The 126313-nt window shown below is 44.9% G+C and overlaps 3 protein-coding genes across 5 annotated transcripts; 2 read left to right on the plus strand and 1 right to left on the minus strand.

Annotated features, from left to right (window-relative positions):
• The first annotated feature begins 9108 nt into the window (after window positions 1-9108).
• On the plus strand, window positions 9109-51430 carry MYLK3 (myosin light chain kinase 3). Of its 2 annotated transcripts, none has more exons than XM_049863586.1 (13): window positions 9109-9373; window positions 25094-25184; window positions 26306-26741; window positions 29708-30141; window positions 32758-32863; window positions 33359-33452; window positions 33975-34084; window positions 35416-35581; window positions 41094-41164; window positions 44097-44225; window positions 45401-45553; window positions 47160-47292; window positions 49045-51430. In XM_049863586.1, the coding sequence occupies exons 1-13, from the start codon at window positions 9287-9289 to the stop codon at window positions 49102-49104; spliced, it is 2070 nt and encodes a 689-aa protein (XP_049719543.1). In that variant the 5' UTR covers window positions 9109-9286; the 3' UTR covers window positions 49105-51430. The 2 variants fall into 2 exon arrangements, with proteins under 2 accessions (XP_049719543.1, XP_049719542.1); XM_049863585.1 differs by lacking the exon at window positions 9109-9373 and adding an exon at window positions 16609-17571 and having other exon boundaries at window positions 35416-35557.
• Window positions 51431-55590: 4160 nt separating this feature from the next.
• On the minus strand, window positions 55591-62297 carry ORC6 (origin recognition complex subunit 6). Its single transcript, XM_049863589.1, has 7 exons — window positions 61752-62297; window positions 60397-60526; window positions 59035-59198; window positions 58716-58805; window positions 57205-57317; window positions 56662-56730; window positions 55591-56090 (listed from the first exon to the last, which is right to left on the minus strand). Exons 1-7 carry the CDS (start codon window positions 61916-61918, stop codon window positions 55963-55965), a joined length of 861 nt encoding a protein of 286 aa, XP_049719546.1. The 5' UTR covers window positions 61919-62297; the 3' UTR covers window positions 55591-55962.
• A 24-nt stretch (window positions 62298-62321) lies between these two features.
• Window positions 62322-91374, plus strand: VPS35 (VPS35 retromer complex component). Of its 2 annotated transcripts, XM_049863588.1 has the most exons (18): window positions 62339-62393; window positions 66804-66928; window positions 68831-68929; window positions 70850-70946; window positions 71465-71588; window positions 72058-72240; window positions 73908-74121; window positions 75213-75296; window positions 76519-76628; window positions 78595-78691; window positions 78797-78945; window positions 81055-81262; window positions 81828-81983; window positions 84966-85088; window positions 87025-87204; window positions 87671-87910; window positions 88324-88467; window positions 90422-91374. In XM_049863588.1, exons 3-18 carry the CDS (start codon window positions 68915-68917, stop codon window positions 90599-90601), a joined length of 2304 nt encoding a protein of 767 aa, XP_049719545.1. In that variant the 5' UTR covers window positions 62339-62393; window positions 66804-66928; window positions 68831-68914; the 3' UTR covers window positions 90602-91374. The 2 variants fall into 2 exon arrangements, with proteins under 2 accessions (XP_049719544.1, XP_049719545.1); XM_049863587.1 differs by lacking the exon at window positions 66804-66928 and having other exon boundaries at window positions 62322-62393.
• The last annotated feature ends 34939 nt before the right edge of the window (window positions 91375-126313 follow it).

A 126313-nucleotide genomic window follows, 5' to 3' on the forward strand; every position in this document is an offset into this window, starting at 1 on the left:
TGTTTGTTGGCCTTTGCCATGAGGGTAAATACTAGCTGTCTGCACTTGCTGGGTGTGCGTATGAGGGGGCAGGGCGGGCGGGGCGGGTGGAGAAAAGCAGGTGGGTACAGCTGAGCCGCTGTTAGAGCTTGCCTGGGCTCCCAGGGGCTGCCTGGCGGCCTCCTCCAGCCTTCAGAGCTGGCCTGTGGGCTAAGGCTCTCTAGGCCTCCTGCGTCTGTCGTCTGGCTGCCAGGTGTGTGTGGACTCTCTCATCCCTAAGCGAGACTCCCTTGCCTTGCCCTCCCTGAGGTATGAGTTATTCCTTTCTGTGCTTCCACTATAATATAACCAAACCAAACCCATTGCTGTTGAGTCCATCCCGACTCATGGCGACCCTATAGAACAGAGTAGAGCTGCCCATAGGGTTTCCAAGGAGTGCCTGGTAGATTTGAACTGCTACTTTTGGTTAGCTGCCATGGCTCTTAAACACTGTGCCACCAGGGCTCCCCTTTAATATAAAGGGTTAAGGAAAAGAGAACATTTTTGCTTCATTAATAGAAGTAAAAAACAAACAAAACAAAACACATTTACTATTATTATCCCACAGGTGATATTTCCAACAAAAGATTTGTAAATTAATGAAATATTTCCATGAAGATATTTCTTATTGTTGTACACAAGTAATACGCATAAACATGCTCCTTATAAAAACACAAATACAAAACATGTGGACTGTAAAGAGAAAATGGCTTTTCCCTTCTTTTCCCTCACCCCAATTCTGCCCTTTTCCTGAGAAGTAATCGCTGTTAACGACAGCGTGTAATTGGATGTGTGTCCTTTTGCCATAGCTAATAGATTTACATACTTATGTCCACCTGTCTGATTTCAGTCCATCTTTTTAATGTAGATGGGATCACTCTGCATGCGTTGTTTTGTGAATTGTAGTTTCTAGTTGTCCATCCGCCTTAGCTTTCCAGGCCGGTAGATGTAGGGCTGTCGTTCTTTCCCTGACTAGTTGATGTTTAAATAGTTTGCAGTTCTTCATTAATACAATTTATATTTAGTTTTTCTTCTCTAAAAAGGTAAAATCTGTGACTTTCTTGTTTTATTGACTCTTAGGGCATTTCTCATCCAAATGGAGGGATTCTTATCGTGTCTGTAAAGAATTTGAAAAACCTTATCAGATGGAATATAGCAGGCTGAATAGATCATACTGTATGATCATAAGGGAAACCCTGGTGGCGTAGTGGTTAAGTGCTACAGCTGCTAACCAAAGGGTCAGCAGTTTGAATCCGCCAGGCGCTCCTTGGAAACTCTATGGGGCAGTTCTACTCTGTCCTATACAGTCGACTCAACAGCACTGGGTTTGATTTGTTTTGGTATATGATCATAAGTAGAAGTGCAGTGCAAATAGCAACCAAATGAAATACTAAAACTTTTTTTTTTTAATTCATGTTATCTTATCGCAGTTAATAAACAGAACGGAACCAAATCACGTTTATTTTGCTCAGAGGTAAAGGAACATTTCAGTTTGCACTTTCTTCTCCTGAACATACCAAGAACAAATGCCCATAAAACGTCCTTATTTTTTGCCCACTGTTCTTTTTCTTCTCTCGTCTGTTTTCTGAGTTTATTCTACCATGCTCCAAGCTCTTGCTCTCTTGGTTATTCATTTTGTTGTAACTCTTGTAACTAGAATCAGTTTAACCTCAAGTTGACCATCGGTTAATCTCTGGACAAACCCACTTTAAAACAATGTATAGGAACATCTAATGACAAAATTCATTCTGGGGGCCCAGGTCCACATCTGCACCAGAGGAAGCTCACAGCCTCCACTTCTGAAGAGCAGACATGCTTCACGTGGCCACTTCTGGCAGGTCTTTATACTGCTCCACACCAAAAGGTTTTGAGAGTTCTACCATGCTTACATTGGCACTGGCTTTCAGTGGCTCTGTGGCAGAGTGATTTTACTCCTCATTTTTGTGTTTTTTCATCTAAAGCCGTCTGGGGCCCACCTGGGCTTCCCTCTGCAAGGTCAGTCAGAGCTCCAGCTTACACCTGCTTTTAACAGCAGGACAGACAACAGCTACCATCAGCTACCATTCATCGAACGTTCAACTACATGCCGGCACTGCTATGTGGGTTTCATACCCATTATCTCATTCAGTCCTCAAACCAGCCCCATGAGGTAGGCTTTGATGGGGAAACTGAGGCTCAGAGAGGTTAAGCTAGCTTGCTAAATTCATGCAGTAAGAAAGTGACAGAGCTGGGCTTCAAACTCAGGTCTCCCTGACCCCAAAGCCTGAGCCATTAACCTCTATGTTACCATTTGCTCATTGAATCCTCCTGAGCACATGAGGAGTGAAACATGAAGGCAGAACCTACTAGCTGGATGACTAAACAAAGGCCCCCAGAATATCCAGGCCCTAAATCCCTAGAAACTGTGAGCATCGCCTTAAATGGCAAACACAGACTCTGCAGCTGCGATTAAATAAGGATCTTGAGATGGTGAGACTATCCCGGATTATCTGGGTGGTCTCTTATAAAAGAGCCAGAGGGAGATGTGATACCCACACAGCGATGTGACCGGGAAGGCAGAGATGGGGTGATACAGCCACAAACCAAGGAATGCCAGCAGCCACCAGAAGCTGGAAAAGGCAAGGAAGAGTTTCTTCCCTAGAGCTTCCAGAGGGGGCACGGCCCTGCGGCAGCCTTGTTTCAGCCCATGGGTACCATGCTGATTTCAGACTTCTGGCCACCAGAGCTGTGAGCGAATAGATTTCTGCTGTTTTAAGCCAGGAAGTTAGTGGTAACATCTCACAGCATTCACAGGACACTTGTGGAGTGACTTGGTCACCTCTCTAGCCTGGTCTGTGAAGTGAGGCGAACAGTGGCACACACCTAGAGTTAAAAAAACGGAACAAAAACTAACGAGTGTAACGTGTTTGGCAGGGTGCCTGGAATGAGGTGACTGCTCAGCAGGGATTAGAGATTATTGTCACTGTTACTCACGGAGCGAGTAGGGGCCTGTTGGGGTACTTTGGAAGCACGTGGGAAGGGCAACTACCAGCCTCTAGTTCACAGGATGCACATCATTACCCAGGAAGGTAAACAGGGCATTTTAGAGGCAAAGGAATCAAAATTAATTAAAAGTGACCGTACATGGCATTTATACCAAATGGCAGAGAATTGATAAAACAACAAGACAATCTCCACCCTCAATTTCTGAGTGACGGAAGTCATTAAAGCAGAGTCTCAAGGCCTCGCTGCCCGGTGGACGCCCAGCGGTGCCCTTGTTTTCCTGGACCTGATTTTCAGTGGCCATTCCCGGATTCGTTAATTGGTGAAACATAAAGGCAGCCCTGGAACTGGGAACTGGAGGTGTCAACTCAAGCAGGCCGTTGGCTATGGGGAATGTCATCAGGGGGCCATGCACTCTGCTGTCCACAGAAGCAAGCAGAGGGAGGGCCATGCTGGTTGGGGGGCCCAGGTCCCACATGTCTGAGGATGACCTCTCCCTGAGGATGGGACTGGAGCAGTGCCAGGGAGTTTGCCTTTGAGGTGTTCCCTTTTGTCCATCCAGCTTGGAGGTGTCATCGCCTTTATTGTGGGTTGCTCTGGGCAAGTGATGGGGTAGCTGGCAGCAAGGTCTGGAGTGGCTGTCAGCGGGCTCTGGCCAGCTGACACATGCTATTTAGGTTTCCAAGGAGCCAAGCTGTCCCCACTCACGCACCGCTGATGCACTTGTAGCTAAATGTGGTGCAGCCAGGGCCCTGGGCCAGACTCAGGGCAAGAAATAGAATGCCACCTCCGTCACCAGGGAAACAATGGTCTGCGTGCATGACTTAAACCCTGGCCAATGACAAGACAAAGCTCAAAGGGACGCTCAGCAGAGGAAGGGAGCAAGGGACACCAGAGGGCTGCCTGCAGGGATTTTGCCTTGGGTTGTAATTTTTTTTTTGTAACCACTGACAAGCCACTTAGCTGCCCCCATGTTTATTTGTGTATGAGATGGAGGCAATAGTTTTTACTCATCTCACTGGGAACATCAGAAAAAATTTCTGAAAGACCACTTGGGACCCATGGATGGAAGGTGGTATGTAAGTGCAGATGCTAAACTTGCCGTGTGTGTGTGGTTATAGCAGGTGCCCTGAGGTGTGGAGACCCTCCAGAAAATGCTTTTAGAGCTGGTTAACAACAGCAACAACACCAGGAGCAAAGTACAGCTCTCAGTTTTAGATGCATGCGTTTGTCTTTGGTTTTGTACAGGCTCAGAGGATTGCATGTGTAGTAAGTCACACATCAGAGCAGTTTCCAGACTTCCTCCAGTGAGTATTAATAATCACAGGTGCTTACTGGCGCAGTGGTTAAGAGCTCAGCTGCTAACCAAAAGGTCAGCAGTTCGAATCCACCAGCTGCTCCTTGGAAACCTAACTAGCTAAGTCGCTATGAGTTTGGAATCGACTCGACGGCAACAGGTTGGGTTAACGGGTTAAATCGTTTAAGAATGTTGTCATTGGTGGTTGTTCCCAAATCTTTGCCAACTTTGCTTTAAGCATTTCCCAGATTAATTAATTGCACTGTGTGCTGCCTGAGTTGCATATGGAGTTTGGAGCCTCTCTTCCCAAGTTGGAAAAATACAATGCAAAATGAGGAAGAGTTGCTTTTTCCCCCCGGGATTTGCTATTTCTGACGAGTCCTTCTGTGTTTGTTAAATGTACGTGCTTTCTGTTCATTTAAGGCTCAGCAATTGACCCCAGACCTCCCCACAAGATTATTAAAAGTTATTTTCTGTCAGCTGGGGTCCTGAGGAAGTCTATGGCTCTGTGTTCTTGGTTAATTAAACCTCTCTCTGGTGCATGTTTTCCATCTAGAATAATTCTTATGAGCTCAGGTGAATGGTGACTATGACATAAAAACAAACTTCTGTTTAATAACATGAACAATGCATTTCATGGTAAAAAAAATTAGAAAAAAGACATAAAACATAGAAAATTATGATCATCTGCAATCCTCTCATGCAGTGTTAACGATTCTTCCAGAAGATTTTCTGGGCATACGTGTATATTTTAAACAAAAATAGGATTCTAGTGTACTGGCTGTTTTTTGACCTGCTTTTGGGATGAGATCTTCACTTATTGGATCTGGGGAGAGCGTAATGGATCCTTAGGGTTTCCTGCCTGCAGTGGGGGGGAGTCTTGCTTCTCTTGCCGTTGTGCATGATGCAGTGAGGGTCTCAGAACTTCTGTCAGCACTTACAGAACTTTCAAAGACTTCTTCTCTCAGATGTCTCTTCACTTCCTTAGTGCTCCTGTGTTTTGACAACAGCGCGCACCCCAGAACAGGCAAACACTCGAGGATTTTAACTTCTGTGTTGATGTACCCTGCAGCCAGCCCCCCAAAACCAAACAAAACTAAACCCATTTCAGCTGAGTTGATTCCGACTCATACCGACTCTATAGGACAGAGTAAAACTGCCCCATAGGGTTTCCAAGGAGTGGCTGATGGATTCAAACTGCCGACTTTTGGTTAGCAGCCGAGCACTTCACCACTACGCCATCAGGGCCCCCAGCCGTCCTTTCCCCTCCATGCTAAAAGAACATGATTAAGGTATAACTTACACACAGTGCAGTGCATAAATCTTCGAGCCTGTTGACATTTAGCCGATGGATACACTCACGTGACCACCCCCAGGTATATAACATCTGCAGCACCCCAGAAAGCAGCTTCCTGTCCCCTCCCAGTCACTCTCCTTCCCCTACTCTTAAACCCAGATTTACCATGTTGCTCCCTAGCTCAAAATACTCCATAGGATTGTGGTTCCTGTATCTTGTTGCTTCATGTCTAAATGTCTCTGCCTGATTTCCCCCATCCATCTACTAATTAGTCCCACCCATTGAATCAACTGGGATCCCATCAACACCACCTGGTCCAGAGGCCTGTCCCTGTACCCACACCCACCTGCCAGCTTCCATCTGGGCCTTCCTTCACCCTGTGCCCCTGCTAGAACAGCCCTGTCCGTGTCCTCCCCAAATCTCACCCATCCATCAAAGCTCTCCTCAAGTCCCATTTTGTCCAAGAAATCCTCCCCAATTTCCTGCTCTTCCTCCTATACCCGACTATCAGCTGGTGCCACGTGGCTGAGCGTCTGCAGACTGGCAGCCACAGAAGCCCAGCCAGCCACCACGCCATTCCTCCGTATGTTCTCTACCAATATTTGTGTCCTTTTTGGTGAATAAGGAAGACCAAAGAAGAATTGAGGCCTTTGAATTACAATGTTGGTGAAGAATATTGAATATACCATGGACTGCCAAAAGAGTGAACAAATCTGTCTTGGAAGAAGTACAACCAGAACGCTCCACAGAAGCAAGGATGGTGAGACTACGTCTCACATACTTTGGACATGTTATCAGGAGGGACCAGTCCCTGGAGAAGGACATCGTGTTTGGTAAAGTAGAGGGTCAGCTAAAAAGAGGAAGACCCTCAATGAGATGGATTGACACAGGGGCTACAACAATGTACTCAAGCATAACGATTGTGAGCATGGCGCAGGACCGGGCAGTGTTTCGTTCTGTTGCACATAGGGTCGCTGTGAGTTGGAACAGACTCACCAACACCCAACAACAACAACATTTATGTGCTGAAGCAGACATCTTTCCATGGCCTCCTTTCTTGCCTTGCCCTCTCTCTCACATCATGGGACTGCCCTGGAGTCTGTCATTCACCAAACCTCCAGACCCTGCTTGGTGTTTCTGCTCCTTCTCTCTTTCCTTTCCTGCTCTTGGCACTTTCTTACCAAGGCAGCCAAGTCCCCGCCAGACCTGGGGCTCTGGCTACCCATCCTTAGATTTGACACCAAAAAATCCTGGGACGAGGTTCTACTCCAAGGAGAGGGGTAGATTGAGGGGAGAGAATTTGAGCAGATGAAGATAAAGTTAGTTTTATCAGATATGGGAGGGCAGGAGAGAAGGCTGGAAGCGTGCACATAATATACAGTTTTGCCCCATTCCACCCATCCGCTTTGCTGGACTCTGTCTAGCAGCTCATGGCTGCCCTCGTTTCTCTGCCTGACATCTTAACCTTGCTCCCACCCCGACAGCCTCAGTTTCCCCAGGCACACAGCAGAGTTTCTGAAGCCTCAGAGGTCTGAGACACAGACCAGGGGTCGAAAGTACAGACTCAGGAGCTTGGCTGCCAGAGTTTAAATCCAGCTCTTACACTGATTATGGAAAAGTGGCTTAATCACGCTAAGCCTCAGTTTACTCATCTGTAAAATGAGGACAATAATAGTCCCTTCCTCCTCGGACTGTTGTGAGGTGCAAGGAAGATGATGTATGTAAAGATGTGTAGCACATAGTGCCACTAACAGGCAATAGTGTTTTATTTATTTCCTAGTGTTTGTTGACTTATTTAAGTGTAGGGTTTGGCACAGTAAATGTTGAATGAATGGCTGCTGGTCTGGATTTAGAAGTCCCTGGGTGGTACAAATGGTTAACACACTCGGCTGCTAATCAAAAGTTTAGAGGTTCGAGTCCACCCAGAAGCCCCGCAGAAGAAAGGCCTGGCCATCTGCTTCCAAAAAATCAGCCATTGAAAACCCTATGGAGCACAGCTCTACTCTGACACATGTTGACTCTCACCGTGAGCCTCTGTGTCTTCGTAAGTAAAGTGGGGATCCTAATACGTCCACCTCCCACGAGCAGCGATGACGCACGTCAGAGCACCCAGCAAACCAAGACACACAGCAGCAGCATGAGCTGGCAGGAGTGCCGACCACACTGTGTGCTGGTGTGAGACTGGTTGGCCCAGTTCCAACTTGCAAATACCATTGTGTTCTCTGACTTGGTAGTTGGCACTTGCAGCCGCCCAGGGACAAAGTCGGGTTCCGGATAGAAAATGTTTTAGTTTGGCTGTTTTCAGTCATGAGCAGTAGAAAAGGACTCTGACCATCCTAAGTGGAGACAGGGAGCTTACTGCAGGGCGACCGGACAGGGGAGACAACGTGCGGCTCCATGAAGGTGACCAGCAGGTGCCACAGGAAGGGTCTGCCCAGGATGTCATCCCTGTCACACTGGGAGTGGGCGCTCCATCTCTGCATCACTCTCCCAAGCTTCAAACTCCAGGTGGGATCCACCAAGCCTGGGTCCCCTGGAAGAGGACAACGAGAACAGCCTCCACGGAGCACTCGCTATGTCAGACTCAGTTCTCAGTGCTTTATGCAGGAGCTCTGCTTACTTCTCCCAGCAGCCCTAGGGGGTAGAACTTATTATTATCCCCATTCTAGAGATCTGAGGCTCAGAGAGGCTGCGTGGCTTGCCCAGGGGTGCCCTAAATCTGTCTGTCTCTCGAGGTGGCCGTTACTTTCCACCAAGGCTGTATATGTCAGGTAGAGTGCACCACAAATAGGAAGTGGGAGTGGATACTGAAAAAGTATTTAAAAAAAAAAAAAAGATACAGCTTGGCTAAAGGAGGAGCACAGCGAGCGAGCGTGAGTGTGCTTGCGTATGTGTGTGTGCATGCGTGCGTGTGTGCATGCGTGCGTGTGTGTGCGTGTGCACATGTATGTGCATGTGTGCTTGTGTGTGTGTGTGTGTGTGTGTGTGTGTGTGCCTGTGTGCTTGTGTAGGGGTCAGCCTCCTCCAGCGCACCCTGGGGCAGCCTGGCCAGGGAGCCCTCCCTGAGGGCAGCAGCTGAGTTGGAGCTGGCATCTCACTCAGCAGAGACCCTGGGTCATCTTCTTTCCGCTCTCACTGGGACAGGCCCCAGTCTGGGAGACTCTCTACTTCTTTGTTGCTTCCTGAGTAGTTTTACTTGGAAAAGGAATAGCCAGACCCGCCCATCCTGCTGGTGACTGACAAGGCTCCCAGCCAGGGTGCAATCAACCCCATTAAAGATCAGGCCTGGAGGGCTGCCTGGAGAACAGGATTCCCAGCTGACCTCCTGGGGCTCAGCCCCAGGATTCTGGGTTTTAAACTCAGGGCCTCTTTGCCCTGGGACTCCCTCCCTCTCTCCCTTCTAGGGGCACACGGTGTTTATTTCACAGCTGGACGCTGCTCTAAGTGAAGCAGGAAGTAGGCCCCCGGGGAGGCAGATAGAGCCCAGCAAAGCTGATAACCAGCGAACCCTCTGGATGCCTCTGGAGGCCTAGAGCCTTAGGGTCACAGATAACGGAAATGCCAGGCTTATCACAGCCGCCCAAGTTCTAGAGACATTATCCCGCCAGCCAGCCCACCTCATTCCCGGTGCTCCAGGCAGCTGGCAAAACCCATCTCCACGCAGAGTAAACGTGAGCTGGCGCGGCTGCAGGATGGGGACTCTGTGCCCTGCGCTGGCACTGCACGGCCCCAGCACCAGGGGCCAGCAGCGGGCGTCAGATTACACCCAGATATTTGCGGTAAGGGCAGCTCCAGGTCAATTTGCTTTGAAGTAGGAGCCTGAGAAGCAATCGTTAGGGTCACGGGACTAAGGGGGCCCTGGTGAAAATTGTTCCCCAGACCTGGGTCCTCTTGGGCCAGGAAGCTCAGTCAGCAGAAAGCTTTGGCTGATGAGTGCAGCCTGGGATCGCCAGCCTGGCCCTTTCCCAGCCAATGCAGGGTGCAGTGGGTGGACGGTGCCAAATAGCAGCTCAACCCAAAGTTGTTTGCATTCTTTCTCAGCTGTTTTCATTTCCTAGGTATGCGTGGCTTGACGGAGGCCATGCTTGCACTTTCTGAGTTCACAGTGCGACTGGAGGAGGCAGCCTGGGCTGGGCCAGGTGCCTGGGGGATTGGACTGGTTAGGATTGGGGAGACCCCCGTCTCTTTCTACTATTGTCTCACCCCGCAGTGAGGTGACTGAGCCCATGGCTGTCTTGTTAGGCTGAGCTTCTGGGGCAGGGAGTGGGCTGAGAGGGGTGCAGAAAGTAGGTGAGGTTGGCCTTAAGGATGGTAGCTTCAATCTACCATTGTCATGTATTTACCTTATGCCAAAGAAACCCTGGTGGTACAATGGTTAAGTGCTCGGCTGCTAACCGAAATTATGGCAGTTCGAACCCACCCAGTGGTTTCTCGGGAGAAAAAACCTGGCAATCTGCTCCTGAAGAGATCACAGCCTTGGAAATTCTATGAGGCAGTTCCGCTCTGTCATATAGGGTCACAACAAGTCAGGATCAACTCTACGGCCCACAACAACAGCCATGTACCAGCCACTTTGCTAGGTATTTTACTTGTATTTAATACTGAAATAGCCATGTGATTATTGCACTATTCTGAGCCTCCCTTACAGGTGGTGAAAGCCGGAATTCAGAGCTTAATTCTAGGTAGGCAGCTAGCCCATATGGCTCCTTAGTGCAAAATAAGAAACAAGGACGCTTTTCCTCAAGACACTTCTGTCAGAAGATAGTCATGATGGTTGACTTGGTTAGACCAAGCCCTGTGACTGCCACGTCTGGAGCGTCCTTGTGATGCCTACACAGATCACGAGAAACAGGGTGTTCGGTGCCCCTTCAGTGTTGCCTTCCTAAGCTCTCACAACCTGCTTCTGGTTCTGCTTGCCCGAGGCAACCACGGTCACGTCTCCTAGCTTTTCCTTCTGGTCTGCCCTCCATATTCTCTTCAGCCACTTCATTTTCAGTTTTATACCTTATCTGTGGACTTCCTATTAGGATAAATGAGGATTTAGCTCTCATGCTCCCCACCCCACTCCCCATCCTCACAGTAGATATATTATTATTTTTCCTTGTGTGGAGTGTTTACCTTATCATAGCTTTACATATTATTCATTAGAAATCAATTATTGTACTATAATCTCACTCTTGTGAGAACCCTGATTTTCCTGGAATCTCTGCTTCCGTTTGCTCCCTTCCTGCCCTGTCTGTCGTCCTCATAGTCACAGCTAACACTGGTGAACTTACTGTGTGCCCTGAACCGCTCTGAGCGCCAGGCAAGTGTTCTCTTGTAATCCTCCCGACAACTCCAGGAAGTGAAAGTACAGTTAACATTCTCATGTTACCCATCAGGAAATGGAGGCTCAGAGGGGCTAAGTGAACCGGCCCAAGACTCCCTCTCATCAGTGGCAGAAAAAACCCAAACCCTTTGCCGTTGAGTTGATTCCGATTCATAGTGACCCTATAGGACAGAGCAGAATTGCCCCATAGGGTCATCAGTGGCAGAGGCAGGAGTTAAATGCAGACGGTCTGACTCTAGGCCCCATGCTCTCAACATTTTACTAACCTACTGCCATCGAGTCGATTCCAACTCATAGCGACCCTATAGGACAGAGTAAAACTGCCCCATTGAGTTTCCAAGGAGTGCCTGGTGGATTCGAACTGCTTTAATTCTGGTATTTTTCATCCTGACTTTATCACTCTGACATCCTCTGAGGGCTCTCTATCCTCCTGCTTTAATTTAGGTTCTTTGGACCAAGAATGAAGTTGTTCCCTGAAACTCTTTGTTTGCTTGCTTCCCCGTTTTTTGTTTTGCTGGAGTATACCCTCACATCAGCTTCCTTTGAAAGGGTACATAAGCTTTCTGAATCTTTACAAGTCTGAAAACTCTTCATTCTTTCTCTGCCAATGGTGCAATGTCTTCAAAGTTCTAAGAGGGAATGTTTTCCAACCTCGAATTCTACGTTTGACCTGTCTTCCAGCATCCAGTTCTTTTTAGGGGGAGAAGTCTAATGTCATTCTGATTCTAGTTCTTTGGTACGTAATTTATTTTCTTTTAAATTTCTGGGAGCTTTTAGAATCTCCTCTTTATCCCTGTGTTCTAAAGGTCCCTAACGACTGTAGTATCTCTGAAGATTTCCTTCTCTTTCTCTTATTTCTCCTTTGGAGGTGCCAATTAATTAGATGTGGAACCAGCTGAATCCATTATCTAACTTTTTTATCTTTTCTCTCCTTATGTCTGTGTCTTCATCTTTAGTTCTATTTTTCTGGGATATTCTTCAACCCCCCTTATGTTAAAAAAAAAAAAATGTTAGATTTTTAAAAAAATTTAATATTCATATTTTTAATTTCCAAGAGCTCTCTATTAGTCTACAACTGCTCTTTCTCCATAGCAGCCCCTTCTTTTTTTAATGGATGAAATAGCTTTGCACACTTTCTTGTGACTCCTAATGACAGCCTTTAAAAAATTTTTATTATTACTATTTTATTGTGCTTTAGATGAAGGTTTACAGAGCAAATTAGTTTCTCATTAAATAACAGGAGCCTCTTAGAAGCTTTCTTCTATGTCTGCATTTCCTGTGTCTCCTCCAGGGTTATGTTTTTACCTGTTTTTTTCTCCCCTTTTCATCTTGGGACTTTCTTCAAATACTTGGCTATCCCTTTTTGTTTGTGTGTAATTCAGAATAAGACACTAAAAACTGAGTGGGTGGTCGGGGCTTCTTGAATGGGTTTGTTGAGATGATCACAGGAGGAGCTCCCTGGGGAACCTGCCAAAGCCTGTATATAGAACCTATTGTACTGTGAACCCTTGGAGCCCTGGTGATGCAGTGGTTAAGAGCTTGGCTGCTAACCAAAAAGGTCAGCTTTGAATCCATTAGCTGCTCCTTGGAAGCCCCATGGGGCAGTTTTACTTTGTCCTGTAGAGTCACTTTGAGTCAGAATCTACTTGAAGGCAATGGGTTTGCGTATCCCCAGAAACAGTCCTCTGATCTGTGAGGGTCCAGGGTCTCTTGGCTGCGCCCATTCTGTGTAGAGGTGTGGCGACCCTCCCCCTTGTCCCACCCAGGGTCTCAGGGTCCAAAGGCCACTCTGGGGTTCTGCAGGGAAAGCTGACTCTATGCTTGTCTGAATCCACCAGTTAGACTGTGGGTTTCTCTTTCTTGCTTCTCCAGTTACCTCTTTTCTGACAGCTTCCTGTCTTCTAGAAGCTCATTGACCACACTCATCCCAGTGGCTCCTCTTCCATCCTCTCTGTGATTGAGGGTGTCTATTTTGTTTCATTTTTTCCTTTACTATCGTTTTAATGAGGTCTCTGGAAAGAAAGGAGATAAATATAGGTCAATCTTTCAACTTGAGTTAGAGTCCTGATGTCATTTTAAAATGAGAGGTTGTGGTATCTCCCTCCACGTGAGCCCAGACACTGTCAGGCCACCAGAAAGACCAGGAAGAGTCTAGTGGCTCAGTGCATGGTAACAAACAGAAGTCAGCCTGTGTTTTCCTGGGGGTGGACCAGCTGCCCTGCCCTCACCCGGGAAAGATGAGGTGTTATTGGGCTTGCTGCTCTGTGCCGACCCAGCACAGCTGCCTCTTCTTGGGTCTGCACTCTCTTCACTTGGGGGGTGGAATGCTTCCCTTCTCCTCTGGGCAGGCACCATTGTCCCAAAAGAACTCGAGAGAGTTGGAGCGAATGGCGAGAAGCATAGTACTTCCTGAGCCCTTTACATCAGAGGGTGTTGGAGAGAACTCATGAGCTCCCACTTGGGAGTTCATAAATGTGCTCATAAACTCCTGTTGACAGAAAAACAAAAGGGATTCAAGGCGGTCTTCCTGGCTACTCTTTTACATCAAAGAAGCCTCAAGGTCTTTTCCTGCTGGCGTATTCTGAGATTTTTCCCAGAGGTTCCCAGAGCTTCCTTCTGGGAATTGTCAGGTTTCCTTCCCTGTTCTTATTCGGATTGTTCTGGAGACCCAGGCCTCAGCTGCCTCCTTCTTCAGAAGTCCTTCCAGTGTCAACTCAGCCTCTTGTTTCCTGCTGTGGCCTCCTTAGTTCATTCCTTTGATACAGTATTGAATACTGCCATGTGTCAGACCCAGAGGGCAGCCTGGCACCGTTACTGTCCTCTGAGAGCTTCCAGGTGGTTCTGGAACAGCCAAAGTAGAAGTCTTATTTCTAGGAAACACTTAAGGGAGACCTGGGGTGAATCCACAAAAAATTTAAACTAGTTTTTGACATAGATACTTACTAATATGTCAGGGGGCCCCCTGGGTGGTGCAAATGGTTAACGAGCTCCGCTGCTAACCAAAAGGTTGGCGGTTCAAGTCCATACAGAGGTGCCTTGGAAGAAAGACCTGATCTACTTCCCTAAAAACCAGCCATTGAAAACCCTGTGGAGCACAGTTCCATTTTGATACACAGGGGGTCACCGTGATTTGGAGTTGACTTGACAGCAACTGGTATATAATGTGTCTGGAGTACTTGATTGTTTCCTTCGAGTTCTTCTGGACTTTTAAGGTATCTTTCCAGGCTATATTAACAGGGACTTGTCTGGATGCCCTTGCTTAGATCTCTATAGCAGCAGTAATAAGAAGCAGCCAGTAGTATGTATATTCTGGTGGGACGTCTCTCCCAAAGACTGGGATCTGACTCTTCAGACTGTTGAGCTTTCATTCACAAAAAATATTTGTACCTACCGTGGGAGAGGCATTGGGCTGGGTATGAGACTTCCAGAAATTTCTCTAGGCAGTAATTTCCCAAAATCTGATCCAAGGAATTCTCTTTGTACAGGAAAAAATTAAGTGTGCTGTGAGAGGGAAGGGGTGATTCCCTAATCAGATGCCTGGTTCTTTTCTGTGGCAAAGGACATCCTGCTGAGGTGAATAGTAAATCCCCAGAAGGGGCTGGGGCATGAGGTGTTTCCCAAACTGCTTTTTCCAAGGAGGGTTCGTTTGTTTGCATGTTTGTTTTAAAAGTACAGCAAATGTAACCGACTGGTGCTCTTTTGAGTATGCTCAAGGCTATTCCATCAGAGACACCAGGACTGTGCCCCCGAAAATGGGTCTGGATTTCTACAAGGGCTGCGCAGGGGCAGCTACCCAGATAGAGAGATGTGTTCGTGGCCAAGCATGCTGTTTTTGTATGTTGCTGTCTTAGGGTTTGCAGGAGCCTTGATGGCGCAGTGGTTAAGAGCTATGGTTGCTAACCAGAAGATTGGCAGTTCAAATCTACCAGCCATTCTTTGGAAACCCTATGCGGCAGTTCTACTCTGTCCTATAGGGTCACTATGAGTCAGAATTGACTTGATAGCAATGGGTTTGATAGAGAAACAGAACCAATAAGACATATATATTTTTTAATTTTATTATTATTATTATTTTCATTTGAAGGAATTGGCTTATGTGATTGTGGTGATGTTGTTGTTAGGTGCCGTCGAGTCAGCTCTGACTCACAGTGACCCTGTGTACAACAGAACCAAACACTGTCCCATCCTGCACCATCCTCATGATCGTTGTTATGCTCGAGCCCATGGTTGCAGCCACTGTGTCAATCCATCTCGTTGAGATGTGGGGCTAGCAAGTCCAAAAATCCATAGGTCAGGCAACAGGATGGAAATTCTGGCAGTCTTGTATTCAAAATCCGTAGGACAGGCTGGAAATTCTGGCAGCCTTGTGTCCCAGTATTGGTAGGTCAGATGGTGAGGGAGAGAAAGGAATTCTGGCAGGATGTCTATTTATAGGTTTCCCTCAGGAAACCTCGGGCTTTACCCTTAAGGTCTTCAACTGATTGGATGAAGCCCACCACATTATGGAGAGCAATCTGCTTTACTTAAAGCCAGTTGATTTAATCCCATGTAAACACTTCAAAGCAGCATCTAGACTAGTGTTTGACCAAACACCTGGACACCATAGCCCAGCCAAGGTGACACAGAAAATTAATCAGCACAGTTTCCTATGACCTAAAATAGCAAGATGACCTAAAGCCGCTTGTAGATGTCAGATTTCTAGGTTAAAGTTTATTATCATAATCGTTTTTATTTGGACTGGTGGAGATCTAGGGGGCCATTGAAAGAACCCCCCCCCCCATTTGATGCCATCACTGACTATCCCTGGACCATCTTCAAGAGGCTACATGGCTGCATGGCTGGTTGACCTTGGACAAGCTTCCCTCTCTGGCCTTGCTCCCTCCAAATGAGGGGCTGGATGAAAATGGGGTTTGTGGCAACCTCAGGGTTCTGCGGTGCCCCCTTGCTTCCCACCTCAGCATCAACCTCTTCTGTCTGCTTTATTTCTGCTTCTGTAAAATGTTTCGTTTGAACCAAGGGGCTCCTAGGGCTAAAAGGTTCAGAGACCACAGGACGAATTCCTGTCCAGGATCCTACTGAGTCTGTTTCTGATTAGAAAGTAGTGCTGGCTACCTGCGTAGTAATTACTGGGGAGAATGGGGACAGCTGGTAAAGCTCCTGAGGGCTCTGCGAAGAATGTGACCTGCAGGGTGGCACTTGGTGAGCAGCCTGGGCTGTTGTCCCTCACTTCTATCTTTAGATACAAGTGACTAGTGACTGGGGGCTCTGGGTGGGGAGGGCCCTGTAGATTCACCCCGCAGGCAGCCTAAATGCACAACAGGGGACCGGCTAAGTAAAAAAAAACAAGCCTAACCTGTTGCCGTCGAATGGATTCTGATTCATAGCGACTCCATAAGACAGAGCAGAACTGCCTTATAGGGTCTGCAAGGAGGAGCTGGTGGATCTGAACTGCCTGCCTCTTGGTTAGCAGCCGAGCTTTTAACCACTGTGCTTCCAGGGCTTCTCGGCTAAGTAAGGGCGCCCGCCGACTGGGCTAAGCGAGGGCGCCGAAAGTGTGTTTCCAATTTGCTAAAGCATTAACGTTTTCATTGTGGAAAAAAAATGAGGGCTTTTTTGAACAGCCTCACATTTTGTTCCGTGTTGGTTTTGCTTTTCATGGTGAATTATGTGTATGTGGTAGGAAGACACCCCAGCAGACGGAGACACCCCCACTAGCCAGCGCTTTGGGCCTCTAAAGGTCTTGCTCTGCCCTGGAGCCCCTAAAGCCCCTCTTAGCACCTGGCTGACAACGAGTTGCCTAAAGGACCCCTTGCTTCTAACCTTCAGTTTCAGCTTCTCAAGCCCCTGCCGGCCTCGGACAGATTCTTAACATATTTGCCCATCAGCAGCCTCTCAGAAGGGAATGTTAAATGCTGCCATGATGTCAAAGGGCCCAAGGAGAGGGGCCTGGGCCAAACCCAGCCCGCCACTCACGGCGTGGCAGAGTGGGAGATAAGCAGAGGCACAGAGAGGCCCTGGGCCACTGGGCTTCCCAAGCAGCCAGGCGACTGATGGGCTGGCACTGAGGGGTGAGGCCGAGGCGCTAGTTTCCAAGGACAATGAACTTCCAAATGCCACTGCCCAAGTGACAACCAGGCGTCTGTGATTCTGCCATTTCTCCGGCCTTGTCAAGCCTGCATCAGGATGTCAGGAACCGCCAAGGAGAGTTTGGGGCCCCGGGGGCTGCCGGTGCTGGGCAAGGCCTGTATAAACACCGTGGACAAACAGCTCAACATGCTGAACGAGAAGGTTGACAAGCTTTTGCATTTCCAAGAAGATGTGACGGAGAAGCTGCAGGGCCTGTACCGTGGCATGGGCCACCTGGAGCAAGGCCTTCACCGGCTGGAGGCCTCCCAGGCTGGGGCTGGTGGTACTCCCCCAGCTGACCCTCAGGCTGGGAGCCCCGAGGTCCTGGAGCTGGTGAGGGCAGTGCGGCAGGACGCTGCCCAGCACAGCACCCGACTCGAAGCCCTCTTCGGGATGGTGGTGGCTGTGGACAAGGCCATCTCTTTCTTGGGGGCCATGTTCCAGAACTCAAAGGTGGTGGATTTCATCATGCAAGGGAGCGTGCCCTGGAGAAAGGGAAGCCTGACTGACGTCCCCGAGGAGGTTGGTTGCTGTTCCCTGCGCTGGTGCCCTGCTGGCTGGAAGGGAGGCCCAGGGGCCCGGGTGGGGAGACTGGAGGGGCAGCTGGTCTGAGGAGCGCTGGGAGGTATTGTCCGCTTCTGATGCCTCCTGTGTGACCTGTTGATGGGGACGAGAAGAGTCAGGAAGCTTAGAGGTTAGAGGTGAGTTCAGAGCTGCCTGTTTGCTGACGGGACACAGGCCTGCTGCTCCCCCAGGGAAGGAAGGTGAGCATGGTGGGCCTGGGGCAGCTCCAGGGAACCCAGAACAGGGTCCACCGGCAATTAGGGAGAGGGGGCCTGGTCAGTTTCTTTGACATCCTGTGACTTCTCTTCTCCAAGGGCCCCTTTCTGCTCCTTCACACCTGGGGTGGGAGACTGGTGGGTAGTGGTCAGTGTGCCTTGACAAGGCCCCCTGCTCAGAAACCCAAATCTGCCCCCTACCTCTACTTTCCTGCCCCCGCTCCTGTGCTCTGCCCCAGAGTGGATGGAATGTGTAACTGCCCTTGGACATGAGTGTTGACAGTGATCCACAGGGGACAACAGGTGGGAGCCGGAGCCTGGGGGTGGAGGGTGGCATTTCTGGGGGCGGCTGTTCCCAAGGGTTGCATAATCAAACCGGCTGGCTAATGGGCTCGGCTGGGGGGAAGAGGGGGGCGGGCGAGGTGTGTAGAAGCAATGCCCTGTTTGCAAACAGCTCAGTGATCAGCCACTTAGCAACACCCAGACAGCTGGGAGCCCCCATAGCAAATCCCTGCAGTTACCAGCCAGCCTCTGCAAGAGATAAGATGGGGTCTGTGCTGACTCTGTGTCAGCTCTGCAGGCTTTCAGGGCGAGGCTAAAGGAGTTTGTCTGTCCTCCCCACCCACAGCCAGGCTGGAGATCACCCCCCACCCCTTCTCTCAGCTGTCCTGCGGCTTTTCCCAGAGCACCCACGCTGGACCTCAGCTTCCTTCTCTCTGCCTCTTCTGAAGTGTGTCCTGAAGGGAGATGTGACCCTCCACCCTTGCACCGAAAGCCAATCTCAGCTTTAAAAAAAAAAAATTAATCTAATGTGTACACGTGTAATCTATTAGAATCCCTGGGTAGTGCAATGGTTAACACACTTGGCCGCCAATTGAAAGGTTGAAGGGAGATATGAGTCTGCCCAGAGGCACCTCAGAAGAAAGGCCTGGCGATTTACTTCTGAAAAAAAAATCAGCCGTTTAAAACCCTGTGGAGCACAGTTCTACTGTGACACACATGGGGTCACCATGAGACGGACTCGATTGGACAGCAACTGGTTTGGATTTTCGGTTTTCAAAGGCTTTGTCTCCCTCCTACCCCATGCTCCCCTTCCCCCTGCCCCCGGGCCCCAGGCCCTGATCCCAAGGTGACCATAGGGACCAGTTTCCCCAGAGTCCATCCAGATACAGCCTGTGCATCCATAGGGACCTTGGTGTACATGCTGCCACTTCGTTTTAGCTCAAATATTATTTACATTGTCAGTCTCTGATTTTTTTTTTTTAACTTAATATATTTTGGACATTGTTTCTTATTTGTGCCTAGAAAATTTCCGCATTTTCTTTTTTTCTTGTTATTGCTGCAAAGTGCTCCCTTTTCTGGGATCTGTTTTAATTTGTTAACCAGCCTCACACCATTGTTTTTTTGAATTGTTTCTCCTCTTTAGCTACTGTAAATAATGCTGCAATGAACATCCATAGATGTATGTCTTTGGACACAGGTGTGGGTTTTCCTGTAGGAGACATTCCTGGAAGAGAATGCTAAGCCAAAGGGTAAATTTGTGCAGCTAAAACCAGGCCCACCTATGAAGAATTTATTCCAGTCCAGTCTCCTGCCAATAACATACGGGGATGTTTGTGACCTCTACTGTGTGATTCTTTTCCCGTCTGGTGGATGAAAAATGAGATACTATTGTTGTATATTTCTTAATGTTTTAGTGTGAAAAATTTCAAACGGATAAAAATAGCGAGATTAGCATAACGAACACTGGGAACCCGTCTCCCAGCGTCAGTCATCAGCTGGAGCCGTGTTGTTCCATCTGTCCCCACATGGCCGCTTCCCCTCTCCAGATTATTCTGAAGAACATTCGAGACAGTAGATCATTTCTTCCCTAAGTGTTTCAGCAGTTACATCTAAAAGACAAGAACTGTTTTTAAACACACAATCACACTATCATTATCAGACCTCAAAAGTAATGGGTTGCTTCATAATGCCACCAAAGTCAGTGTTCAGATTTCCCAGATGGCTTTTATCCTTTTTTTTTTTTTAGATTTTGTTTATTTGAATCAGGATCCAAATAAGACCTATGCATTGCAATTGGTTATATATCTCTTAAATCACTGTTTTTTAAATTCATTAAACGTGTTAAAACTTTGTGCTGTGGGAAATTTCAAACATATGAGCAGTAGATAGGCTGATACAGCTCATCGTAGTTTTAATTTGTATTTCTTTTACTAGAAGTAGGAGCCATGGTGGCACAATGGTTGAGTGTTTGGCTGCTAACCAAAAGGTTAGTAGTTCGAATCCACCAGCCACTCCTCAGACACTCTGTGGGGCAGGCCCCTACAGGGTCGCTGTGGGTCAGAATTGACTCGGACTCTGTGGGGCAGGCCCCTACAGGGTCGCTGTGGGTCAGAATTGACTCGGACTCTGCGGGACAGGCCCCTACAGGGTCGCTGTGGGTCAGAATTGACTCGGACTCTGTGGGGCAGGCCCCTGCAGGGTCGCTGTGGGTCAGAATTGACTCGGACTCTGCGGGACAGGCCCCTGCAGGGTCGCTGTGGGTCAGAATTGACTTGCCCGCAACGGGTTTTTTGGTTTATTAGAAGTAAGATTGTACATCTTTCGTAAGTTTAAAACCTTTGGTGTTTTTCTGTGAATTGCTGCTCATTCTTATCTCTCTTTTCTATTTTGGTGTTTGGTTCTTTTCTTATTGATTTGCAAGAGCTCTTTGTATATTAATGACGTTAGTTGTCATACATGTTGCAGGTATTTAGGCACTTCTGGAAACCCTGGTGCCATAGTGGCTAAGTGCTGCAGCTGCTAACCAAGAGGTTGGCAGTTCCAATCCGCCAGGCGCTCCTTGGAAACTCTGGGGCAGTTCTACTCTGCCCTATAGGGTCACTATGAGTCGAAATTGACTCAGCAGCAGTGGATTTGGATGGGGGAGAATCATAGAACTTTCTCTTTTCTGAATCCTTGCAACATTTATTGTGTATACTGCTCCACTGGCACTTAGGTGATGTCTCTTCTGGTCCTTGTAATTAACGTAATAACATGTTAGCAGCTGTCTGCAGCTTCGAGCCTAGCCTCCCGACCAAGCTGTCAGTTCCTTATTGGCTGTGGTGTGAGGCCTCCACTTCCCTCCCTGGACTGAGGCCCCACTGGCCTCAGAGGACACACTCTGAGAATGGGTAGTGAACTGAGACACGGACCTGGCTTTTTAATACATTGTCAGTGCTGAAAACTCTGCATCTGGAGACTTCACCAAGACCCTTTTTGTGTTTCCTAAGCTTGCTTAAAAAAAAAATCAAAAAACAAAACCACTGCCGTCGAGTCAATTCCAACTCATAGTGGCCCTATAGGACAGGGTAGAACTGCCCCATAGGGTTTCCAAGGAGCAGCTGGTGGGTTGAAACTGCTGAGCTTTTGCTTCGCAGCCAAGCTCTTAACCACTGCACCACCAGGGCTCTGCTTAGAGAGTAGGACTGTGGTAGTCATTTGTGGAATTGAATTGAATCCTAGCACTGGCTGTTAATTTTGAAAAATGTGCCAGGACTTGGGGAAGGACCCCCTTGGGTCTTCTGAAGTGTGCAGTGGCACTTGATTGATAAAGTAATTAGATTATGGCCAGAAGCCAGGTGCTCAGGCTCAGGCTCACCCAGAGGTTCATCACAGCCTTGTTCAGACACATGTGTCCTCTATGTGTTGTCTGGGGTTTCTTCTACTTCCTGTGGGTGTGCAGGCTGAGGCAGGGGCCAGGAGGCTGAGCCCTCAGGACTACTGAAACCAGAATCCAGCAGGGTGTGCTGTGTGTGTGTGTGTGGTGTGTATATGTGTGTTTGTGGTGTGTGTGTACATGGTGTGTATAGATGTGTTTGTGTGGTGTGTATATGTATGTGTAGTATGTATATGTGTGTGTGCATATACGTATGTGTGTTGTGTGTATATGTGTGTTTGTGGTGGGTTGTGTGTGGTATGTATAGGCATATGTGTGCTTGTGGTGTGTGCCTATGTATGTGTGTGGTGTGTATATGTGTGTTTGTGGTGGGTTGTGTGTGGTATGTATAGGTATATGTGTGTATATCTGTGTTTGTGGTGTGTGCATATGTATGTGTGGTGTGTATATGTGTGTTTGTGGTAGGTTGTGTGTGGTATGTATAGCTATATGTGTGTATATCTGTGTTTGTGGTGTGTGTGTGCTCTGTATGTGTATGTATGTGTGTGTGGTGTGTATATGATGTGTGTATGGTGTGTATATGCATGTTTGCGGTGTGTGTGTGCTGTGTATATGTATGTGTGTGTATGGTGCGTATATGTGTTTGTGGTGTGTGTGTGTGCACATACGCAGGTGCCTACATTAAACACGGAGAGACGGTACATTTTGAACCCAGCAAGGTCTGCCAAAGGGCAGCCTGTACAAGTCCCCCTCCCGGGGTGTGAAACAGGAGGAGGCCAGTGATAATGCCTCCAGTTCCCTCAGCCACGGGGGCGGCAGGACAGAGTCTCAGAAAGAGGCCAAGACGGATGGGTCACGTTGATGATGGTGGTGACGACCCTGAGAGCAGCAGCTAACATTTGTTTATTAAATGCTGACACGCCAGGCCTGGGCCAGTCCTTGCCGTGCGTTGCGCCCTGGCATTTAGAGGGCAAAGGTGGGTGTTCTGAAATCCCAAGGGGATGAGCAGGTAATGGGACAGAGAGAAGTGGGCCTGAAGTAGGATGACCAGGGGAACCGACCCTCAGCCTTAGGGCCAAGGACCGGTGAGGACTGCCATCCCAGTTAAAAATCTAGAGATGTTTGCCACGGTAGCCTAGACTTGCCAGATCTTCAAATTTTTTAAGAGAAACTGAGAACCCAGAGTTTTTTTCTAATCAGTTTTCTTAAGGTATAATTCACATAGAATTACCTATACACATACATGTAAATATACTACAGACATTTTAAATATACAGTTCACAATGTATATACCCATCACCTCAAAAGGAAACCTTGAATTTTAATGTAAAATCTCCTAAAATTTTAATTATTGATAACAAAAATTTTAACATGCACATGCTGTGCAAGGCAAACAAAATGCACCTGTAGCTGCCTTTGGCCTCTGAACAACTAGTTAGGGTCCTCTGTGGCACAGCCAAATGTCCCTGGGTGGCACAAACAGTCTGCACTCATCTATTAATATAAAGGTTGGCTGTTTGAAGCTATCTAGCGGCACCACAGAAGAAAAGCCTGGCTATCTCCTTCCATAAAGATTACAGCCAAGAAAACCTCTTAGAGCACAGTTCTCTTCTGACTCATGAGGTCACCATGAGTCAGAATCGACTTGAAGGCAACTGGGTTTTTTGTCTTTTTTTTTGCAAAGCTAGGAAAAAGGCCCTCTGGGGTGAGTGCCTTGGGCCTAGGGGCCCAGCCTGGGCTCTGGACTGTGAGCAGACCTGCTGCTCTGACAAGTACCAGGAGGAGTCGTAGGACTTCACTGGTCGAAAGCTCAAAACCCCCAGAAGCATCAAGGGGAGCCAGCTAGGGGCTAGTCCATCTAGAAATCTTTGTTTGAACTTACTGTGGGGCTGTGCTCTGGACTGTTTCAGGGCCAGCACATGTGCTGCAGGCGCTGGTCTGGGTACGCATCGGTCAGCGTCAACCAAGAGCTGCCGAGAGCTTCTTGGTGCCAGGCACTCGGCTGGACGACCTTACACGTTTTTTAACACCGACAGGTCTTTGTCTCAGGCAGGACAGAATCGCCACAGCTGCTGGGTGGGCTCTTACTATGCACTGGATACGCTCCTCGGGATGTTTCACGTATTGACGCAGTCTATCCTCTCAACAAGGAGCCCTGGTGGCGCAGTGGTCAAGAGCTTGTCTGCTAACCAGAAGGTCAGCAGTTCAAACCTACCAGCTGCTCTGTGGTAGAACCACATGGCAGTCTGCTTCTGTAAAGATTACTGCCTTGATAACCCTATGGGGCAGTTCTACTCTGTCCTCTAGGGTTGCTATGAGGTGGAATCAACTCAACGGCAGTGGATATGGTTTGTTTTTTTGTTATCCTCTCAATAACTCTACCCCATACCTGTTGCTCTTGAGTCAATTCCAACTCATAGTGACCCACAGGGTTTCCAAGGAGTGGCTGATGGATTCCAACTGCCAACCTTTTGGTTAGCAACTGAGCTCTTAACCACTACGCCACCAGGGCTCATAATATTTTATCCTGTTTTACATATGAGGAAAGTGAGACACAGAGAAGTATCTTGGCCAAGGGGTTGACGTGGGATTCAAACCCAACACCTGTAGCTGGAGAGTCCGTTCTCCTGACCACTACTGGTATACTGTAATGACGTGGCCGTGGGATCTCCCACCCAGCTGCAAGGCAGACATTATTAATTTATCGTGGCTCTTTTTTCCCCCCAAGCACAGATTTATTTGACTTCAGAATCCAACTTAAACCAACACTCTAGAAGCCACGGCCAACTGATCAGAATTGACTTTTTAAGATTAAGTTTCTTTTCCATCCCTAGTCTAAGCCCTTTGAGCTCCAGTCTGTTGAGAGTCCCCTATCAGGGCCTGGGTCTGCCCCTCAGTGGCAATACCATGATGCATTGGGAAGAGCTTGGGTTTGAAAGTGGACTCCCCCTCTTTTAAGTTTTATGACCTTGGGAAAGCTTCAGTGTCTCTGTCTCTAAAATAATAATGATAATATCTACTAATCAGAAGGCTGGAGGTTTGAGTCCACTCAGAGGCTCTTTGGAAGGAAGCCTCTACTTCTGGCCAATCTACTTCCAGAAAATCAGCATTGAAACCCCCTTGGAGCACAGTTCTACTCTGGTACACATGGGATTGCCGTGAATTGGAGTTGATATTAACTAGTTTTTCAAGGGCAGTGGTGGTTCAGTGGTAGAATTCTTGCTGTGGGAGACTCAGGTTCGATTCCTGGCCAATGCACCTCATGCGCGGCTACCACTCATCTGTCAGTGGAAGCTTGCGTGTTGCTGTGATGCTGAACAGGTTTCAGTGGAGCTTCCAGACTAAGACTAGAAAGAAAGGCCTGGTGACCTATTTCCAAAAATTAGCCAGTGAAAACCCTTTAGATCACAGCAGCTTGACACCATTGCACATGGGGTCACCATGAGTCAGGGCTGACTTGACAGCAGCCAACAACAACAACAACAATATTGTAAACCACACGAGATAACCTAAATATCTCTATCTGAAGAACATGGTAGGTCCTCAAGAAATGTGGCCTAAATGATGATGTTGATGATGCTGATAGCTTTTATGGTTGTTATTTCAGAACAAAGAGAATGCAGAAGAGAAGGGAGCAAAACCAAAGTATGGGCTGAGCTCGAGGGGTGTGCAAGCCGAGATCAGGGGGCCTTGGGAAGGTGAGTGGGACCCCACTCTTCACACACAAAAGCTTCAGAAGAAAAACAGCACCACCAGTGTCAACAGTACGATTACTGAAAAACCGCTAAAGCTTTATTCTTTCCTGTTCTCTTTGTCCCGTATATGTACGTCCCGCTGGAGAGAGACAGCCAGCTGCTGTTTTAAAGTCACCGGGGATAGTTCCTCTCCCAGCCGACTGTCCACCCACTCAGCACTCTGGTGTCTTTATTCCATTCTGCTTTCAACTTTCATAGATTCATTTTTTAATTTAATTTTTAAAATAATTTTGCATAACATTTACATGGTTCCTAAGTCAAATCAACAAAACAAGGCCTATTAAGATAAATCTAAGCCAAGGTTTTAAGCCAAGGATTAGACAGGCCCATAAAACAAACAATAATACACGTAGCTCAACTTTGTATACAAGATTAAATGGGCACACCAGCCCAGGGGCAAGGACCAGAAGGCAGGAGGGGACAGGAAAGCTGGATGGATAGAAATGGGGACCCAAGGTGGAGAAAGGGAGAATATTGACCCATCACTGGGCTGGCAACCAATTACACAAAACAATATGTGTATTAATTGTTTAATGAGAAACTAATTTGCTCTGTAAACCTTCATCTAAAGCACAATTAAAAAAAAAAAATCTATCTGCTATCCTTGTTCCCTGCACCCTGTTTCATCCCTGCCATCCCCCAATGTGTAGTCATTTAAAAAAGCTTTGATCTTACCCTCCCATTTTTTTATTTTAAGAGTGACATTACACACACACACACACACACACACACACACACACCCTCCCTTCTTAGACAAACAGAAGCATACACCAGTTTCCCCACCTTGCTTTTTCACTTACGGTATATCCTGCGATCACTCCATTGCGGTGAATAGAGAGACTTGTTCCTTGTTTATGGCTGGTGATACCCCCTGTGTAGATGCGCCATGGTTTAGCCCACAGCCCCTACTGATGGCCCCTTGGGCTGCCCCAGCCTCTGGCTACTATGAACGGTGCTGCACTGAATGGCCTTTTGCACGTTCTTTACAAATATTGTCAGGACAGGTTCTTCCAAGTGGGATTGCTTCCTAACAGTGCATTTTTATCCGGCTTCTTTTCCTGTAGAAAGCCAGAAGGCAGGCCCCCCAGAGGGGCCAGTGGAGCGGCTGCCCCCCATCCACACTTCAAGGATGGGAGCGGACCTCCTCATCCAGGCAGGGGCCTCATCAGGGCAGGGAGATGGAGTCCCTGGCCAAGGCCAGGTGCCATCTGACCCCCTGCTGCTGCCCACAGAGGTGGAAGCCAGAGCTCCCAGGACAGCCAGCAAGAATCCCAGGACCAGCCTGGATTTGTCTGCAGCCCCTGGCAGGGCCAGTGAGGTTCTCAGCAGCCAGAAAGCTGCACCTGGCAGGCAACAAGGAGCACTCCCCTGCAGACCTGACTCTCGGACCTCAGAGGATGGGCTGAGGCTGACTTCAGGGACCAGTCCCCAGCCCCCCACACCTCCAGAGCCTCCAGTCCAAGCCAGGGTTGCTTATGGCGGTGGAGAAAGGCCTCCAAGGTAAGCGGGCGCTCTTCCAAGCTGAGCAAGGGAAGGCATTAACAGCCGCCCCTCAGCTGGAGCCTGGGCAGGCTGCACCTGTGGAGTGTCCGCTGTATGCACAGCACTGGGCTAGGCTGACCAGGGCAAGACCAGAGGAGGTCTAGGCATCGAGGAGCTTAGAGCACCCATACTTAACTGCCACTTGATAGAATGACCTGGTGTCTTGGCCACCTAGTGCTGCTGTAATGGAAATACCACACGTGGATGGCTTTAACAAAGAGAAATTTATTCTCTCACAGTCTAGTAGGCTACAAGTCCTAAATCAGGGCATTAGCTCCAGGGGAGGGCTTTCTCTCTCTGTCGGCTCTGGAGGAAGGTCATCGTGCTCAATCTTCCCCTGGTCCAGGAGCTTCTCAGGCACAGGGACCCCGGGTCCAAAGGACACGCTCTATTCCTGGTGCTGTTTCCTTGGTGGTATGAGGTCCCCATGTCTCTCTGCTGGCTTATCTCTCTTATATCTCAAAAGAGATTGGCTTAAGACACTATCTAATCTTGCAGACCTTATGAGTATAACTGCCACTAATCCATCTCATTATAGAGATAGGATTTACATAGGGAAATCACATCGATGACAAAATGGTAGATAATCACACAATACTGGGAATCATGACCTAGCCAAGTTAACAGATCTTTTTAGGGGACACAATTCAATCCATGACATTTGGGAATTAAAAAAACACTGATGCTCAGAGATTCTGATTTAATTGGTCTGGAGTGAGGCTCAGGCATTGGTACTGTTTGTTTGTTTTTCACACAAGCTCTGCAGGTGAGTCCAACGTGGAGCAAGGCTGAGAGCCACTAGCCCTTAGAGCAACAGTAGCTAAAGGGTGGGGCTCACAGAGCGCTCCCCCTGGCTGAGCATCTTACGGCACCATCTGATTCTCACCACATCCCCAGGAGGCCGTGTTAACTGCCGTCCCCACTTGATTGATGAGTGATGGACTCAGGCTGCCAGGCGTTCACAGAGCTGGGACCCGAATTGAGGTCGAGTCTAGATTCTGTGTGTGTAACAACTGCACCACCCTGCTTCATCAGGCCAGCATTGAATTCAACTGTGGTGGTGTAGTGGTTAAAAGCTTGGCTGCTAGCCAAAAGGGCAGCAGTTCAGATCCACCAGCCAGTCCTCGAAAACCCTATGAGTCGGAATTGACTCAATGGCAATGGGTTTGGTTTGATTTTTGTATGGTGGGGAGAGGAAGGACAGACCACACAGACACGTGGAGATCAGTACAGGCTGGGTGACCCAGCAGGGCTTTCAGGGACCTGAACCTGGAGTTGTTGCCAGCTGACCCGACCCATAGGGTGCGGCCTTTGGACCTGAGCTCAGCAGACACTGTGTAGGAGAACCAGAATCCACAAGCTCCCAAGTCCTCCCTAGCCCTGTGTTCTTCACCCTGTGGGGCAGTATCCCATCCTGTCTCCAGGGCGGCCTGTTGAAGGGCATTGTTCTTCCCAGGCTTCTCTCTGAGGGGCTGGTAACCCTCCTGCACTAGCTCTGAGGTACCCTGACCTATAACGGAGGCCCCCTGAGGCCTGGCTCAGGAAGGGGACCTGGGTCTGTGTTTGCTGGGGTGATTGGCAGAGAAGCTCAGCTCATTTGTCTGCCTTTGTCCTAGAAGGAAATGGAAGCCTCCCAGGAGGCCCAACAAGCCAGAGGGATAGATTCTTGGCAGGCATCACTGGATCCCCGCCAGGGTTTAAATATGGAATCTGGGGAGGGGGTGTACTTTCTATGAACTTGTTAGGGGCTCCAAAATATTCTGAAGAAGGAGAAAAGGTCTATCTCAGTTTCAGCCCTGAGCTGAATTTCAGGCACACCAGACCTACCACAGGGCTTAGGAAGTGGAGGGTCACTGCCTGCTCCACCTCATATAGTGTGTGGGTGTATTTCAAGGAAAACAGGTTTGAACTCAAGTGCTGGCTGATTGGCAGGGCTGCCTGTGCTGAGCATCCTGAAGCCATGTCTGGACTTGGTGAACAGAGTGCTGTAATTGATTAGCAATGCCTGCCATGGATGTGGGAAGTGAGAGTGGTGGTGTGCGTGTTGCATTGTAGGTAGAAAGTCTGGGCCACTCAAAGTGGTATGGGAATGTATCCTACCCTGCCATCACCAACCCCTCCTTAGTCCCCAGTGGCACAGAGCTGGAGGAATTCTGCTGCCTTCTGCCCAATGCTTGGCTGTGGGCAGGCTGCCCAGGCTTTCAGACCCACCCAGGGGCAGGCACTGCCCACAGAGGTCCAGCAGCTCCAAGAGGATGGCTGAGCCTTCAGCTGCTGGGGGAGGGCCTTGCTTTGTGAACCAAGAGATGGTCATGAATGCCAGCAGTAGGCCTCTGAACCCAGGTCTGTTCTGACTCCAGAGTCCTTGATTTGAACCAAAAGGTCAGCAGTTTGAATCCACTAGCTGCTCCTTGGAAACCTTATAGGGCAGTTCTACTCTGTCCTATAGGGTCAGCTATGAGTTGAAATCAACTCTTCGGCAATGGGTTTGGTTTTTGGTCTTAGTTACCTAGTCCTGCTATAACAGAAATACCATAAGTGAGTGGCTTTCACAAACAAATTAATTTTCTCACAGCTTAGGAGGCTAGAAGTCTGAATTCAGGGTGCCGGCTCTAGGGGAAGGCTTTCTTTCTCTGTTGGCTTTGGGTGAAGGTCCTTGTCTCTTCTGAGTTTCTGCTCCTGGGTGATCTTAATATGGCTTGGCATCTCTCTTCCCTGTCTCTGCTTCCTAGCTTGCATTTAATCACTTTTATATCTCAAAAGAGATACACCCTACACCAATCCCGCCTCATTAACATAACAAAGACAACCCCTTCCCAAATGGGGTTATAACCACAGGCATAGAGGTTAGGATTTTCATCATATATTTTGGGGGGACACAATTCAATCCATAATACTGAGGGCCACATTTCTCTCTGCCCCAGGGTCTCTGTACTGGTGCAGGAGACTGATACTCCTGGGGAGCTGCTTGTGACACGAGGGGGTGCCCGCAGACCCACACCATCTGGAGGGCCTCCACCAGCTGCTTGTTCAGGAGAGCAAGCCCCATTCGGGCCCAGGTGCTGTCATCAGGCCCCTGGGACTGAGTCGGGAGAACAGACGCCCCAAGGAGCCAGGAGCAGCGATGGGGGAGTGAGGACAGAGAAGCCTGGGCCTGGGGCTGAGACCAGCATGGGACCAACCTTGGCCAGAAGGGACGAGGGAGGCGATGCTGCTGGGTCCCCGGACCCGAGGCCTGACAAAGGCCCAGGAGCAGGAAACCCTGAGCCTGGGAAGACCTGCCCTGACGGTGGCACAGGGAGAGCGGGAGCAGGAAGGAGGACACCCCCCGGGCCTGAGGCTGGCAGCGTCGTTCTGGGTAAGTGAAGCCGACACTTGCTGTGCACCCCAGGGTGAGCGGGTTTGGAGGTCCTACTCTGGGGCCCTTACTGCAGCCTCCTGGGACAATTGATGGGTGTCTCGGGGAGTCTGACACTTGGGAGCAGTCTGCCGGGACATCCTGGGTGGGAGACCGAGGCACAAAGATGCAGACGGCGGACTCTGATTGACTGTTGTCGGAGAAGAGGAGGTGAGCTGGGTGGCTCCACTGGGTGGGTTTCTCAAAGCCACCTGCTCGCCCAAGCTGGCCACCATTTCTATCATTTTGGGTTGAGATAGAAAAGGCTCCTGCTAAGAAGCAAAGACTTGAATTGACTGGTGTATAAAACCCACTCGCAGGTGTTCACACCCCATGGGCTAACTAAAGGAGGCCCTGGGTGGTGCACATGGTTAATGCAGTCAGCTGCTAACCTAAAGGTTGGAGGTTTGAGTCCACCCACAGGCACCTTGAAAGAAAGGCCTGGTGACCTACTCTTGAAAAATCAACTGTAGAGAACCCTGTGGAAAACAGTTCTACCCTAACACGCACAGGGAGGCCGCAGGTCAGAACTCACTAGGCGGTAGCTGGGTGGGGCTCACCGAACCTGAGACAGGGAAGGGGGGGTGGGGGCTGCTGACCTCTTCCTTCCTAGTGGTGGTGGGAGTCGTCCTCGTGTTCCTGTGACCCAAAGACCCTCAGTCCTCCAGCCCGTAGGGTTACGCCCTCCTTGGCCCGAGCCCCGTTCTGTGTGGCTGCAGGAAGGCCAGCCCTTTTCTGGTTCTCCATCCCAGACCTCCTGGAAGCCCCCAGGGAACAACTGCTTGTTGTGCAGGTCTGTCCTGCTGGTCTTCGTCACCTGTGGTCCTGGGCTCTGCAGGCCCCTATCATCCTGACCCCCCGGACTGCTTTCTGTCCCGCTGGATGACTTGGTCTACAGGTGGACACAGGCCTCCCTTACTTGCCAAAATAGCTAAGAGCAGGTTGTGACTTTTGGTGTCTTTTCTTGAGACTTGGGCGGCGATAAAGCCGACATTAGCTGAAGGCTCGCTGTGCACCTGTGTTTACCCTCACAAGCCTACGAAGTGGGGGCCCATCCTACAGAGAGGAGACTGGACACAGGCGAGAGCAAGAAACACGCTGACTGCCACAGAGTTGGCAACGGCGGAGCCAGGATCTGACCTGACGAGTAAACCTCTTGGCTATAAACGTCAAATCTGTTACACACACACGCATGCACGCACGCACGCACACACACACAGTGTTAACCCTTGTAGCCCCGGGCTGGAATCCTGCTTTGCAGTAAAAAGAATGAGTGAGCAACAGGGCCCAAAACAAATTCAAACTTCCGCTTTGGGAAGCAGAAAACTGCTTGCATTAAACCGAACTAACAGAAAATTCATATCATCGATGGCACTGGTTTTTTTTTTTTTTTAACAGAAAATAGCGTTATTTCCACTGCCCCGGACACATGATTTCTGGGGTACTGGTGTTGTCAGTGGTGCACTCCGGGTGCTCCCTGTGGTCAGGAAGTGAATGGAGTGCTCCTACAGACGAGCCCTGAGCCAATGTCTACTCATTTGTGTGACTTCCTGCCTCCGTGTCTTCCAGCCCTTAACACACCGACTGGATTAAGTCATCGTGTCTGGGCACATTCTAGAGACTCTGTTATTCCTTTCCTCTATTTCATGTAACGTTTCTGGGTATTCATACCACCCCTGAAGCACAAGATTAAAAAAAAAAAAAAAAAAAAACTCTAAGTCTTCCATTTCCCCTTCAGATCCGCTGTGCAGACCTCTCCCCTGTCCGTGCCCAGAAGCTGAGCCCTTGTGGGCTGTAGCTGCGAGCAATCTTGCCCTCTGGCTTCTGGCTGGGATCCGCTGTCAGGAGATCTGGGGGTGAGAGGAGGGAGAGAGTGGGGCATTTATTTCTCCAACTGGTTCCCTGTTACGCCCCCACCCCCATGCTGGTTTCCATAAATCCACCTGTGCCTTTAATGCAGTCCCATCATTCAGGTCTTCTCAGCTACCTCTGCAGAGGGTCAGCAAAAAGAGGAAGACCCTCAACAAGATGGACTGACCATGGTGGCTGCAGCAATGGGCTCAAGCATAACAAGGATTGTGAGGATGGTGCAGGACCAGGCAGTGTTTTGTTCTGTTGTCCATAGGGTCACTATGGGTCAGAACCGGTTCGATGGCACCTAACAACAACAATACCTACCTCTGCTTCCTGTGGGCCCACATTGGATTCCCCCCTAGACTTCAGTGAACAGACAGGATGCAACACCTTGACTTTGCCATGATTAACTGCAAAGAGCGCTCCCCATCCTAGGTGCCTGGAGACTTGGGTTTGAGCTCCATGTGTCATTGGCTCACTGTGTGACCTTCAGCTAGCCACCTCACCTCTCTTGAGGCTCAGTTTTCTCCTCTGCTAAATGGGTGACTCTAATGAGATGATTCTTGAGAAAGGGGCTTTCAGAATACCAGGGGCTGGTAAGAGGGGCAAAGTGCTTGTCACTCAGTGGAGCCAGTGCAGTTAAGTGGGCCTGGGGTGGGGTGCTGTGAGGTAGGTGCGGGCTGCGTATTGGAGGCTCACAGTACCTTGTTACCTCCTGAACAGATGACAGTCCGGCTCCGCCAGCCCCCTTTGAACACCGGGTGGTGAGTGTCAAGGAGGCCTCTATCTCAGCGGGTTATGCAGTGTGTCAGCATGAAGTCTTGGGAGGGTAGGTGTGCCTTCTGTCTCCATGAGGGTGGGAGAAGGGGGTTGGGGTAGAAATACCTGGAGAGCTGAGCTGGAGTGCTGCTGGGGGAGGTTCTAAGGAACTGGTTAATCGAGCCAAGGCCAGAGTGGGGTATCCCAACAGCGTGAGAATGAATGGGGTAGCCCACACAGAGTGAAATGGAGAGGATATTCCCCCAGGTGCAGGATAGCCCACGTGGAGTGGCGAGGTGAGCTGCAGGGTGGTGAGGTGAGCTGCAGGGTGGTGGGGTGTAGGTGTATCCACAGTAGATGTGGGAAGCATATACCAGAAGGGGCAGGGCAGCCCACATGGTGTGGAGGTGACAACAAGGATGTCCTCTAGGGTACGGGATAGCTCACATGGTATGGGCATGGGGAAGGGGGATAGGACCAGTAAGCCCCAGGGTGCAGGACAGTCCGCCATGTGTGGTGGTGACCTCTTGGGCTCTCAGCTGGCCGTGTTGACATGTTTCTGCAGGGGCCGGTTTGGCCAAGTTCACAGGTGCACAGAGAAGTCCACGGGCCTCCCACTGGCAGCCAAGATCATTAAAGTGAAGAGCACCAAGGACCGGGTGAGACATCTGCCCTAGGCCAGCCCTGTCCCTCTGGCCAACCTCGGGAATTCCTTCACTTCCTATAGGCTCCTTTTGGGCCCCACATTGCCGTGGTCCCCTCCACACTGAGCAGGAGATCTGGGCCATCTTTCCAGCCCCTTTCTACAACTCCTACTCTGTACTCAGCAAGGGACCTCACAGCCCTTTAGCCCTGACCTGCCCATCCACGCCCGGGCATCAGGCGTGGCTCTGCCATGATGCCTGTGTGATCCTGAGCAACAAGGCCCTTTTCTTCTTGGACTTCAGGATTTCTATCTGTGAAATGGGTGGGTTGGACTAAGATCCTTTCTTGTTTGTAAGAGCCTGGCTTGGGTGGCAAGTCAAGGAAACCTGGTGCAAGAGCCAGAAATGGAAGAAGGATGAGTGTGTGCGTGTGTGTGTGTGTGTGTGTGTGTGTGTTTCCGTCTCCTTGGAGGCTCAACTGGCTTCTCTTCCTGACCCATTTGCTTGGAAATTCTTTTTCTCTGCTGGCTCCACAAGGAGGATGTGAAGAATGAGATCAACATCATGAACCAGCTCAGCCATGTGAACCTGATCCAGCTCTATGATGCCTTCGAGAGCAAGAACAGCTTCACCCTGGTCATGGAGTAGTGAGTGTCTTGGGAGGTGGGGCGGCGATTCCTCCTCAGGGCAGGCTCAGGGCAAACTCAGGGTTAGGGTTAGGGCTGGCTCAGGGACAGGGTTAGGGTTAGGGCAGGCTCAGGGTGGACTCAGGGTTAGGGTTCAGGCGGGCTCAGGGCAGGCCCAGGGTTAGGGTTAGGGCAGGTTCAGGGCTGGCTCAGGGACAGGGTTAGGGTTAGAGCTGGCTGAGGGCTGGCTCAGGGCAGGCTCAGAGTTAGGGTTAGGGCTGGCTCAGGGTTAGGGTTAGGGCTAGCTCAGGGCTGGCTCATGGTTAGGGTTAGGGCAGGCTCAGAGTTGGCTCAGGGCTGGCTCAGACCAGGCTCAGGGTTAGGGTTATTGTAGGGTCAGGGCTGGCTCACAGCTGGCTCAGGGTGAGGATTAGGCAAGCTCACGACTGGCTCAGGGCCTTGATTCCAGGGAAGGCTCTCTCTCTCCTCTAACTCCTCTAGGGCATCTGCGGCCATGTCGTCCCCTCTTCTTGTTTTGGTTGCTTGACTTCCCTTATGTAGCATGAAAAGCCGAGCCATTTTGTCACAAACTGTTGGCCAGTAAGCCTGACTTGACCTGCAGTTTTCTCTCATTTTAGCCTACAGAATTAAAAAAAAAATTTGAATTAGTTGCCAGCAGTTGGAAATTAAAATATTTCACATTGAAACCTAGATTTCTGTCTTCTTGAACATGTAAAGGATATAGCATTGATGGGTCTGGGTTTTCAGCCAGCTGCAGTCTGCTTAAGCTCACAGTGGCTGCCCTTTTTACACTGGGCAGCCAGCCTCCCACTTGCCACAGTCTGCACCACTCCCCCCTACCACCTGACAGTGAGCCAAGAGCTCCGAGGCCATTATTTTTGTGCTTCTGTTGCTGTCGTCCTCTCAAAGTGCTGAGGAGAACAAGCACTTGTTGCGTCCATGTCTCTTCCAGAAGTGGCAAAACCAAAGACAAAACCAAGTGGCAAAATCAAAGAGAGCTGTGTTTCAAGAAAATGTTTTTCTTACATCTGTCTGATTCACCCATTTAGGTTTCTTGCCTTGTAGGTACTAGCTGGCACCCATAGGCGAATGAGTTTGCAACCCTAGTCTACATTATCCAAACTGAGCCTTCTTCTCTTTCTTTTTACCACTCACCCTCTGAGCTGGAAACGGCCCAGAGCAAAGGTCCTGATAAACCCAGATGGCAGTGGCAGTGGCCCCTGGACCCAAGGGCACACCTTGAGTTTACTGGGGCAGCCTCTTTTGGTCCCTGGTGAGTTCTCCCAGAGCCTTACTCAGTCCAATGGCTGTCTCTCCCTTCACCCTGGCAGTGTGGATGGGGGTGAACTCTTTGACCGGATCACGGATGAGAAGTATCACCTGACGGAACTGGATGTGGTTTTGTTCACCAGGCAGATCTGTGAAGGCGTGCATTACCTCCATCAGCACTACATCCTGCACCTGGACCTCAAGGTCAGGCTCCGCCCTGGACAGGTGGTAGGTGGGGCCCCAGGTCCCTGGGCCTCTGGCACTCTCATCTCTCAGAGTTCCACCAACAGGCACGCCTGGTTTCTCTGCTGTCTCCTAGGTCTGGAATCTTGGCAGGCAAGTCACGCTGCCTCCCTGACCCACATCTCTCCTGTCTGTAAGATGTGGTTAATTGTACCTCTTTAAATGTTATTTGAAGATTGTGATAAATGACTTTTCTTCTTTAAAAATATATTTTAAGATTAGCCTACAAAATTTAAAATAGGAACGTAACAATATATAAACAGTACCAAATCCATTGCCATCAAGTTGATTCCGACTCACAGCGATCCTGTAGGACCGAGTAGAACTGCCTCAGAGGCTTTTCAGGGAGGAGCTGGTGGATTCGAACTGCTGGCCTTTTGGTTAGCAGCCAAGCTCTTCACAACTGTGCCACCAGGGCTCCATAAACGATACAGAAGTGTATAAATACACAGTGCAAGTTCTTCCCATTTCAGTCTCTACCTTGAGAGGTCTTTGCTGTTAGCAGTTGGGAATGGTAGGTACACAAACACACACATAAAGGAGATCTTATTAGGCCCCTTGTCTTTAAACTTACCTTTTTAGTTAGCAATACACTGTAAGCATCTTTCCTCATTCTCTTTAAAGGTGTGTGATGTTCCACTGAGTGGATGCATTACACCTTTTCCGTGTTCTACTGATGGATATTTAGGTGTGCCCTATTTTTCAGTGGGAAACGTCCTAGCAGTTTCATGCATATAATACCGTGGGCACAGTGCGTGGCTGGTAGTAAGCATTTGTTACGTGGGAACTGTTTCTGCAACATTCCACTCTGCCGGGCCAGCAGAAGGGTGTTTTTCCACGGCCCCTTTCAAGTCAGGGGTGAATTTCAGTGGCTCACTATAGAAGACAGGAAGTAGGTTCACTGGATCTATAGGGGCAACTTTGTTCCTGCTGACCGTCTTTCCTAGCTGGGGTGCTCAGAAAAACGGTGGAGGTGGTGGGGAGTTGATCTCAGGCTTCCCCTGCTCACTGGAGCTAATGCCAAGGCCTTCTGCCTGGGCTTCTCTATGGGGTGGACAATTAGGGGAAGTCCAGGAATCTTCTCTGTGGCTCTGGGTCAAGGAATAGCTTTGAGGGCAGCTCCCATGACTCTTCAGCAGAGAGGCAATCACTGCTGAGGCCCATTTCTCAGCCAAGAATGAGGCTCACGTTGGTTTAGCTTCTTCCTGGATGTGGTATCTTGGGTAAGATCCCGGGCCTCACTAGTTGCAAAATGGGCAACAGTGGCATCACTAGGGTTGGTGTCACCCAGTGCGGTGACTCATGGTGTCACCCACCCCACGGACCTCCTCCCATACCAGACCATACAGAATGCTTATTGTGCTAATATTACTGGGAAACCATAATTCCCGTGTATCACTCCTTCTTTTCCCTTTAATTACTACTTCATTTTCAAAAAAGTTACTGCTATAGGTTTACAAATACTAATTGCCACAGTGTTTTAGCTAAAATACCAGAAAATTTGACAAAATCAGTGACTGTAAAAACACCGGAAGCAACAAAAACAACTGTGCATGTGTGTAGCATGCGCAGACGAGACCACAGGATTCAGAGCATCATAGTAGTTTGGTAATAATGGCAGCTCTGACCAGAGCACACGAGACAGTTCAAAAGTAAATTAGTATAGAGTGTTAGCCTTGTAGGTATATTGATACATGTAAGCTGGGTTTACAAAAAATGGTTTTGCTGCTATAACGAACTACAGGGATATTTTTATAAAAAGTAATAAATTTCTGTTGAAACACCGCATGGAAGTTTTATAAACAGTCATTTTGGTGTGGTCTGCACCCCCCACACCCGCCAGTGACAGACGGGGAACAATAGTAACACCCACCGCCTGTGGGTGTTGTGTGGATTAGAATATGGAGAAGGAGTCCTAGAGCTACACTGTCTGATACGCTAACCACCAGCAACAAGTGATTACTGAGCACCTGGACGGTGGCGATTGTGACTGAGGAACTACATTTAAAATTTTTTTTAATTTTAATTATTTTAGATAAATTAAAAAACTGACAGTTGATTCAGCTGTTGGAAAATGTTAAGTGTGTTTGGAAGAACTTGGATAATGTGAATGTACTTTTTCAGGTACACTGGATTTCAAAGACTTAATATGAGAACAAAGAATGGAAAATATCTCACCAATAATTTTTTATATTGATAATCTCTCAGAACGATACTATTTTGGATAATTGGGGTTAAATAAATTATGTTATTGAAATTAGGTTGTAGAGAAGTCACTCCTGAGGCTTACTCTTCAGCCAAAGATTATACAGGCCTATAAAACAAACAAGAACACACGCAGTTTGACCATGTATACGAGACTAACCGGGCACAGCAGCCCAGGAGCAAGGACGAGAAGGCAGGAGGGGACAGGAAAGCTGGACAAATGGAAATGGGAAACCCAAGGACTAGAAGGGAAGAGTGTTGACGTGTTGCACGGTTGGCAACCAATGTCACAAAACAATATGTGTATTAGTTGTTTAATAAGAAACTAATTTGCTCTGTAAACTTTCACCTAAAGCACGATAAAAAATAAATAAAAATTCAGTGTAGAAAATAATAAAAGAAAATGAAGACAGAACTTACCAAAACTTATGGGATGCAACTAAAGCAGTGTTTGAAGGAAATTTATAGCTATAAACAACTATATAATATAAAAGAAGAAAGATCTGACATCAATAACCTAACCTACCACACTAAGAAACTAGAAATGGAAGAGCAAACTTAAACTCAAAATAAGAAGATGGAAGGAAATAATAAAGATTACAGTGGAGGTATATGAAACAGAGGATAGAAAAATGATAGAGAAAACCAACAAAACTAAAAGTTGGCTCCCTGAAAAGATCAACAAAATTAACAAAACTTTATTTAGATTGGCCAAGAAAAAAGAGAGAAGACACAAGTTACTAAAATCGGGAATGAAAGAGGGGACACCACTACCAATCACACAGAAATTTAAAAAAAAGGATTATAAGGGAGTAGTATAAAAAAAAAAAAATTTTTTTTCTTAGTATGAAAAATTACGCATCAACAAATTATATAACTCTCACAGGCCATTTCTTTTGCCTTCTTTTTTCTGTGTATGGATCATGTCTTCATACCTCATAATTTTTTGTTGGATTTCGGACATTTTAGATAATATATTGTAGCAACTCTGGATATTTGTTACCCCCATCTGGGACTTGTTATTTGCTTGTTTATTTGTTTAATGACTGGCCCAATTATTTTAGTGAAGTCAGAGTTGACTTGAGGGCAACTGTTTTTTGTTTTATTGTTGTTATTCATTTCTCCCTCAGTGTTGAGCCTCTGATGTTGTTCCTCAGGGAGGCACAGCTTTTTGTAAGTCATCTTGGGATGACAGTGGTACTTCATTCTTCCACTCTTTCCCTAAACTCACCCAACTGTGGTCCACTAATTGCCAGACAATTTTCTATTGTTTCCAACAATGCTCTGGGACATAAATTCTTCTACAAACCAGTCCAGTCAAACTGTGACTCCTCCAAAGGAATAGTTTCAGAGGTCAGTGTTTGATAATTTGTTCTGAAGCCAGGAGGGCTCCCCCAGTTCTTTTATTTCTGGGTTTTCTTCTGCAAACCTGGAGTCCCTGGGTGGTGCAAACAGTTAAGCACTTGACTACTAACTGAAAGGTTGACAGTTTGAACCCTTCCAGAAGTGCCTTGGAGGAAAGGCCTAGTGATCTGATTCTGAAGGGTCACAGCCTTAAGCACCCCCACGGAACACAGTTCTACTCTGCACATGTGGGGTCGCCATGAGTTGAAAGCAACTTGACGGTAGCTGGTTTTGGTCTCCTACAAACTAGGCAGCCTACAGTCTAGGCCGCATCTTCTTTAATTCAATGAATTTCCTCCTAATTGCCTTTCACCGCAGCCTCCACTACTGAGAACACCCTTGAGTTTAACCTTCTCCAAGGTCTGTTGCAGATGAAGTCAGTTCCTTTGGTGAGGTTAGGAGCTGTCTGTTTTGTGGCCTGCTTCTCTCCAGGCCAAGTCTCAGAGCCCAGAGTTCTTGAGCTGGGCATGGGGACAATGCCGAGCTTTCTTTATCAGTAATGTCCTGATCTAGGAGATGAGCCCTTGCGGGGTGGGGGCAACAGCCTGGGGTCCTCTTGGCTTGTCCTTCCTGGCATGAACAACCTTTACGTGAACTGGGGGAAGGGCTATTAGGGTACGCGGATTCTCGGTGTAAGGAGCCCTGGTGGCACAGTCGTTAAGTGCTGGGCTGCTGCTAGCCTAAAGGTTGGCGGTTCGAACCCACCAGCCAAGGGAGAAAGATGTGGCAGTCTGCTTCTGTAAAGATTTGCAGGCTTGGAAACCCTATGGGGCAGTTCTACTCTGTCCTATAGTGTCATTAGGAGTCAGACCAGGCTCAACGGCAACAAGTTTGGGGGTTTTTTTTTGCATTTTTTATTCTCAGTGTGCACACTAAGTAAAGCCTCTATTCCACAAGTGGAAGCTGGGCAGAAGGAGAGAGCCTCCATCTTTCCACCACACTCACAGACTTGGGCTCAGCAGTAGGCAGCTGGGGCAAGGTGAAGAACACTGCAATTCTGCTGCTCTTGGGAAGGAAGCCCCCTGGCTGGGAGCTGAGGGGACAGACAGGAAGCCGTGTGCTCTTGGCTGCAGAAGTCTGAAAGGATGTCGGCTGGGAAGGAGAAGGGAAAGAACTGCCTTGGTTCAAATACCACACACCTCTCTCACTGAATATCGTAGGCTTTTTTTGAGTAGATGGTTCCTCATTTGCTCTTTGCTCTCAGGACCATTTCCAGCAGTTTTGAAAGCTTTGAGTTTTTTTTAGATTTTTCACCAGTTTCACTGGGGAAGCAGGTCAGTGGTGCTCCTCATGCTGCCACGTGGGAGCCCATCTCCCCTGCACTGTGAATGTGTTTAAACTTGATTTTGCTGCCAGTGTTTAAAAGCATGGACTTTTCATATAAAAACCTGGATTTCTGACTTCTCTTGAGGAACAGGAGCCCTGGTGGTGCAGTAGGTAAAAGCTTGGCTGCTAACCAAAAGGTCAGCAGTTGGAGTCCACCAGCCACTCCTTGGAAACCCTATGGTGCAGTTCTACTCTGTCCCGTAGGGTTACTATGAGTTGGAATCGACTCGACAGCAACGGGTTTGGGTTGGTCTTGAGGAATGAGAAACTCTGGCAATTGGGCCTGCACTCTGGGGTGGTAACCTATAGCTGGAGTTGAGCGGTGGCTCCCCCTTGACAAAGGACAGGAGTCCTCTAGTTCTTCACAGTCAACACCATTTCTTATTGCCTCACGCCAACCCACTTTATTCATTGTCATTGCCTGCCTAACCCCTGTAGGGCTCCCCTGACCCACTGCTTTTCCTTGGAGCCTGGGAAACTGAAGCCTATAAGCAAAAAACTGCAGGGGTGCAGACTTCCATAGTTGTTTATTGAGCTAAGCTGTCTTCCCTTTCTTTCCCAGCCCGAGAACATACTGTGTGTCAGTCAGACAGGACACCAAATTAAGATCATTGACTTCGGGCTGGCCAGAAGGTAAGGGGGTTTACTTTGACACTTTGACAAACTCCTTGGGGGGCTATTTGTGGCTCGCTTGGACGTGGTCACCCCTGGATCAGCTGGTTGTGGAGTTAGTGGAGCCATCCAGGGAAGCTCTCCCTCTCAGAGATTTGTAACCTTCAACTGTGCAGATAGGCAGGGGTGGCTCTGTGGTGCGGGCAATTTAGCTCTACTTCAGACCACCCATCTAAGCAGAAAGGGGAGTGATGGTTAAATGAGGTCCACCAAATGGGGGTACTGGACAGCTTGATTCTATTCATTCCCCAGACCTTCCTTCAAGAGGGTCTCCTGGGACCAGGCACATCCTGTGTGATGCATCTGATACCATCTGTGCCCCCCAGGGAATGGCTGAGTTAAGTAGGAAAGCATCTAAGTGGTAGTGTGGAGTGGTAACCTGGATGAGTGGTCCTGGAGCCACTCAGAATTGGGTTGGATCTTGGTAAAATGGTGATACAATGACAGCACGTGCAGGCACAGGGCAGTTATGAGGGCCCATCTCGTGAGAGTAGGCAGGCTCTCAAGTTTCAGTGCATGAAGTAAACGTTGTATGTAATAAAAATTATACTTAAAGGTCCTTAAAAATACTTAAAGTCCAGTGAAGTATACACAGTTTTACCATACAATCCTGTCCAGTCATATGTACTTACACATGTATGACGAATACAGCAACAGGGGTTTATTGTCACAATACTGCCACTTAACAAGCCATCCCAAAACTCAGGAGCTGAAAACAGCAATCATTTATTCCCATTCACACATTTGAGGGCCAGCTGGGGGAGTGGTATGCCCGACCTGACTTGTACTGGCTTGTGATAAGGAATTTTGTAAGCCAGTTGTTAAACACAACATTATTACAAATTAAATTATATGAACTTATAATTAGAGAGGAGCCCTGGTGGTGCAGTGGTTAAGGACTATGCTGCCAACCACAAGTTCAGCAGTTCAAATCTACCAGCTGCTCCTTGGAAACCCTATGAGGCAGTTCTGCTCTGTCTCATGGAGTCACTATTAGTTGGAATCGACTCGATGGCCACGGGTCTCTCTCATAATTACAGAAATTAAAAACAAAGATACTCAATATTCAAAACACATCACTTCCTGGTCATCTTACTACATCTTATTGTCTGTGCTCATGAGGTTATTTTGTGCCTGTTGTTTCTGCATGGTGGAAACGCTATAGAATGGCGAGCGGCTGCCCTTCTCCTCCCAACTGTGCATTTAGTGACGGCATCCTGGTAGCCGGAAGCTAGCCTTGCTGAGATCAGAATTTACACCACAGAAACTGGCGGATGCTATGAATCAGGGCTTTTTTTCCCTCAGAAAGCTGGTTGTCAAACATTTTCCAGCACACTGCTTGCTGAGGTCACTGATCTAGTCTGAACTCACCTGGGCTCGGATCCAAGATGCAAGTCGATGAGCAGTTCTGCTCCGTGCGTCCCTCGTACCCCTCTCCTGGTTACAGAGGAGGAGCAAGCTTTAAGGCCTAGCCTGGAACTGGCACATTGTCACTTCCACCCACATTTCACTGGCCAAAGCAAGTCACACGGCCAAGCCTGCCATCGACGGGTAGGCAACCTATCCTATCTCTAGTGAAGGATGTCGAGACTTCATCTTAAGTGCTTTGGACATGTTATCAGGAGGGGTCAGTCCCTGGAGGAGGGCATCATGCTTGGTAACGTAGAGGGTCAGCAAAAAATAGGAAGACCCTCAGCTTGATGGATTGACACAGTGGCTGCAACAGTGAGCTCAAGTGTAACAACTATGGTGAGGATGGCGCAGGACCAGGCTGTGTTTTGTTCTATTGTGCACAGGGTCGCTATGAGTCAGGACCGACTAAACGGCACCTAACAACAATGGTGAAAGGAACTACGAAATCACGTGATAAAGGGTGTGGTTATATAGCAGATGAGGCACTGGGAACAGTAACACAATTTATCATCATGGCGACCTGGGACAGTGGCTTCCAGGGTTGAGAGATGGAGGGGAACGCTGTTCCTCTCAGCTTGGCTGCTCAGTCTGTCTCAGGTCAGTTGGCCAGTGCAGGAGAGGACCAGGCTGCCAGAGGAGGGCTTGTGCTCTGTCCCAGCTCCCCAGCTTCCCACGGCAACACGAGTCACCAAGGTGATCCTTGCTGCCCTTTCGCCAGCAGGTGTAGGCTGTGTTGTTCTGCTGTGCCAGCCTTCAGCACGTTGGAAGAGGAGATGGCTCTTTGAAAACTCACCTCCCTGATTGAAAGGAAGCAGGGCACAGCGACAGAATCCTCATTTTATTCCACTCTGAATCTCAATTGCCCCATCTATAAAATGGAGGCAGTAATCTCACCCACTTCACAGAGCTGTTGTGAGAATGAAATAAGGTGATATGTATGTAAAACTTTGAGCACAGTGCCTGGAAAAGAGGAAAACCTAAGTTTTAGCTCTTAATATCTGGTCACTTTTTTCTCTTTCAAGGGTGCTTCTAAAAAATGCCTTTTGCTGCTCCCCTTCCTGCTCAGCCCTCAGCTGTCTTCTCAGCCCTGCTCAGACTTCATGTTCAGAAAGCTCCTTCTCTTTCTTACTGTCACCCCCCAGGATGTTGGGCACCTCACCAAAGCAGACCTCCACACCAGGCTTCTCCTCCAGTGACTTGTGCTCACTCATGGGGGTGTGTGCCAAATAAGACAGATCGAGCTTCTCCCCTTTTCAGGTGGCAGACACCTCGAGAAGGACTGTGGCTTTCTGATTCTCCCCCAGTGACTTGGGAAAAGCCTGCAGCTTGGGGTTGGGGCGTGATGATTCCCCCAGGAAACCACATGTGTGATGGGGGTGTGAGGAAGTCCAGGGAGTGTCCCCCTCCCACCAGGAATTCATCCCAGCATGGCGTCTCCTCCCAGGACACACTCCCATGCCCTCTGCACCCCTGTTCCCAGGTACAAGCCTCGGGAGAAGCTGAAGGTAAACTTCGGCACCCCTGAGTTCCTGGCCCCGGAAGTTGTCAACTACGAGTTCGTCTCCTTCCCCACGGACATGTGGAGCGTGGGGGTCATCATCTACATGCTGTGAGTGTCCTGGGCACCTGGCTCCCCAGCAGAGGGGAGGGCCATCTGTCTTAGTTTGGGCACTCTCGGAGGCAGCAAGAATTTGAGTGCCAGTAGTTTATGGGGTGGGGGGGTGGGGGTGACTCCAGGAAGCACCCGCAGGAAGTGGGGAAGTGAGACAAAAAAGGGAAAGCAGGCAATACAGGGTGTGTTACTGAGCCACTCCACTGTGGGTGGCTGGGGCTCAGTCCTGCTGAGGAACACTGGTGTCCAGGTGGGACGAATACCCTTTCAGGGTTATTCCATCCGAGGGAGAGGGAGTAAGGTACTTATACACCAACTCCTGGCAGTTACTGCTCGTGGGCTGATCCTGGTGGGCGTTCGTTCCCTGGCACTTCTGGGTGCATCAAGCAGCCTTCGGCTTGAGAGAAAGCCCCCCAGGAAAGAAATGCAGGTGCTGGTGGTTACCAGGGGGCTGGAGGGCACTGCAAGAGTAAGCAGAGGGGACAAGCAGGGCGGGACACTGTCTGCTAGTTCATTTAACCTTGTCGCTCCTGGCCCTGCTCTCCCTGTGGGCTGATGGGACGGTGTATGGACTAAACACCCTCCTCTCTCTGCCACTGTGGACTTTCCGTGGCCGTTTCCTCAGAGGCCAACAAAGCCATGTTTTGCTTCCATGTGATATTAGCATATGGCACAACTGCTACTCTTTGTGTGTGTGTGGGGGGGGGCCCACGTGCCGCATCAGGCTGGGGGAGATGGGGCCAAGGCCAGTCAGTGAGGTTGTCCTGCCTCTCTGCCTAAAAAAAGTCAGTTTTCCTTTGGCCCCCGAGGCCTGCGTAGTATCTAACCCAGTCTGGCTGTCTCAGAGACCCAGTAAGCTATTTTTAAATTAAATCGATAACATGTAATAACTGGGTGGGGTCTCAACTGGCTCTCGATTTCAAGCATGCCAGGAAAAAAGGTGAGCCTGGTAGGAGACTTATCCTGAATACCTTTCCTGCCTCCAGATTTCTTTCCTTTCCTCTTCTCTTTTCCACCAGACTCCCTCCTGTGGAGAAGTCATGGGGGTGCTTTCTTTGAGCCCTCTTGGTTCTGGCTAGTTCTGCTTGAGCACTGAGGGTTTCTCCTCTATTACGTTGATCACGGTGGCAAAATGACTTCCACGTACTGACGGTGCTTTCTCTCCTCCACAGACTCAGTGGTTTGTCCCCATTTCTAGGGGAAACAGATGCCGAGACCATGAATTTCATCGTGAACTGTAGTTGGGATTTCGACGCAGACTCCTTTGAAGGGCTGTCAGAGGAGGCCAAGGACTTTGTTTCCCGGCTGCTGGTCAAGGAGAGGAGGTACCTTTGTTGCTTGTCACTGGAATGTGACTGCTGGTTTGGGTGCTGAGGACATTCAGGCAGGTGAGGGACTACTGGGTGCCGGGCAGGGCTGTTGAAGCTGAAGGCCCTTTTTCCCTGTGGACTGGCTCTGTTTGGGATCCCTAGTCTGCTACTTCTCTGGAGCAATAAAGGTAACAGGGAAAGGAGCAAAGGAAACCAACTCAAAAGCAAGGAGGAGCCTAATATTTAGAGTTTTAGATGGCAGCATATTTACAAAATGGTCCTGTTTCTAAGTTAGTACTTTTGATAGACTAAGGTTGAAAAAAAGCTGAGCTGTGTAGATGCTCCAACCAGCCTACTGCCATCGAGTCAAATCCGACTCACGGTGACCCTGTAGGGTTTCCAAGACAGCCGATCTCTGCAGAAGCAGAGTGCCACAACTTTCCCTGTGGAGCCACTGGTGGGGTCGAACTGCCAACCTTTTGGTTAGCAGTTGCTCGCTTTAACCGTTGTGCCACCAGGGCTCCTTTGTGTAGAGGCTATTCTCCAAAATAAAGACCAGAAAGATTTATTGGTGATGCAGGCCTACTTTGTCTTCAGCAGCTGTATCAGGGCCGGGGTTGAGCTGCATTGAGGTTTCTTATACTCAGACATAAAACTGTGACTGAAAATAACCGGAGGCATAAGTGACCTGGGTTGTACAAATGATTTGCACTCAGCTACTAACCTGAAGGTTGGTGGTTCAAAACCACCCAACGGTGCTGTGAAAGGAAGGCCTAACAATCTACTTCTGTAAGATAAAAACAAAACAAAAATAGCCCGTTGCCTTCCAGTCGGTTCTGTCTCATGACAACCCCATGTGTTACAGAGTAGAACTGCTTCAGAGGGATTTCTTGGCAGTAATCTTTACGGAAGCAGATCTCCAGGCCTTTCTTCTGTGGTAGGTACCACTGGGTGCATTTGAACCATCAACCTTTAGGTTACTGGCTGAGTGCAGACTGTTTGTGCCACTCAGGGGCCTTTACGTAAGATTGTAGCCATTGAAAACCCTGTGGAGTGCAGGTCTACTCTGACATGAGTTGGAATTGACTCGACGGCAACAGGTTTGTGTTTTTTTTTTTTTTTTTTGGTTATAAATGACCTAGGAGTGAAGCCCATGAGTCTGGACTCTAAGACAGGCCACATTTCCCTGACTTTCACGATTTTGCTTCTTTCTGATTGTGAAAAGTTCAGAGAGAAAAACTATTTCTAAGTGAGATGAACAAGCTGGCATTGTTCTCCGGAAGGAGAAGTGAGTTCCAGTCCTTTCGCGTGTCGAGTTCCTTTACTTCTTCACAGCAACCTTAGTCTCCCTGGCCTTCCTCCCGCTCTGCCTCAGCTTCCAGTCCTCTGTGGGAGGTGGCGCTTCATCACAGCTATCCACCTCCTCTGCAGAGGGCAGGGAGCGTTCTTTAAGGAGGGGGATTTCAGACACAAGGCATTCCCTTTTTGGTACGTGGCGTGAATCTGCCTAAATGATCAATCTGTTCCACTGACTCAGGCTTCCTACCCGGTTGCACAGACTTTGCACGACCAGAAAAGACAGCCCCCCACTAAGAGTTTCAACTGCTGTTTGATTTCCCAGCTGCAGAATGAGTGCCACACAGTGTCTGAAACACGAGTGGCTGAATAACTTGCCTGCCAAAGCTGCAGAATCCAAAGTTCGTCTCAAATCCCAACTATTGCTGCAGAAATACATGACTCAGAGAAAATGGAAGGTACTCTTTTTCCTTTTAGTAAAGACAGCAGTTGTTTTCTTGATATATCCTTTGAAAGAATTGTAGCTAAGTTTACTTACATTTTGATTTTAAGGGGAAAGATTATTTAGGAAAAACAGAAAAAGAAAAAATTCTGTCTTCATTACCTAGTGCTGCCACAGCACAAATACCATGAGTTAGCAGCTGTAAAGAACAAGAATTTATTGCCTTATAGTTTGGGTGGCTAAAAGTCCAAATTATGCCATCGACTCTGGGGGGAGGGTCATTCCTTGTCGGTCACCCTGGGCATTCTTGGCCCTTCTTTGGCTCTCAGAAGATCTTCACATGGCGTCTGTTTTCCCCCTGTGTCTGTGCGTCCCTATGTCTATTCTGCTCTTTAATAGGACACAGCTCAGAAGAGATTAAGTTTAGGATCCACCCTAATCTGGTTAGGTGGTTAAAAGCTCGGCAGCTAAGTAAAAGGTCAGCAGTTCGAATCCACCAGCCACTCCTTGGAAACCCTATGGGACAGTTCTACTCTGTCCTATAGGGTTGCTATGAGTCAGAATCAACTCAATGGCAACAGGTTTGATTTGGTTTTTGGAGGCAATGAGGCCTCCCCCCCTCCCCCCCCGCCCCGGTTATCTTCATTGACATAACAAAATAAAACATCTATTTCCAAACAGGGTCACAGTCACAGTCACAGTCACAGATACAGGGGTTAGGATAAAACCAAAAAAACCCAGTGCCGTTGAGTCGATTCCGACTCATAGTGACCCTATAGGACAGAGTAGAACTGCCCCATAGAGTTTCCAAGGAGAGCCTGGCGGATTCCAACTGCCGACCCTTTGGTTAGCAGCTGTAGCACTTAACCATTACACCACCAGGGTCTCCCAGGGTTAGGATATCAACGTATATTTTTTGCGGGCGGAGGAGGGAACACAATTCTATCTATAATAAACTCCCTCATGTCAAAAGCTGTTGATCAAAAAATGCCGCAAACCAAAGCCTAACTGTCGTAAAAGTGGCATTGAGTTGGAACTGACATGGACACTTGAAGTGACAAGGGATTCTGAGAATATGTTCTCAGTGGCAATAGCTCTTGGAACTACTTATAGTTTGAGGCCTGCTCCCTCCACGTTTCAGAAATGGAGGTAGGAAAGCTCTCCTAAGCTTTAAAAGCTTTTCCGTGTTGCTAACAATAGAACTATTTGGCACTGTGGACACAAACCGAGCTTAAAAGCAATTGCCCCTCTGGGGAAGTGGCTTTCTGACATTTTGATATTGACTCAAATCCTGAGTAGTAAACAAAGACACAGCACTTTACCTAGGAAGCCAGCACACAAGCATACATGTATATGTACACACATGCATGAAATGAAATTTCATAATGTTTTCCCCAATGGAGTATGATGCACTTTGAGATTTTCTATTCTGTGCCACTTGGTTTCACTATAAAGAAAATGCTGGTTACAACCCACCAGTTTAATTTCATGATCCACTGGTGGGTTGTGAGGCCACAGTTTGAAAAACACTGTTTTCCGTGCCCCATTTTTCATGTAAAAAGGGCAGGATGACACATCTTCTCGCTTCCTGTTTATTCCACCCGTGCCCCTGTGACTTTTCAGCTGTAATTACTCTAGAAACTTGTTTTTCCCTAAAGGAAAAACAAACTCAAGTGGCTAGACATATTTAAGCTCTTTCATTGTTTCTTCTTAAAGCAATTGGTCTAAATATACCTTTTCCTTTTCTTTTCTCTCTCCTTTTCTCAAGAAACATTTCTACGTGGTGACGGCTGCCAACAGGTTAAGGAAATTTCCAACTTGTCCTTAATCCTCAGCTCTGCTGCTCCAATGGGCCTAGAAATTATTGAGAACAGTGGTGAAGTGATGACCTACGATTTTTAATAATCTGACCTTTTACTATTATTAATCCCACTAATTTAAAAAAAAAAAAAAGGCTGTGGCTGTGGATTTTGTTGTGGATGAAAAGTGGCTTACAAGAAAGCAACCCAGGAACTTTGACACAGCGGTTAAGAGCTCGGCTGCTTAGCAAAAGGTTGGCAGTTTGAATCCACTAGCCATTCCTTAGAAACCCTATGGGGCAGTTCTACTCTGTGCTATAGGGTCGCTGTGAGTCAGAATCAACTTGGTGGCAACAAGTTTATAAGATCACGAAGTTTGAAATGCTGTGTTAATTTTTTAAGCATACCTCCTTCTGGTATAGGCAGGCTCTAGGTAGGTAGACAAGTCCCTGTTTACGTGTGTCAGACTTAAACTCTAAACTTCTTCTGATTAAAATTCTCAGTAGATGACTCTGCAGGGGCACCCAGGACAAAGAATCCCTAGAATTCCGATTTGCTCAGGTGTGAGCTGATCTTTCATGGCGCTACCTACACGAGTCTAGTGTAAAGCAACATGGAGTTAGGACAGTGTTTGTCAAACTTGTTTTAACTCATGCTCCCTTATGAGAATCAACATAAAAAAAAAAAAAAAATCCTTAAATGTTTTTTGAAATTTCAAAGTACATCAAGTGCCGTGGCTAAAAACCCCAGAGCAGTGATGATGAATGTGCTCTTTGGATCCACAGCCTCTCCGGCCTCTCTCCAGCTCTCCCATTCCTCTGTGATCCCCTTCCTCAGCTGGGAATGGCTGGTCTAGGAAGTCTGAAACACGGGGAGGCAGATAAGAATGTAAAGATGCACAGCTTTCTAAGAGAAACGGGGACGGGAGAGGAAATAAAGGCAAATGAGAAAACATTAATTAGGTACATAAATATTAATAAATTTAAATCTTATTAGAAAATAAGGAAACGTAAATGAGAAAATAAAGGAAAACTTCTCTTCTGCTTTATTAAGAACACACATCTTTCAATATTGTCATTTAACAGACTCGTAGAATGATCAATACGGAGAACTGATGACTCAAAAGTGGACAATTCTTGTAATTTCCTTGCTTCTAACCTGATCTTTGAGCTATCTGCATTCCTTTCGAGGGTCGGCAGTTTTAGTTAGAGCAGTTACTTTTTAATTAGATACGCAACAGTTTCTCGGCCTTTCAGGAGCTTTCTCCCTTGGGATAAAGACTTTTTTTTTGGCAGAGGACGTGGGTGGGAGGGAGGCGGAAGGTGAGAGGCTATCTTGCTGCCACGGGTCTCCAGCTGTAACTTTCCTCTGGAAAGCTGACCTTTGTCAGGAAGCCAAGATTTTCAGTATCAGCAAGTCCAGGCCAGCTCCAAGTTGGTCCGTTAATGAATGAACAAAAGAGGTGGCTGTTGGAAACCTCCCTTTAATGAGAGCAACAGCGATTTGGCAAAATGTTTTATTTTTGAAGTGTTAGTTATCTCTCTGAAAAGGTTTTTTTGGGGCAGACCCCAGAAGGAGCTAAACGGATTGCCTTTTAGTAGACCCTGGCAACCCCTTGCGTGTCAAAGTAGAACTGCGTTCCGTAGAGTTTTCAATGGCTGATTTTTTTCCCAGAAGCATACCAGCAGGCCTTTCTTCCAAGGCACCTCTGGGTGGACTTGAACGTTCAACCTTTGGGTTAGCAGCCAAGTATGTTAACCATTTGCACCACCCAGGGACTCCCTCCAGAAGGAGCTAGAGAGGATATTTTGTAGTTCTATCTAGTAAAAAAAAACAAAAAAAACTTTATCTAGTATGGTGGTTCTTATCCTCTTTGGGACTTAAGATTCTTGGGGAATGCTATGGATCTTCTCCCTAGAAATATGTAGTTGATTACCCCTATATAAAACAGCACTGTCCTGTGGTGCAGTGGTTAAGAGCTGTGGCTGTTAACCAAAAGGTTGGCAGTTCAAATCTGCCAGCCGCTCCTTGGAAACCCTAATGGACAGTTCTACTCTGTCCTATAGGGTCACTATGAGTTGGAATCGACTCGACGGCAACATATTTTTTATCTTTTGAATGTACATGATTTTTCTAGTAGCCCCTCTAAAGGAAACCAGTGAAAATAATTTATTTAACCCTATGTATCAAATATATTATTGACTCAATATGTAATCAATATAAAATTGAGATATTTTATATTCTCTTTTTCATACCCAGTCTCCAAAATCTGGCGCGTATTTTACACTTAAAATACCTGTGAATTCAGATGCTAAGCTTTCATTGGACATCTGTATTTAGATTTTGTAAAAATTACTGTTGAAAAATATACTCGCAGGCTCAAGTTGTTTCAAATATACTTAAAGGTTTTCCAATAATTGAATTAAGTATCCATTTTTAATTTTAATCAAGATTAATTAAAATTAGAAATCCAGTTCAGCAGTCACACTAGCCGTATTTTAAGTGTTTAATAGCCAACATGGCTAGTAGCTTCTGTATTGGCTAGGGCAGATCTAGGGAGAATTCTATGTCTAGCAAATTCTAATTATTTTCCCCCCTGTGTACTGTTATTCTTTATCTAGAGAAATAATTTCTTTCTAAAGTGCCTTTGAGGATATTCAGGTCAGGCCCACACAAGAGGTAATGTGGATTTTAGCCTCCTTGATCTGAAATTCAAGGAAGAACTTTTAAGAAGCTTGATTTTTCTGGATGTTTTAGTGTTCTCACTTTAGGAGAATGGACAATTTCTGGTGTGTACTTAGCTCAAAATTCTTTATGTTGACACTGTGCTGGTATCTATTTCTAATGGAACTTTACCGGTGAATGAACAGCCTTTGGAGACTGCTGGACAGAGAAACTCTGCAAGGTAGTCAAAAACTAAACCGGTGGCCAACGAGTTGATTCCAACTCATAGCGACCATATAGGACAGAGTAGAACTGCCCCATAGGGTTTCCAAGGAGTGGCTGGTGGATTTGAACTGCTGACCTTTTGCTTAGCTGCCAAGCTCTTAACCAACATGCAACCAGGGCTTCAAAAGATAGTCAGGGCCCACTTTTCCCACCTATCAGGTTGGCAAAGATAAAGAATATGATGATACCTAAAGTTGGGGAGGGTATGGGGGAAAGTGGCATTCTTCCCTTCTGATAGGTATGTATCCCATTAAGTCATGCCCACACTTCCATCCAGCAATTCCATTTCTGGAAATTTATCTGTCAGCCATGCTTGAACAAGTAGACAGAGATTTCTGCAAAATGATGTTTACTGTAGCTCTTGTTCGTAACGGCTCAATGGAAACCACATACACGTGTATATCGGTATGGGTCTGGTCAAATAAGTTTTGCTGCACCCAGGTAATGGGCTATTTTGCAGCAGCTAAAAGCAGATCTAGATGTTCTGACAAACATCTTTTCATTATAAGAAAAAAATTACAGAACCATACATATCGTGTCAGGAGCCCTGGTGGTGCAGTGGTTAAGAACTCAGGCTGCTAACCGAAAGGTCGGCAGTTCAGGTCTACCAGCCGCTCCTTGGAAATCCCATGGGACAGCTCTACTCTGTCCTATAGGATCGCTAAGAGTTGGAATTGACAACAATGGGTGTGTTTTTGTTTTTTAATATAGAGTACTGTCCCATTTGTGGAGAGGCAAATGCCTATCTATGCATTAACAATTTCTAGGATTTACAAGAAAATTAACAGTGGAGCATGGACCAGGTGAGAGGGGAGTTCCACTTTTCACTTTACACCTTTATGAACTATTTGAATTTTTTTTTTTTTTTTACAATGAGCATGTATTGCTTTTATAATTAAAAATTAGTTAGCAGCCGCATGTCAAGTGTGAACTTTGTTTGGACCTTGATTCTAGAAATGAGTAATAAAAGGTATTTTGGAGACATCCAGGAAATTTAATTACAGATTGTGTATTTAATAATAGAAATACTATTAACTTCTGTGAGCTGTGACCATGGGAACGTGGCTGTGCAGGCTTAATGACTCCAGGATAAAGGGAGGCCTAGGTCAGCAAGTGTGGCAAATTCTTGCTAACTCTTGGTACTGGCTATGACTATGGGGTTTCACTGGACTGTTCTGTTTATTGTCATATATATTTGAACATTTTCATGATAAAAAAAATTTAAAAATTAATTAAATAAACCATGGGGAGCTGTTAAAAAAAAAAGAGCTACTAACAAGCTTTCACTAATTTAAAATGAAACAATTGGAACCCTAAAGCCTCTTTATCAATGAGATTTGTCTGACAATACTGGATCACTGACTCACTAAGTCCCATAAAAAACCCGTTGCTGTCAAGTTGATTCTGACTCATAGTGACCCTATAGGACAGAGCAGAACCGCCCCATAGGATTTCCAAGGCTGAAATCTTTATGAAAGCAGACTTCCATGTCTTTCTCCCGAGGAGCAGCTGGTGGGTTTGAACCACCGACCTTTCAGTTAGCAGTTGAGGACCTAACCACTGGACTGCTGACTCACTAGGTAGTGAGCGTGAATTAGAAAATTGTAGAAAGGATTCTTGCCCCAGGAGTGCATTTGGGCAAAATTGCTTTAAGGCAACTCCCAACTAATTTAAGAAATAATCAAGTTATCTATTAGGTATTGCCAACTTTTAAAATATTTTTGTAGTGAAGAAATAACCAAAATAATTACCAACACCTGCTTTCAAGGATTATTGACATAAAGGGAAAAAGTCACCAACAGTACTTACGTTTATTTTCATACTGTATGTAAACAAGGGAAACCCTGGTGGCACAGTGGTTAAGTGCTGCGCCTGCTAACCAAAAGGTCGGCAGTTCACGTCCACTAGGCACTCCTTGGAAACTCTACGGGGCAATTCTACTCTGTCCTATAGGGTCACCATAAGTCGGAATCAACTCGACGGCAACAGTTTTATGTAAACAAGGCTCAGAAGTTTCAGAATGATAGGAATCCCACCTCACTAGTGTAATTAAAAAGTGAATTTACTAGTTAATTTTACATGGTGCTGAGTAGATTGCTTTTGACCCAAAGCTTGAAATCTAATTCTTAGCATTAAATAAAAAAATAAATTGCAGACTTTCTTAAATGGGAAAAAGAATCGCTTATCCATTTTAGATCAAAGTAATAATGAAAGCTTCCATTCAGTGACTGTCTTCTAAGCGCCATGCACTTTACAAATATTACCTTTAACCCTCACAATGCAGATAATATTTCCAATTAAAAATGAGGAAACTGAGGCTCATTAAGATTTTGAGATTTTCTTAGGGTGGAAGTGGCAGAGCCAGAATTTAAACCCAACTGTGCATGGTTTTAAAACTCATAGCCTACTACAGGGTTTGCTGGACATTATGCCTGTACTGGAATCACTTGGTTATCTTGCTTCTTTAGCCTTAGCCTAAATATCTAGAATTAAAAAGGGCAGGGAAAAAGAGAAACCACTCTGGTAGTGATTTAGGTAAATGTTCAGCAGGTGTATGTGTGCCTTACTCATAACAGGTAATTAAAAGGCTGCCACTCTTATGACTAAGGGGGCCCTGGTGGCACAGTGGTTAAAAGCTCAGCTGCTAACCAAAAGATCAGCAGTTCAAATCCACCAGCTGCTCCTTGGAAACCCTATGGGGGCAGTTCTACTCTGTCCTATACGGTCACTGTGAGTTGGAATCAACTCGGTGGCAATGGTTTTGAGTTTATTATTACTGATGCCATTCTGAGTAGACTAAAAAAAAAAATTCAGATGCAACCACTTTTTCGCATTCTTCATGGAAATATTTAACTGAATCATATACTGTTATTTTAGTTGGAATCATGTTGGGCATGATGCCTCAGAGCCTGTAGCAACTTCTTGCCATCCATAAAGGCCTTTTCTCATAGTTCAAATAAATAGTATTCGATAACATTACATTCTTCAATTTGTATATACATAGAAACCCTATGGCGGCAGTTCTACTCTGTCCTATAGGGTCACTATGAGTCGGGATCAACTTGATGGCAATGGGTTTGTTTTTTTGATTTTATATATGTGGATATCAAAGAAAAATAAACCTTGGTGTATTTCTTGACCTCATAATATGCTGCTCATGAGTAATTCATTATGTGAGATCTCTATACGAGTGAGTCTCTTTATTTTGTATTTACTGAATACTTAACTCATATCAGGTGCTGCGGTAAATGCTTTACATGCTACTACTTCTCCAAATGACTCTACGAGGTACGTACTGTTTTTATTCCTAATTTATAGATGAGGCACAAAGAAGCTAATCAACTTGCTCAAGGCTTCACAGGTACTAAGTGGCTGAGCAGGGTTTTACACCCCAGAGTCTGACTTAGAGACTGTGCCCTGCTGAGCAGTGTGGTTCAGTGCACAGCAACCTGGGCTTTCTTCTTGCTAGAATCAACACAGCTTTTGGCGTAACAAAGATTTTCTCAGGGTGATGACAAGTGCAATTCAAATGCATAGAAAAATAACATTTATTAACTTAAGCTACACCATCTATCGATTCCATCAAACCAAAAAACTTTTACAAAAACTTAAGAAAAATCTTTAAGACTCCTTACAGCCTGAATTTCATATTCTGGATAGGAGAGGAGACCGTCTTTTGCTTAAAAACAAGTCTAACTTCATTTTGTAGGAGAACAGGCCTGTGGCGAGCCAAGTCTACACAAATCAGGCACTGTGGCTGATGTCAGGGGCCAGCACGGTGCCAGAACAGCCCCTGTGCTGGCTTCTTTGCCATAAAGTCTTACGATCCTTGTTATAAAAGGTACAAAAGTTCAAGCAAAGTTTCAGAGCCCTCAGCTCTTCCCGGAGCGGGAAGGGGCACTGCTGGTTTGTAGCACCTGCCAGTCTGGGTGCTGAAATCACTCTGCTGTGGCCTTCTGTGCTTTGGCAGCATTTTCCAGAATATTCCTCTTCCACTCTTCATAATCCTGCGTCAGATCTTCATCTTTCTGCGGTTTAGGTGGAATCTCTACTGTCTTCTCTGTTTCTATAGGAGAAAAATTTCAAAAGCAATTTAAAAATTCCTATGTTTACAGATGAAGTGTTAAAAAAAAGTAAACTTGTCGACTTTAAAGTGTCTTGTTGATGGTAGTAGAGTAAGTTGTTGAAATAATGAAATTAGAAACCGCAGCTACCACATAACATTTTTCTCTCCCACACTCCCAGCGCTCCACGATACCTTATCAATAGCTAACATTTACCAAGCACTTATCCTGTGCTTGCATTATCTCATTTAACCCTCACCAAAATCCTGTGAAACGGATGCTAATATTAATCACATTTTATAGATTAGAAAATTGAGGCCCACAGAAATTAGGTGATTTTCTTAAAATCACACACAGGTAGTAAAGCCAGATCTGAGCCCAGGCAGTTTGACTTCAGAATGCCTCCTTAATTACACCATACTTCTGTTAATGACTGCCTGGAGAACTAGTCTTGTCAAATGATTTACTTAAAATCTGACTCGTCGGGCAAGCTGCTAAGGTAGCACGGTCCTGTTTACTGCACTCCCCCTGCTGTATACGAATACCCATTAGTATGCTACTAGGAAGCCTCACCTTTTGCTGTGGGTTCAACCACTGTCTTCTTTTTTTTCCGTGGTGGAGTGGCTAAATCTCTAGGCTCTTCTTTAAGGAGGGAACAAAAGCATCATCCAGGTTAATTTTTCTCCTATTCTCAGTTTTAGTACTGGGGCATGTTTTGGATCACAAATAAAAATCAGACACCTGGACTGAGTAAGCGCTGTTATACTAAGGCAGGGAGAAGGCAAACGATCATCCAGTTTCTGGTCTTTGCCTTCTCTTGTCAGACTTGAGAATCGCTTTTATTTTAGCCTCTGCGTATGGAGGATGGTGTTTAAAATCAGAGCATGTGGACAGAGAATTGACTTTCCAGGCATGGATTCGTATCTTTTTTTAAAAAAAAAGTTATTAAGCTACTTATTTGAAAAATAAGGAAAACAATTTCTCACTAAAAATGTATCAGGTCCACATTAAATAGAGACTTCAGAAAGCAGCCATTTTGCAAGTTTGAAAATATTCAACTTTCGCCAGCAGGTCTGTGTTTTCGAATGACACATTCTTAAACTAGGAAATACTCACTGTCAATCTGCTGCCCCGTCTTCTCTAACTGTTTGCACAGTCGATCAAATATGGCTTTTTTTACACCAGATGTGGCTACCATTTTATTTTTATCCACTTTTAGCTTTAGAATCCTACAAAAGAGTTCAGTAAATTACTTTTCTTAAGCCAGTACAGTTCATCTTCTCTGGCCAACCAGGTTATCAACTTATTTCTTTTCATCCATGCTTTATGAAGAGCCCCGAGTGTCTAGTTTTTCCTTTATTTCAAGCCTATGGTGTTAGCTATAACCATGGAAATGTGCCTTCTTAGTTGGCTGTTGGCCTGAGAGAGTTAAAATGCACATAGGATCTTTCTGGAATAAAAGGGGCACACAAGAAAATTTGCTATAGCGTGCTTCAGACCTTTTAAAACTCTTTCTTAGTAAATATCAGATGTCACTACAGTAAAACCAACTAAAGCTGAAACCTGTATAAGGCAGAAACCTGTCTGAGAAAAAAAACTGAAATATTTTTACCGATAGAAAGTAGTAAGACTGCACCCTGTCAAAGATGGAAAACTTGTGATACCTGGAAAAACAAGGCAGTCCCCTCGAGTTCCAGCTCTCACGGGTTTGCTGTAATTGGCTGAATGATAATCATAGCCTTTTCACGTGTCCAATAATGCTTATATTTATACTACAGGGATGTACCCCCACCCCCCAAGAACCCCCACCCAGTAAAACTCCACTAACAACCTCTAACGAAAACTAGAAAACAAACTTCTCATTCAGGATAGCAGATCTGCTCAGACCTTCTCTGCTCAGTGTAATTTGGTTTGGAAGTGGGGTTTCTGGTAACAATTCTCACTACTTTCTTCAATAACAGCTACACTCCCCTCCCCATACACACACACCTTGGTGAGATCAAAGAAACAGTTTCCATAAATACCAATGAATCACGCTAAGTATGAGCTAGTAAAGCCAAGTACGCCAGAATGAGTGGCCGGGCAGTAAGAAACCCATTCTTTAAGTGCCAACTACATTTTTTGCTAAGAAGTTTTCCAGCAACACAAAAACAAGACAACTTTACACAAAGCTATCAATAATTACTAGTATTTCTAGGGTGTCATTTCTATACACATAGATAACCCACAATTTTAAGACTCAGGTGTAAGACTTTATAATGGAACTGTCTTATAAATGACTTGAAAAACAACTGCCATCAGTACTTTCTTTTTTTTAAATATGACCAGAAAATCACAAATGACCACTGTTAATGAACAGATCTCATCACTTATAAAAGGCAGACCCTGGAGTCAGAACAATCAGCTTACATATGAATGGCTGCCACGCAGCAAGTGGACTTCTCGTTCCAAGTGGTCAGCTACGTGACGGGATAAAGTGGGAATCTGGTCACTTAGCCACTACTCTTAACATCATTTACAGGGAAAAATATGTGCTGACTGCAATCAACTTTAATGAAGTGTTCTTTGGGACTGAAACACCCGTCTATAAATTGGGAAGTTCTCTCAGTATTAAAAGGCATACTCACTTGCATGCTGAAAGTAGTGCTGCACTGGTGAAGAGGGGCCTGGATAGGTCAAGGTCTACTTGCTGTGCCTGTGGGAGACTCGACTCATAGCTAAGAGAAAGCAGTGTTCGCAGAATTATTTGTTAGAAAATATTACTTCAAGAGGGACTGATAAATGCAAATCAGAACTTACAAGCTTTATTTTATTACATGAGTTATGCACCTGTCACTTTAGCATATTAGTTATCTTTTAAGATTGAAAATCTACCAGAATAGGACACTGGATAATTGTGCTTTATATATCACTATGAATTTTCAGTTAAGGTCTTTATGCCCATACCTTTGCAGTATCTTTGAAGCCATGTTCACTGCTTCAGTACAGCTAAACTGTACAGCTAGGTCTCTTATTCCAATATTTGATTTCAGGCCCAGTAAACACTCAAAAGATTTAAGACAGCTCTGATACATCTTCTTGTTCAAACCAGAAAGTTTAATTAAATAAGCCTTTGAAAGGAAGCACACACACACAAATCATAAAAACTGTAAGCTCTCTGCTATTAGTGCCCTTAAGCACTTATTTAATAAAGTGGCACCAACTTCTCACAATTGATTAATTCCGTGACAAATCACAGTACCTAAAGGTCTAGTTTCATTTAGTCAATCATCAGTAATTATATCAGGCCAAGTATTACTCTTAAGCTTATAATATAAAAAGGTAATCAGGAAGAGATAATTTAAAATACAACATAGTGTCACTATAGGCAAACAATGAATAAAAAACCATGGAGACACATAGACGGTTACTGTACTTTTTTTTCAAAGAAAGCGTCAATGCAATTCATTGGGAAAGAAACGGAAAGTGGTGGGAGTGGGATGGGGAGGGTGTGTGTGCACAGGAGGGGAAAGGGAAGAGGGAAACGGGGGGAAAAACAGGAGGCTCGACAACTGTGGGAGGCAACTCTGCCTGGGATAACCCAGGACAGCTTTACAGAGGATGTAACTGCAAGGCAGAGTCATGTAAGATGAGTAAGTTTTCCAGAAGACATTTTAGGGAAAAATGTTGCTGCCTTTACAAAGCCCTAAGTCATGAAAATGCAGGGGAGGGTGAGTGAACAGCGTACCTTAAATTTAGGATTCGAGAGCGGCGGGAATGTTAGATGAGGACAATGTTTGATGGCAATGGGGAGTCCACACAACTCTTGTTTTTGTTTTGCTTTTCACTGAATGGCACATGTTTATTCTCTCCCAGCAAAAGTTGCCATAGGACTTACCATCAATATGACTGCAAACACACAACATATAATGAGGCATATCTTACTCAAATGACTGTGCAAATACGTATTACCCCACAGGGGCTGGCATTCAGTGCTGTCCTCTGCAAGGAGTTAACCCATTGCTATCAAGTCAGTTCCGACTCATGGTGACCCCATGTGTGTCAGAGTAGAGATGTGTTCCAAAGGATTTTTTTTCCTTCCTTTGTCTTTTTTATTGTGGTAAATATATAGGTAACAAACATTTGCTGATTAGCTTTGTTTTTAATGCCACCACTTAAAGTATATGATTATTTGCTAAAGAGGAGAGAAGGAAAGACAGAGAGACTGTGTGTCTGTTAGGATGGGGTCTAGTCCAGCCAGAAATTAAAATGCATGATTAAGCTTCAGTGTTGCACTGGATATTCAGACACTGACTGGGACCTACGTACCCTGTCCAAGGGGTACTTCATACAGGAAGCTGCGAGGTCCAGGCACATGACTGCATTGCTGGTTTCCGTGGTGTGCGCAGACAGGCCAGCACACTTCACCTGGGACAGTCGCAAATACTCTTCTGCTTTCCTGGTTGGAAGGGCAACACGGTCACTAAAACTCTTGTCCAGGAGTTTGCCCAGCACGTTGGTAAGCAATGATTACAGCCTTGGGGACTTCATCCTGAGCCTAATTACTACACAAGTTTATTTGGGGCTTGGAATGAAGCTCATGTCGTTTGGGGGGCTCAATAAGAACAATACTGCCCCCTGATTCCAGACGCCACTGGGATCAAGTGCTTTCAGGTAAAAAGCAAGTTCTTCAATTCTTCCAAAAAACTTCCCATCACTGGAACAAGTATGGACAATCACAGTGGCAGGCAGGTTAAACCAGGACTACTTTCTTCCCCTTCCTCTGAATCAGTGGTTCTCAAACCTTAGTGTCTGTGAAACTCGTGCGTGTGTGTGCGTGTGTGGTGGGGCTGGGTCCCATCCCCGCAGTTTCTGATCAGCAGGTCTGGGGCACGGCTCAAGAATTTTATTTCTAACAAGCGCCAAGATGATACTGATGCTGCTGGTCCAGGAGCCACACTCTGAGAACCACTGTTGGTTGCTGAGTCCAGCAGGTCTTACCACAAACCTTTTAAGAAAGGCTCCTCTCCTTTCCTTCACTCCCAACTACGGGGCACCCCGATTAGTCCCCTTCTCCAGCTTTACCTACACTGTCTTTGTTTCCACCCCCGGAGCAGGCGAAAGTCCGTCCCATCTCAAGGCCTTTGACGGGCTGTTGTCTCTGCTTGGGTCGCTCTTCCTATGGTGGCACTTCCCATCAATCAGGTCTCAGCGCAAACAGCACCTCTTCCGAGGCCTTTCCCCCACATTTTCAACGACAGCAGCCACCTGGCCGCGCTCAGCCCCACAGACAGCCCCAATTTTCTACAGGGACCTCCAGGGTCTGTACCGCGCCCGTCCAGCCCACCGTCGTACACAGACCCTCAAGAGCTCTCCCCGACTTCCCGTTTCCCACCACCGGGCATCCCACAGAACCAGCTGTTCCCAGGATGTCTACAATGGCCCCTTTCTCGCCATCTCATGGAGCCCTCATGGCGCAGCGGTTAAGAGCTCGGCTGATAACCAAAAGGCCGGCAGTCTGAATCCACCAGCCGCTCCTTGGAAACCCTCCAGGGCAGGCAGTTCTGCTCTGTCCTATAGGATCGCTGTAAGTCGGCGTCCCACTTGCGCTCCGGGGCTGCCCGTCGCGCTGGAAAGGCTGATCGGGCAGGGGCGCCGCCCTTGCCGGGCGCGGTCGGACTCACCTCAGCACACCTGGCTCGGCGATGCCCAAGCGCGGGGCGAAACGCACGATCAGCCCTGACTCCATGGCGCCGTCCCGAACGACTGGCTCAAGCAGCTGCGACGCGACGAAACCCGCGCGCAGACCCCTCGCCGGCCAACGAGAGCCAAGGCCCGCCCCCAGGCGCATCTTGATTGGTTAGAACGAGAGGTCAATGCCTTCCCATCAGCCAATCCTGAGCTGCTTTCTGCGCACGCGCATCATGAGGCACTCCCAAGGCAGAGGCTAAACGTGGACGGCTCCATCTCTTTCTAGTCTTTCCTTGACAGCTCATCAAACGTGGCCTTTCCCTTCGCTGTCTCCTTTCTCATGGCCACCGAGTGCTTCCCCGGTGCTCTCCTCGTAGGCTTCTCCAGGCCCCGCCCCCTCCCACACGCTGTAGAGAGACTGGCTGGCGCCCAGGTCCGTCAGCCCGGCGATAAGTGGCAACGGCCAGTAAACACGCGAGACTTGGGTTCGCAGAAGCGGGCCAATGGAGGAGCCCCCTGCAGGCCCGTGGGCGGGGCCAGGGAGGGCGGGGCGTGCGGGGGCCGCAGCGTCACCTGACCGCGGGAGGCTCCGCGAGGGGACGCTGCTCCGGCTGCGGGCTCGGTGTTTCGCCATGGTGAGTCTGGGGGGCGGCGGGCCCGGGCCCACCCTTCTCCCGGCCCCTGCGGTCTCCCGCCGGCCCAGAGCCCTGCAGGCAGGGTGGCGGCCGTACAGCCGGCTCGGGGCAAAGGCCAGCCCGGCTTGGCCTGCGGAGCCGGGACGGGCCGGCGAAGGCCGCGGGCGGGCCGTTCCGGGCCGGAGTGGGCGGTGGCTCCTGGCCGCGGCCGTTGCACCGAGACCGGCGACCTCTCTGAGGGGGCGTCTTGGCCTGCCGGTTCTGGGGGCCATGGAGGCCTCGGCCGCCTCCGGCTGAAACCGGCCACCGCCCCTGCATGCGGGGAGCCTGCGTCCGGGTCTGGGCGTCGGCGGTCGGGGGCGTCGAGACCCCAGGCGGTAGGCGGCGGCCGGACCCGCCCTGAGGTCGCCCCTCGCTCGCTTGCTCGCGCGCCCACCTTTGTGCGGGGTGGCGCTCGGCCGGACCCGCGGCCTGTCCGGTGCCGAAATGCGGGCCCTGCCCCATCGGGGCCCCTGGGCTGTTAGGGCAGGTCAGCGAAGTCCAGGGCTGCAGATGGGAGTGCCCTGGGAGGACGCGTGCTACGGTCCTGAGTGCTGGCGGTCGGAAGGGACAGAGCTGCTGGGGACGTTCGTCGTCCACGGGCACCATGGCTCTCCTTGCCTTCCGCCTGGTGAAATCCTAACCTTTGACACGCTGCAAGTGGTCGTTCTCCTTGGCTCCTCTCCGTCGTGGAGGGGCTGTAGGCCGGTAGACTTGAACTTCCTGAAAATGCGAACCCTTGTGTCTGGTTCCTACCAAGGCAAGTCGACGCTTGGGTTTTATTAGCGTTTGACATAGTCTGCACTGTATAAATAATGTTTTTACATGCTAGGGTACTGTATGTCAGTGTATGTGGGCAGACTTCAGTAGGCCTGGAAGCAGTCTTCCTTTTAAATGTATTAATCCCAGAAAGCAGAAAGGAATTTTTGATATGTAATTTTTACTCTTTTCATATGTTGCCATGCAAGATGGATGATTCTGCGTATTTTTCAGAACGTTTGCAGTTCGGAATTGATATAAGACTGGTGTAAATATTTAACTAGAATTTGTCTGTTGCTCACCGTTTATAGACTGACATGTGTTTTGTAATGGAAGGCACTTCATTGAGGTTCTGCTGTGCACCAGGTTCTGGTCTTGATGGAGCATTTTGGAGCAGTGAGCCAGACAGGGCGGCCCTGTCTACATGAATTTTATTGGAAAGGAAACCTGGGAATCGACCTTGTCACAGCCTCTGTGTCTGTGACTTGGGCGAGTCACTCAGTCTTATGAGTCTCACTTTTGCATCTGAAAACAAATGTTGGCCTCTTTGGCCTGTCCCAGACCTAAAATTCTAGAATTCATCAAACACCTTGTGTGCCTTCTGTGTCGTGGATAGTGCTAGGCCCCGGGTACAGGCACAGTCCTTGCTCTCAGAGAACTGAAGCTGAACTTACTGTGATACAGTGTGAGGATTGCTTTACTAGCACTGCTCTCTCAGTGCCTTGGGACACGAAGGGAGCAGTTCTGTCTGGAGTTTGGGGAAGACTATAGGAAGTGACATATGGACTGAACCACCTGGTGAGCAGAATTCCTCCAGGTGGAGAAGAAAGGGTGTTGCCAGCAGGGGAAGCTGGTAGTAGTAAATGCTCATGGTGTGCTCTATCCCAGCATTCCTGGGGAAATGTCTTGGTAAAGGAAGTTAAACCACTTTGGTATCCGGATTTATTATGTTTTGAAGTTCCCAGCCCTCCTCATCCTTAATTCTCCCTATTTCATTTGTTAATTTGTGGCTTATCATTATTTTAAAAGTAGCGCTTTCATTAACATCATGAGATTTTGTATCTTTGTGAGATTAGTGTTTTCATCTTACAACAAATTTTCATAATATTGTTAGATTATATCTCCAGCATTCAAGTGGGAGGATTGACCAACAATTAGGTTAATAGGGTGGGTGGAAAGAATTGCTTGTATTTAAGGAGGATACGATAATGGAAACACATAGTAAGTGTTTATTACTCAGTGCTAGGCTGTTTGAGCTTTACTTGTATCGTTTCATTTATTTCTCTTAACAGTGACATAAGTACTCTTATTATCACTGTATTATAGAACAGGAAACGAAGGCATATTGCTTGAAAAACCAAACCTTTTGCTGTCTAGTCGATTCCGACTCATAGCGACCCTATAGGACAGAATAGAACTGCCCATAGAGTTTCCAAGGAGTGCCTGATGGATTCGAACTGCCAACCTTTTGGTTAGCGGCCATAGCTCTTAACCGCTACGCCACCAACGTTTCCGTTGCTTGAGTGGAGGGTAATTTTATAAGTTATCAGTTCATGCTCTGCTTTTCTTTTCTCTGCACCTTATAACTGTGTAGACTCGGGAGGGCTGTTTGACCTCGTCTCAGACTAAAATGGGTGTAATCACAAATGTTAATTTCAACCTTTTAAAAAAGCTTATTGTGGTAAGATATGTATTTTAACCATTTTTAAGTCCGCAATTCAGTGGCATTAGTTACACATCCACCATGTTGTGCAGCCAGCCCCACTGACCATTTTCCAAAGTTTTGCATCATCATCCTCAGTGGAAACTCAGTTCCCCTTGAACAGTAACCACCCCATCCCGCCCCCACCCCCACCCCCAGCCTCTGGTAACCACTGACAGACTTTTGTCTCTGAATATGCCCGTTCTTAAAAAAAAAAAAAAAAAAAAGACTTTTTTTTTCTTTTTTTTTGTTATTTCGTGGGATCATAAAGTATTTGTCCCTTTCTGTCTGATTTACTTCCCTCAGCATAATGTTTTCAAAGTCCATCCGTGTCATAACACATATTAGAACTTTAATTCTCTTTATGGGTGAATAATATTCCATTGTCTGGATATGCTACATGTTTTTAGTCCATCTGTTGGTGGACATTTGGGGTTAATTTCTGTCTCGATTATATGGTGTCTCCGTTTTTCTAGGATTCATATAGCCGATAAGTACAGAGGTTGTTCAGTCATTTGTGAATGGGAAACCATGTTCGTGAATGAGGATACACTGGTTGTCTGGCTTGTGTTTTAATGATAGCATGTTTGTGTTGTAACCGTTTTTGCTGTATGTGATGCGTCCCATGGAGGGAGTCAGAATACTCCCTTAGAATAGCCATTTGTATCATAACTATATTGTCTTATAAGTAACTTTTTAAATTGTACTTTAGATGGTTTGCAGAACAAACTAGTTTCTCGTTGAACAGTACATATCCTGTTTATGACGTTGGCTACCAACCCCACAACATGTCAACACTCTCCCTTCTCGACCTTGGGTTCCCTATTACCAGCCTTTCTGTCCCCTCCTGCCTCCTAGTCCTTGCCCCTGAGCTGTTGTGCCTCCTTATAGTCTCGTTTTGATTTATGGGCCTGTCTAGTCTTTGGCTGAAGGGTGAGCCTCGGAAGTGACTTGATTACTGAGCTAAAAGGGTGTCCGGGGGCCATGTTCTCAGGGTTTCTTCAGTCTCTCAGACCAGTAAGTCTGGTCTTTTTTTGTGAGTTAGAATTTTGTTCTACTTTTTTCTCCAGCTCTGTCCAGGATGCTCTACTGTGATCCCTGTCAGAGCAGTTAGTGGTGGTGGCCAGGCACCATCTAGTTGTGCTAGACTAGTCTGGTGAAGGCCTTGGTAGATGTGGTCCATTAGTACTTTGGACTAATCTTTCCCTCGTGTAACTCTTCACTCTTCTTGCTCCCGAAAGGGTGAGACCAGTGGGATATCTTAGATGGCCACTCACAGGCTTTTAAGACCCCAGATGCTACTCACCGAAGTTGAATGAGAACTTTTTTTTATAAATTATGTTAATGCCAATTGAGCTAGATGTTCCCCGAGACCATGGTCCCCACAGCCCTCAGCCCAGCAATTTGGTCCCTCGGGGAATTTGGATGTGTCTGTGGAGCACAAGTTGTGCTGGCTTCCCCAGTATTGTGCACTGTCTTACCCTTCATCAAAGTTACCACTTATCTGTTTAGTGTTTTTCCATCTCCACCCCTCCCCTCCCTCATAACCGTCAAAAATTGTTTCTTTTTGTGTGTAATGAGTAATTTTTAAAAACATGCTTTTTTATTATAGCTTATTTTTTCATTTGTGGCCTACTTAGTAGTAAGTCGTCTTCTGTAATTTCCTACATATACTTATCTATTAGTTTTAAGTCCAGCTGATAGAAAGTAGAAGAATTTTGCTAAAATATTTTTCATTTGTTTAAAGACGACTAACTAATCAGCTGTATTAAAATGTTTTTGGAACTGTTTGTAATCTCGTTATAACCACAGTTTTATTTGCTATAAAAAAAAAGTAGTTATTATGAATATTATACCACTAATTTCTGGGGTGACACAGGACCAGTAGTGTTTTGTTCTGTTATACATAGGGTTACTGTGAGTTGGAACCGACTCAACGTCACCTAACAGCTAACAACGCTTATTTCTGAGCTGGCCATCTGAACGTAGCAGAATCCATTCATGCTAATAATTGTTAAATCTGTTACATTCAAAGGTAAGGAGCTAAAAACATCCAAACTTGGGCCCACTGAAGTTCTCAGAGGATAAGCCCAGGGTGAATACTGAATTTCATTAAGTCAGAATCCTTGAATACTGGTGTTGTCTGGCCTCTGAAAACAGCATTTTGCACTAAAAATTCTGCTGTATAAATTCACGTTCTCTTCAAGTTTAATTTAATAGACCCTAACTTTTTCTTTCAAATTTAGTGTCATTAATGCTTCTGAGGAAGACTTTAGTTCAGGAGACTCAGTTTACTAGGGCTTATCATAGGTATGAAATCAAAGGAGATGCTTGGCATTGTTTGTTATTCAATTTTTTTTTCTTTTTCCAAAATTAGACCAAGAGAAAGTTTTCTATTTTTGTGAATGATTCCAGTTCAGAAGTGGGATTATATGGCTCATGTTCCTTTGTTGATCTCAAAATGACATGTTTTTATTGTCTGGGGGTAATGAAACAGACCAGATTTAGTTAGTCCTTGCTTTCTGCCTTTACGATTCATTCTGTCTTTTGTTATTTTTATTAATTGCGTAATCTAAATCTAAACATTCTAAAGCTAGTTCATTCACACCAAAAAAATCAAACCAAACCCACTGCTGTTGAGTTGATTCCTACTCACAGTGACTCTACAGAAAACCAGAATGAAACGAAACCTGTTGCCGTTGAGCTGATTCTGCTTCACAGCTACCCTATAGGACAGAGTAGAACTGTCCCTAGGATTTCCAAGGGTGTAAATCTTTACCGAAACAGATTACCACGTCTTTCTCCCATGGAGCGGCTGGTGGGTTCAAACTGCCAACCTTTCAGTTAGCAGCCGAGCGCTTTAACCACTGTGCCACTAGGGCTACAGTAAACACTTAGGAAGCATCCATTCGGAATCAGGCAATGCTGGATTTCAAGGATGTAAAAGTGACCTGTATTTGCAATGATAACACGCGTCCTGCTGAGTTAGGGGTATGAGCAGTGTTTCTACACCATGGAATAAGGAGTGGGTTCTGTTGTAGGGAGCTAGTTCATTGTGCAGGCAGAGCTTTGCTGATGGCAGAGAGAAGAGTTTCTGGGTATATCGTGTTCCTTAGAGCTGCAGATCTGTATATTTGAAATGATGTAAGCTAGGTGCTTGAGAAGAGGACTCTTTTTGGTGTTCTAATACTGATTATTAACAATTTCCACTACTTTATTTCCAAGCTGTTTAGTCCCTTGTTACATATTGCGTAAGAAGAAAGGGGGTTAGTCACCTCATAAACTAGTTCCTTGCTGTAACAGTAGACTGAAACACAGATGAAGAGTAATCTGGAGAAAAAGAGTTCTAGAGATTTGGGTTAGACTGAACTTATAAGGGAAGGAGTCCTGGTGGCATAGTGGCTAAGAGCTTGGCTCCTAACCAAAAGTTCAGCAGTTCGAATCCACCAAGCTGCTCCTTGGAAGCCGTATGGGGCAGTTCTGTTCTGTCCTGTAGGTCAGTGTAAGTTGGAATTGACTCGACAGCAACGGGTTTGCTTGTTTTTGTGATATACTTGTCAGAAGAATTAGACGAGTTGGGTGGCTGTCCGCTTCAGTTGGTTAGATTCAAAGCTTATTAATACAATACAGACAACCATAAACCACCAGCACGTGTTTCTTTGAGGGCACTCTGCTCCAAGAATGTTGAGGTAGCTTCTGAAAGAGGAAATTCTCTGTACATGTTACTGTTACCCTTCAGCAGTCTCATGCTATTAAGTGACTGGGCACAGCCCAGAGTTGTCAGAAGTTGGGAAATAAGTTTGATATGTTGAACTAGAATGAGGCTTATATGAAAGCCTAGGAAGAGTTTTAGCCATGGCTAGAACTGTAGAAACAGCAGTTTTGGCTAGAAGAGAGTTCTAATGAGACGTTGGTGGGAGTTTTTTTTGTTTTTCAGCCTACGACACAGCAGTCACCTCAGGATGAGCAGGAAAAGCTCTTGGATGAAGCAATACAGGCTGTGAAGGTCCAGTCATTCCAGATGAAAAGATGCCTGGTAAGAATCACAGTGAGGGGCACACAGTTGCAGCCTACTTGGGGAAGCACCTGCATGTGTTCTGAAGCCACGTAGCACCGCTGGTTCTGGTAAAGCTAACCTCCAGCGTCCACCAGCATCTGTCTTCAGTGCTCACCTCCCTCAAGCACTGTGCAAAGCTGTTTCTGCAGCTGGCCCTGTTTACTCACGTTTATGTTATGATTAGGGATTGTCTGTCTACTGTAGCAGAATGTAAGTTCTGGGACTGCAAGAGACCCTGTCTGTATTGGCACACCACTGTGTTACCACCACGCCAGCCAGCATCTGCCCTGAGTTACTAGCCTCTTTGGTTCTCTACCCCAGACCGAGGGAGTGCTTGACATTTAATTTTTTTTTTTTTTTTCAGTGAGTGTTTATTGAATGAGTGGATTTCAGTAGTCTTTCAATTTGAATTATTCAGCTTCCCCCCAAATACCTTGCAAGTTTATTTTTGTCCTAAATAGTTATATTTATTGTAGAAACTAGAAAAATTATATATTTTCATGTTCTAAAATACAGGCTAGGAGTTCATCTGTGTAGAAACTAGAGATTCTTTGGGTTAAAATTCATGAAATGGAACCAAATAGGCTGGTACTTCAGGTCATAAGTTGTGATGATGATAATAATATCTGCCTTAGTCATCTAGTGCTGCTATTTCAGAAGTAACAAACAAATTTATTTTCTCACAGTTTAGAAAGTTATAAGTCCAAATTTAAGGCACCAGCTCGAAGGGAAGACATTCTCTCTTTTGGCTCTGGGGGGAAGGTTCTTCTCTTTAGCTTCTGTTCCTTGGCTCCTTGGCGATCATCATGTGGGATGGCATCTCTCTTCCCCATCTTTGCTTGCTTCTCTGTGCTTAATCTGCTTGTTTGATATCTCAAAAGAGATTGATTTAAGCACACCCTACACTAATATTGCTTCATTAACATAACAAAGACTTACTCCCAAATTGGATTATAACCACTATAACCCATTGTCATGGAGCCGATCCCAACTCACAGCCAATCCCAGCAGATTAGAACTGCCCCATGAGGTTTCCTAGGCTATAGCCTTTACGGAAGCAGTTCGCCAGATCTTTTCTTCCGAGGAGTGTTGACCTTTCGGTTAGCAGCCAAGCACTTCAGCCACCAGGGCTCCGTATAACCACTATAGGGGCTAGGATTCACAACACATTCTTTTGAGACACAGTGCGGTCCATAAGCATACCTTACCTTTGTAAAGTGTCTTTAATAGTTTTCAAAGCTTAGTAATAAGCTTTTTAACGGATTGTACCTATTGTATTGCTTTCCTTGCAAACAAGTTTGCAAATAAAAATAAACATCTTGGGATGAAGAAAATGGACGGGTATGGAGCTTGCTATTCTTTCTTTTCCTGTCTATGGATAGTGTGTCCTTTATCTCAAAGGGGTTTTCTGTGTGTATGTGTTCAGTGGGACATGGGCCTCGTGAGGGCTTGAAGACTACAAGAGAAAAGGGGACTTGCATGGATAGTTGTTGTAGACGGCTCTGAGGAGTGGGCTGCGACAAAGCCACTGTCAGGATAGTATCTTGTTTCAGAAGAGTCATTTGCCAGCTCTCTTGGTTGTAGGTAAAATGTGAATTGATGGAGCTAGTTTTGCTGTCTCTAGGGCCTGACAAGACTAGAGCTGAACGAGGAAGCTCACAGTACTGGATATGTCAGACCTGTGAGCTCTGCATCCCTCCTCAGGAATCGTGCTTTTTTTTTTTTTCTGTAGAGAAAAGACAGAGTGAAACTATCTAAATCTACTTTCTTGTGTTTTAAAAGGTTTTAGTAACGTATACTTTTAAAGCTTTGTAAAAAATTCTTGATGTAGAGAGTTCATATAACCGAGTTAAATCTCATTTAAGCTAAGCATTCTCATCAATTTTCTTGTTTCTATAGGACAAAAACAAGCTTATGGATGCGCTGAAGCATGCTTCTAACATGCTTGGTGAACTCCGGACGTCTATGTTGTCACCAAAGAGCTACTATGAGCTTTGTATCTTTTGAACGGACTTTGTTTTTGATAAGGCCACTTTTTTTGTTGTCTATTAAATATTTGAGTAATTATATTATTCTTCCTTGTCTTAACCAAATGCTACTCCTTCTCTAAGCAGATGTGCTAAATGAGAAAAAGAAAAATTTACTTTTAAAGAATAACCTTTTTCTCTGCTTACGTGTCTTTAGAATGGGTGCTGTAATGTCTCAATTTTCAGAACCTTTATAAAGGATATTGAGTTTGCTAGGCAGTTGGCTCTTGAACACTTAGATATTGTCACACAGGGCTCTGAGATGGAAAGGAATTCAGTGATGTTGCTATTTCTGAACCCACAGCAGTCAGACAGACATTGTCTTTATTGCTTTGCTTCCCCTCACACCCTTGATTTCAGCCGTTACGTTTCAAAGTAAAGAAAGTTCAACAGACATTCCATCTTCACTTAAATCTGCCCCCCTAAAGGACTGGGTCCTGAGGTACCTGCCCACAAGTTTGTCTGTAGTCCTTCACCACAGCTGAAGATATGGCTATCTCTGATGAGCTGCACTACCTGGAGGTGTACCTGACAGAGGAGTTTGCTAAAGGAAGGAAGGTGGCGGATCTCTACGAGCTCGTGCAGTATGCTGGGAACATCATCCCCAGACTGTGAGTAACCGGGAGTCTCCAGGCTGTCATGGCCTCTCTGCATGTTGGATCTTTTAAAAGGAGTGGCTTGTTACTGACGTTAGAGATTATTTAATCTGTTACCAAATTGAGATGAATATTTAGAGTGTAATAAACTTTACTTTTTATATGGAGATTTGAGGAATTTTAGAAATGGAAAAAAAAAAAAAAGACACGCTATTTTGTTTAATGCCTTGACTATCAAAAAAATTTAGTATGACAGTTATTCTTAGTGTGTTTAAAGGTGAGAGGGAGAAATAGGCAGGTATTTATTTAGGTGTCACTGAGTGGCTACATTTAAGTTAGAGAGCGTTTTCTTCATTGTGGAGGAGAGAACAGCATGATCCCTGTCTAGTTTATTTAATGTTTGTTTTCACTGTGTTTGGACATAGTCATTCTTGGTTTTTCAATATTTTTTTTCTAATTAAATGTTTCTTCCTAATCCTCCTAGTTATCTGTTGATCACGGTTGGAGTTGTGTATGTTAAGTCATTTCCTCAGTCCAGGAAAGATATCTTGAAAGATTTGGTAGAAATGTGCCGTGGTGTTCAGCATCCCTTGAGGGGTCTATTTCTTCGAAATTACCTTCTTCAGTGTACCAGGAACATCTTACCTGATGAAGGAGAGCCAACAGAGTAAGTGAATTTTCTTCCTTGATTATACTTGTAATATTTTTTCATTGTAGAATATATAAAAAACATAAAAAAGTATAAAGAAGAAAATAAATATCTATAATTCTCCCACCCACAGTTAGCTGCTGGCAGCTTTTTGTGTATAGGTTTCCTTTGTGATAAAGAACTCATTGATAAAAGAAAATGTACTTTTATGCAAACAGGTCTTCATTTTTATAGTAATATAATTTTAGAACCTACTTCCTCAGCTAACATAACTGAGGACATTTTTCCAGTACATCAAATATTCTTTGAAAGTATGGCTTTTTAAATGAGTTACATTTTGAAAATTGTATTTGTGATGAAATAATGAAGTATGCTTAACATTTTCTCCGTGCCAGCCAGTTTTCATGTGGTTTATTGACTGTCAGTTTTTATTGTTACCAAATTTATGGAATACTTTTTACCCTAGAATTTATGTGATTTTAATGATCTGTGCACACAAGTTAGATAATTAACTCAAAAAAAAAAAACAAAACATTAAGAGAGATTCTTGCCTTTGGTGTGACCAGTATTGCAGTACCCAGATCCACTTTACTTTTGTCCTAAAACGGTGGCAGCCAGCCAGCCGGCAGTGGTCTGCAACCATCCGGGTGAGCTGACTGTTCATGTCAGAGATTGCCTAGATCTAGGAAATTAATTTCTTTTAAAAAAGTTAATTCGTAATTTTTTTAAAGATGTATAATTTCAAAAAAAAATCGTAGTATAATTTTACCACACATGTGAAAAAATTTAAGCATCCAGAAAAGATAAAAACTTAACAGGTAAAGATGGTGAAGTTTTTTTGCTTTATTATGATATTGACTTTTAGTTTTGTACTTTAATTAGGCAATTGGTAAAAACATTTTTTTTCTTTAAGTTCCCCATCCTGGAGGGTATAGAAAAAGCAAGGAAATACATGATCACTTCCCTTAGAAAGCTTAGAATCCAACTGAGAACATAAACATATTCTACAATATAATGATGTAGTTAGCAGTGAATCATAAGTATCAATTTCTTAAGACTTTTTGAATTAAGGAGCTTTTTTTTTGGTGGTGAGCTATGGAAACCCTGGTGGCGTAGTGGCTAAGAGCTGTGGCTGCTAACCAAAAGTTCGGCGTTCAAGTCCACCAGGCACTCCTTGGAAACGCTATGAGGCTGTTGTACACTGTCCTATAGGATCACTATGAATTGGAATCGACTTGATGGCAGTGGGTTTGGTTGGTTGGGTGGGTGGTGAGCTATGGCCTCTAACCAGAAGGTCACAGTTCAGATCACCAGCAGCTCCTTGGAAACCCTATGGGACAGTTCCGCTCCGTCCTGTAGGGTTGCTGTGAGTCAGAATCGACTCAACAGCAATGGGTTTTTTTGAATTAAGGGAGTTGCCATAAAAGCAAGGCATATTGGCCCAAGGAAGGGGCTTGGGAAAGGTCATTTGTCCCTTTAAACTTGTTATATGTGTCCTCCCCTTGGTATTTTTCCCTAGTCTCTTCCCCTTGAAATTTAACACTGAGCCAAATGAAGTTGAAAGTGGCCTTTAGAAAGCATTGGTGTATACAGAAATTAGGAAGAAATGCAGAAAGGGAGGCGTGGTAGTAATTTGATCCTGTAATTTAAATACCGTGTAAGGATTTTTCATTGTGTTTTTGCAGTGAAGAAACAACTGGCGATATCAATGATTCCATGGATTTTGTACTACTCAACTTTGCAGAAATGAACAAGCTCTGGGTGCGGATGCAGCATCAGGGACATAGCCGGGACAGAGAAAAAAGAGAGCGAGAGAGACAAGAACTGAGAATTTTAGTGGGAACAAATTTGGTGCGCCTCAGTCAGTTGGAAGGTGTAAATGTGGAACGTTATAAACAGGTTTTTATCTTTTTACTTGTTACCTTTTTTTATGTAATGAGATACAAATCGAAACCTGATTTTTTAAATGTAAATATTTTTTATTAACTAGCATTGCATTGAAAACCATTGTCGTGGGTTGGAAGACTCAGGATTATCAAAATACTAGTTTTCCTCACATTGATCTTTGCAGTCAGTGTAACCTCAACCAAAATCCCAGCAGGCTTTTTTTTTTTTTTTTTTGTAGTAATCAATAAGCTGATTCTAAATTTTATATGAAAAAGCAAAGAACTCAGAACAGCCAAAACAATTTTGAAAAAGAACAAAGTTGGAGCACTCAAGCAACCAGTTCAAGGTTTACTGTAAAGCCACAGTAAGATATTGTGGTATCAGCAAAATGATAGACACATGAGTTATTGAGAGAGCCTAAAGCAGGGATCAGCAAACTTTTTCTGTAAAGGAGCAGATAGTAAATATTTTTTGGCCTTGTAAACCTGTGATCCATCACAGCTACTCAGCTCTGAAGGTGTAGTGTAAAAACAGTCACAGATGATATGAAGTGAATAGGCATGGCTGTGTCCACTGAAACCTTGTTTGCAAAAACAGGCAGTAGGCCAGATTTGCCGATTCTTGGAATTGACAGTCCAGGTTAGACCTGCATGTGTATGATCAATTATTTTTGACAAAGGTACAAAGGCAAACTTCAACAGATAGTTCTGGAACAGTACAAAACAATAAAAACCAAAAAACAAAAACCTTTGACTCATCCCTAACGCCATGTATAAAAACTCAAAAATAGATCATAAACCTAAATGTAAAACCTAAAACTATAAAACATTTAGAAGAAAATGCTTATGACCTTGAGTTAGATGAAGATTTCTTAGGACCTAAAAATAAACACAAACCATAAAAGAAAAAAAAAAATTGTTAAGGTAGACTTCATCCTAAACGATTTTTAGTTTGAGACACCTGTGAACATTTGATCTAGAAATGAAGTATGTGAGAAAAATCTGTAATATGATTTCCAGGTTAATAGATCAGATGCATTTTTAGAGGACTGTCTTAGGATTTTAAAAATAGTTTAACTGTTGGTTCTATTTTTTCTCTTTTAGATTGTTTTGACTGGCATATTGGAGCAAGTTGTGAATTGCAGGGATGCTTTGGCTCAAGAATATCTCATGGAGTGTATTATTCAGGTAGTAGGAACATTTCATTTTTCAAAGGGACCCATTTTACCTTTTATTAATTTTCATTGTTTTGAAAAAATCTTGACAGAATACAAAATATGCTTTCCCGAGTAAAGAATTTTCCTTTCTCCACCTAATAACTTGGTCTTTGTATTGGTGTGATTTTTTTCCCAAATGTAGGAAAGGATAGTTCCAGATTTTCTGGGTCTCAAATTAGCTTTATTCTAATGGTAGGTGTACTTTGCATAATGGAATATTTCCATCTGGGCTTATGTTTAGTGAGGCTCAAGAGTAATGTACAGTTAAGTCTTGTTATCCATGATAGTTAGGACCTGTAAAGTCGCCACAAATGCTGAATTAATGAACACTGAACCAGTTCTGGAAATATAGGATTAGGTTCCTGGGCACACGTCTTCATCAACTGATCAGTACGTAACTCTGTCTTATGTGAGTTTTGCTGATTAAAGACACCTCATTTAACATATGGAGCCCTCGTGGCACAGTGGTTAAGGACAAACAACTGCTAACCAAAAGGTTGGCAGTTCAAATCCACCAGCTGCTCCTTGGAAACCCTATGGGGCAGTTCTGCTCCGTCTTACAGGATTGCTGTGAGTTGGAATTGACTCTGTGGTAACGGGTTTGGTTTTTGGTTTGTTGTATATGTATTGTTGTCTCGTTAACATTGAACTCCTGACCAAGAGCACTATAACTCATGCCAGAATGCAGCTTATCTAACATATACATTTTCTTTGTAAGGCACATCACAGCCTTCCTGTACTTAGAGGAACCCTAGCCAGCACCTCAGCACCGTGCTTGGGGGCCATTTTAAACATCGAAATCACCTACAAGAAGCTTGAAAATGCCAAAAATGTGGCATTAAATAGATGGTGAAAAGGGCACTTGTTCAGAGCAGGAGAGCTGAAAAGAAGAGGCAGGGTCACCTTGTTGAGCCTCAGCTGGGAGCACGCGCTGCTCTCTCTGTGTCCACAGACGACCACAAAAGGGCCAAGAGTATTGATTTGGGGCTTACAGATGAATTCTAGCGAGCAGGCCAATTTGCAAATATGGAATCTGTGAATAATGAGGATCAACTGTGGTGGAGTTTAGTTGTAGAAGATTTAAAGTGATTTTTTTTTTTTTTACAAATAAGAATTTTAAATACTATAAATGAGCCCAGCATCTTATATGAAATACTTTGGCTTACATCAATCAATAATTACTTGATTTTCAGGTTTTCCCTGATGAATTTCACCTTCAGACTTTGAATCCTTTTCTTCGGGCCTGTGCTGAGTTACACCAAAATGTAAATGTGAAGAACATAATCATTGCTTTAATTGACAGGTAAGAGCTTAAAACACTAGAGGGCATAGTGCTCGGCCTTGGGAATCATGGATTGAAAACATTTTCGTGGATTATTTGATTCTGGTACCTTTTTATTAAATCAGTGACTTTAACGTAATTCACTACAAATAATTTAGTTCAGTAGGTCTGAATATCTCCTGGGTGCTTGCCTCACTTAGGTGTGGCCAAGGGTTAGCTTTTAGCTGTGCAGGTGTCTGGATAATGAGTGTTGTTAATCTGTGACATTAACTGACATTTAAAGACATTATTGTACATACCCATCACTTAAATCTGACAAATCCAAACATCAGTGAAGAATAAAACTTGTTTTTTATTGTGATGAAAGTTATTTTTCAGTGCAAACTGATCTGATTGAATCTTTTCCATTGAGTAGCCGTAGATATCAGGTATTGAGAACGTTCACTCTGTCCTCAGAACATTTTCTTAAGAATTTTTAAATATCAAATATGTTTAGTTAATCCCCTTTAGGTTTGAGTTTTATTTTTTTAGCCATTGATGTAAAGGTATAAAACCTGGCCTTTGATAATGGCTTTACCGAGTGACTGCTTGTCACCGTGCTAAGTGGTAAAGCAGCCTACTTCTGGGTACACACATCATTGTCACTATGAAACCAGAAACCCAAGTGCAGATTTCCTTCTGCACATACCTTTTATTATGTTTTAAATATCTAATTACTAATTTTGAAGTCTGAGATTCAGACAACAGAACTCTTCAAATTATCAGCTCAGTCCTAGGCAGGCAGGGTTCGGAACTAACTGGGTCTACTCTTAAAGGAAGCTACTAACTGGATTTTCCTGTGTTGAATGTAGTGTCACTTAGCCATCCCTGTCAGTAGTGATCCTCTGTTCACAGCAAAACAAGCATGCACCCGTGGCTGGGACAAGCAGGTCATGGTCATGGCTGTGCTGCTGGGAATGGGACAGATGTTGTTTGCAGTAGTTTCAGATTCGGAGGAGAGGAGCAGCTTCACTGCTTCTGGAAACCCTGGTGGTGCAGTGGTTCAGTGCTACAGCTGCTAACCAAAGGTCGTTATGAGTCGGAACCGACTCGACAGCAACAGATTGTTACTACTTTTAGAACTAGGTGTGTTTCAAACTTCACAGTAGCAAAAATACGGTATCTTAAAACACTCTGTATTTTTTATCTTTTAAAAAGTTTTATTGTGGTAGAACATGTTTTTTACCTCTTAAAGATTAATCATGGCTGTTAAATACATTTGTTACTTTAATGCATTTTTAAAAATATATTGTTGAGAATATACGCAGTGAAACATACAGCAGTTACTGTTTGTACACGTTCGATTCACTGACATAGGTTACATTCTTCAAGCTGTGCAGCCACTGTCACCCTCCTTGCCTGAGCTGTTCCTCCCTCATTAACAAGGTTCCTGTCCAGCCTTTCGAGTCGCTTTTATCACTGTGATCCCATAGAGATAGTTCTTAAAAGAGCATGAAGCTCAAGGCAGACTTTTTTTTTTAACCCGTTAAGCTAAACTTTTGTTTGGTTTTAAGAAGACTTCAGGGATATTTTTGGCTTAAGTTTTAAAGATTATCTTAGGGCAGTAGTTTCAGGGGCTCATCCAGCCCACGTGGCTCCTGAAAATCTGGATTCCATGAGAATTTGAAATTCTCTTCTGCATTTTCCCTTCACCTTCACCTTTAATGCTTTCTATCTGTGCATGTCGTACCCCTTCATTAGGCTTCAAGGAGCTTGGGGAAATTGTCCTGTTTAAATTCTGTTCAGTGTGGTGAAAAGTGAGAAAACATGAAGGCATCGTGGGCAGAGCTGTTTAGAGGGAGTGGACATGCTGTGTTCCCTGTCCTCCTTGGTGTTCCAGGAGAAATACTCTGATGGTAGAAAATGCAGAAAAAGATAAAGTGTCATCCATGATCTCACTACCCAGCTCCCTGTATCTTTTCAAATAAAGATGATTTTTCTGCTTTAGATTAGCTTTATTTGCTCACCGTGAAGATGGACCTGGAATCCCAGCAGATATTAAACTTTTTGACATATTTTCACAGCAAGTGGCTACAGTAATACAGGTTTGTATGGCTTTTCTCCTAAGCACTAGAAAGTTTGAAACTTCTCTGCTGGTAGATCCTTTTGTCGTGTTTAAAATAAATGTTATGGTTTTCTGAACATTCCAGTCTAGACAAGACATGCCTTCGGAGGATGTTGTGTCTTTACAAGTCTCCCTCATAAACCTTGCCATGAAGTGTTACCCTGATCGTGTGGACTATGTTGATAAAGTTCTGGAAACAACAGTGGAGATATTTAATAAGCTCAACCTTGAACAGTAAGTCAAAGTTACGTTTTTGTAAAAACCCTCAGCACATTGTAGTCCCAGATTTGCTTTTCTCTCCCAGTTTCTTTTTGAAATGTCTGCATGTGTCTTAAGTGTATTAGGTCGTCATGCTTGGTGCCAGTCAGGACAGAAAGTGGCAGCCGATTACATGGTTTTGTACATGGATGGAGTAGTAGCATTCATGGACCACAGCGGTCTTCAGGAACTGCTCTCTCCATTTCAAACCCATTTCTATGTATGAATGAGTTTGTTTTTCATTTGCTAAGGGAACTGTGTATATCAAGCAGTATTTCATAAGAAGTGGTTTCCAAAAGAAGAATAAATTCTGAAAAATTAGAGGTCTGTACGTATAAGGTGTAGAAATTAAATTGGTTTAAAATATTTTTCTGTTTTGAGCTTTGATTTTTATTGCAACAAGGAAAGTATGATATTCTGTTCCCTCCTTGGAGCTTCCTCACTATGCTGTCCTAGACCCATGGCGTCCTCCAGCGGCCACTGTGGGCAATTCTGACCTTGTTACCTTTTTCCGGGTAGTCTCCTTACTGCCTTTGCACCCTCCGGTCAAGCCAGGCCCCCGCTTTCTCTCCGTTGTTTATAATCTCACATAGTCTCTCTCCTGTCTGTCTCCCTCCCAGTGGCTCAGCTGCATTGGGCAAATTTCTTCTTTTACCCATTTTTACTCCCCTTTTTTCTTTTGGTCACTTGCATTTTGTGGGAACTGAAAACAGTCCAGATTTTGAATAATAAGTGTGAGAGAAAACTTCAAATGGTGTGTATCTGTACCTTCTCCCACCAAGCGAGTTTTAAAGTAAAATTAGGCGAAATAAAGAGTTAGAAATCCTCATCTCTGAAGTCTTATAATGTCCGGATATGTTTTGGCCCCTACAGATTGCTTCCACAAGCTACTGCCTTAAATTCTATCTGCTTTTTCTTAATTTCCGTTCTCTGACATAGAAAAGAAGAGCCCTGGTGGCACAGTGGTTAAAGCACTTGCTGCTAACCAACAGGTCAGCGGTTAAACGCACCAGCTACTTAGCAGGAGAAAGATGTGATAGTCTGCTTCCCTAAAGATTGAGAGCCTTGGAAAGCCTAGGGGGCAGTTCTTTTCTGTCCTGTGGGGTCACTATGAGTTCGAATCTACATGACAGCAGTGGGTTTGGTGGATTTTGGATGTAGAAAAAATAGTTTGTGTTTTTCTGTTTTGTTGAATTGCAGTTTTTGTATGGCTTTTTTCTTTCCTATTTTCACCATGAATACTCAGTACTTATTGGGGGCCCTAGGAACAAAACAACGCTTCGAGTATTTTTCTTCGATATGTTGTCGAATTCTAGACAGTCACCTTAACTACAGATTGCCATCTGTCATGAGTTGGAAACTATTATAGTCGGCCCTCTGTATCCATGAATTTCACATCTGCGAATTCAACCAGCCATGGGTAGAGAACATTTAGGGGGAAAAGAAAGTTCCCAAAAGCAAAACTTGAATTTGCCACGCACCAAGCAAAATCCATGGGAATGAAGTGATGTGAAGGCAGTCTGTGCTGCAGCCTCTCCCATTTCACAGGTCCTCAGTCTCTTTGTGGCCCTCATTGGAGCATTGTTTGCGTCGCATCTTGTCCTTATCCGTGCACGATACGGTACAACAGCTGTTTACATATCACCAACGTTAGTATTAGGTGTAATGGTAAGTTCTCAGAGGTGATGTAAAGTGTACGGGAGGATGTGCATGGGTCATGTGCGGATGCTACGCCGTAGAGTCATCGTGAGTCAGAAATGACTCAACAGCACCTAACAACAATGCCATTTTATATAAGGGATTTGAGCAGCCTCAGATTTGGGTATCCACGGAGGTTCTGGAACCAGTCCCCCTCAGATACTGACAACTGTATATCTTGCTTTGTATCAACAGTAATAACTGTTCAGGTAGGCATCTTTATCCTTTTGGAAGAAGGTCACTGGAGGATTTATGGATAGTGTGATTTCGCTTGAACCATTTCCTTCTACATGTAAATGAAAATTGTCAAATTTTTATGAAACAAGTGCTACTTGTATATGCAGAGTTCATTTTTTCATTAAAGGGCTGCTGTTTTTCATTTTGTAGTATTGCCACCAGTAGTGCAGTTTCAAAGGAGCTCACCAGACTTTTGAAGATACCTGTTGACACGTACAACAATATTTTAACAGTTTTGAAGCTGAAACATTTCCACCCACTCTTTGAGTACTTTGACTATGAGTCCAGAAAGAGTATGAGTTGTTATGTGCTTAGCAACGTTCTGGATTACAACACAGAAATTGTCTCTCAAGACCAGGTAAGGGGACACCAGCATGCCTGTGTCAGGAACTGGAGTCACTGTCATTACTTTGTGAACTGGGAACCAGGGCATGAGGTGGGAGGGGAGGGGAATTTAATACTTAAAAAAAAAAAAAAGTTACAGGTAGCTTATTTATTATGTAAATTAGAATGGAGATGTGTGAAAAACAAATGATAAAACACGTATAATCCCATCAAGAAGAGCGTAACTTCTGTTAGCTAATGCTTGATGTCTCTTTCCAGACGTTTGTCTCTGGATGTTGTATATTGACGAGATACATACACCTTCTTAGAAATGTTGTCACTGGACACCACTAGAAGCACTTTTGACAGTGGCTTTATATGCTGATGGAAAACCTGGTGGTGTAGTGGTTAAGAGCTTGGCTACTAACCAAAAGGTCTGCAGTTCAAATCCACTAGCCGCTCCTTGGAAACCCTATAGGGCAGTTCTTCTCTGTTCTATAGGGTTTGCTGTGAGTTGGAATTGACAGCAGTGGGTTTGGTGTTTTGGTTTTATATGCTGATGGTTTAACCCCACTGGGTTTCCTGTTTCCTGTTTCCAGGTAGATTCGATAATGAATTTGGTATCCACGTTGATTCAGGACCAGCCGGATCAACCTGTAGAAGACCCTGATCCTGAAGATTTTGCTGATGAGCAGAGCCTTGTAGGCCGGTTCATCCATCTCCTGCGTTCCGAGGACCCTGACCAGCAGTACTTGGTAGGAGTCAGCTCCTGCTGTCGCCCTGTGTCAGCTCCTAGTGAGGAGACATGGAGGAGCACTCAGGGTGCTCCAGTGCAGCTTGTGGTCTTAGTCAGAAGGTTTGAAAACAATTGCAATTGAATAAAAGATTCTGTAAGTGGCACGTATGGGTTTTTACTCTCTATAAATGCTTCATTGTTTGTATACAACCTAAAACCCATTGCTGTCGAGTCTGTTCTGCCTCACGGTGACCCTGTAGGTCAGAGTAGAACTGCCCCACAGGGTTTCCAAGGCTGTAAATCTTTACAGAAGCCGACTGCCTTGTCTTTCTCCCAAGGAGCGACTAGTGGGTTTGAGCCTCCAGCCTTTTTAGTTAGCAGCCGAGCACTTAACCAGTGCGCCACCAGTGCTCTTTGTTTGTAAACAAGTGAGAAACAAGTCAGTTGCTCTAGTGTCTTTTGAAGACTTAAAATGAATCTTAAAGAAAAGCTTGTCCTCCTTTAGTTGGGTATGTCAATTAGTCCATGTTCATTTTCTTTTTGAACCCTGTCACTTTTAGAAATGTTCAGTTATTTATCATAATAAATTTTATAAGAAGCATCATCTTTATATTCACTTGTATTTATGTTTGTAAGGTTTTTAAATATAAGTTATATTTGTTTGCCGCACTGGAAACGTATAAAAAGACTAAAATTCAAATGCCTTTTTCTTAACCTTTTTTTTTTCCGAAAAAGAATAATCAAATGAGATTGTGTCTTCCTTTAAAATTAAAAACCCACTGCCATCAACTTGATTCTGGCTCATAGCAACCCTATAGGACAGAGTAGAACTGCCCTGTAGGGTTTCCAAGACTATAAATTTTTATAGAAGTAAGCTGCCACATATTTCTGCCACAGAGCAGCTGGTGGGTTCGAACCGCCAACCTTTTGGTTAGCAGCCAAGCGCTGTAGCCACTGTGCCACCAGGCCTCCTTCCTTTATCGTTAGTCCTCAGTAAATGTTTGTGAAATGAGCAGAATGTGTTGCCTGAGTAGGAGTACTAGCTGTTGATACTAGGTAATTCATTGTAATGAAGGGTCCACGGACGATGGCTTAATTACTGTTCTGGCAAAGTTGTTTGACCACTGTTGGATGCGTGAGGCGAAGTGCTAGGCTGCTGTAATGAAGGACACCTTTATTTGAGGGCAAGATCTGATGCGTTCTGCTGACTTTCTTTGTCTCAGTTGACACTCTTGTCCTCCTTCATAATTTGTGTGCTAAAATAAGAGGCTGATTTCTGTTGCCGTGGGTGAGTCTTTCAGCTGGCTTTGTGACCAACATTCTGAGCGCTGTGCACTGTGTGATCTATACACAGTGAGTGGCTGATTGCTCAGGTGTTTTAACTGATTCCTTTATGTTTTTGTGTTTAATATACCAGTTTTTTTTTTTTTGTATGTATGTATGTATATATATTTTGTTGTTGTCACGTGCCATCCAGTTGGTTCCAACTCATAGTGACCCCACGTACAACAGAATGAAACACTACCCAGTCCTACGCCATCCTCATGATCCTTCTTATGCTTGAGCCCATTGTTGCAGACACAGTATCAATCCATCTCATTGAGGGTCTTCCTCTTTGTCGCTGACCCTCTACTTTACCAAACGTGATGTCCTTCTCCAGGGACTGATCCCTCCTGATAACATGTCCAAAGTATGTGAGACACAGTCTCACCATTCTGGCTTCTAAGGAACATTCTGGTTGAATCATACCCATTGCCATTGAGTCGATTCCAACTCATAGCGACCGTACAGGACAGAGTAGAACTGCCCCATAGGGTTTTCTAGGGCATAATCTTTATGGAAGCCGACTGCCAGGTCCTTCTCCCATGGAGTCGCTTTTGGGTTTGAACCGCTGACCTTTTGGTTAGCAGCCAAGTGCTGTGTATATATAGAGAGAGAGAGGCGTTCGTGTGTTTTCAGTTTCTGTTGTGTGCCTAATGCAGCAGTTAGGAAGATGCCTTCCCCGTGTGCCAATTGGACATGCCCCTGTGCAGAGGTCTCTTCTTGTCTCTTTACTAGATCCGAGAAATTCAGAAAACCTGAATATTTCACACATCTTTCGCATGCACTCTGGTTTTCTTGTAATTTTCTGAAACAACCAGGCATTTGTTTCACAGTGGCTCTTCTGAAGTGTGTTGGCATTTCCCTTGACGTAAGTGGTCCTGGTATTTTTCTGAATTAGGTGGGATGATAATGCCAGCAATATGCACGTAGCTGTCTTTGTATCATAACCATAGCTGACACTTTCTGAGCACATGCCTTGTGCCAGGTCCTGCTAACACTTCAGTATGATCTTACCTGATCTTCCCGACAACCCTCTGAGAAGAATAGTAAACCTGTGAGAGCTGAACGTGACGGGAATGCCTCGTTTTTCCCATCTTGCAAGGTTTCTGGCTTTGGCAGGGTGTAGTCTTACCAGTTTTCTATCCCTCCTTTTAGTGGAAATATTTGAGTTTTCCTTCTCTGACAGGTTTCTGCCTTACATGGGTTCCAGCTTTTGTAGGTTTTACTGTATAATACTCCCGTTTTTCAAATGAAACACGTTTAAGAGAAAGTAAATAAATTCCCCAGGGTCACACAGTAGTAAGAATCTACTTTAAATGTAAGTCCGTCTTATTTCAGAGCCTGCGCTTCTTATCAACACAGCATACTTGTACAGGTGTGTATGAAGATAGATTTGAATCTGATCTCTGCTCGTGACTAGTTGTGTAACCTTGGATAGGGTACGTAACCTCGCCGAACCTCAGGTTTCCACACTTGTAAAACGGGATTAATACCTACCTCTGGGTAATGGTGATGACTTGGCGAGATTAGAAATGTGAAGTATGTACTGTTAAGCCTGACACATCATATGTAATAAAAAACAGTAGCCATGGTGAAGATTAGAGCCCTCGATTAATTTTATAAATGATTAACCATAGTACTGAAAAGATATGTGATTTTTTTTTTTTTTAACGGTCAGATTTTAAACACAGCACGAAAACATTTTGGAGCCGGTGGAAATCAACGGATTCGCTTCACACTGCCGCCACTGGTGTTTGCAGCTTACCAGCTGGCTTTTCGCTACAAAGAGAACTCTAAAGTGGTGGGTTTACTTTGAGTATCAACACTGTTTTTCCTTTCTCCTCACTGTGTGTGTGCTAGTTTTTATTATGGAAAACTTCTAACGTATACAAAAACTGACGAGTACAGTGAAAACCCAGTTTCAGTAACTGCCAATTCGTCACTCATCCTGATGTAAGTGTTCTAACAGTGATGTCCATAGATCCCATACCAGCTAAGGGATCGCATAAAAACATTTGGAAATGAAAGATTAAAGCGGTTTAAATCCGGGCTAGAACTTTTCCCCTTCCTGTGTTTAAAAATCACTTACGAGACATTGATGAATTCGTTACAGAGTAGCCCAGAATGTTTTAGTCTTTATAAGAACAATCTCATTTTCTTCTAGTACTTTGTTTAAAGTACTAATTCTAAAGTGATATAGGAATCTTCTGCAGACATTGCAAGTACTGAACGGGTAAGACCTCCTTTAAGTTAGCTTTCCCTCAGGAGGGGGCCCGGCATTGTGTAGCCACATCTCCTCTAAAGGCATGTAATTGAATCATTGCATGAGTCGTGTGCATTTTTTATGAGCTTATTCATTTTACAAACAAAATCACAGCTTAAGTCTTCAGGGGTGTAGTTTTGAAGAACATCCCTCAGTTTATTATGAGTGAAAGTTGGCCAGTCAGGTTTATTTAAAGAAACAAATCTCAGTAAACTGAGTTTTCTAATAACAGGGAGAAGAGATTTAATCAGCAGCCCTGCCAGCACGATATAGCTGTGTTTGGCCAGTTTTTATCAGGCCAGCCTCTCTTTCACTCCCTTTTCCAGCATCTCATGGGTTGATAACTTGCTACTGTAACAGTAATGATAGCAGCTAGCATGTACTTAGTGTGTGTACGCCCTACACCAAGCTCTGGATGCTTGGATTCTTATATTTAATCCTTGTAACAAGGCTATGACTGTTACCCTTTTTTTAAAATGGAAAGACTGATTGATACTTTGATTGCTTTCACAAGAAAAAATGTGGATGGTCAAATATATAGATAAAATATTTAACCATGGTAATTATTACTACAACAGTTAACCTTTTTAAAAATCAAGTTGGCAAAGAGAAAAAGAAAGTTCAGCATTGGCAACGGTGTGATGAAAACTCATTCTCATCTATTTCTAGTAGTGGGAGTGTGAATTACTACAGTCTGTATAGAAAACGCTGGCAATACGTGACTAGAGCCTTAAAAGATCCAGTAATTCCACTCCTAAGAACTTGTACTAAGGAGACAGGTCGGATAAAGCTGTGTGTGTATAGATCATGCGTTATGGCGCTACAGATTATTTCCAAAAGGGAATAGGGAATAGTTAAATGAATTACACTACATCCAGTTTGTGTAATATTTTGTAGTGTTTGAAGTGTTTTCATACAACTTTTAGTATCATGAGGAAGATTGTTTTGACAAAATAAGTGGGAGAAAAAGAAGTCGGATACAAATTATATGCAGTAAGAGCCCAGTTGCATTGAACTCTGATTTTCAGTGTCTTTTAGGGTAGATGACAAAACCATACACGACGATCCCTGTTACATTAAAATGCGTATTTATATTTGCATAGGAAAAAAGAAAAGATGATAACACCGGAATGTTGCCAGTGATTTTTGCTGGGCAATAGATTTAGGGATGATTTTAATTGTTAAATTCTTTCGTGTGTTTTCCCCAATTTGGGAATGTGTTACTTTTCTGATCAGAGAAAACAAACACCAAAATATGTAAAAGCTGCAAAGCCGTTACTCTCCAGTGGATGTTTGAGAAGACATCCTGTCTGGCTTACCTTGTGTGTCCCATACACAAGACGTAGAAGGAAGGTGACAGGAAACCTGTGAGCACACCGCCGTGACCACCTTCACTGTGTATTCTGTTGGACATTTTAAATAAAATGGATATTCTCGAGTTTAAGGTAATTTAAAATATTTTTTCTCGTTTTAGGATGACAAATGGGAAAAGAAATGCCAGAAGATTTTTTCATTTGCTCACCAGACTATAAGCGCTTTGATCAAAGCAGAGCTGGCAGAATTACCCTTACGGCTTTTTCTTCAAGGGGCTCTAGCTGCTGGAGAAATTGGTTTTGAAAATCATGAAACAGTGGCATATGAATTTATGTCCCAGGTGATGATCCATTCTCCTTTCTGAGTTGTTCAGTGAGTTTTGTTCAGTTCAGTTGCTTTTCTGTAGTTAATGGTGCTGAGTCACATGAATTTATTCTTCACCACCTTGGAACCTTTTAACACTATAGTCATATCGACTGGCTAGAGCAGCAGAATTTATCAGATGCTAATAAAATCTGAGATTTCCAGGTGTGTCATGGTGAAAGTGTTTCGTGGAAAAAAAGTTCCGTCGTCAGTGGAAGCTGCGGGCTACACAAAATTGAAACAGGTTTCTTTGTTGTAAGACTGAGTCGTGAGCATGTTTGCCATATCAGCCATATCTTGTGCCTCTCCGAGAGAGGGTACAGCACGTTCTGATCGGAGGGGTCTGCAGTGTCTCCTAGGAGGAGGGTGTGGTGGAATGCATTTTGGACAGTGCCGGAGTGGATGGCAGGTCCCTAAAGTCCCTTGGGCTTTGTGTCTGCCAGGCCTTTTCTCTGTATGAAGATGAAATCAGTGATTCCAAAGCCCAGCTGGCTGCCATCACCTTGATCATTGGCACGTTTGAGAGGATGAAGTGTTTCAGTGAAGAGAACCACGAACCCTTGCGGACTCAGTGCGCGCTCGCTGCGTCCAAACTTCTGAAGAAGCCGGACCAGGGCCGGGCTGTGAGCACCTGCGCGCACCTCTTCTGGTCCGGCAGAAACACAGACAGAAACGGAGAGGAGGTAAGGCAGGAGTCTCCTTGACCACGTTGCAGGAGAGGGGATCATTAACAGGGAACAGCTGCCGTGGCCTGGTGCCTGGGGCAGGGGGGACATTTGGAGTGCTTGGAAATCTGACCCCCCAAATTGTTTTGTTACAAAAATGGAAGTGGGCAGTAACACACTGAGAGTCTCATCCTGAGGTGAAACCCCCACTTTGAGGATATTGTAACAAAGCAAGCTGATGCCACTGCCCTTTGTTTTTAAACACAGTTATGTACTTGAAAAGGGAAGGAAAGAAGAGCATTTAAATTTGTGTTCCTTTAGACCGTGAAGAGGCGCTGTAGTGTCGTGTTTGTTTCCTTGTGTGAAAACAGGACTTTTGTGATTCATTAACCACTTTAGTATTCCCCCCACCTCCCACCATTTTTTTCTAGCTTCACGGAGGCAAGAGGGTAATGGAGTGCCTAAAGAAAGCACTAAAAATAGCCAATCAGTGCATGGACCCATCTCTACAAGTGCAGCTTTTTATAGAAATTCTGAACAGATATATCTATTTTTATGAAAAGGAAAATGATGCGGTAAGTGAACTATTAGAGTGTTTACTTCTACTCCCAGTGACCCTACAGGACAGAGCAGAACTGCCACATAGGGTTTGCAAGAAATGGCTGGTGGATTCCAGCTGCTGACCTTTTGGTTGGCAGCAGAGCTCTTAACCACTGTGCCACCAGGGCTCCATTAGAGCATTAGTGAACTAATACGAAAATGTTGAGTTCTGAGAGCATAAAGGTGGGCTGTGGGTTTCTGCCCTGAATCTGAGGCCTATCCTCTTGCTCTAAGAGTTACCAAGATGTTTCCAGTTTTTGTTGACTTTGCGTTCTTCCTTCTCCAAATCACTCTACTGTGTTCCTCTTTTTAGCGCGAGTTTGGGGATGTGTGTGGATGGTGCAAGTGGTTAACATGCTTACCTACTAACAGGTTCCAGTTCACCCAGAGGTGCCTTGCAAGAAAGGCCTGACAATCTACTTCCAAAAAAGCTGTCATTGAAAACGTGTGGAACGCAGTTCTTTGACACAGGTGCTGTCAGAGTCAACTTAGTGGCAGCTGGTTGGTTGGTGGTTGAATGCGATTGGCAATACAGACTACTCTTACTTAGATTTGGCTTTCACTTGGATATTTATCACTCTTTTCATGGGCCTTGTGTTATGTGTTAACAGCCTCTTCATATTTGGGTTCTTTGTGACCTCTGTGAAGGCAGGGATCATTCTGTATTTGCTCACTTCGTCTCCAGCTGTTCTGTAACAGAGTGCTACTCATGTCGGTGGGTATTTTGTAAATATCTTAATTAGTGAATGGGTGGACAAATGGAATTCCTTTGCCCAGAAACTCAATTTTATACCCCCAAGGTTTATTTTGGAACTAGTTTTATGTCCATTTTGCTTTCTGTCAATTTTACATTTGTTTAGTGAGGTTTTCCTGGGAATTTGAATTCTCAAAATTCATCTTTACCGGAAGGCAGAGAGCACTTTTGCTTTCTTTGTGTGTATTGAATTGATCTGCTTTATTGTGTACACTACTGTGATCCAGTCTCATTGTTCTCAAATGGCCAGAGTAGGTGAATGTCTACCCGCAGCTCTTTATTGCTCAGATTTTCCTCGGTGATGGCAACCATGTGCCCTGTGGTCTTTTCTTGCCGAAAAACAAACTGCGCTGTGTAGAAGCCGTTTCCTTTCCTGCTCTTAGAGTCGATACGTAGAAAAGGTTATTGTTCTCCTACTTCCTTTTTTGTTTACAATGTCGGCATTTGCAGAGTGCACCTACTGGTTTCTTTCATTCTCCAAAATCCTTATAAATGCCCTTTGTAATTTTGTACTGTGAGGAAGGAAAGACTAGCCTTGTCATTGGGTTGTTGATTCATTCTTGGACAAATACTGAATGCCTACGTGGTGCCAGCTGTGTGACATCTGTGGGTACAGAGGTGAACAAGAGAGGTATGGTCCTTCCCCTCATGAAACCTAGAAGTTTTCACTGAACAGTCTTGACCAAATCAGTTCTTCTCTCTAATGGAAGACTAGTTACGTACAAGAAAATTCTTACTTCTTTTGCTTAGAGTATTAACATAAAATAGTCACTTGTTTGAAAAATACAAAATAATTTTAAAATGCCCAGTAGTAGGCTGACTTGACATTATGTGCAAGTTGAGAACAATTCCTAAATGCATTATCTTTTACCAGAACAATATTGGTCAAGATGTAGGTTAAATAAGTTTGTGTTTTTGTTCTTTCATCGGTTCATGTTGATTTGAATTTTTTTATTAAGGTTTTATATATACACACACACACATACACATATATATGTACGCATGTATATATATAAAACCAATAGTTGTTGCTCCAGCCGGCAATCATGTTCTCATCTCTCTTCTCGTAGTTACTGTGGTGACTGATATGAGTAGCACAAGCGCCTCTGAGCAGTTTAGTGAATTACTTTTTGTGGCACACGCTTGATCATGAAATTGTACACACTCTTTTATAGGTAACAATTCAGGTTTTGAACCAGCTAATCCAGAAGATTCGAGAAGACCTCCCAAACCTTGAGTCCAGTGAAGAAACAGAACAGATTAACAAACATTTCCATAATACCCTGGAGCACTTGCGCCTGAGGCGGGAATCGCCAGAATCTGAGGGGCCAATTTATGAAGGCCTCATCCTCTAAAACACAGACGGGCTCACGTTCTCTCCATTTACATCCAGCAAGGGTTTTCCTGTACTAGTTTCCTGTCCGTAGATGGTGCCTTTCAGAAACGCTGAGGTAGGTTTCCCTTTCTTGCCCGTCATGTGGTTTACCTAGTACCTCCAGACTCTCACCTTCAAGACCTTAAGAAAGTTATTCACTTCATAAGTGTTCGGGTCTGTCTGACCACCCCAGGTAGCATGACTGATCTGCTATTTAAAATTCCCGTGATCTGTTCAAAAAAAAAAAACACTTATCTTGGCTACTAATGAAGCTTTTCTCTCCTTTTTTTGTTTTTTTCCCCATTGTTGATTGTGTAATTTTTTTCATTACTGGGGAGTACTAACCCAAAAGTGTCTGTCTCTTTGTTCTCTAGTCCAGCCTGAGATAATTCAGAGGAAAGGAATACTGTATGTGGAATTTGGCTTGGGCTTTTCCCTAAATGCAAGACGAGGCCATGTGTAATATTTTCTCTAAAACTAGAATATATTAATGCATGTTTGAGGATTTTAGAGCACCACGGTCAAAACCAGAAGCTATATTTTGCATATTTGGACTCAGCTATCCGTTGAGAACTTTTGTTGTCGTCTGGGCGTATTTATCAAAATAATTTTGTTCTGAATAGTATAAAGTAGAAAATTTGTGATCTATATAATTTATGTAAACCTACCTTATTGTAAATTTAGGGGAAAATGCATTGCACAGTTAATGATTTTTTTTTTCCACCAGTGAAACAATAAAGTTGCTATTAACAATTTTGGACATTTTGTGCCTTCCATACTGTTTTGAGTCATAAAAGGAACTAGTAGAATATGGAGTTGAGTAAACATTTTCATGTATTCACAGAGTTCACTCGTTCGACTCCAGTTTTCGGCACATCGTGAGCAAGGCCCTAACTACCCTGCAGTCATTACTCCCACTTGCTTTCCGCAGCCTTACTCTGCACAGTGAGTCCACATTAGCTCCAAAAAGGCTCAGCACCTGTTGTGTAACAAATTATCCCAAAACTTGGTGTCTTAGAAAAACAAGTATTCATCTCACAATTTCTCTGAGTCAGGAATGTGGGAGCTGCTTAGCTGGTGCTTCTAGCTCAGGGTTCTCATGAGCTTGCAAGGTGGTGCTGCAGTCATCTGAAGGTTTGGCTGGGGCTGGAGGATCTGCTTCTGTGCTTTCTCACATGGCTGTGGGCTGGAGGCCTCAGTTCCTCTCCATGGGGGCCTCTCTGTAGGGCAGACTGAACGTTCTCATAACATGGCAGCTGGCTTCTCCAGAGCGGGTGATCCAAGAGAGAAGGGAAGGAGGAAGCTCAAATGCCTTTTCATGACCTAGCCTTGGAAGTGACTGTCGTTTTCACCTTACTCTGTTAGAGGAGAGTCACAGAGTCCAGCCTACACTTCAGGTAAGGGGTGTCGAGCTACACTTGAATGCAGAAGTTGCAATTCTCCACGCCTCACCATCTGCCCACCTAATGATAGTTCTCTAGCACGTGGTAAGTTTTACAAGAGGAAATGTTTCCAACGTTTCAAAGTTAGTACCATTAAAAGCTATCAAGCATGCCAGGCTTTTCTGTGGTACCTCTTAGTCCGGCAAGGCTTTTCTGTTCTTTGAAGGTGTTAATTTACCATGTAATCCTGATTATACGTTTATAGATTAGAGGTTGACATGTCCATTTTATTCACATGATTCATGAAATACAGCTGAAAAACTAAAGAGATGATTCAAGGAAAATACTCAAGTTTGTGCTCAGGAGAAGAGGAGGGTTAGAGGTAAAATAATATCTGTATAGGGTGTAAAGTATTTCACATTCTCTGGGTTGATGGGAAGAAACCAGGTTTAAAAAATAAGCCAGAGATCTGCTAATAGTCATAACTTACTAGCTGCTTTATTGAACAAAAACTGATTGAGCACCTACTATATACCAGGCACAATTAGGCACTGAATATAAAGATGAACAAGATATGGTCCCTAGCTTCAAGAATTCTTATCTGACTTGAAGAAAGACCAGCTGTTGCAGATATGATAAAGGTAGACCCAGGAAAGCAAAGAAGAAAGGCTTTCGGGAATTGGGGGGCATGAAGACAAGCCTGGAGTGGATTGTATGAATTCTCACGGGACTTCACAGTTAGTCTTACTGCCGATTTAGCCTGAGTGAGGCTAATGCTTGACCTGAGTCTTCATATTTAACGTATTTACCGCTCAGAGTAGAGCTTGAGGACTGAAGGCAGTTAAACTTAACTATCTGTGAATGAGTACAAAAAACTAAGCATTTAGAAACGTAAAGCAACGCGACAGTAATTTTAGTCAGTTGAATCTAATTATAAAAGATTTGAGCTTGTATTTTTATGTCTGCTTTTACCCCCATTGTTCTAGTAATTTTTATCCTACAGCAAAACCTGTGGGAGCCAGAACTCAACGGGACTGCCTTGTTTTTCCAGGTCTCGCAAGTTTTCTGCCTTTGATAGGTGCAGTCTTAACCACTTTTCTGTCCCTGTTAGTGGAAAATACTTGAACTTTCCTTCTCTGACAGGTTTCTACCTTACACAGGTTCCGGCTTCCACAGGTTTTATTGTATCTTAGAAAAAATACAAGTCCGTAAGAGATTTGGGGGGGAAATCCTTCTCAGATGGATAGAAACACTGAGCCAGAGGGCAGACTTGGTGCTCAATGGCATTGAACCCCAAGATGGGAGCATATTCCAGTCAGGAGGATGCATCTTGGCAGGTGGTTGGAGTTGGTGACCCTTTCTTTCTGAGATGTCTACTGAGGCAGGACATTTCTGCCCTCCGTCCCTACATCCCTATTTAGGAATCAGTGATTCTAGAAATCCAGGTGATGGCTGCTTCACCTACAAACTCATGCTTCCGACAGGTCCTCAAGCCATCACCCTGTCTGTCCATGAAGGGTCCTGGTTTGGTTGTAGGCTAAGATACCTATCGGTGCAGCTGAAAGAGGGAGGCATCTCACTTGCTCAGGCATCACAGAGTACTTGGAAGGAGAGTAATGGGTGGTTGTAGTGAAGTTCACGTGCGCTGTAAGAACCATTGAGGAGAGTAACTGGGGGTTGTAGTGAAGTTCATGTTCACACTCAGAACCATTGAGAAGTCCTCTGACAGACATGGGGGTAAATGCACCATCAAGGGCACTGAGGGGATTTACACCAAGTCTTGGTTTCGGAGGGTTCTTCTATCACACCTGCTTTCTCGTTCTGGGAATCCAAGGGAATATGTTCAGGTAGAATGGAACTGAAAGGATTTCCCAACGGAATTGACTTTGATGATGGGAATAGGAGACCACATGCTGTGAGTGAAAGGTGAGGGGATCTCTGAAGAAGACAGCCTTTCTGTTTGCTGGGGTCGGCCCTCTGGAGGGTTCCCTGATATAACCTGACCCTATGAATGCCAGTAAATTTCCATTAGCCCTTAAACTAGCCCAAGCCAGATTTGGCACCTGTGACTGCTAATCGACACTGGACGCAGCAACAGGTGGAATGAATCAGAAGAAAAATCACCTGGACGCTATTCCAAAGCAAGAGGTCTGATGAGAATCATATCACCTCCTGTCTTCTGGCCGCCTTCTAGAATTTCCCCTTCCCGGTACGCCTAAGTGGCCGCCATCTTGCTGCCCAAATCACGCTTAAGTCCTGCTTCCCTGTAGCTCGGTCTGATATGAGGAACTTTCTCCCAGCTCCTTGCTCTGCGCATTGCAATAATGTTACTTTCTCAAAGACCAGTGTCCAGATAATTGGCAAGTCTGAGTGTGCTGGGCAAGGACCCACCTTCCTAGGTTGGGTAACACGGATGGTTAGCTGACCTTGAACCAGCTGCCAGTGTCTAGACATTTGTTGCACACTTGTTACCTAGAGCAGCAACTTGCCCTGGTTTTGATTAAAGACCAGTTTCCCGGCCTGTGGAAATTCAAAAGTAATTGGTAAGTGGGCTGGGCTGGATCTCACATTGCTGCTCACTGCTCCAGGTCAAGTGGCAGTGTGTCAACAAAGTTGGGCCCAGGTGTCCGACATCCCTGGAGAACGGCTGCATTTTCTCTTACACTCACTGCAGTGTTTAACTAGCCTGAGGTCAGAAATGCCTGCCTTCTGGCTAAGTGAAAGGCTGTGACAAATCCATGTTCCCCACCTTGCCAGCAGAGCTGAATGTAGATAGAAACCTTTGGTGGCTTCATGATCATTGGGGTCTAATCTCTTGCATTTGGCATTTGGTACGTTATTGTGTAAATAGATTCTTCTTTCAAGCCTTATTGTCTAATTACATACACAAGGGTGATGGAAAACACTCGTAGCATACTCCAAACAAAAGGGTTGAGATCTGTTTAAACGGGTGAGCCTTATCCAAGAGTGAAGTGGGTCGAGAGGATAGTGCGTGTACATTTGGTAACATGAGCATGATGATTTTAAACCTTAAAATAGATGCCTCTACAAGAGTTGGGGTATCATGAAACCATTTTTATCCATCATTTTTATCTTCCTACACATCCCCTGGACCAGTGCTCCTTAACCTTTATTACATGTAGAAATCACCTGGGGATCTCAGGAAAGTGCAGGTTCTGGGATTCAGCAGGTCTGGGTGGAGCCAGAGAGTCCTAGTGCCGCTGGTCCAGCGACTACACTGTGACTAGCAAAGCCCTAGATGACACTTCCATAGACAGCAGTTTCATGATACTCGCAGGATTTTGCATCACTCATTTCTGAGATGGTTTCCATGTGTCATCGCAGCAGACACGATGAAAATGTGAAGTGGGTAGCAGTGGTCTGGGGGCGATGCTTGTGACTCTGCGGAGTGTAAGCTTGGGTGATCTGCCAGAGGCATTTCTGTTTCATGTCCACATGAGGGTGGAGCTTTTCTGAAACTCATGTGGTAGGGCAGGTGCAGAGCAGGGCTGATAGCTGAATTCAGCCCAACGAGCAAGAAGGACATCTCGTAGAGAGGGTGCTGGACGCATGTCCTGGGGCAGGCAGCTCAGATGATCATGAGCAAAGTGTAGGGAGCCCAGCACAGGCCAAACACACTATAATGGCCAATGACTTGGCCACTCAGCTTGTCCCCGGAAAGCCAGGTGGCTGGCCATGGTGCTGGTGATTTCCAGCCGCCTCCCAGCACTGCAGATCCTCTCCGTGGGCCTGTGGAGGTTCTGCCCTGCCCTGTGGCTTTGGCCCCGGTGTCCATCTGCAGACGTGGTGAATCTTCATTCCCAAGGATATCCAAGGAAAGACCCCTGCCCCTGGGGGAGAGGCCCTGGTCTCTTCCTGTTCCTCCTTTCAGTTGATTTAACAAAAACTATGATGTGCTCCTTTTTCCTTGGCAAGTTCGCCTGCAGGTCCTCTTGGCTGGGCGCAGTATTGTCATTCCTCAGGGAGGCACACCTCTGAATGTCGCTCTCCATGCTAGAGATGAAGGGGGTGAAGAACTCAACCACGACAGAAGCCATCACCAGAAGTACCAGCTGTAGAAGAACTCAGCATAACATTGCCCCTAGGGCAGGATACTCCTTTTGGCTGCATACTGCCAGCTGATAATGGCAGGCCTGTAGAGGAGAAATGCTGCCACCCACACCAGGGCCATCGTGAAGATGGCATTCCTGGTCATGCCCTCTGGGCTCTGTAAGCCTCCCAGAGGGCGACAACGGGGGCTGGTGAGAGGGGAGGCTGAAGCAGTATCGCTGGGGCTGGTAGAGCATGGTGCCAGCAACGAGACTGAAAATTAGTTGTTAACAGTGTGTTGGGGCTGTGGGTGGGTTCTGTGTGCATATCAGCCACTCTTCTCCAGCCATCCTGTGCACTGCACGTAGCCTCCTCGCAATAGGAAATAGCTTCCCTCTTGGGGAAATAGTTCAGGTCTGTCCTTTTGGATGTCAGTCATGGTATCTTCACATATGAAAGCGCACACCTTCAACACTACCCAGAACATCTCGTCCATTAACTCACTCAGCGCTCACAGATGGAGCAGCACTGCAGTGCACCATGCTTTTTCTTCCAACTTTCAAGTGCCTGCTGTAACTTCAGGTGCTCAGTATTTTTAACCTTGACCAATTCAGTGCCTCCTGCTTTCCTGAAGGTGGCGCTGCAGCAGCAGCTAAGAGCAAAGGCTCTGAAGTCAGGTGGCTTGGATTCAAATGCTGACTACCACTTGGCTAGCTATTTTCCCTAGGCAACTTAACCTCTGCGTGCCTCAGTTTCTCCGTGTGTAATATGGGCACTACTTTATCTAGACCATAAGGTTGTCGTGACCCTGTGCATATAAAGTTCTTAGATACCATTCACATAAAACTCTTAGAATAGTTTCCGGCTTAAACTAAGCCCTCAAATGCTAGTTGTCACTATTCCTGTGTGTAAAAATATCCGTAAAGACAGAAGCGTGAAATAAAAATCCTTGGATTTTACCCTCCTGTATCTTCGGTGTGCAGAAAAAGTTCTTGGGATGGTGAGAGATAAGGGGGGGGGGGCGGGGGGGGGCGGAATTAAAAAGCTCTCTGAAGATTTGGGAGATGGACGTTTCCTCCCAACTGGGCTGCCATATTGGAAGCCCTCCTGAGCGTGTGTACTGGAGCAGAACCCTCAGCTCTCCACGTGGTTCGATGCAGAACATTTAATACTGGTCCTTAGTGGAATTCACTGTGTCTGCAGTGTACACAAAGGCTCTAGTTAGGAGCTGAGACACCTTATCCCCAAGGGAGGGTCTCAGGAGAGTGTGCCCAGCACATGCTTACTCTAAGCTCCGGGCCCTTTGAACATGCCACTTTAGATTGTTTGCACTTAGAAAATGATTTTGATCAAATGGAGCAGGGATATAAGCCAATAGAGAGTGACAGGGATGGAAGATATGAGCTCCAATACAGCAATGATGGAAGTGGTTCCTTTGGGTGGGGGAAATCCCTCTAGTAATTAAAAAAAAAATTGTGTTTTAGGTGAAAGTTTACAGCACAAATTAGTTTCCCATTCAAAAATTTTACACATAAATTGTTTTGAAGCGTTACTTGCAATCCTCAAAATGTGTCAGCACTCTCCCGCTTCCGCTTTCCACCCTGAGTTCTCCGTGTCCATTTGTCCAAGGTTCCTGTCCCTTCCTGCCTTCTTGTCTTTGCATTTGGGCAGGTGTTGCCCATTTGGTCTCATATACTTGATTGAACTAAGAAGCATGTTCCTCGCGTGTGTTATTGTTTGTTTTTATAGCTCTCTCTCATCTTTGGCTGAAAGGTGGACTTTGGGAGCGGCTTCAGTTCTGAGTTATCAGGGTGTCCAGGGCCCATAGTCTCAGGGGTTCCTCCAGTTACCGTCAGACCAGTAAGTCTGGTCTTTTTGTGTGGATTTGAATTTCATTCTACATTTTTCTCCCGCTCTTCCAGGGACCTTCTATTATGATCCCTGTCAGAGTGGTTGGTGGTGGTAGCAGGCACCATCTAATTCTTCTGGGGTCAGGCTGGTGGAGGCCCTGATTCATGTGGTCCACTAGTCCACTGGACTAGTATTTTCCTTGTGTCTTTGGTTTTTCTTCATTCTCCTTTGCTCCAGACGGGATGGGACCAATAGATGTATCTTAGATGGTCACTCACAAGTTTTTTTTTTTTTTAATAATTTTTATTGAGCTTTAAGTGAACGTTCACAAATCAAGTCAGTCTGTCACATATAAGCTTATATACACCTTACTCCATACTCCCATTTAATCTCCCCCTAATGAGTCAGCCCTTCCAGTCTCCCCTTTTGTGACAATTTTGCCAGTTTCTAACCCTCTCTACCCTCCTATCTCCCCTCCAGACAGAAGATGCCAACACAGTCTCAAGTGTCCACCTGATACAAGTAGCTCAGTCTTCATCGGCATCTCTTTCCAACCCATTGTCCAGTCCCTTCCATGTCTGATGAGTTGTCTTCAGGAATGGTTCCTGTCCTGGGCCAACAGAAGGTTTGGGGACCATGACCGCCAGTATTCCTCTAGTCTCAGTCAGACCATTAAGCCTGGTCTTTTTATGAGAATTTGGGGTCTGCATCCCACTGATCTCCTGCTCCCTCAGGAGTTCTCTGTTGTGCTCCCTGTCAGGGCAGTCATCGGTTGTGGCCGGGCACCATCTAGTTCTTCTGGTCTCAGGATGATGTAAGTCTCTGGTTCATGTGGCCCTTTCTGTCTCTTGGGCTCGTAGTTATCATGTGACCTTGGTGTTCTTCATTCTCCTTTAATCCAGGTGGGTTGAGACCAATTGATGCATCTTAGATGGCCGCTTGTTAACATTTAAGACCCCAGACACCACATTTCTCACTGTTGCTGGTCCCTGGATGGGTTTCCCTTAACTCTGCCTGCAAATTTGCAAGTGCCCCCATTAAGTTCTTTTAAGTTACCCCTTTTGAACACACTGCTTGCTTCCTGCCAGGAGTCTGACTCATGCGATACTCCAGACTCAGAGAGGAGCCCGTGCACCTGCCTGATGTGGGAGGAGGCATGGTGTGTTTGGGGAACTGAGGGTGGTCAGTGTGGCTGAAGGGCAGACAGCAAGGATAACAGGCGGACAGGGGAACAAGATGATTTGGGTCTATCTGAAAAGCAGTGAGAAGTACTTGAAGAATTTTAAGCTAAGAAGTAATAACATCACACTTGCAAATTGAAAAGATAATTTTGACAGTATTGTGAAGAATAGATATTTTTTGAGCGGAGTGGGGTGGATGTGGAGAGACTGTTCAGGAGCCTATTGCAATGGTCCAGGCAAGAGGTGACGATGGTTTGGACCAGGATGGTGGTGGCAATGACAATAGAAATTAGGAGATGGAATTGGAAACCCTTGAAGGTGGATTGGATATGGGGGTTCAGGAAGATGGAGATGAAAAGAATGGCTCCTAGACTTTGGCTTGGATGGAAGGACAGTGATGCCACTTACTGAGAGGCTGTGCATTGGAAGACGCTCGGGATTTTTTGGATGGGTGGGGAGAGGCCATGAGTTTGATCTTGAACATGCTGAATTTGAGGAGCCAGAGACTGCCAGATGGGGAGACAAGTGAGCAGCTGAACCTAGATCTATGCAGTCACCCAGAGGGGAGGTCTAAGGGGAGATAGGCTTTTTGGTGTGATTTGCACATACATAGGCAGGGATGAGATGCCATGGGGAAATAGAAGGGAATTAGAAGGAAGAAAGGCTTTAGGACTGAGCCTTGAGGAATTCCATCATTTAATGGCCTGGTTGAGGAGAGTGGGCCTGCCAGGAGATGGCACAGGGGAAGCCACATTTTAGGAGGAAAACCCAGAGAGCAAAGAGTCACAGGAGTCCTTGAAGAGAGGGCTTTCAGTGTGTGGGAGTGGACAAGAGGCCAAATGCTGCTACAAGGTGAAGCAAGATGAAAAGCACAGGTGATGCTGGATCCAGTAAGAGAGAGGCCCTCAGTGACCTTGGTGAGACTTTTCTGGGTGAAGTGATGGGGAGGATGTCATCTTTTAGAGGGTTGTGTGGGTGGGAAGTGAGGCAGTGGGAGCCGTGAGATAGTCACATTCCCTCTCCCTCTCCTCTGCCAGCGGTGGGGACTCGGCTGGATTTACTCCAGGTGAAGGTGAACGCCCAACCTCCATGCCTGCTCTCTGAGTCTCTCTTCTTGGGCTCTCTCTGGGCTGGGACCGTCATTCCTGGCAGACCCCATGACCACTGCTGACTCCGGATCCCAGATTTCTCCAAAAGCTGGTGACGTGCCTCCCTGGTCCTGAATTTTTATCATTATTATTATTGTGCGTTAGATGAAGTTTTACAGAGCAAATTAGTTTCTCATTAGACAATCAATACACTGTTTTGTGACATTGATTGCCAACCCTGCGACATGTCAGCACCCTCCCCTTCTGGACCTTGGGTCCCCATTTCCATTTGTCTAGCTTTCCTGCTCCCTCCTGCCTTCTTATCCTTGCCCCTGGGCTGGGGTGCCCATTTAGTCTCACATACATGGTTGAGCTACACTTATTATTGTTTGTTTTATGGTCCTGTCTAATCTTTGGCTGAAGGGTGAACCTCAGGAGTGACTTCAGTACTGAGTTAGAAGGGTGTCTGGGGCCTGGTACTGTGTTTTTAAGAATCATTGGGGGACACTCATTTTACAAGGGGCTGGTTAAGAATCAAATGAAGAGTGAATGAAACCAAAAACCAGACCCTTTGGCATCGAGTCAGTTTTGACTCATAGCGACCCTACAGAGCTTGCAAAGGGTGATGGAAAGTGGTTCAGAATGGGAGTTAGCTTTGACTCCACCAGTAGGTCTGTGTGGCTCAGAGCCATGAGCATGGCAAAAATAAAGCATAAGTATGCTGTCCAGGGTGCTGATCCACATTGTGCCCTGGAGGCTGAAGCACCCTTGTATCCCTTGGGAGGCATGTGATCTCACACTCCTCTGTGCCTGTCTTCTGCCTTAGGCAGACTTCTGACTTTCTATTGGCCTCAGAGTCTAACTGGATGGCTTCCCTGCTGAGCATCTCTTGTTTTTGCCTGCTGAGTATCCAGTCCTCTTCTGATAATGTTTGTTGTTAGGTGCCATGGAGTCACTTCCAACTCATAGTGATCCCATGTGACAAAGTAGAACTGCTCCATACAGTTTTCTAGGTGGTTCGAACCCACCAACTGCTCTGCGGGAAAAAGATGTAGCAGTCTGCTTCCATAAAGATTACAGCCTTGGAAACCCTATGGGGCAGTTCTATTCTATCCTATAGGGTCACTGTCATGGATTGAATTATGTCCCCCCCCCCCAAATATGTGTCAGCTTGGTCAGACCATGATTCCCAGCAATGTGTGGTTGTTCTCCATTTTGTGATTGTAAATTTATGTTAAGAGGATTAGGGTGGGATTGTAACACCATCCTTACTCACCTCACCTCCCTGATCCAAGGTAAGGGAGTTTCTCTAGGGTGTGGCCTGCAGCACCTTTTATCTCCCAAGAGATAAAAGGAAAAGGAAGCAAGCAGAGAGTTGGGGACCTCATACCACCAAGAAAGAAGCACCAGGAGCAGAGCACGTCCTTTGGACTCAGGGTCGCTGCATAAAGAAGCTCCTAGTCTGAGGGAACATTGATGAGAAGGCTGACAGAGAGAGAATGTCTTCCCCTGGAGCTGATGCCCTGAATTTGGACTTTCAGTCTACTTTACTGTGAGGAAATAAATTTCTGTTTGTTAAAGCCATCCACTTGTGGTATTTCTGTTATAGCAGCACTAGATGACTAAGACAGTCACTGTGAGTCAGAATTGACTTGATGGCAATGGGTTTAATCTTTATGGAAATAGATCGTCAGATCTTTCTCCTACAGAGCCACTGAGTTGGTTTGAATCACCAACATTTTAGTTAGCAGCTGTCTTAGTGACCTAGTGCTGCTATAACAGAAATACCACAAGTGGACAGCTTTAATAAAGAGAAATTTAGTCTCTCACAGTCTGAGAGGCTAGAAGTCCAAACTCAGAACACCAACTAAGGGAATTTGGACTTCTAAGGGAAGACTTTCTATCTATGTCAGTTCTGGAGGAAGGTCCTTTTCATCAATCTTCCCTTGGTCTAGGAGTTTCTTCGCAGGAACCTCAGGTCCAAAGGACACGCTCTGCTCCTGGAGCTGCTTCCTTGGTGGTATGAGGTCCCCTTGTCTCTCTGCTTGCTTTTCTCTTTTATATCGCAAAAGAGAATGACTCAAGACACAACCCAATCTTGTAGATTGAGTCCTGCCTCATTAACATAACTGCCGATAATCCCATCTCATCAACATCATAGAGATAGGATTTACAACACATAGGAAAATCATGTCAGAGAACAAAATGGTGGACAATCATACAATACTGGGAATTATGGTCCAGCCAAGTTGACAGGTATTTTGGCGGAACACAATTCAATCCATGATAACAGCCGAGCGCTTAACCGTTAAACCACCAGGGCTCCTCTTCTAATGAAAGCCTCTTGAGTTTCCTTTTGGGAACCACTTTTCTCCTATTCTCTGGTATGGGCATGTGTCCTGGGATGGCAATTGAATCAAGGATGAAAGTGTGACTTGTTGGGTCAATGAGAGTCTATCTGAAATGTCTGTGGGAATTACAGTAGTCCCCCTTTATCCGTGGGGTTACGTTCCAAGATCTTCTGTGGATGCCTGAAACCATGGATAGTACCAAACTCTATATATACTGTGTTTTATCCTATATGTACATACCTATGATGAAGTTTAATTTATAAATTAGGCACAGTAAGAGATTAACAACAATAACTAATAATAAAATAGAACAATTGTAACACTATACTGTAATAAAAGTTATGTGAATGACAGAGCAGGACGGTGTGAGATTTCATCAGGCTACCTACTCATTTAACATTTTCGAACTGTGGTTGACTTCGAGTAACTGAAACCACAGAAAGTTGTGCCGCAACTAAGGGAGGGCTACTGTATTGGGAAAGAAGAGAACTTTTTCCTTTGTAATTGTTGTTTTGGGGGAATGTAAACCAGTGCTCTCTGGCCATTCCATGGGGAGGGGTTTGAAAAGCCAACATGGAAAGAAAACAGAGCTGAGAAATAGAGGAAAAAAGAAAAGGAAATGGACAGAATATTGTGACACAAGCTGAGCCCCTGGATGCAGCTGTACCTGAAGCTTAATGTCCCTAAGTTTTTCAGTTATGTGAGATCACTGATACCTTTTTTTTTTTCTTAAACCATTTTGATTTGGACTTAGGTCAGTTTCCATAGAGAGAATTCTAACTAATCCTGCCAGCCAGAGCCCTTCCAGTTCTGTTGTTTTAGGAATTTGCATGTCCTCCATACCAGAGACACAACGTGGAATGTTGACTACAGTGGGTAGAAAGCAGCTGCCTTTCTAATGCCTTTTTCCCAGGAATGAGAGATGGGATTTTTTAAAAAACAGCTATTCATATATAATTTATATACAACAAAAGCACAGTTAAATGATTTTTAGTAAATTTATAAAGCTGTAAAAGCCATTTTTAGAACACTTTCATCACCTGCAGAAGATTTCTCATGTCCGTTTGCAATCAATCCCTGTTTCCACCCCCAGGGCCAGGGAACCACTAATCTGCTTTCTGTCTATAGATTTGCTTTTTCTGGGCATTTCATAGAAGCCACACAGTTCGTAGCCTTTCGTGTGTAGCTTTTTTTTTTTTTTTTTTTCATTTCACATGTTTTTGAGGCTCATCTGTATTGTACAGTTTATTCATTTTTATTGCTGAATAATATTCCACAGCACAGATAGACCCCGTTTTTACTTACCGATTTATCAGTTGACGGACATGTGGATTGTTTTCCCTCTTTGGCTGTTGTATATGAGACCAAATGGACGATATTTACTCTGAAGCAAAGATGAGGAGGTAAGGTGGCAGGGAAGCTAGATTAATGGAAACAAAACAACCAGAATGGAAATAATGAGAATGCTGACACATTGTGAAAAATGTGACCAATGTCACTGAACAGTATATAAATTGTTAAACAGGAACCTAATTTGCTGTGTGAACTTTCACCAAAAATACAATAAAATAAAGAAGAAAAAGTCTGCCGGGGGTGAGGGGAGAGGAGATGGGAGCCTCAGCTCCAGGGCTCTCACCAGCTGAAGGACCTTGGTTTCTCTGTTTGTAAGAGGAGATAGGAATGGAGAAATGGTCCCCAAACTTGACTGCTCCATGAATCACCTGGGCGGGGGGTGGGGGGGGTGGTCTTGAAAAAATACTGATACCTGGTTCCCATCCCGAGGCGTTCTGATTTAATTGATGTATTAGCGCCCTCCAGCTGCTGTAGCAAATGACCACAAGCTACATGACTTGAAACAACAGAACTTTATTGCCTCAGAGTTCTGGAGGCTGGAAGCCCAAGAGGTCCCTACTCTCTCCAGAGGCTCCAGGGGGTGGTTCCTTCCTGACCTCTTCCAGCTCCTGTGGCCCCAGGTGTTCCTTGGTTTGTGGCAGTACAACCCCGTTCTCTGCCTTGGTCATCACATGGCGTTCTTCCTGTGCATCTCTTCTCCTCTTTTTATAAGGACACCGGTTATTTGGGATTCGAGCCCACCCTGCTCCAGGATGACCTCATGTCAGCTTAACTAGTTATGTCTGCAAAGACCCTATTTCCAAATAAGCTCACACACACACACACCCACACACACACACAGATACAAGGGTTAACACTTCAACTTGTGTTTTGGAGGACACAACTCAACCCCTAACAATGACAGGAGGTGTGGCTGAACACTGGGAGTTTTAAAAGCACACCAGGCTGTTCTAGTGTGCAGCCACATTTGGGAACTGCTGTAATGGTTTTTTTTTTTTTTTGTAATGGAGGCTGGTTGTGAGGGTTATCTGTGAGAACCTGTGCAAAGCGGTCACCAGCGTCTGCCAGCTCAGTCAAAGGAGCTGTTAGGCATGAGGAGGTGGTTTCTCATCTGACAGGCTTCCCAAAGGCACAGGCAGAAGGGGGTTGTGGGTCTGGAGGGGGCATCAGGAGGGTGAGTGGTGAGGGATGGACCACTCTGTGCCTTTACACCAGGGAGCACTAGCTCTGTTTCCGCATGAATTACCAGCTGCTAGGTCTCCCCTGCAGCCCCCCATCCCTGGAGAGCTAGCTACTTTCGGCTAGAACTCCATAAGCCACAGCCCCAGACCCCCTCTTCAATTTCTATGAAGGTCATGTTGTCCCTCCCACCTCCACACCAGGGCCTCCATGGGCTGCCTCTGCTTCACATCACCTCAGCTAGATGCGAAATGAACCTTTTCACCCATTTTCAGGGAAAAATCATTCCCACCAGGTGTTTTATGCGTTTACTAGATTCCACTGGGAGTCCCTGTGTGGTGCAAATGGTTAACATGTTCAGCTGCCAACCAAAATGTTGGAGGTTTGAGTCCACCCAGAAAAGGCACCTTGAAACAAAGGCCTGGTGCTGTACTTCTAAAAAATCAGCCATTGAAAAGCCTGTGGAGCACAGTCCTGCTCTGACCCACATGGGGCTGCTGTGAGTTGAAACCGCCTCCCGGAGCACCTGGTTAACTGGTTAGATTCCACTGAAGATTTGAGGGTCACAAGGAGGGGGCACATCCTGAGCCTGCCAGTCTCTCTCTTCTCTGCCACACAACCCACCCCAGCAACACAAGTTCATTATGCACAGAGGTATGGGAAATAGACATTGCTCTCAGATGTTGTTGGTGGGAAAGGAAATTGGTCAGACATCTTTGAGAGCAATTTTGCAGTATCTACTTAAATTTAAAATGCGCTTACACATGGACCCAGCAATTCCACGTCTAAGATTTTCCTGTGCGCAGGCTCTGTCGTACAGAAACAGCTTTTTCCAGAGCCTTCTGCAACAACAAAGAGATTTTTGTTGTGACATATCAGAAAAGAAAATGGGGAATTGGCTGCAAGCGCTTGGGCTATAAACGATCAAAATCCAAGTACAATCTGTAAGTGCTTTTTATACAGTTTTGACTGGTGCCGATTCATTATGAGAAAGGGTCTTTCAACAAGCCCTTTACGATCATTGGAACACACACCTCTGAGTAAATTACTTACAGACTCTGATTGGTTAAGTAAAGACAAAGAACTAAGATCACGGTTGGGTGACCTTTTCTTGTTTTTCTTTTCTAGCCCCTTGGTCTCTTGGCTCAGGGGTCCAGGATCTGTCATATGATGGTTGTGTTTTATTTGTCATGTGGGCTACCTGTGATACTGGACAGATCTTTAACTCACTTCCTGGGGTAAACTTTTACTTAGTTTTAGTACCCAAGTCCACTGAACTGGTTAGAGCACTCTGTCCTACCCCTTTGGTGTAGTTTCTTGTTGTCTGAAGTCCTACAGATTCCGATACTAAGTTGGCTTTTTGTGGTTATGGCCTGCTGTGGTTAGGTTAACCCTTTATCAACTCATACACCCGTGAAAGGGCAACTGCACAAGATTACTCAAAAGATTAGAAACAGCCCAAAATGTTCAGCAGCACAGAAATGTTCAGCATAAATTATGGCACTCGCATGTAATGGGATGATATCTGGCCTTAGACTGAAAGAGGAAGCTTATAGACTAATGTGGAATGGTTTCCAAGAGCCATTAAGTGAAAACAGCAAACCGCAGGCTTTACCCACACACGTTTGCTTGTCTAGGCATAAAACATCACTGGGGGCACTCAAAATAAAGCAACATTATGTTGGTGGGGAGGGAAACTGGGTGGCTGGGGGGCGGGTGTGGGATATTTTTACTATATGTATATTTATGCTTTTAAAATTTGGAACCTTGTAGTTTTTATTTATTTAAAAATTAGATTAAAAAAATAGATTACAAGTAATAAAAACAAAAAAGACTCAGCCCAATGCGTGGCACATACGGGTAATCAATACGTGGTGGCTTATTAATAATATTATTGTTAGGGGCTTAAAAGACCCAATCCAATTTGGAGCCAGGTGAGGAAATCAAAGACAATTGTGACCGAAGAAGGTTGTTGGCGAAAACATTCTTTGAGGCTTTTTTTTTTTTTCTTAAATGGCAGTAGGGCACTTTGACTCTGGCATTTGATGGACATCATTTTTTCTTAATGCCTGTTCTTAGTGGCCTCCTGGGCTGCATCTGCCCATCACAGTGGAGTGAGTGCCAGCTGCCTGATGGTGTGTTCAAGAAGAAAAGCAGCAGAAAACAGCGTAAAATTCAGAGGAAACGTAGTGGGGATGAGAAGATTGCAGTTTAATGGGGCGCAATATTTGATTACAACAGACCCCTCAGTCACCACAGAAACAAAACCACCTCTCTGAATAAGACACTGATGAGCCCAGACAGGCACCATCCTACAACAACAACAACAAAAAGACTAAAATAAAACGATAGCAGAGAATGGCAGCAGGAGCTGCTGAAATTGCTCTTTCCCGACGGATAAACGAGGGACGCAGGAGGGTAGCAGGTTGGGCAGGATGCAGACACCTAACGCGGGCCGACGGAAGCAGCCTCCGAAAGGCAAGATGGAACGGTGTTTGAGTCCGTGGGTTCCTGCTTTGAGATCAGACCCCAGATGCTGGTTTCTTCTGGGATTGTGGAGGAAAGGGCCATCTCGGGGGCTGGGAGGCAGGGCCCGTCAAAGAAGGGTCTGGATAACATGGGGGGAGGGGGGTGGAGAGAGAGATAGAGAAGGAGAGAGATGGAAAAGAAGAGAGAGAGGGAGAGAGAGAAGGAGAAGAAGAGAGGAGAGAAGAAGGGAAGGCAAGAGAGGAGTGGAGAAGAGGGAGAGAGAGAGAAAGCGAGGAAGAGATACGGAGAGAGAGACAGAGAGATGTTGCCAATGCCTGGGCGCCTGCTGAGTGAGAAAGGGGTTCAGCCTGGCAAACTGTCCTGAGCGCCTTGAGTAAGTCATACTCAGGAATCCCAATTCCAGGAATCTCTGTGCTGGGATTTGCATTACAGAGCCATTTACATTTGCAAAGATTTGCAGAAAAAAACTAATGATACCAGTGAAAATTTAGAGACTTTTACTCTGAGCATGCCCCAATGCCAAGAGTCTTCTGTGCATCTTCCTCTTTCATCCTCTTGAGAACCTAAGAGGGAGGCATTGTTATTATCCCCATATTACAGATGAGAAAACTGAGACCCATGAAGGATAAGCAATATGTCCAGGGGCACTAAGTAAATGGTAGACTCAGGATTTGAGCCAAGGTCCTTCTGAGTAGAGACTCCATTGGCATCAAGTGAATCACAAAGTTGTTGTAAGGTGGAGTATTCTACAGACATTAAAATTATGTTTTTGAAGTCTTTTTGTGACATGGGGAAGTGCTGATTATAAGTGAGGAAGCAGGTCAGAAAACTTAAAAAAAATTAGTTTAGTTGTTGCTGAGAGTATACACAGCAAAACATACACTAATTCAATAGTTTCTACATGTAGAATTCAGTGGTGTTGATTACGTTCTTCAAGTTGTGCAGCCATTCTCACCTCCTTTTCTGAGTTGTTCCTCCTCCATTAACAAAAACTCACTTCCCTCTAAGGTTCCTATCTGATCTTTCAAGTTGTTGTAGGTTTAAGGTTTAAAGATTATCTCAGGGCAATATTTCCTGGAGTTCATCCACCCGCTGTGGCTCCAGAAAGTCTGGAGTCCATGAGAATTTGAATTCCTGTCCTGCTTTTTTCCCCTTTTGATCAGGAGTCTTCTACAGAATCTTTGATCAAAATGTTCAGTAATGGTTGCCAGGCATCACCCGGTTCCTCTGGTCTCATGGCCAAGGGGCAGCTGTTCGTGGAGGTAATTAGCCACACATTCCATTTCCTCATCCTATTCCTGACTCTCCTTCTTCCTCTCTTGCTCCAGGTGAATAGAGACCAATTGTGCTGTGGATGGCCTCTTGCCAGCTTTTAAAACCCCAGGAACTATGCTGTGAACTAGGAGGCAGAACAGAAGCACTAAACACGTTATTAGGCCAATTAACTGGGGTAGCCCATGAAACCATGACCGTAACCGTCCAAACCAAGGAACCAAATCCCATGAGGTTTTTGGTTGTACGTAAGCAGACTCAGTAGCTACTCTTTTTGTTGTTGTTGTAAATATATCACACAACTTTTGCCAATTAAACTTTTTACACATGTACAGCTTACTAACAGCACTTAGAATAATCAACTGTGCAAACCTACCCTTTATCAATGCAATTTTTCATCACCATAAACTGAAACTCAGCACTTCAGGAGCAACAATCCCCCTCCGCCTTCCCTCCTGCCCCTGGTAACCACTAGTAAACTTTGGTCTCTATACATTTGCCTTTTCCTGTCTTTTTATGTAAGTGAGGTCATACAATATTTGTCCTTTTGTGACTGACTTACTTCACACAGCATAATGTTTTCCAGCTCCATCCATATTGTAGGATGTATCAAGTCTTCATTTCTCCCACTGGCTGAGCAGTATTCCGTAATACGTATATACCACAGTTTGTTTATGCCCTCATCTGTTGATGGGGATTTACATTGTTTCCACCTTTTGCTATTGTGAATAGTGCTGCCATAAATATTGGTGTACAAATCTCTATTTGAGTCTCTGCTTTAAAGTCTTTTGGGTATAGATCTAGGAGACGAATTGCTGGGTCATACAGTGGTTCTGTTTTTAGTTTTTTGCGGCAACGCCACATTGTTTTCAACTATGTTATACTACTTTTATATATTTGCAAACAAAAAAGACAAGAAGAAAAATTATGGAGTTTTACATACTCTGCCACTGACAGCCTGACCCAAGCCATGGTATTTTCAGTCACCTCATACACACATGAAAGCTGGGCAACGAATAAGGAAGACCGAAGAAGAAATGACACCTTTGAATTATGGTGTTGGCGAAGAATATTGAATATACGATGGACTGCCAGAAGAACGAACAAATCTGTCTTGGAAGAAGTACAGCCAGAGTGCTCCCTGGAAATGAGGATGGAGACTCTTTGTCTAACATAACTTTGGATATGTTATCAGGAGGGACCAGTCCCTGGAGAAGGACATCATGCTTGGTAAAGTAGAGGGTCAAGGTAAAGTAGAGGATCAACAAAAAAGAGGAAGACCCTCAACGAGATGGATTGACACAGTGGTTGCAACAGTAGGCTCAAGCATGCAACAATTGTGAGGATGGCGCAGGACCGGGCAGTGTTTTGTCCTGTTGTACATAGGGTTGCAATGAGTTGGAACCGACTTGACAGCACCTAACAACAGCAACAACAACAACATGCTCTGTCTGCATTTCTGTGTTTTCAGGTTAAAAAATGTTTGTCAACTCTGTAAGCCTGAGGCTGCAGGCAGGAGTAATATCAGGATATCATACTGCAGTGGTATTTTCTTAAGATCACACAGAACCCACTGAAAGCCAGAGAAATTCCAGAAGCAGAGTGATCTTTCAAAGGTCAGAGGCCAGGCTGACCACCAGGGATGTTTCCAGCTGAAATGGTGGTCCCTGAACCAGGGGGGTAGCACAGAGAAGGGGCCACGGTCCAGGAAGGGGCCCTTCCACACAGGGATCCAAGCTCACACAGGCTTCTTTCCCGGCTCTCCCTCCTCCTTCTCTTTCCCTCCTCTACTTCTGCCTTCTTCTCCTTTTCTCCCTCCTCCTCCCTTGTTTTTCCTCCCCTACCTAACCTATTTTGGGCACTGAAACCAGTCAATATTGTGAAATAGTTGGTTAATAGAGTGGGCATAGGTTGATTTTCTGGCCCCACCATAGAGTGCCACCTTGATTTCTCCTTTCAAACTCTCTCCGCATGGGAGATGGTGGGGCTGACCATCAACGTGCCTGCCCTTCACTAAACAAGGCAAATGCATGTGACTTGAGCTCGGCTAGTGGAAATCTACTGGGAATTCATATCTTGAGTAGAGGACGTAAGGATGGAAAAATGCAGAGGCAGATGATCCTAGAGGAGAGACCTCAAGGAGACTGCTCTCTTGAAACCCAGAGTTGCCCTGGGGACTGTTCTTCCCAAAGTTTCATCCTTTAGTGTCTCTTCTATTCTGTAAGCTGCCCCATATGCTTTCGATATTAATTTTGTTGATGGTGACTTTTGCTTCAGTTGTCCAGTCTGTTTGTCTTGCTTGCCACCAGACAGCAAGAGATAATGACTCCGTAGCTACCTATAGACAGTCCGAGTAACTCGGTTTGGACACACAAAGGTCTTCTCCAATTTTCCCTTCCAAACGGGGTCATCCCAGATCCCGGAGCCTGGATTCTTGGGCCTGGTTTCCAGGTTTAGGAATATGTTGCCATTTTGGCCACCAAATATTCCAGCCAATGACTGACCATGTTCTGTGGTGCCTCCTCTTATCTTCTTACCTGAAAAATCTCAGCCAGAGCCACCTTAGGGGTTGGGTCAGCAGGGCAGCTACTAAACTATAGAGGATGACACATTCCCACGTGGAGATGTGGGGCCGGTGAGGTCAGCTGAGACCCTACAGAACTGGTGGAAGCAATGACTTCTGTTCCTTTGAGGTGGACATTCCCCTCTTGGGATGACGACTAAAACACTCTCCACTTGGACATTTCCTTCTTGATATTTTTGAGGCATACACATAAAAGTCAGGTGAAATTTCGATTCCGAATGATGCATGTTATGATGACATTCACCTTGAACAAGGAATTCCTTTCATCATCTAATGTTACAGCCTTTAATATGATTCTGCATGGTTTGAGGGTTCATGAAATAAGGCAGGGCAACCACGGGGCGGGAGGGTTGGAAACGTCTCATTGGTTTATTTCAGAGCCTTGACAATGAGGTGACTCCGTGGAAGTTAAAAAGGATGAGGTAGGATTTTAGATAATCCACCTTGGACTATCTCCAAGAGATATTGTGGAAATAGCAGGTGGAAGAATAAATTGTCAAAGTTGCTGTTTATTTAGGAAAAAAAACTAAAAGAGCACACACACACACAATAGTACTGTCCATTTTCTAAGGGTTTATACATATATGTAAGTAAGTATAAAAACCCTGGAAGGGTAAAACTAAACTAGTAAGTTACCTCTGGAGAGTAGACGGGGGTGAGAACTAGGAGAGGTGGTCAAGGGGGTTAACTTTGTGGGCTGAATATTTTACAGCAGGATGTATTTATATGTTTGTTACAAAATTAAAAAAGAAATTTGAAGAACAGATAAAAGCATTGCTACTCCAGGAGGATCAGGGAGGGGCAGAGCCTGCCACCTCCCCATTTCCTGGAATTTCTCTGGGCATATTGGAGTTGAGTTTGAAAAACCCTCATTAAGCCCAAACTCTTCATGTTCAGTTGGAGAAACTGAGGCCCAAGAAGTAGACATGACTACATAGTCTGAAGCTTGCAGTGCTATTTTCTTTTAAGATCAGACAAAACCCACTGAAGCGACCAAAACCTCCCTTCCTTTCTCTGAACCTGCCCTCGCCTTGCCCCCCTCCTCCCAGGAGGAGACTCTGGTTGCCTTGGTAACAGACCTGTTTGAATCTAAAAAACTAGCATATTCACAGAGTGACTGTTAATGACCCAGTAATCACCAGCATGGATGAATTGTAGGAGTTGGGTTGTGCTAATTGTGTCTGTGAACTCAGAGTCTCAGGAGAGAAAGCTATGCCTGTCCCACTCTCAGCTTGGAGGAGAGTGGGGTTCCCTGCCTGCCCCCTCAGCCCTTGGCCAGGCAGCTCTCAGCAGAATGATGGGAATACAATTCAGGACAACCAGGCAGGCAGTCGACTAAGGGTTCCTTCTGGTAATGGTGCTTGACAAACAGCAGGCGCTCACATCTGCCACAGACAGGACCCTTTGGTGGTCGGATTATACACAGGGCCCTTCCAGGAAGTACTTCCCAGGGGTGGGCGGGAGGAAGCAAGGGGAAGAGTGTCTTCTGCATCAGCCTGGTCAGTCCAAGCCTGGGCAGCAGGACGCTGTAACCGGGAGGCCCTCTGGGAGGCCTCGCTTAGTCGGGCTGATAGGTGGGCCAAGCAGGACAGTTTAGGGCGGAGACAGTTTACCTCCTCTGTGCCATGGGACCTTGGGGGCAAAGCCTATGGGCTGATTCTCAGAATAATGTTTTTAGGGACAGAAAATAAAATACATAGGATTACAAGGAAACCAATTATATTGAAAAGCAGTAATCAAAATGTTGAAAAATGTTTGCGATATAATAATATATGTGTATATATTTTATATATGTTTTCTTGTGAGAAAGTTATAGGTAATGAAATCAGCCATTTCCACAACCTTCATATGGACAATTGAGGGACATTAATTACATCCATTATGTTGTCTAACCATCACCCATCATAGAAGCTCAGTGTCCCCTAAGCAGTGTGTCTTCTTTTCCGCTCCCTCCTGCCCACCCCTGGTAACCACTAGTAAGCTTTGATCTGTATACACTTACCTATTCCAGATATTTCATATAAGTGGGATCATAAAATATTTGTCCTTTTGTGACTGGCTCATTTCACTCACTATATATGCTATATTCTCAACTCATCAAATAACAACATCTAGAGGTAGGTTTAATGACTACAAAAAGTTCAGAGGTGAGCATACAAGGAAGGCTCCCTGGAGGAGGTGGTTTTGTCCTGAGCCTTAAAGGGTGGGTAAGATTTGCAAAGACAAAGAGAAAGGCTCATAAACACTGAGTAGGAGCCAGTGTCAGAGAGGTGGCTCCCAGCTCAGCAGGAGACAGACACCTGGGGCATGTTAGTCATTTTAATTGGGGCCACAGGTAAATTCCAATCTTGTAATCACTTGCTTTAATTTACTATCCGGGTTCATCCATTCCAAGCACCTAACGTGACGAAGTGACATTCCATTACAAAGACACTTGTCTCCAAATCAGTTGCTTCATAAGAGTCTGCTCTTCCTTGCAGTTACCGCATTGCACATGATGCCTACAGCTTCTCTGGTTGGGCCGGCGCAGTGGGATTTCCTGGGACTAAGTTAAAGGCAGGTGAATTAAAGACAGGTGAGTTAAAGGCAGATGAGCTACAGGCAGGTGAGTTAAAGGCAGGTGATCTAAAGACAGGCAAGTTAAAGGCAGGTGAGCTACAGACAGGTGAGTTAACGGCAGGTGAGCTAAAGGCAGGTGACTTAAAGGCAGATGAGTTAAAGGCAGGGGACTTTAAGGCAGGTGAGCCAAAGGCAGGTGAGCTAAAGTCAGGTGAACTAAAGGCAAATGAGCTGAAGGCAGTTGAGTTAAATACAGGTGAGCTAAAGGCAGATGAGTTAAAGAGAGGTGAGCTAAAGGCAGGTGAGTTAAGGAGAGGTGAGCTAAAGGCAGGTGAGTTAAGGACTGACTCCACAGCATCTAATAATAATAATTCTTGTGTTGCATTCTATGATTCTCCTTTTTGTGACAAGCCCATAAAAGGGGACCACAATCTTTTGTGGAACCACTATTGGTGTTAGGTGCTGACGAGTCGGTTCTGACTCATAGTGACCCTATGCACAACAGAAGGAAACACTGCCCAGTCCTGTGCCGTATTCACAAGACTTGTTATGCTTGAGCCCACTGTTGCAGCCACTGTGTATGGAATGATTAAAACCTACCCACTGCCGCTGAGTCTATTCCGGCTCATAGCGACCCCATAGGGCAGAGTAGAACTGCCCCACAGAGTTTCCAAGAAACGCCTGGTGGGTTCAAATTGCCGACGTTTTGGTTTGCAGCTGTAGCACTTAACCACTACACCACCAGGATTTCCTGGTAAAGTAGAAGGTCAGTGAAAAAGAGGAAGACACTCAGCGAGATGGATTGGCACAGTGGCTGCAACAATGGGCTCAAGCATAACAACGACTGTGAGGATGGCGCGGGACCGAGCAGTGTTTCGTTCTGTCGTACACGGGGTTGCTATGAGTCGGAGCCGACTTGACGGCACCTAACAACACCAACAACATCTTGAGGATGCTTCCTCCTCTTCCCTGCCCACTCCCCCATCACTGGTAACCTCAATGAGCATTGGTCTCTGTATCCATACATCTGTTCTTGTTTTCTTACAAAAGTGCAATCATACAATATTTGTCCTTTTGTGACTGAGTTATTTCACTCAGCTTAGTGTCTTCCAGATTCATCCTCATTATGTTTCGAGGACTCATCATTATTCTTTATGGCTTCATAGGATGCCATTGTGTGCATGTACCACACTTTGTTTATCCATTCATCCACTGATGGACACTTAGGCTGTTTCCATTTTTTTGCTATTGTGAATAATGCTGCAATGAACATAGGTGTGCATATCATCACCTAGAGTGAAATTACTGAATCATAAGGTATTCCTATTTTTAGCTTTTTGAGGAAGCACCGTCCTGTTTTTTTGTAGTGGTTGTACCGTTTTACAATCTCAGCAGCAGTGGGTAGGTGTTAAAATCTCCTTACGTTCTCACCAGTATTTGTTGTTTTCTGTTTTTTTTTTATTATCAGTGCCATTTTTGCAGGAGTGAGATGGTACCTCATTGTAGCTTTGATTTGCATCTCTCTAATGGCTAAAGAAAGGGTCCTGGTGGCGCAGTGGTTAAGCGCTCAGCTGCTAACCAAAAGGGCTGCGGTTCGAACCCACCAGGAAAAAGATGTGCCAGTCTGCTTCTGTGAAGATCACAGCCTTGGAAACTCTATGGGGCAGTTCTACCCTGTCCCACAGGGTCACTCTGAGTTGAAATCAACTCTATGGATATGGCTTTGGATTTATTTATCTTGGTTTTGGAATGACTAATGATCATGAGCATCTTTTCATGTGTTTGTTGGCTGCTTGAAGGCCCTTTTTGGTGAAGTGTCTGTTCATGTCCTTTGCTCATTTTTTAATTGGATTGTTTGTCTTTTGGTTGTTGAGTTGTTAAAATTTTCTATATTTTAGAGATTAGACCCTTATTGAATATATCATTCCCAAATAATTTTTTTCCAGTCTATAGGCTGTCTTTTTACCCTTTTGATAAAGTCTTTTGATGAACGTAAGTATTTAATTTTCAGGAGGTCCCACTTATCTAATTTGTCTTCTGTTGTTTGCGCATTTGTGGTTGTGTTTGATAATCTTTTTTTTTTTTTTAATTAGTTCACACAGTTTGGTTCCTGTATTATCTCCCAGGAGCTGTATAGTTTTAGCTTTAACATTAGGTCTTTGATCCATTTTGAGTTAGTTTTTGTGTATGGGAGATTGCTACATTCTAGGTTGATAATCCAGTCTGGGCTATCCCTTAAAACCAGAGGGGGAAGGTCTGATTGAGAGTGTGGTGGGGTGTGGGTTGGTGGGACAGGCCCCTTTGCAGCATGAGCCAGCCGGCCCCTCTGTGTTGTGTGAGAATTACTGCTGGCATAGCCAAAATTCTTAACAGACATTCCAAGAAACCAGCACATTTCTGGGCAGCTTAGTGAGAACTGGAGCACAAAAATCACATTTCTTCCAATTTCTGAGAAAGTTCCTAGGCTTTGGAAATGGTTCCTTACTGAGGTCGAGGTACTCAAAGGGAAGAATCTGAATACAGAACCTCTTCCCGTACATCTTTTCATTCACTCCAGAAATATCTATGGGCTTGCAACCAGGTTCCAGGCACTGCACGAGGCACTACAGAGATAACGTGAATAAGACATAGTCCTTGCCTCCTGGGGGAGACAGAGAACAGAGAAGTAAACAAGGAAATGTGTGAATACAAACTGTGAAAATGCTCTGAAGGAAACAAATGGGGTGTAATGATGGAGAATGGTAGGGTGGAGTCTAGCTCAGACTAGGTGATCAGGAAAGGCCTTTTTGAGAGGGAGCATTGCGATGGTTACCACCAAGTGTCAACTAGGCTGGGCCATGACTCTCAGTGGTTTGGCAGTTATGTAACGAGGTAATTGCTCCGTAAAGAGACCTGATAAAATGTGATCACCTCGATAATGAAACCTGTTATGAGCAGCTAATCAGTTGAAAGTGAGCTTCCTTGGGGGTGTGACCTCCAATATAAGTGGACTTTCTGGCAAGGCCAACGGGCTTTTACTCACTCTTGGTCCTCACCTGACCTCCAATTCTTGGGACTTGAGCTAGCAGCTTACAGGCCAATTTTGGGTTCACTAGCCCCTGCAGCTATGTGAGTTAGGAGAAGCCTCTGGCCTGACCACAGACTTGGAACTTTGTAGCCTCTACAACCACATGAGCCATTTCCTTGATATAAATCTGTCTCTGTATATATATATATATATATGTATCTGTATATGTATATATGTGTAAATATATATATATGTGTATGTGTGTGTGTGTATATATATAAAAAAAATTTATATATATATATGAAGAAGTACAACCGGAATGTTCCTTGGAAGCAAGGATAGCAAGACCGTGTCTTACATACTTTGGACATGTTATCAGGAGGGATCAGTCCCTGCAGAAGGACATCATGCTTGGTAGAGTACAGGGTCAGCAAAAAAGAGGGAGCTCTCAACGAGATGGATTGACATAGTGGCTGCAACAAAGGACTTAAGCATTTAACAATGATTGTGAGCATGATGAAGGACAGGACAGTGTTTCGCTCTGTGGTACATAGTGTCGCTATGAGTCGGTACCAACTCAACAGCACCTAACAATAACAATGACAACATTTATATATATACACATATGTATGTGTGTGTAAATATATAAATATGAATATATATGCGTGTGCATATATATGTATATGTATACATACACATATATGCTTCACTGACTTTCCTTCTCTAGAGAACCCAGCCAGCTTAAGACAGGCATTAATCGAGGGCTAACTAGGACTCAGCTGTACTTGGAGCCATATCTGTGACTCTGAGAAAAGGATGTTGGTAAACTAAACATGTATAAATTAAAGAACATGGAAAATATAAGACGGCGAGGCCCCTGTTTAAAGGAACCTGCTGCGAAGGCACAGTTAAGGGAACCGTCCTTGGTGGTATTTACTGATGAATGCCATAAGCATTTGCTGATCACTGGCTGTGTGTCAGGCACTGTGCTAGGCATGGGGACATAGTGACAAGAAAGCAGACACACTCTTGCCCTCATGGAGTTCTCTGTTTAGAGAGGAGGCAAGAGTAACGAAGTATAAATTGTGATAAGTGCTATCTCAGAAAATGCAGGTTGCTATGATGCTGAACAAGTTTCGGTGGAACTTCCAAACTAGGACCAGGAAGAAAGGTCTTGGCAATCTACTTCTGAAAATCAGCCAATGAAAACCCTATGGATCACAAGGTGCAATCCACAATTGTTCTAGTTTGGGTTCTCTAGAAGAGCAAAACCAGTGAGATTACATATATATATATATATATATATATATATATATATATATACACACACAAACACATATATATACATACATAGAGAGATATTTACTTCAAAGTCTTGGCTCATGGCAGATCCAAAGTCTATAGTTCAGGTATCAGGCCAGAGACTTCTGCAGGCTTATGTCCCAAGATCTGTAGGTCAGGCAATGAGAAGAGTGCAAGGTCAAAAGAGAGACAGTGAGCTCTGCCAGAATATCCATTTCCGTTCTGGAGACGGGCCACACGTGTTACAGGACAGACAAAAGAGGTGCCTGAGTTTTTAAAAGTTCCTGGGGCGGGGGGCAGGAAAGATTCATGTTTATTCATAGGCACAGGCGGGGATATGTTAACTGCGGTGTGCACACAGCAGCTTTCCAAGATGGCTCCTGTCCTGGAGGCCTCTGGGGTTCGTAGCAGGACTTATTATGGGGTGTTGCGCCTGCACAGTCTCCCGCTTTGTAGCCCCTCACTGCCCCTGGTGGAAGGTCACACAGTGGCCATAGGTGGATGTTCTGCCCATGTCCCGGCCTGGTTTTCTCCAGCTGCTTCTGAAAGGCAACTTTAAAGCAGTTTGTGGGCTATTTTTAGATACCCTGCCCCACTATTCTGGGGAATGGCTTTGTTTCTGTGCTCTGGCCCATTTCTTGATATTTTGTTTGCAGATTTGGGGGCCTCTCTGTTCCTTGTCTTACTAAGTCTCTAGGTTCCACACTCAACCCCCTATTACCTCCCTGACAGTATAATCTATGTCTCTTTTACTTTCTTTTCCTCTAACCACAGCCGCCTGTTTCCTATTTCTCAAACGGGCACCCTCCGATTTCAGGGCCTTTGTTCCCTGTCTTACACCCACGAGGAAACTCCCTTTTCAGCTGATTAGTTGATTACATCAGACCACATTGCAGTAGGTGATTATACTGCACGATATTAGATTATATTACATCAACCAGTCCAGTATCTGGCCCAACCACTGAGAATCATAGCATATCCAAGCTGACACGTAAAATTAACCGTCACAGCAACTGATCACGGGGATGGTGCAGTGCAGAACTGGGCGATGTTTTGTGCCACTGTACATGGGGTCGCCATGAGTTGGGGGTAATTCGATGACAGCTAACAACAACGACAACATGAGATAAGAATAGCAGACCACCAACTTTAGACTGGGGAGGCTTCACTGTGAGCTGAAGAAGGTGAGACTGCTCAGAAAAGTTTGCTGGAAAGGGCATATTAGGCCCAGAGAACAGCATGTGTGAAGATCCTGAGGGTCGGGAATTTTGCACAACAGAGGGACAGAGAAAGGCCAGTGTGGCTTGAGAGAAATGAGCAAGGGGTAATGAAGGGTCTGGGACAGTGGAGGTCAGCTCAGGCCAGATGGAGTCTAGGATCGCACCTAAATGCACTGCACATTCTTGGAAAGTGATTGTTTCAAAAGAATGAATTGGCGAGGGGGACAGAAGTAGAAGTGATCGCAGTTGCCTAGGTGAGAGATGATGGTGGCTTGGGTAGGGTGATGGCTGTGGGAGAGGGTGAGAGGTGGCTGGATTTGGTATATACTTTGGAGGGCAGGTTTATAAAACTTTCTGGTAATTTGGGTGTGGAGAGATGACTTCCATGTTTTTCTGGATAGATAGTTGTACCACTTATTCAAATGGAGAACCCTGGATAAAGGTCAAGTTTAGGAGGATGGATAAAGATTTCAGATTTGGACCCCCACATGTTGAGATATGGAGTAGGCAGGGCTAGTGCTCAGAATAATAGTCCATTCATTCTGGAGTTGTAGTGAGGGTGGATGAAATTGTCCAGGAAAAAACAGAGACAAAAAGAAGTGGGACCAGTAAGAGCCCCCAAGAACTCCAACATTTAGAGGTCTGGTAGGCCCTGATCTTTCTTTTAAGTTTTAATCAATGTTATTATGATATAATTGACAGACAATAAAATGTACCCGTTTAAAGTGCAGTGAGTTCTGACAATGTAAACACCCCTGAGACCACTGCCACAGCCAAGATGTAGAACTTTTCCAACATCCCAAAAGATCCCTCATGCACATTTGTGGCCCTCGCAATGGAATACTAAAAGCCCAAAACTCAATAAAAAGGAACAAATTACTGATACATGGGACAGCATGACATACCACAATTTGTTTATCCATTCCTCTGTTGATGGGCATTTGAGTTCATTCCAGTTTTCGATTATCGTGAATAAAGCTGGTGTGAAAATTCGTGTCCATGTCTTTGTATGGACATGTGTTTTTATCTCTCTTGGGTACACACCTAGGAGTGGAATTTCAGGGTTCTAGGGAAGGTGTCACCTCGACATAAAGAAAGCAAAAATCCTCACAACTGGGTCAATAAGCAACATCATGATAAATGGAGGAAATATTGTAGTTGTCAAGGATTTAATTTTACTTGGATCCATAATCAACGCCCATGGAAATAGTAGTCAAAAAATCAAACGTATTGCACAAGGAAAATCTGCAAAGACCTCTTTAAAGTGTTAAAATGCAAAGATATCACTTTGAGGACTAAGGTGGGCCTGACCCAACCCATGGTGTTTCCAGTCACCTCATACGCATGTGAAAGCTGGACAATGAGTAAGGAAGACTGAAGAAGAATTGAAGCCTTTGAATTATGGTGCCAGCAAAGAATATTGAATACACCACAGGCTACAAGAAGAACAAACAAATCTGTCTTGGAATAAGTACAGCCAGGATGCTCCTTAGAAGTGAGGATGGTGAGACTTCATCTCATGTACTTAGGACATGTTATTAGGAGGGACCAGTCCTTGGAGAAGGACATCACGCTTGGTAAAGCAAAGGGCCAGTGAAAAAGAAGAAGACCCTCAATGAGATGGATTAACACAGTGGCTAAAACAGTGGGCTCTAACATAACAAGGATTGTGAGGGTGGCACAGGACCTGGTGGTGTTTCATTCTGTTGTATGTAAGGTTGCTATGAGCCAGAAGCAAATCAATGGCGTCTAACAACAACAACAGGGAAGGTGTGTTTTTAACACTATAAGAAACTGCCAAACTCTTTTCCAAAGTGGCCGTACCATCCGAATTCCCACCAGCACTGTATGAGAGTTCAGGTGTCCCCTCTGTACTGCCTAAAAATACACTTTTGTCTCTACACATATGCCTATTCTAGATATTTCATGTAAGTGGAATTGTACATTATTTGTCCTTTTGTGCCTGACTTATTTCACTTAGCATGATGTTTTCATGGTTAATCCATGTTGTAGTATGCATCAGAACTTTATTTCTCTTTATGGTTGAACTCTATGTCATTGTATGGACATGCCACATTTTGTTTATCCATATCTCTGTTGATGGACACTTGTGTTGTTTCCACCTTTTGGCTGTTGTGAGTAATGTAGAAATGAACACTAGAGGACAAATATCTGTGTGAATGCCTGTTTTTGAGTCTCTTGGTATATAAGAAGGAGTGGAATTGCTGGGTCATATGGTAATTCTATATTTAACTTTTTGAGGAATCACTAAACCATTTTCCCCAGTGGCTGCACCATTTTACAATCCCATCAGCAACACACAAGTGTTCCAGTTTGTCTACATCCTTGCCGACGCTTTTTATCTTCTGATAAATAGCCATCCTAGTGGTGTGACAATGTTCTATTGTTATCTATAACATTTAAACTAAAACTTCATCTTGCTTACTTTGGACATGTCATCAGGAAAGACCAATCAATCACTAGATAAAGTAGAGGGTCAGTGAAAATGAGGGAAAGCCTCAATGAGATTGATTGACACAATAGCCATAAAATGGGCTCACACATACCAAAGATCATAAAGATGGCACAGGACCAGGCAATGTTTCATTCTGTTATACACGGGGTCACCATGAGCCTGAGCCAACTGGGCTGGCAACTAATGACAAGAATAACAACAAGCATGTATGAAGTGATATCTTATCAGGTATATGATTTACAAATATTTTCTTCCATTCTGCAGGATGTTTTTTCGCTTTCTTGATAATGTCCTTTGATACACAAAAGGTTTTAATTTTGATGACGTTCAATTTGCCTATTTTTTTCTTTTGTTGCTTGTGCTTTTGAGTTCATTGACTTCATTGCCAAATACAAGGTCATGATTTACCCATATGTTTTCTTCGAAGAGTTTTATGGTTTTCAGCTGTTGATCCATGCATATATTTTTAAAGTGTTTAATTTGGAGAGTTTTGGAACATGCATATATTCTTGAAGCCATTGCTACAATCAGGAAAATGAACATAGCCATCACCCTCAAAATTTTCCTCATGCATTTTGTAATTCCTTTCTATCATCCCTTCCTGTCTACCCTAACCCTGTCCTTGGTCAACCACTGATCTGTTTTATGGAACCACACTGTATGTACTCATTTTTTCTGGCTTCTTTGACTCAGTGTGATTACTATCAGATTCTGTTGCCTGTATCAATAGTTAATTTCTCTTTACTGTTCAGTAGTATTTCATCGTATGGATACACCAGTTTTCTTTTTTATCTGTTGACAACCTGACTAAACTAGGCCGAAAATGGAGTCACTTGTGCTGAGTCCCACCTCAGCAAACTGAGACCAAAGTTTCTATTTCATGTTAATACCTCACTTTCCCAGGATCCGAAATCTAGGTCAATCAATTGACTCTTCCAGAAACAGAAACCTGAGCTAGCCAATTGGGACTTGACTGATCAGTTTAAGCTGGTTCAAAATTTCCCCTTGATTCCAAATAAGGAGAGAAAATGCCCACCAGCTTATCTTAAAATCACCCAGTCTATCTTCCTTGTTTCCTATTTGTCTGCCATTACAAAAGTCTTTCTGCCTGTACCACATTTTGAAATACTTATCAGACGCTCCCCTGTTCAAGAACTGAAAAATAAAGTAAATGAGTTCATACCCAAATCTAATATTGTGAAAATTTTATTTTTAACATCATTCACCTGTTGATGGACATTTAGGTTGCTTCCAGTTTGGGGCTATTCTGAATAAGGGCGCAACGAACATTCGTGTTCAAGTCTTTGTGTGAACATATGCTTCATTTCTGTTTGGGTAAGGGCCTAGGAGTGGAGTTCACATTCATTTTCCAGGGATATATAAAGGATGTTTTCATTGGTTATAGAATTCGAGGTCGACAAGTTTTCTTTCAGCACTTTACAAATGTTGTTCTGTTACCTTCAGGCTTTCATGGTTTCTGACAAGAAGTCTGAGGACCTTCTTTGTTTCTCTGTACATATGTGTCTTTTTCTTGACCGGTGTTCCACCGTTGGATTATGATGTATGTTGGTGTAGTTTTATTTGCATTTATCTTGCTTGGGGGTTTACTAAAATTCTCTCTCTATTTTTTTTTTTATTAACTTTTATTGAGCTTCAAGTGAACGTTTACAAATCAAGTAAGTCTGTCACATATAAGTTTATATACATCTTACTCCTTACTCCCACTTGCTCTCCCCCTAATGAGTCAGCCCTTCAGTCTCTCCTTTCGTGACAATTTTGCCAGCTTCCAACTCTCTCTATCCTCCCATCCCCCCTCCAGACAGGAGATGCCAACACAGTCTCAAGTGTCCACCTGATATAATTAGCTCACTCTTCTTCAGCATCTCTCTCCTACCGACTGTCCAGTCCCTTTCATGTCTGATGAGTTGTCTTCGGGAATGGTTCCTGTCCTGTGCCAACAGAAGGTTTGGGGACCATGCCCACCGGGATTCCTCTAGTCACAGTCAGACCATTAAGTATGGTATTTTTATCAGAATTTGGGGTCTGCATCCCACTGTAAAATTCTATATTCTATAAAAAAAAAAAATTCTATAAGTTTATAGTTTTTTTTAAATCAAATTTGGAAATTCTTTCTTCAAGTATTTTCAAAAATGATAAAACTACACGTATTAGCTTCCTAGGGCTGCCATATCAAAAAACCACAAACTGGGTGTTATTTAACAGTAGGCTAATAATATGAATTGAGGTGTCGGCAGGGCCCTGTTCTTTCCAATGCCTGTATGAGAAGACCCCTTCATGTTTCTTATGATGTCAAAGGATGTCCCCAGACATCCTTTGCAATGCAGAACCACCTTCATATGGCTGTCTTTCTTCTGTATGGGCATTGGTTAAACCCAAAACCCAATGCCGTTGAGTCGATTTAGAGATCCCTAAAACGAAGTAACAGGCTTCCTAGCCCTGGAATCAAGGCTGCTCTCAGCTCATCCTAGCAAAGCTTCTCTTTTATAGGACACCACTCAGATTGGATTAGGACCTACCCTACTCCTAGGACTTCATGTGAACCTAACTGATAGCAACTTCAAAGACCTTATTTCCAAAGAAGGTCATGTTCACAGATACCAAAGTTTAGGACTTCAACCTATCTTTTTGGGGGGGACAAAATTCAATCCATAGCACTACAGAAGGTAGAATCTCAGCAAACCCCAACTACGCCAAGGCATGGTCAAGTCAGGAGTACCTTCTGGGACTCCACTTTCATGTGTGTTAGACCTCTTTGATATTGTATCACATGTCATTGAGGTCTTAACTTTTTTTTTTCAACCTTTTTTTCCCCTCTATAGGCTTCAGGTTGGATAATTTATACTGCTATATCTTGAAGTTCACTGATCTTTTCTCCTGGAATGTCTAATCTACCAATGAGCCAATTTCATCCAGTGAATTCTTCATTTCAGATATTGTGTTTTTTATCTCTAGAAGTACATTTTTTAAAAATACCTTTCATGTCTCTTCTCATTTTGTTCATAAATACCTGAACATATTTATAATGGTTGCTTTAATGATCTTGTCTGCTAATTCCATCAACTGTTATTTCTGAGTCTGCTTGTATGGACTAGTTTTTTTAACTGGTTATGGGCCACATTTTCCTGCCTTTTGGAATGTCTAGTAATTTTTGAATGATGCTGGGCATAGGGAATTTTATGTAAGTGAGTGCTATATTGTCTTCCTTTAAAGCATGTTGAACTGTGTTCTTGAAAGTAAAGTCAGTATACAGATGAGTTTGCACCCTCAGAAGCTTTGCCTGGGTGGGTGAGCTGAGAGCAGCCTTGATTCCAGGGCCAGGAAGTCTATTACTAGACCTTCTGGGGATCTCTAACCAATGCCCATGTGTTCACTGAGGAGTCTGGTTGGAACTCAAATGTTTCCCAGCCATGTGTGAGCTGGGTTCATTGTTTAACTCCCAGCTTCTTTGCCCAGCCTTGTGGAGTTTCTCCATGCATGTGTGTATCAGTATTCAGGAAGAGACTAACAGGTAACCCTGTGCAGATGTCTGGAGCTCTTTTAGTCATCAGCTTTTTGTCCTGGTATTCCTCCATGAAAATTCCAGCCACCTCTGTCTCTGCAAGCTCTGACCTCCGTTTCCCCAACTCAGTGACATGCCGTGCTCTGCTTTAATTCCTCTTCCCTGTACCACGGTCTGGTGTCTCCAGACAGAAAGCCAGGATACTCAGAGGACTCACATCATGTGTTTCCCTCATTTAAGGGATCAACCACAATCCTGCAATGTCTACTGTCCATTGTTTGAAAACTGTTGGTTCGTTTATTTTATCCAGTTTTCTAGTTGTTTATGTTGGGAATGTAAATAAATTCAGTCCCAGTTACTCGTCATAGAAAGAAGCAGAAGTATTGACCTGTAGTCTTACAATAACCAAAAAAAAAAAAAAAAAAACCTGCTGTAATCGAGGCAATTCCAACTCATAGTGATCCTATAGGACAGAGTAGAACTGCCCTGTAGGGTGTCTTACAATAGGTCTTATATAAGCCATAGATGCTGGGCTTGTAGGTCTGGGAGTGTCCAAGGATTGGAGTGAGAAGGCGGATCAGCAGGCATTGACTCCTTTCTCCTTTTCTTAACATTTTTAAGAATTTTTATCTCCATCCTAGACTATTCTCTAGGCTGCACATGTCCCTACACCCCTACATATGGACTTATGTGTCCAACCTGCTCTCTGCAAGGGTTGGGAGTCCATAGTGCATGCAAACAGATACACAGGCAGTCCCCCAGTTATCAATGTCCGACTTAGGTACAGCCCGTAGTTACGAACCAACCCTTATAAAGCCTGTTAAATT

The sequence above is a fragment of the Elephas maximus genome, chromosome 21, assembly GCF_024166365.1.
Source record: "Elephas maximus indicus isolate mEleMax1 chromosome 21, mEleMax1 primary haplotype, whole genome shotgun sequence".
NCBI lineage: Eukaryota > Metazoa > Chordata > Mammalia > Proboscidea > Elephantidae > Elephas > Elephas maximus.

Excerpts from the sequence above, each read along its gene's own strand:
- MYLK3 (XM_049863585.1), top strand. The coding sequence starts at position 17,107 with ATGTCAGGAACCGCCAAGGAGAGTTTGGGGCCCCGGGGGCTGCCGGTG. Across the intron at positions 17,572-25,093 it reads TGACTGACGTCCCCGAGGAG|AACAAAGAGAATGCAGAAGA; the intron begins GTTGGTTGCTGT and ends TTGTTATTTCAG. Across the intron at positions 30,142-32,757 it reads GGCTGGCAGCGTCGTTCTGG|ATGACAGTCCGGCTCCGCCA; the intron begins GTAAGTGAAGCC and ends CCTCCTGAACAG.
- ORC6 (XM_049863589.1), bottom strand. The coding sequence starts at position 61,918 with ATGCGCCTGGGGGCGGGCCTTGGCTCTCGTTGGCCGGCGAGGGGTCTG. Across the intron at positions 59,199-60,396 it reads TGAAGTACCCCTTGGACAGG|GCTTATTTAATTAAACTTTC; the intron begins GTACGTAGGTCC and ends TTCCTTTCAAAG. Across the intron at positions 58,806-59,034 it reads GCTTCAAAGATACTGCAAAG|CTATGAGTCGAGTCTCCCAC; the intron begins GTATGGGCATAA and ends GCTTTCTCTTAG.
- VPS35 (XM_049863587.1), top strand. Across the intron at positions 70,947-71,464 it reads AAAGAGCTACTATGAGCTTT|ATATGGCTATCTCTGATGAG; the intron begins GTATCTTTTGAA and ends CCACAGCTGAAG. Across the intron at positions 81,984-84,965 it reads ACCCTGACCAGCAGTACTTG|ATTTTAAACACAGCACGAAA; the intron begins GTAGGAGTCAGC and ends TTTAACGGTCAG.